Genomic DNA, 137,670 nt, shown 5'->3' on the forward strand with positions numbered 1-137,670 from the left:
CCTGACTTGAGGCAGTCAAACCAAAAGAACTCTGCTCAAGATGTCTGACATGACCCTGCAGACAAAAACTGAGAACCCCACAGGCTGATATCATCAAGGATGTCGTTACAAAAAACTGTATGGAAAAGGTTACGTTTAGGAATATCTTTTCAATTTGTGGTATGGATACCGTTGGGCAGGAAAAGTTCGAAGCCATAGGAATTGTACTGGTATCGTTCCCAGATTTTGCAGTCATACGAGTCACCATGAAAGCTTCTACCAGTGAAATAGTAAAACCGAGAAAAACGCCACACCAGATCAAAGCCGAAATGTTCTGTTTGGCCATAATAAGGAGTTTGCTTTTGAAGGTCACTACTGTCAAGCAATAGAAAATACAGAGACTAGCTATTAACCAAAATTCCCAGTTACTAGTAATAAACACAACAAATGTAACAATTTTAATTTCATTTGAAGTGAACGGGCAGAAATGGAGCCGAAAAACGCAAAAGTGCAGCAGGAAGGAGGAGACATCCATCGCAAGGCAGCACACAGTAATCCAGGTTACCAGGGCGTTTCCCAGTTGTGCTTTCTGGTTGTCTGTTCTTTTCCTAATATTGCAAATAATAATAAAAAGGTTTCCTCCAACACCCGTGCCGGTAAGGAGTCCACTTAAAGTCAGGGAAATTAAGCGGCCACTGGGACTCAGTAGGGTTGACATGACTCCGTATATGCAAGTGAGCAAACAAATAAGCGAATGAACAAATGAACAACGCTCACAAGATCAGGCAGGATTAAAGAAAAGAAGTTTGGAAACTTGGAATGTTCACAGGATAAAAAATAATCAACTGCTGGTCGTAGATATAGTTTTTTAATTTATCTTCATTCGATGAAGTGTCTACTTTTGTCGTAAACAATTTCTTTGTGTTTTAGTCGTAGAGGAATTGGAAATTTCCTTCAGTTGAGAAGGCGTATCATCCAGCTTGATCTGCAGCCTTCCTCCCTGGATTGAGAACTGGATGAAAGTTTTCAAGGAAAAGCAACTGTTGACCGATTTATGTTGGAACAACCGTGGTTTCTCATATTGTTAAGGCCATTACACTCCTCTCACAGTGACACACACACAGAAATGTCCGAAGTCAATGACACAAGAAGTGTAGGATCAGATGTTTAAATGGAATACTGTGCAAACATTTAAGTTTGAAATGATTAAGAAATAAAAAAAGGGTCACTTGCAAGTCATTTATCCCCTGGCTGTTTGCAGTTCCTATCCAGTCCCTTCCATAGACTCAATCTGATTTGAGGACATACCAGAGAAGGCTTGCTGTCCCACACACGCCACTACTTTGGCACACGAGGCCTGCTTTGAATGAGATTGGAAAACTATTCAAATTCCTATTTTCCCTTTTAAATCTTCTCATTTTGTCCAGGTTTAGTAACAGCAGCTGTGGATGCTTTACGTGAGGCGCCAATATGGTGATCCTTTTGTTTTTCCTATTTGTGCCGTGCTCGTTTATCTCAAGTCACGGCTAACAATTATGTTCCGTATTCCATTAGAAGCGTATTTACACATGCAAAGCATGCTGAGATTAGTAGGAAATGCAAACGTTTTTAATGCAAGGCTTTATCGCAAAGCCAGGGCTGCAGATCAAGAGAAGAAGACGCTGATTGAATCATAAACTAAAAATGGAAAAGTTCCTGGAGAATTGTTTTAAAGATTTAAAATATATTTTTGATGGAAATTGACCATTCGGCCTTATAGCCTGTCAGGTTTTTCTCACCATTGTGTGCAAATGCCACATGCCTAAGTCTTAAAGGAATACTCCACCCACAAAGTGATCATTTTTAATACAGTGCCCGCCATAACAGCAGCATAGGAGAGAGTTTCCCCCCACCCACAATTACAGCAACCCAGGTAAGCAGAGAGCTGAGGAGACTTCGTGCCAGCAAAGCACTGGGTCCAGATGGAGTATCGCCACGACTGCTGAAGGCCTGTGCGCTGGAGCTGGGGAGTCCTCTACAGAGCATCTTCAATCTGAGCCTGGGACAGGGGAGAGTCCCAAGGCTTTGGAAAACATCTTGCATCACCCCAGTCCCAAAGGTATCACATCCTAGTATACCTGGTGGCATGGATCGTGGACTATCTTACAGACAGACCTCAGTATGTGCATCTTGGGAACTGCAGGTCTGACATTGTGGTCAGCATCACAGGAGCGCCACAGGGGACTGTACTTTCTCCGGTCCTGTTCCGCCAACATACATTGGACTTCCAATACAACTCGGAGTCCTGCCACGTGCAAATGTTCGCTGACGACACTGCTATTGTGGGCTGCATCAGGAGTGGGCAGGAGGAGGAGGAGTATAGGAACCTAATCAAGGACTTTGTTAAATGTTGCGACTCAAACCACTTACACCTGAACACCAGCAAAACCAAGGAGCTGGTGGTGGATTTTAAGAGGCCCAGGCTCCTCATGGACCCAGTGTTCATCAGAGGTGACTGTGTGCAGAGGGGGCAGACCTATAAATACCTGGGAGTGCAGCTGGATGATAAACTGGACTGGACTGCCAATACTGATGCTCTGTGCAAGAGAGGACAGAGCCGACTATACTTCATTAGAAGGCTGGTGTCCTTCAATATCTGCAATAAGATGCTGCAGATGTTCTACCAGACGGTTGTGGCGAGCGCCCTCTTCTACGTGGTGGTGTGCTGGGGAGGCAGCATAAAGAAGAGGGACGCCTCACGCCTGGACAAACTGGTGAGGAAGGCAGGCTATATTGTAGGCATGGAGCTGGACAGTCTGACATCTGACGGGCGTTAAGCAGGCTCCTGTCAATCATGGAGAATCCACTGCATGCACTGAACAGGATCATCTCCAGACAGAGGAGCAGCTTCAGCGACAGACTGCTGTCACTGCCCTGCTCCACTGACAGACTGAGGAGACCCCATACTATGCGACTCTTCAATTCCACCCGGGGGGTAAACATTAACATTATAGAAAGTTATTGTCTGTTTTTACCTGCATTGTTATCACTCTTTAATTAATATTGTTTTTATCAGTTTGCTGCTGCTGGAGTATGTGAATTTTCCCTTGGGAAACTCTCTGCTAACTCTCTCCCCTTACCAGTCATACAGCCAACATTCAAAGTTCCTACACTCAGTTCCACTCTCTTTACCTTCCTCCTCTCCTCCTGTCTCCAGACACGTCTCCCCCCTCTTCTTCTTCTTCTTCTTCTTCGGCCAACAGTAGCCCAATTTCCGCCAGCACCCTGTTGGCTAACAGTACTGGTGATGGTCATTGTTAACCCGGGGCTCAACCGATCCGGTATGGAAGTTTGTATTGTTGTCCACATATTGATTTGGCAAAACTTTACACTGGATGCCCTTCCTGAGGTAACCCTCCCCATTTATCAGGGCTTGGGACCGGCATGAAGAAACACAATGGTTTGTGCATCCCATAAAAAAAACTAAATAATAAAAAGTAACCCCTTATCTCCATAGATTTTCTGATAACAGATAAACAATAAATTGAACAAAATAACATTAATACATAAGTACAGTAAGATAACAATAGCTAAAATAAATACTGCAGAATTATTGCAGTAGCTTTCCCCCATTTCCCACATGCACAGCACAAATCACACTACTCTTCTCTCTTTTCCTCCACTCCTCCTGGCAACCTTCGTCTTCTCCTACCAGACTCCGGTTCCTGGAGTAGTGGCTGCTGGCTCCTTTTATAAGGCACCCGGAACTCTAATGGGATTTGCATGACATCAGTGCCTGACCTCATGAATGCTCTACAGAATAAATGGGCACAAATTCCCACAGAAACACTCCAAAATCTTCTGGAAAGCCTTCCAAGAAGAGTAAAAGCTGTTATACCTGCAAAGGCAGAACCAACTCCATCTTAAAGTCCATGTATTTGAATGCAATTTCATTAAAGGCCCTGTTGGTGTAATGGTCAGGCATCCCAATACTTTTGTCCATATCACAGGCCTTTGCAATTTGCAAGACACTCAGCAGGTGCCACTGGTGTTTGTTTTCTTTCTACCATGCTGCATCATTTGCCGAGGACTTTGCCATAATAAACCCTCAAGCTCTGGTAAGCTTGTCCCTTGTCAAAGTCACTCTGATCCTTACGCTTGCCCAACACATCACCTTCAAGAACTGACTGTTCACCTGCTACCTAATATATTCCACCCCGTGACAGGTGCCCTTATAACGAGATCATCAGTGTTCTTCATATTACTTGGCAGTCCTTTGAATGTTACAGCATAACTGAACTGTGAATATGGTAAGTGTTTTAGTGATATTTGGAGATATCAGTTGGTGGTTTCCTGATGGGCTGAGAACTCATTATTATTCTTCAATTTTAAATAAAATTTGATATCCAAATTTTGGTTTTCCAACTCATTTTTAAGACTATAATCACATAATGAGGTAAAAGAGCAGAAGTCAATATGTGAAGATTTATTATGTGATATAAAAAAAGAAAGTACGAACAAATAAAATCATAATTAAGCAAACACACATACATAAGTGAGTACATCACCGTAGACACAAAACGATTAAATGTTTACGGATTAAATTTAATGTCGGTAAATGTAAAGCATCATACATAAGAAGTAAAAATGTAAGGTTTGAGTACACAGTGGGAGGTCTGAACATTGAAGGTCCACCTCATGAGAAGGACTTAGGAGTTGTAGCGCACTCATGTGGACCCTGAAGTCGAAAACAACGAGAGACAAAAACCAATTTAAAATAAAAAGCAATTTCTTTATTCTTGGTGAGTTAAAGAAACTGAGAGACTGCCCTCCCTAAGCCAGCTCAGTAGAACTGATTGGGAATCAGACAGACTGCTTAAAAGAAAAAAAATCCTCCCTTTTATTACCTAGCTTATTCCTTAGACATGGCAGTTCATTTTGAGGTCATACCTAGATTTCTGTAAGCCACGGTTACATCCTGATTTATTACATACAGGAGTATACCAAAATAAAGAGTTATCAGGCACTCGCATTGCTAAGGAATACGCCCGTCTCAGTATACACACACAAGACCAATTTAAGCAGTTTCTTATAGTTCATTACATTATTTAAAGAGAGGTTACATTTTTATAGCTTTAATATCTTCATTAGATTATATTTGTTTGGTTAGATTAATAATCCTTATTTATCAATTCATAAGTGACATGTTTTCTTATATTTTTAAGCAAGAATTCAAAAAACGATCACATTGATTTATAATATCACAGAGTGTTCTGTTAGTATCAAGAGGTCAGCATTTTCTCATAAAAGAATGCAAGTTACTCTCATAATTCTGTGCACAAGCTTAATTCTTTTTCTACATAAATGAAGAACAAATCATATAGAAGTAAAAAATCATATAGCTCTCTGCAGCATGATTAATACAAAATACAGTTGTTGGTATTTGTGAGTTAAATACTTATAATCATTACAGTTAATAATGTTTTTTTTCTTTCTCACTCATCACTGTTAAATTCCAGACAGTGTTCAGAAGCCATTAAAAAAGCTAACAGAATGTCAGGTTATATAGCGCCCTGATATGTGGAGTATTAGACTAAGAAGGTTATGTTCAAACTTTATAACACACTGGTGAGGCATCATCTGGAGTACTGGGTGTAGTTTTGGTCTCCAAAAAAAAAAGACATAGTAGCACTTGAGAAAGTTCAGAGAAGAGCGACGAGGCTGATTCAGGGGCTACAGGGGATGAGTTATGAGGAATGGTTAAAAGAGCTGAGCCTTTACAGGAGATGAAGAGGAGACCTGATTAAAGGGAATTATTCCACGGGATCGAGAAAGTGACTTTAAAATGAGTTTATTAAGGACACAGACACAAAGTCATAAACCTCAATATTTCACACAAATATTAGGGAGTTTGTGTGAAGAAAGAGAACTACAGACTCATGGAATAAGTGAATAAGTAGTGTGGTGGACAGTAGGACCTTAAGGACCTTCAAAACTGGACTTGATGTTATTTTCGAAGTATTAAGTGGATAAGACTGGCCAGCTTTGTTGGGCTAAATGGCCTGTTCCTTTCAAGACTGCTATAATGTTCTAATATGAATACAGAATGGGAGGTCCGAAAATTGAAAGTGCGCTTTATGAGAAGGACTAAGGAGTCGTAGTGGACTCAACAAGTGTGCGGAAACCATTAAGAAGGCTAACAGAATGTCAGGTTATGTAGAAGTCCAAAGAGGTTCTGCTCAAGCTTTATAACGCACTGGTGAGGCCTCATCTGCAGTACTGGGTGCAGTTTTGGTCTCCAGGCTACAAAAAGGTCATAGCAGCACTGAAGGAAGTCCAGAGAAGAGCGACCAGGCTGATTCAGGGGCTACAGGGGATGAATTATGAGGAAAGATTAAAAGAGCTGAGCCTTTACAGTTTAAGCAAAAGAAGATTAAGAGGAGACCTGACTGAATTAAAATCATGAAGGGAATTAGTCCAGTGGATTGAGATGGTGATTTTAAAATGAGTTCATCAAGATCACGGGGACACAGTTAGAAACATGTGAAGGGTAAATTTTGTACAAACTTTAGATGTTTTTCTTCACACAGAGGACCACAGACACATGGAATAAGTGACCAAGTAGTGTGGTAGACAGGAGGACTTTAGGGACCTCGACTCGAATATTAGGTGGATAGGACTAGTGAGCTTTTTGAGCTGAATGGCCTGTTCTCGTCTTGACTGTTCTAATGCTCTAATGTTCCAAAGCATGCCGAAAAAGAACAGTCGATATATGCTGATAAGCGAAAAGTATTTTTTAAATCATTAAGGAGAAGTGTTTCTTTAATTTGAAGGAGAACTCCATGTCTTTGGTACAGGAGTTCTAGAATACAGATGGGCACATTTGGTAAATAAGCCATGGCATTTGAGGAGTTCATCAAAGACAGACATGGTATGCTTTTCAAACCAAATTCTCAGTTTGGACTCCTTTTAACGCAGTTGTACCTCGTGTCTCCTTTTTGCCTAAAGCTGGATTCTAGGAGAAACATCTCTGATAAAGTTGATTCTTAAATGAAACATAAATGTATCTGTGAAGTCTCATGAGCCATCAAAGATCAACCTTTGAGTGGTAAAGTCTTCCTATGGGTTTAATCCATGCCAGCCTGTCCATCAGGCCGTTCAGTCCTTCCATTTAAGAGTTTGTAAATCCAGGCCATGGTTGCTGCCGCTTTTTGCCGCAGATGTATAATTCCTGTTATAAGAGCTGTGGGAACCATTAAGGATAGAAGGTTGAACACGAGTGTCAGAAACATCATGGATATATCTGTGTACTGCTCTATCATTATGGGGATAGTGGATGAAATGGTTGAGATGATGAACGCTGAAGCCAGCGCCGTAATCATTTTAGTGATTCTCATCAGGTTCTCCTGGCTGGTGCTGCTCACACCAAATGAACTCCTCTCCAGGTGTCTGACGTGACCATGCAGGTAGTAGATGAGGGCTCCACAAGAGGAAAGAGTTAGTGATGTAGTTATAAAAAACTGCAAAATTATTGTCAGGGACAAGACAAAATTTTTGACTTTTGCTAACGTAACCGACGAGCAGGAAAAATCTGAAGTGATGGGAATTAGTGTATCATTTCTAACCACAAAGTGCATATTTGTAACAAGGAAAACCTGAAAAATAGTTATCAACAAACCAAAAAGAATACAAAAGCAAACGACAGACGAGACGTTCTTTTTGGCCTCGACGAGGATTTTGACTTTAAAACTCACCACCGTCAAGCAGTAGAAAATACAGAGGGAGACGATTAACCAGAATTCGATATTATACGTCATCATCCAAATGGTCAGGAGCAAATTTGATTGATAGCTAACAAATGGGCACAAGTGGAGAACAAATAAGAAGACCTGCCACAGAAAGGCACATAACCCTATGACAAAGCTGCAGGCAGCAATGCCAGTCACGAGGACATTAGCCAGCTTCAGCCTTTTGTTTTCAATAGTTGAGCGCACATTGCTAAAGATGATGAAGAAGTTACCACACAAACCCAACAATAACACAAATCCACTTACTGCTACCAAAATATAGGGCATGGTGAAAGATTTTTGGTCAGACATGACTCCTTAGATATGCTGTAATGTTACAATGCTGACGACTGATGAGATAAGAAAGTTCTTGAGTGTGAACACTACAACAAAATAGACCATGAAGGTGTGAGTTTTCGGGAAGCCCCTTAATCACGCTAACCGTGTTGAAGACTGTTTCGCCTTTTCCGATGTTGTGGTTTTTGATGAAGTATATGTGCTCCCTGCGTTGAGCTGGCGCCCTGCCCGGGGTTTGTTCCCTGCCTTGCGCCCTGTGTTGGCTAGGATTGACTCCAGCAGACCCCTGTGACCCTGTAGTTAGGATATAGAGGGTTGGATAATGGATAGATGGATTGATAATGGTCGGTTGGTTATATGTGCTCCTCATTCATCAGGTACAGTAGGACAACATGGATACATCCCATGGATTTTCTTTATTTGACTTCTTCTCTTTAAGTTTTTTTAAGGAACAGTGCAAATACCTCAGCGAGTTGCTCAGGTCTCAGGATGGAAAGCTTCTACTTATTAGAGCAGCTGAAAAAAAAATAGGAACGTTAAGATGTTTTGACTCAATTTAAGTGTATGACCCAAATAGAAATAAATCTTTATTCTACATATGATACATTACCATCACGTTCTTTAAGCTACTCACGGTGAAGCCTTGAACCTCTCAGTCATTGTCTTCTCTCAGCTTCATCCTGCGTGTCAATGGTGCTTGCAATTTATACGATTCACGTCTGAATCGCAGGTGATTGTTTAATGTTTCAATGTCATTTGCTCATTTGAATATTTGGAGAGAATAACTTGATAAGATGTCGCCTGGCGTCTGTTTTGAATGTCTCGAACGTCTCCATCATGGCCCTCACTGGTTCTTCCCATTTTTCTAATTAATGTCAGAGTTGCAGGTGATCACTTCATATTTGCATGTAATTTGCTTGTATAAATTTTTGGAAAGAATGATTTTATAAGATGTCAGGTGGCTTTCATTTACTTTCACTGTTGTCAACCTCTCTGTCGTTGTCCTCGGTCAGTTTCTGTTCTTGAATTTATCTTTTAAAATTTGAGTTTTAGGTGATTTTTTAAATGTTTGCAGAATTCAGACGTTTTCACTTTTCTCACAGTTTGTTATGTTGTAGCATTTTATTAAAATTGTGTAAATTCATTTTTCCCCACATCAAGCAAAACTCAAGATCCCAAAGATGACAAAATCAAAACATGATTTTTGGAATTTTTGCAAACTGAAATATCACATTGACACAAGTATTCAGGACCTTTGCTTGAAGGTGACCCTTGAAACATGGCTCAGGTACGTCACATTCTGTCTGAGATATTTCTAAGCATTGTTTGGAGTCAAATACCCCACAGGAAGATTTTAAAGGTTGATCTTTGCTGGCTCAGGAGACTTCACAGAGATTCCCAATTATGTTTCATTTAAGAATCAACTTTGTCACAGATGTTGCTCTTAGAATTCCTTTGGAGATGAAAAGAAGACACGAGGTAATATGAGTCTTTGAAAAGCATGATATATTTTGTGAGACCTCCTTCTAATCTTGTTTTAATCATTTTTGACACTTCACAGTTTTTTACTTATTATGAGACCGATGTCTTTATTAGAGGAGTCTTACAACATTTGAGATACAATCGGTTACATTTCTTTTGCTTTTCCAATTGGATGCCGATGAAATGAATTGCTCATGGTCTCACAGTGGTGTCAGTAGTGGGATTTGAAGCCACAGTGGCTCTAATTTGCTGCTATTGCATTAATGTTTGTGATGTACCATCAACTGGAATGACAGAGACATATCAACTAAGTGGAGACACAGACACTTATCCTTTCATTACGGTGGATTTTTATTTGTATAGCATATAATAAAAACTGTGAAATATGGGCAGCCATCATCAAACCGATGTCATTCCATTGAGAGCAGAACACACTGTGGATGCTAGAAGTGCTGTTGCCCCATTGAACAGACCAGACAGACATCCAAGACACATTTGTAAAAGCACAAAGAAGATTTTAATAATAATATTCTTCAAAAAAATTGCATCAAGCACCACACACTCCACAATTCTTCCAATAATTAATCAATAGAATAATCATAAACAATAATCCACAATCCTCCACTCCCAGTAGCTCCGTCAGTCTGCTAGGGTTTCCCACAGTCCTTTTAAAGTCTATGACCTGGAAGTATTTCTTCTCTGGGTCAACACCACAACTTCCTTTATCAATTGTCCCGGAAGTACTGCGGGCTTCCATCCTCGTGACCCCGAAGTATCCCCCCGGTTCTTGATGAGCTTCCCCTGGCGGCACCCATGGCTCCCAACAGGGCTGAGGATATGGACTCCATGTCCCATGCTGCCCTGCGGGATTTCGAGGAACCATTTCCATACAAGGGAACTGCCATCTAGCGTTCCGGGGGATGTAGTGCCCTGCAAAAGCTGTTTTTCTTATTAGAGGGACGTCCCGGACAGACTGAAATGCCGGCTGTCCATCACAACACACTGAATGAATCATTTGATCAAATCCTGCAGCTTGTAGAATTCTAAAGAAGAGATGGTTTACTGTTTTCCATGAGACAAACGATTAGTTAAAACTTTATTTATTGCATCAGGTATCATGAGTATTGTGTGATCGAAGAATTAAGGTGATGGTCAAAGGTAAGTTTTTTAAGGCAATGCTAAGGCCAGCAATGATGTATGGACCTGAGACGTGGGCAGTAAAGGGAGTACAGGAGAAGTTAGATGTGGCACAGATAAGAATGTTGAGATGAATGTGTGGAGTTACAATGAAGGACGGAATAAGAAATGAATCAGAGGTAGAACAAAAGTGGGAGAGATATCTAAGTAAGTACAGGAAAGGAGGTTGAAGGGGCATGGACAGGTGATGTGGACAGGCAATGAATATGTGGGGAAAAAATAGTGATGGGAATGGAAGTCCAGGGGCAGAGAAAGAGAGGGAAGCCAAAGTGGAGGTGGATGGTGTCGCACATGTGAGAATGAGACACAGTTTATTGGCTCAAATAATTGTAATTGTTTGCCAGACCAATGGTTGGCGCTGTACTTTAACTCTCTCTCCTCTTTTCCTCACAGAACAAATGAAGAATCAACCCAATAATGATCACTTCTGGCTTATGATGTCACTTCCGTTTCCACCCCTCAAAGTTCTACCTCCAGATGATGTCACTTCCAGATCCCAGAATGCCACCTGCTTATTACATCACTATATAAATGTCCGCCATTCTTCTTTTGATCAGTTCAGTTTTGGACTCAAGTCTGTAAAGACCAAACTACAAACACTCAGGTTTAACTAAACAGTATGGCCCCTAACACTTTGACTTTGTTCTTGTGTATTTAGTTACAATGGATAAAGTCAAAGAAGATCTGAAAGAAAAGGTCTTGACTGGTGAGGAGGTGCAGGACTGACTGTTTGGAGAAGGTTGATCAAGCACATCAAGAAGTGGAAAAAGAAGAAAAGGAAGAAGAACAAGAAGGAGGAGGAGAAGAAAGAGGAGGAGACTCTAGGGTTTCACAGTGCTATTTAATTCACATTTACTCTGTGGGGGTCAAGACATAGTACATGGATAAATTAGGTGCTGTCATTACCTAAATTAATACACCCCCAACAAAAACATCAGAATGCTGTGTATTAGATCTTGCAAAATCAACAGGTACCGCTTAGTATTTGTATTTTCTTCACTGAAAAAGTAATGTGTATCTGTTGAATATACGATGAAGTTCTTGGGCCAGACCTGAAAGGGACAGGATTCTCAGTTGTCCAAGAACTGTCAAACAGGTCAGGGGTACCAGGAGAAGTCAGCTAAGAAAGCAGCTCCTAATGGACAGATCAAGCTCTCGAGAGAGCCATCAGACTGAGTCCATTGCTGCTGGCGAGTCTCAGCTTAAGTAACTGAGGAAAGTGCGGCACATGGTAAGCGGTGTGATCCAGGACAGATAGCATGTATGCATAGTCTTGGGATGAGGCCACACCTAAGTGGTGGTGCGGTGTGAGCAAAGATGGAAGCAGCAAGTTTGACTGGGAAGTCACCAAAGGTCCTTTTACTGTCCAACCACCATCTGTGTTGTCAGTGTGCTAAGTCCATTCCTCTGTCGCCCACACCTCTGGGTCATTACAATACTAAGGCAAATCAGATGAGTTTGATTTAGTATGTTGATTGATGAACTTAGTTATGTTGTGCCAAGCCAAAATAAAACACAGCCTAGTCTGAAGAATATGAGTTGAACATGCTGCAATTAAACGTTCAAATGGAGTTAAATTACAAACAAGTGTTGGACCAAGATGGAGGAAGAAGACTTGGTATTGCCTGCCCAGACTCACCTGAACCAACATTAATAATCAGGTGTGCATTGTGTGGACTTTTGTATTTTATAGGGTTTTTGAATGATCGCAGTTTAATTCTTACAATGATTTTATTTTATGAATTGAAATGAACAGTCATATTTTTTAATGTCATGCTTTTCATTATTTACATGACACCTTGGTACTATTCATGTAACCACATTTTTCCTCTCATGACATCACACAATTCCACCTATAAATATGGTGGTGATCAAGCATTCGCATTATGCCTAGCTGGAAGCCTTTTCGATACTAGTGGTATAGTTAGTTTTAAAACAACTAGGTATTATACTAGCAAAGTAATAAAAAGACTTGAAATAGTAACTGGGAGAAAACAGGTAGTCCAAAAAAAAAAAAAATTGAGAACCAAAACGTCAATCTCACCATTACCAAAGCCAAAAAAAAAAAATGAACAAGGATCAAAGAATCAGAGTGTTTATACAGCACTATTCAAAAAGGTTAGTTTTGGAATCCGTCATCTTGGATAAGGAAGTAACTTTTCTAAGAAATTAGGAAATGAGTCAGAATTGAGAATTTGGTTTGAAAAGCATGGTAGATTTGGTGCGATCTTTTTTTTTCCATCCATCCATTATCCAACCCGCTATATCCTAACTACAGGGTCACGGGGGTCTGCTGGAGCCAATCACAGCCAATACAGGGCACAAAGCAGGAACAAATCCCGGGCAGGGCGCCACACACCAAGGACAATTTAGGACCGCCAAAGCACCTAACCTGCATGCCCGGAGGAAACCCACTGCAGACACGGGGAGAACATGCAATCTCCACTCAGGGAAGATCCGGGAAGCGAACCCAGGTCTCCTTACTGCGAGGCAGCAGCGCTACCCACTGTGCCACTGTGCCGCCGTGCCACCCCGATCTCTTTCTTGTCTTGTTTTAATCTCTTTCAAGACTTCATATTCTTTTATTAATTACTGGACTGATGCCTTTCTCCAGATGACTTATGACATTTGAGATATGATAGATTACATTTCTTTTGTTTGCTAATTGGAGCACAGGCAGGTGAAGTGACTTATTTATGGTCACACAGTGGTGTCAGTAGTGGGATTTGAATCCACAACCACTGGATTTGAAACACAGAGTCTTAACCACTATGCCACACTGTATGCCATTTCTTTCCTGAGTGAGTCTGATCTAACTAAATAATATTAATTAGAGCAATTAATAGTATTATTCAGAAGGAAGGACTACAGCTTTGTACTTCTAATAAAGTGCTTTATTAGTACCGTTCATACATTTCATTATATATTACTGAGCACACAAAGCAAATGCTTTGAAAATGAAGAAAAAAAATATCAAGCCGCTACTTGGAAAATATGAGCCCACTCTACGACTTTGCTGAGATCTTTGTTGAAACTCAAGAGGAGACCCTTGTGAGAATATTGGGTTAATGTATTCAGGAGGCAAAATCTGAAAAGCAGGAGACAAAAGACAAACTCTCCATTTTATTTCTTTCTGATCTCATTATTGCCCAGGAGAAACCAAAAAGATTTTAAAGAGGTCTCTTTTTGATTTTCCATTCTGATGGGGTAAACAGGAAAATGAATTTCCTATACTGTGCTTTTAAATTGAAGACAGGACTCCCGACCAATGAATAAGGGAAGGAGACGAGTCCTCGGTTCAAAAGAACATCCATCCATTATCCAACCCGCTATATCCTAACTACAGGGTCACGGGGTTCTGCTGGAGCCAATCCCAGCCAACACAAGGCAGGAAACAAACCCCGGGCAGGATGCCAGCCCACCACAGGGCGTGCGCACACACACACCAAGCACACACTAGGGACAATTTAGAATCGCCAATGCACCTAATCAGCATGTCTTTGGACCCGAAGGAAAACCATGCAGACACGGGGAGAACATGCAAACTCTACGTAGGGAAGCGAACCCAGGTCTCCTAACTGCGAGGCAGCAGCGCTACCCACTAGGCCACCGTCAAAAGAACAGTATTATGGGAAATGTATTTTCCTGTTTGGTGTACACTGCTTTTCCAGGAAGTAACTTTTAACAATATTTTAGCAAAAAACGAACACATCTTGCACATTTTGAGCATACAACTTCATAACGGACATATGGGTTATGCAACATGAGTAGTGTGAGAATTTTATTCTTTTTTTTCATGGATGTTTTTCACGACATTTGCTGTTGTAAAGCATCGGTTGCCATTAGGTTCTGTTATATCATAAACTTTTTATCTTTTGTTCTGCAAAATATTTTTCTCACCCATCACAAGAAGCTACATGGGATAAGCAACATATGAAAAAAAAATATATAATTTTTGAGGGGAGAATTCTTTAAAATGGAGTTGATGATCGGTTATCCCAGTTCTAGAGACCTGTTGGACACGCTGTCTGTAGGACTGTGCCGCTTTAGAGTTAACCTGAAGCTGGACAAGACTGCTGCCACTTTTTGTCTGAGAATTAAAATTCCATATATGAGGGTTGTGGGAACCATTAAGCACAGAAGGTTGTACACAACTGAAAGACACACCATAGATGTTTCTGTGTAGTGGCCCATAAAAAAAGGGAAATTCGAAGAAACGGTTGAGACGAGGAACTCCAAAGCCAACGCCATAATCATTTTGGTAATTCTTGTCAGATTCTCCTGGCTGGAGCTGCTCAGACCAAACGAGCTCTTCTCTAGCTGCCTGACGTGACTACGCAGGTGGTGGATGAGGAGACCACAGGAGAAAAACATCAAGGATGTAGTCATTAAAAATTTCAAACTTATTATCACATACGAGGCATATTGTACAGGCTTTGATATCAGAATTGGCGGACATGAAAAATTAGAAGACATTGGAATAAACGTGTCATTCCCAGCTACTGATGTTATGCGAGTAAAGAGGGCAGTTTCGGAAATAGATAATAAGGACCCAAAAAGGAGGAAACAGCGAAGGACAGATAGGATGCTCTGCTTGGCCTTGATGAACACCATGGCTTTAAAGTTCACCACCATCAAGCAATAGAAAATGCAGAGGCAGGTGATTAACCAAAATTCAATATTGTACACTAGCATCCAAAATGTCAGCAGGATTTTTGTTTCATAGTTAAAAAGTGGACAGAAATGGAAAAAAAATAAAAAGATTTGCCACAGAAAGGCACAAACTCCTATTACAAAGCTGCAGGCCGCAATGCCCGCCACGAGGACATTGGCTACTTTCAGCTTCGGGTTGTCAAATTTTGTGCTCACGTTGTTGATGATGATGAACAAGTTTCCTGCAAAACTTAAACATAACACACATCCGCTAATTGCTACCAAAAATTGGTGCCCGGTGGGACTCGCTTTGTCCAACATGATACTGCACCGATAAGATTAATGAGAAGACAAGTCTATGGTGGGCAACAACTGGAAAAAACAAATATATACGAGCGATGGAAAGTGCCGAATCACACAACCCGTGGAGAGCTCTCAGGTTGACTTTTGTGAGGTGTCTGCTGAAGTCTTTTGGGTCTCAGGTGTCCTCTGTGGGGCAAAACTGCTTCCCTCAAATCATGAAAATGGATTTTGTGGTTCAGTGCTCAACAGACGTCCTTGTCCGAATCCCGCGTTTACATTTTTTTTATTAGGATATTCAAAGAATGAAAGAACTTGCAGGCTTAGTAGCTTCTAAGATTTGCACTCACAGCTGCAAAATGAATACAAGCAGAGAATTTAAATCTTTTTATTTCATTTCTACAATAGGAGTTTTAAATAAGTTTGATTATAAATATAAGGTGAATTTCAAACTACCCACCTATCAAAGCCTTTAAGCCTTCCGATTGTTCTCTTGGATCTGCAATGCTTCTCCACTATGATTATTATCTGAGTTTCGAGTTATTCCAGATGTGTTCATAAGATGTGCTTGTTTAAATAAAGTCAGCCAATCATTTAATAAGCCGCTACATAATTCCTACTTTGAATGGCATAGAAACGTATTCAAATTCACATAGTCACTCCACCCCATATTTCTTCTCACGCAGGAGAATGAAATTGCATTCTTCCCACCTCGCTTATGTCCAACAGCTTTAGTTTCGAAAACAGAATTTAGTTCTTCACCTTTTTTATTTCCTTACTTTCACATTTACAGATAGATGGTCATTTCCGGAGGGTTGAACTGGACCACATGTCTGCATGATATGCCAAGCAGGATCCCAGTCTGTATTGTTGTGTGGTGGGTGTGGCAATTGACCTGACTTGACCTGACATTTACTATACAACATACAGCGCATTGAAATAGCAATTAGCGTTCAAGTTTAAGATTATTCTCACATGTACGAAAATCTATATACAGTGCCCTTAATAATGTTTGGGACAAAAACACATTTTTTCTTAATATCCCCCACTGCTCCACAGTTTATAATTAAAGATTAAAGTCCACATTTGATACATACATTTTGGTCATATAACACTTTTTCTACATGTTCCCCCATTTCAGGGTACAATAATGTTTGGTACACACCAATGGCAGGTCTATTAAAGCCATTGACATATTTAGTTCTTGTCGCATATCCTTTGCATGAAATGACTGTTAGGAGTCTGCTATTTCCAGATATCACCAGGTGCTGAGGATCGTCTCTCTGTCAAGCCTCTAATGCAGCCATCTTCAGTACTATATAGCATGATAGATAGATAGATAGATAGATAGATAGATAGATAGATAGATAGATAGATAGATAGATAGATAGATAGATAGATAGATAGATAGATAGATAGATAGATAGATAGATAGATAGTGTGGAAAGCAAGCCCTGGACACAGACAGACAAACACCAGAATGTCCAAAACACACACGTTTATTAATACACAGCACCACAATGCCTTATCACCAACAGCCTTGTCTCTTTTCTTTCTCTTTCTCTTTCTCTTTCTCTGACCTCCACTCCCCTCCTCATAAGCTCTGTCTCCTTCCTCCCAACTCTGGCTAGTCTACTGGAGGGAGGCGGCCCCTTTTTATAATGACCCGGGTGGGCTCCAGGTGCTCCGTCTGACGACACTTCCTGGTGTGGCAGAAGTGTCAGGAGAGCACCCGGAAGCACTCCAGGTGCCCCTGGGATTTCTTCCGGCACCACTTCCTGGTGTGGCGGAAGTGCTGCCATCCAGGTATTCCATAACCGTCCGGGCACCCCCTGGCGGTGGCCACGTCCTCCCATATGGATGAGCTTCCAAGCTCCATTCCAGTGGCCACCAAGGAGACCCAGGCGGCAGCCCTCTCGTGGCCCAGGGGAGGTATCGTCCCTCTCGTGGACCGTCCAGGCGTCTCTGGTGAAAAAAGGCGCCCTTCCATAAAGAAAGAAAGAACTTGAAATGCAAAAATCTTTACTCACTCTTTACAGAAAGTGCTGAGGGTAGTCAATCGGCACGCCACTCTGGCAGGAAGGCGGGCTACTTTTTCGTGGGCCACCCTTTATATCTTATATATAAACGTCTATGCATAGAAGTGCGTCTGTCTGTCTAACCTGGAAGTGTGAGGCTATAGCATGAAGCTCAAAGAAAGTGACTCTGAAGCCAAAGTGAAACCGCTGAGAATAGAGAGAAACTCGCTTAGCTGCTAATAAACAAACAAGGCAAGCACATCGGCAAAACCTCCAAGGAAAGAGAATCTCGCTTAGCCACTAATGCATAGCCAATGCAATTGATTGATTGAAGTGGCAGAATCCATGGTTTCTAGGAGCCCAGTCTTTTTACAGCATGGGCTTACACAGCTAGTATATATATATTGTGGCAGGTGGCCGGGGGCCAAGCCCGACAGGAATGCGCCTGAAGCATGTTCCGGGGAGCAAGCATGGGAGACCCAATACTTCCCCCTGGATGCTAGATGGCAGCCTCCCTGGGTTGCAGCGGTGCCTCAGACTTCCACAGGGCTTCATGGGGTTTGGTGCCACCCTGTTGGGTTCCGCAGGCGCCACCAGGTTGTACTGCAGTGGGAGCTGCTGGGCCCTTCTGGGCAGTAGTTTCGACCACACCTGGAAGTGCAGCCAGGTGTCGGCAATCAAGCACCTGGAGCACTTCCGGGTGCCTAATAAAAGGAGCCAGCGACCACCACTCGGGAGCTGGAGTCGGGAGGGAGAAGACAAAGCTGCCTAGGAGGAGTGGAGGATATTCTGCATCATTATTGGTGTTTTTTTGCTGTGTGCTGTGCTTGGGACTGTGTACTGCCTGTGGGACACGGGGAAGACGTGCGGCCACAGGGGAAGAAAAATAAATTGTTGTTTTATTTTACAGTACGTGTGCCTCAGTGTCCAGTCTGTGTCAGGTCGGGCGCCTATATAGCGCCTTTCAGAATATATACATATTTATAATTTAGATAGATACTTTATTAATCCCCAGGGGGAAATTCACATGCTCCAGCAGCAGCATACTGATAAAATCAATATTAATTAAAGAGTGATAAAAATGCAGCGCAAGTTAAAAAATGCAAGGTGGAGAGTGTGAGGCAGGTATAACAGTCTACAATCTTGTGTAGTGTTGACGTTTAACCTAACGGGTGGAACTGAAGAGTCGCATAGCGTGGGGGAGCAACGATCTCCTCAGTCTGTCAGTAGAGCAGGATGGTGACAGCAGTCTGTCGCTGAAGCTGCTCCTCTGTCTGGAGATGATCCTGTTCAGTGGATTCTCTATGATTGACAGGAGCCTGCTCAGCGTCCATTGCTCTGCCACGGATGTCAACCTGTCCAGCTCCGTGCCTACAATATTGCCTGCCTTCCTCACCAGTTTGTCCATGTGTGAGGCGTCCTTCTTCTTTATGCTGCATCCCCTGCACACCACCGAGTAGGAGAGGGCGGTTTCCACCTCTATTAGTTTAAATGGCACCTTTGCCACTCGCAATAGGGCGGACGCGCAGACGTATCATGACCACTGGGAAACACAGTGAATGCGACGTCTATCTATATATGTCTATGATGTAAAGCTCATTTGACCTTCAATAGGCAACCACGAGGGCGAATCGATAGGGAAGAAGTGCATCACGTGGTTGTGCTTTACTCGCACGGGAACAGATGAACTAATTTCTAAATGTGGGGGACAGAGTGTAAATATTTATCTTTTTACCTTTAATTTGTTTATAAATTCTAACACCGAAACGTCATGTTTAGATTATAAAACCTTAATAGTATTGTATTAATTTTATGCGAATGTAGTTTTAATGTTTGCTAAAACACTACGCGCTACCATAGAAATATGGTATATAGTCTCACCTTCACTAAAGACGTTATTTGGATCGTTCCTAAAGAGGTTGTGACATTAAAAGAGTAAACATGGCTGCTCATGGAAGTGCTTTAGTCGGATACGGAGTCTCGTCGGAATCGGACAGTGAAGGAGAAGAGACCACAAAACAATTACCGAGGTGAAACTGATATTGAGTGAGGAGCCGTGAATATATCGAAAAGCCGTAATGCATTAAGTCATCGGCTGTCACTTCACGTATCCGTCGTTCTGGTGTTCTGATCAAGTGCCCGGACGTTGTCGTTCTCTCTGAGTGCAAGTGTGTTTTTCCTCAGACGGACGTGCAGTGCCTTTTCGTCGTCGTGGTGTAGGGTAGCCCCGAGGTTCAGGTCCCGTGTGTGTCCTGCGGGGAGTTTGCATGTTCTCCACATTTGCGGCCGAGTTGCATTTCATAGATTAGGTGGATTGGCGCGTGTCTCGGTGTGTGAGTATGTGCCTCTTGTAATGGACTGCTGCCCTGTTCAGATTATATTGTTCCAGACTTGTGTCCGTTGCGGGTAGGCTCCTGCTTCCTGGCAGCCCTGCTCAGGATAAATGAGTTTGGAAAATAGATGGATTTTGTATAACACAAGATTTGACGGATTAAATGTCTTGACCGGGGTCACAAAGTGAGTTAGGGACGGGAATTGGCCCACCAGCCTTGTAGTTTATCGTCCAGGACCAGAACTGAATAATATTTTTTAAATTAGCAGGTGTTTTTATCAAAGGCAACTTACAAATAAAGCTGTGATGTAATACAGTACAAGAATGATTAGAAGGTGCAAGCATCAAAAGCAACAAAGAACAAAATTAATTTTTTTTTTTTTTGGTTAATCAGTGTGCTGTTGCTGGAGTATGTGAATTTCCCCTTGGGATTATTATTAGTATCTTTCTATTATATAGTGCCTTTCACATTCTCTGTCTCTCACTCTCAAAGTTGAGCAAGAGGCCAGTCAGACTACTGCCGTCTAATTAACCTGCAGCTAGACAGAGAGACCCATCAGCATCCTAAACTCGTGTATATAACAGCAGTCATTGTATAGAAGAGAACATACACTGGCTTTCTGCTCATGTTCATGGGGAAATATTATAATTTACTGTTTTATTTAAAAAAAACCTAAAAGCAAACGGTGAAACATGTTGAAAAGTATAATATTTAAACCAACCGGCACTAAGTCTTGTTTGCATGGGGATGTCCGCGTCCTTTAAGAAAGATTCTCCGTGGGGGATTGGGGTGTGGAAGCAGTAATGTTGTAATTATGCAAATCTTTTGAATGCACAACATTAAAAAAAGTGTGAGTCTTAAAAATGAAGAATTTTTCAAAGATATGTTGGTTACGTAAATATGGAAACGTTTCATTGTATTTTGGATGAATTTTGTTCGGTAGATTGCTCAGTGTTTGGGGGGGGGTCTTTTGGGTTTGGATTGTGTTTTTTTTTTTCTCTCTGCTCCAGACCATCTTATCTTATTATCATACTCCTGTTTAGAGACATGTAAAGATCTCTAATAGTTGTATATTTTGTCTTCTGTAAATGTGGATTGTTTTTTAATAATAATAAAACCATATTACTTGTATAGCACATTTCCCATGCCCGGAGTGCTTATTTTTATTCGTAGCTAATTACATTTTTTTTTTTCTTTGCACCGTTTCTTTGACATCTTGTAAAATATTTTGGGCCGCATGCTGTGTTTGAAAATGTGCTGTAGAAATCAATGTTGTTGTTACTTACTTGATTCCTTGCAATGCATTAAGATTGTTGCTCTTCCATAATGAGTGACTTGTAGGCAATTAGCAGTGTAAGCAGACCATAAGATATTCTGAAGACCACCATTATTTAAGGAAGGGGCGGTTAGTGTTCTGTTAGGTATTGCCACTACCTGTAGTGTTTCACTTCTTGAGCTAATGCTTTGTGTCACCTTCTTTGCAGAATTGACATTTACCGTCTGTTCCCTTTAAAAGATCCAAACCAGTGGTTCTCGAGGTTAGTCCCGGTGGCCTTCCACGGTTGCAGGTTTTTGTTCTAACCAACTTCATAATCAGTGAATCATTTCATTATTAATTTAATTTTGTAATTGGCCATTTTCCTTCTCTAATAGAGACAGCTAATACACTTTTAGTCACTTGTGTATTTATTAGTAAATATAAGCTTAAACAACAAGTATATTAATAACCTTTTCAGTTATTAAATATTATGTTCTTATTTATTTTTTAACTGTCTTCTTCTTTCGTAGCAGTTCCTATTTTTACATGGGGTGTTGGTTATTTTGACTCTTCCGATGTAGTCAATTTCTTTTGTTTGTATTTTTTTTTTTTAAAATAGCATTTCCAGTTTGTAATTTGTGGATTGATACAAAAAAATATGTATATAAATTGGGAATTAACAGCTTACCTAATTAATTCTTGAATCCAATTAAAAGTAGATGTTATTTGGATAAAATCTAGTAGCCACAGGATAATCCCAGGAATGAACTTGAGAGCCACTGCCCTTAAGCAATTGTTTTTCTTCTTTTATTATATGCTAGCCTTCCCCCTGTGGCTGTGCCCGCGTAGTACTGAAACAGGACAGCGAGGAAGGCCCTGCCCGGCTCCCTACTCCTGACGTCACTCTTCACCCTCCGCTCGACCCACAGCCTCTGTCTCGGATTCATGCAAATAAATCAGTACCACAAATGAACTATGATACTTGGCACGGTGAGAGAAGTCACAAAATCAACCGGAATGTCCAAGCAAATTATAGAAAAAAACACAATCTAAATCCGTTAAGTTTTCTCATGACAGACATACAGACGATGGATTATGTGTGTTTTTTTTTATATATATAAAAATAAAATAAATAAATAAAAAAAAATATACATACACACACACTAACTGGGGGCTCTGCTCGCTTTGCTTGCCCACCCCCGGGTTTGGTTTATCGGATATACAATTTTAAAGAGATTGTTAGTTTCATGGGAATTGTTACATATACTGCCCAATCATTTCAAAGCCTGTACAGCAACTGTCCTTTTGTCACTTCACATCTTCACAATGGGAGGCGGCTAAATGCAGGCTAAGGAGGTGCCGTCGGATCATCTGCTGTCACGCTGCTATCAGTCTTCCATGCTGTACTCCGCCATCCCTCAATCAGACCTAACAGTCACTTAAAACAAAAAAGGCATCAACCTGGCTGGGACGCTACAATACATTTGAATTTTACTGGTTTCGTATTCTTTACCTTTCTCTGCATGTGTATCCAGCCATTGTTTGTCTGACCCTTTCGAATTTCACTGCTTTCTTAATCTATCTGCCTTTCTTTCTCTTCAATGCTTTTGGCTCTCTTTTCTTCGCGCTGCTCTTTTTTTTTCTTCGCTTACTCATTGACGTTTCATCTAGAATGTATTGTCCTTATACGCTTTATATGTGCTGAGAGCATAGGATCTGTGTGTGCTACGGGCCTTTACATGACGGAGTATTGATATTGTTTGTGTCTCGCGGGTCTTTTAAATGTCTTCGGAGAAGATCACGTATCGTCACCCTGCTTTTCCTTTCTAGGATTTGTTTTTATTATATGTATGTATGTATGAGTATATGTGTATATATATGAGAGAGATAATATACAAACCGGATTCCAAAAAAGTTGGGACACTATACAAATCATGAATAAAAACTGAATACAATGATGTGGAGGTGCCAACTTCTAATATTTTATTCAGAATAGAACATAAATCACGGAACAAAAGTTTAAACTGAGAAAACGTATCATTTTAAGGGAAAAATATGTTGATTCAGAATTTCATGCAATTTTTCGCTGGGTAACACCTTTCTGATATTGCTCCACTATCTTTCTGCGCAACATTGTGGGAATTGGTGATCCTCTACCCATCTTGGCTTCTGAGAGACACTGCCACTCTGAGAAGCTCTTTTTATACCCAATCATGTTGCCAATTGACCTAATTAGTGTTTATTGGTCTTCCAGCTCTTCGTTATGCTCACATTTACTTTTTCCAGCCTCTTATTGCTACTTGTCCCAACTTTTTTGGGATTTGTTGACACCGTGAAATTTTGAATCAACTTATTTTTCCTTTAAAATGATACATTTACTCAGATTAAACGTTTGATCTGTCATCTACGTTCTACTACAAATAAAATATTGACATTTGCCAAAATCTATTCTATATCTAGAGAGAGACTAGCTGTTCCCTGGGGCTCCGTCTGCGTAGTATCGAAACAGGACAAACTTTTAAAAATCAATAAACTAAAAAGTTATCGCTAGTTAAGCAGAAGCACCTTATGCTCCAAAACACAGAGGTAGACCGACTCCATTCTCCTGACGTCACGCTTCACCCTCCCCTCGGTCTACAGCCTCCGTCTCAGATTAGCGCGAATATATTGCTCCTGCAAGCGAACTGTGATTCTTAGCGCAATGAAATAAGTTGCAAAATCAACCAGAATGTTCAGGCAAATTCTAGAAAGAAAATCTGATCTAAATCCGGTAAGTAGTTCTCTTGTTCGCTAGCTAATAGGATGTAAGATGTGCCCTGAGGCTGAATGTGCGAGTGAGGAGGTCCCCAACCTCCTCCCCTCAGCCCGCTGCGTGTCTCTCGGATTTACACAAGTAAATCGGTACCACAAGTGATCTATGATACTTAGCGCAACAAGAGAAGTCGCAAAATTAACCGGAATGTTCAGGCAAATTCTAGAAGAAAAAAAAAAACCCGATCCAAGTCCGTTAAGTAGTTTTCTCATGAGAAGCAGACAGAAATACAGAAAGATGTTGGATTTTATATATAGAGAGATGTACATCCTGTTAGGCAATGAGATGCTTGAATTGTGTTTAAAATATCTGCATTAACATTGTATTAAGCATGTAATGCTTTGTCATTTGTGTTTCCTTTTGAAAGGCCTACAGCCAGTGCAACTATACAAAGCAGAAACTTTCTTGTGGAAGCTGGAGATCTGAGTAGTGACTTGAGCAGCGAAGATGAGGACCGTGCGCCTGAATGCAACGTCCAGTCCAGTCCACCCAGACGATTTGAAAGGAGTCCTGCTTCTACTAACCCTGTAAAATCTGAAGGCGAAGTAACTCCGAAGAAGCTACCCACTCCAAAACTGGACATTGGGATGATGAAAAAAGGAGGCAGCAGTGTCTTTAAGAACCCATTTCAGGAGGAGCGGAATGAACAACTGAGCCTGCTGCAGAAGCACGTGCAACTCACGCTGGAGGCAAAGCCAACAGAAATCGGTGGCAAGAAGATCTGCCTGCTTTATCGCAAAGAAGGGCGCTGCCGATATGGTAGTAAGTGCAAATTTGCCCATGACAGTGACCTTCAGACGGCCGTATCATCGTCGGTAAGCTCCAGTCGAGGTGAAACTGTGTTGGCCTCGAGCTCCTCTTTTAAAGTGGATGACAACAATGACTTGGAAGAGGAAACAAGGACTAAGAAAAGAAAACCTGGCTTGAGTGACTCACTAATACCATCCAAGAGGGTTCTAAAACATTACAAAGCTCAGGTCACCAAGGATAAACCCTGGGTCAAGTAAATGTGTGTAGTTTGTTTGTGGTCACTTCATTCCCTACTAAACTACAGTTGGTGAATCTGTTGAATTACTGGCACCGGTAAAATGTAGCCATTCTGGTTTTATGTGTCAGTTAAGAAGTCTTGGTTTTAAAGTGAAGTTTGGTCATTCAGATTTGACGGCCCAGTGTAAACCTACTTTGGGAGGATAAATAGTAACGTTTAGATTAAAAGCATTTGTGTTAACTGTAAGCATGAAGAAGCTAATTTAGGATTTTAAGAGTGTTTTATCTAAGACCATTTCTGGTGTTTGCTAGCTAGAATTATGTTTTATGCTCATTCCTTGTTTTAATATGCTGTGTATGATGCTGAACTGTCCCTAAATGTCACAACTTATAATGTCCACCTATAACACCCGGTATTAATTGATCTTTAAAGCTCAATTGCCATCTCTTATGATCTAGGATAAAATGGAATTGAATGTTCAGTATATTGGTAAATCTGACGTATGTGTACAATGATATTTCTAGAATTGTGGAACCTTTTGGAGGTTTGTATTTTCTGACTAAGGCTTCTGTCTTGGAGATAGGTGATGAGCAAGTTAGTTGTGTGTCTAACCAAGCCGTGTTCTTCATCAAATCAGTTGTCCAGTTAGAACACTTGTCACTGTGATGTGACCTCGGAACAATGAAACTTCTCTCCAGGTGCTGTAAGGACTAACCCTAACGGCAGATATGTCCTGATTCACCCCATCCCACACACATCATCTGCTTATAAAATGTTAAATAGTAAGGTTGAGAGGCGAACACTAAGGTGGGAATCCAAAAGGGCCCAACTGGCAGCGTAAATTAACCATAACTGGTCTCTGAACTGTTAATTGAATGCCATTTTTGTCCACTTATTTACTCTTTTCTGCAGTTTTGTGGTGATAGGTGTTCAAAGGACGATGGCCCTTGTCTGCTTTGAACTCTTTGCTTATTTAGGTTCTTTTTTTTTTTTTTTTTGTATACCAGTATGGATTCCGAGCCAAACAAATTTAGGAGTATCCACCCATCCTGTTCACAGTTGTGTGGATAGGAACAAGGTTTGGTAAAATTTGTATTCTCTTTATAATGTGGTGTTGTTATATGCTACATTACAGTTTGGTTATTTTTTATTTATTTATTTTTTTTCCAGTTCCTCAGATGTGCAGTGACCGTGCAGTACATGATATGGTAACCAACTGTGGTAGACACAGGTCACTATTGCCATATAATCGACCAGTGCTTTTATCAAAGAACTCTTAACAAGGTCAACATTCATTACATTTGGTTTTACTCGTGTATCGATTTGTTCCAGACTGAGTTCAGGCTGGTTTAGCGACTCTCTCTGGAGCAGACAGCAAGTCCAGTGCCTTATGGCCCAATTTCTTACTCGTAAGACAACACTGCCTGGTCTGAAAAACAAGTCGGACAATATATGCATGGTATAATTTGCAGGTGTGCTCGGCAACTAAGTTAACTCTCATTAAAATAGGTAAGTTGGAAAGGAACTGATTTATTATATAACTTCAATACAAATTTTATTTATGAATTTGCGAAATTTATAGGAACTCATTATGTAATTACTAATATGTAAAATGTATACTTGCTTATTATCTGACATTTTGTCACAGTGCTCTGCGCCTGCTCTCGGTGAAAAGCGCTACACAGAGCTAAGCAGAACTGAAAGGAGTTAAATTGTGAACAAACAAAGCACCTTAAATCCAGTGAAAAATCCTTTCAATTCAATGATAGGTCAAAGCTAACAAAAAAAAAAAGGTCATGGCCATGTTTTTAATGTGTAGCAGCTGTACAAAAGATAAAACAACCCTTCATAAAGAGTAGGGTGTATCCTGACTTCTTGACTAAATTGCCCACAATGGCCTAGTCATTCTGGCCCCCTAATCATCGCCTTCCACTGATTGGCTAACAATCACTCACACCATCAGCATGTCACAGTTAATGCGTGGTGAGTGTACTGGCACAAAATGGCGGCCTAGTCGTTCTGGCTCCCTTATCGCCTTCCTCTGATTGGCTAACAATCACTCACACCATCAACATGTCACAGTTAATGCGTGGTGAGTGTACTGGCACAAAATGGCTGCCGTCGAACCCTCAAGGTGGATGCTGCATATTAGTGGTGGATAAAGTGACTCCCCACTCGCTGAAGTGCTTTGAGTAGTGAGAAAAGAGGCATGTAAATTATTATTCAAATTGTAAAATTTAAACTGTTTTGCTTTTTTGTAAAGTTAGGTCACTTTAATGAAACCCTTCACATTTCTTAGCAGGAAAAAACAAATGGTAGTTAGGATGTGGGAATTAGTTGTGAACAAAGAAAATATCCTAAATGAAGAGGAAAATCCCAGCTGTACAAGAATATAACATTTGGAAACACTTTTGCATTTTGTAAAATCAGGTCACATTGTTACATGCTTTCACATTTCTGAAAAAATGACTTTTAGAATGTTGTTACAGGTAGCGAATAGCCAGATTATCCTAAATATCCTAAAAGCCAATGGTGGGTCAAAACTGACCCGAAAGAAATATAAAAGCAACACTTTTTTTTTTTTTTACTTTTAGTTTATTTGAGGAAAATGTAGGAAAAGTGGCAAGGTTATACCCCAAACAGCTGAAATGTATTATGCTGTTACTAAAAAATGGGTCAAATTTGACTGGAGGAGGTTGTGAGGGTTAAAAAAATGTGTAATTTATTTCCTATGTAAAGAGAGAATACATTTTGTAATTACTGTTCAATATATTAGTGTGGGCAGCATGGTGGCACAGTGGTAGCGCTGCTGCCTTAAAGTAAAGTGACGAGGATTCAGGTCCTCCCTGTGTGGAGTTTGCATGTTCTCCGAGTGTTTGCGTGGGTTTCATCCCAATGTCTAAAGCAATGCAGGTTAAGTGGATTGGCGATACTAAATTGGCCCTGGTGTGTGTGCGCTCATCCTGCGATGGACTGGCACCCTGGCCAGGGTTTGTTTCTGTTTTGTGCCCTATGCTAGCTGGGATAGGCTCCATCATCCCCCCACGAGTCCTTATTCAGGACTAAGTGGGTTAGACAATGATGGACTACATCAGTGTGCTTTGTACAGCTATCTGTGTGCATTACAGTAAGCATTTAGCAAAATTATAAAATATTGTTGCTTATTTTCCAACATGTGCCATACACTTTATGCTGAGTTAGTGTAGGACTGCGTCTGCATTCATCTGCAAAGGGAAAAAAAAAAATTATGGGTTATCTCCACGCTGAAAAGGAAAGCAGGTAAAGTACGTCACGTCCGTTTAACCTTCATCGGCTGGCTGAAACATTGCTGCTTTGACCTTCTTTCCTTTTCCATGTGGAGATAACCTTTAACCTTTTTTTCCCCCCACTGAAAAGTATCTCCTACCTGCCACTTGGCTCTGAATTACAATTAATAAAACATCAGGTGCTTTCTATGTGACATTTCCAAATTGGGGCAAAAGGTAGGGAAATAATAGGAATGCTGATTTTATTGATTGCTCACATATTTAACTTTCATTGGCCGCATGTTTAAATTAGTTATTTATTGGCAGTCACTTTTGTCTGCTGCTCATTATGAACAAATTCAAAGCAAAATTAAAGCTTTTTTTATTGGTTTTTCAGTCCCTTATTTGAACCCTTGTTCTATCTCATTTTTGACATTGCCAGCTAGTTTACTGTAATATGTAAAACAGTTACCTATTAATAATAAAAAAAAAGTTTGATCTGATTTCCTTATTGCGATTAATCTGAACAGGAAAATTACATTGGGGGTGGTATGGTGCGCTAGCCCATGACCTCATTACGTCATTTTTTGAATCCACTTCAGTTTGTTAGTCATTTCAAATTGGGTGGACACTGATGGACTGGCACCATGCCCAGGACTGCCTGGCTAACATCTGGTCTCTCATGGCCCTTAATTGGATTAAGTGGGTTGGAGAATACTATACCATAAACTGGGACCAACTGAGGTATCTGCAAATGCAAAGCACCAACCAGTCCTGGATGGGACACCAAAGCATCACCAGTCACACTTATATATTCACATAGAGCAAGTTTTTAAGAGTTACTGATCAACCTATCTTGTACATTTAGAAATGTAAGGGACAACATTCCATTTACACACCGCTCAAAGGTGACAAACTCTACTAAAATGGTGACTAGTCTTTCTTTTGAACTTAAAGCCAGAGAAAAGTCGTGCTAACTGCTTCTCCACAGTGCTACCTGAGTGGATTCATAAAACGTTAGTCAGTCTTCTAATTCTTTCAGCTGCTCCAGTTAGGGGTTGTAACAGCGGATCATCTTCCATATCATCCTGTCCTCGTCGTCATGCTCTGTCACACCAATCACCTGCATGTCCACTCTCACCACATCCTTCTCTTAGGCCTTCCTCTTCCCTGGCAGCTCTATCCTATTCCTGTAGACCTTCCCTTTCACTCTTGCTGATGCCCGTCTGTCACAAATCACTCCTGACACTCTTCTTCACTTCTCTTCCACAATCCCCTATTCCCTTCTCCCAATATACCCAGCATCTCTCTTCTGCACATGTCCAAACCAATGCAATCTCGCCTCTCTGACTTTGTCTCCCAACCGTCCAACTTGAGCTGACCCTCTAATGTCCTCATTTTTGATCTTGTCCATCCTCATCACACCCAATTCAAATCTTTAACATATTTAGCTCTTCCACCTCTGTCTCCTGCTTTCTGGTCAGTGCCACCGTCTCCATCCCATATAACACAGCTGGTCTCACTACTGTCCTGTAGACCTTCCCTTTCACTCTTGCTGATGCCCGTCTGTCACAAATCACTCCTGACACTCTTCTTCACTTCTCTTCCACAATCCCCTTTACTCTGTACTGTTGATCTCAAGTATTTAAACTCCTCCACCTTCACCAACTCTACTCTCCTCATCCTCACCGTTCCACTGACCTCCCTCTCATTCACACACATGTATTCTGTCCTGGTGGTCCTACTGACCTTCATTCCTCTCCTCTCTAGAGCAGATTTCCACCTCTCCAGGGTCTCCTCAGCCTGCTGCCTACTCTCTACTGATCACAATGTCCTTGACAAACATCACACTCCACAGGGACTCCTGTCTAATCTCATCTGTCAACCTGTCCATCACCATTGTAAATAAGAAAGGACTTCTCAAGTTAATGCAACAATAAAAATAAACGTGTAATGTATGGATAAAAAGTGAGATTCCACTTGCAGTGCACTGCAGAGTAGGTGATTATAGTTGCTATGCATTGCTATTTTTGAATAGTGAATTATTTTGCAAAGTTGTTTTTGTTAATATTGTAGGGCAATGTTGGGTATTCTACCAGGATCTGACAGAAAATAATGTAAAATTTTAGAGTTTCAATTTTTTTTTGAGAAAACATAGTGTCCTCCATATTGGGACAAAGACCTATTTTTCTTTGATCTTCCCCTCAGCTGCACAGTTTAAAATGACAAACAATTCAGACATAGTGATCAAAGTGCACATTGCAGTCCTCCCACCCCACTTCATGCACCATAATTATTGGGACAACTGGCGTCACAGGTGTTTGTGATTCCGCAGGTGGGTTTAATGGCTTCATAAGATACCTCGGCCTGCTTCTACCCTTTGGAGTCTGGAGTTGCCGTTGTTCAACATGAGGACAAGAGTTGTGCCAATGAAAGTCAAAAAAGCCATTATGAGGCTGAAAAACAAGAATAAAACCATTAAGAGACATCAGCAAAACCTTGGGAAGACCAAAATCAACTGTTTGGAACATCATGTCACAACAGAGCTCAGTAATCACAAAGGAACTGGTAGGCCAAGGAAGGTCTCCACTGCTGAGGACAGACGAATCTTCACTGTGGTAAAGAAAAAGCCTGAAACGCCTGTGCAACAGCTCAAAAACAGTCTTCAGGGGGCCAATGTGTGTGTGTCAGAGACGACTATCAGCTGAAGACTTCATGAACAGAAATGCAGAGACCACACTGCAAGGTGCAAACCGCATTAACAGGATGGCCAGATCACACTTTGTGAAAAAAGGGCTTCAAAGAGCCTGCAGAATTCTGGGTAAAGGTCTTGTGGACAGACGAGGCAAAGATGAACCTCAGAGAGATGGTGAGAGCAAAGGGTGGAGACAACAAGAAACTGCCCGAGATCCAAAGCAGACCACCTCATCTGTTAAACATTGGGGTGTTATGGCTTGGGCATGTATGGCTGCCACAGGTCCTGGCACACTTGTCTTCATTGATGATGGAACTGCTGATGGCAGCGGCACAGTGAATACTGAAGTGAGTAGAAACATCTGATCTGCTCAAGTTCAAGTAAGTGCCCCCAAACCCAGTGGATGGCACTTCATCCTACAACAAGATAATGAGCCAAACATACTGCTGAGGCAACACGGGTTTATCAGAACTAAAAAATGGATTGAAACTGGATGACTGGCTTGGCCTTTCAAGAATTTTCCAACTGAACAGGCCTTCCATATGCTCAATCAGGACTGTGTAGAAAAAAGTGTTGTATGTCCATAATGCCTGTAAGTCCCATTAAATGAAAGACTGCAATGTGCACTTTAATCACGTCTGAATTGTTTGATTTGTTATTTTAAACTGTGGAGCAGAGGAGTGAATTGAGGAAAAATGTGCCCCTGTCCTAAACATCATGGAGGGCACTACATATTTAAAACAGACGGTATTATCCAAAGTGACTCACAAAAGAGGTCAGTGGACTGTTGGGGATAGTTTAACAGGACAGGGTTGCAAAAGTGTTTGACACAAGCGAAGAGCTCAGAGCAGTATGCCAGTTTCACCTCCTTAGTTACAAGACCCCATCAAAGCTGTTATCAATTACAACAGAAGTTCACAGAACACAAGAGTCTTCAAGCACTTCTTAAACACATTGAGTGCGTCAGAATTTTGAATGGAGGTGGGCAGCTTGGTCCATTGGCTAGGAGCTACACAAGAAAAGAGTCTGGGCTGAGATTTGATGCCACACAAAGGTGGCATCACCAAACCTCATTCATCAGCAGACCTGAGTGGCTTAGAAAAAGCAGGGGACCTCACAGTTCCCTCAATATACCCTTTATAGGTGCTGACCCAATGACTACCCTTTAGGCAAGCATCAAGGATTTGAAATTAATGTTTGCCTCTACATGGAGCCAATGCAGTGATCTGACAAGAGGAGTGGTATGTGCTCACCTAGTTGAACACCAGATGTGCCATAGTGTTTTGAATCATCTACATCATCCTGGTGACACACCCCTGCCAGTAGAGAATTGCAGTAGTCCAGACGTGACAAGGCCAAAGCCAGGACAAGGAGTTGTGCTGCATATTCTGCCAGGTACAGTACATCCTAATCTTGCGGATTTTGTTTGTATACAGTGAATCTGCAAGACCAAGTGTGAGTGAAGGACAGCTGGTCATCGATCACCATGTCAGCGCTGTGCTCTGGCTGGGTGGGTTTAGTGATAATGAGCCAAACTGAACAGAAATTGGATAACAAGAAGGTATATCTCCTGCAAGTGACATGGCCTGGTGCTATAATTTTAGCCTGAGGTGTGCAGAGTGCAGAGAAAAGGAGACAGAACTGTTCCTTGTGGTGCTCCCGTGTTGATCATATTCATATCAGAGAGAGAGTCTCACAAACTGTGATCTGTCTGACAAGACGGTTCATTATCCAGGGCACCACAGGCTCATCCATCTGCATATCTCTGAGCGTTCCCTTTATCAGGGATGGCTGGATGGTACTGAAGGCACTGGAAAAATCAAACAACAGAGACCTCACAGTGCTGCCAGCTTTGTCTGGGTGGAAATAAGCCTCATGGAGTAGATATGAGAATTGCATCCTCCACTGAAATCTTTGTCCGATAGGCAAACTGCGGTGGGTGCAGATGGTCTACCCCAAGAGGACTCGAATAGCTTGGGGCCATCCTCTCAGATGTCTTCATGATGTGAGATGTAAATGACACTGATCTCTTGTCATTGGCTGAAGAGGCTTTGTTTTTCTCAACTAATCCTGTTGCCACTTTCAAAAAATCTAAAAGATTGGTTTGGCAGGATATTCCACTAATAAACCCATGTGGCTGTAAATTATTTTCATATAGGTGTTTTCCTAATATATTTCTTATTATGGTTTCCTTAATTTTACATGGTACAGAAGTACAATTTACTGGTCTGTAATACATTTCCTAAATAAAAATGTGGCACTTTTCCTTAAGCTGTTTTGACGAAACAACTTGATGTCTCATCTTAAGTACACGATTGCACACACCCGTTAAACATGCACATGCTACCGAGGACGGTCACGTAGAATTTCTCTAATATTGTTTCAGATACAGACATTATAAAATGGTTTACAAATGTGCACAACTAAAAAAGACTACGGGTTTAAAAAAAATGAATCCTTCAGACTTAACTGTGTAGGTCATAGAAAGGGCGACAACGGGCGCCCTCTTTGCTTTGACGCGAGTATCTGCAAGATGACACTTACGGATTGCTAACATAAAAGCCGGTAAAACATCTGTGGTAAAGAATCGACGAAAAAGATCGCAATTTATTATAAAACAAGGGACCCAGCTGATTTACAACAGCCGCGGAAAAGCCCGGCGTTTCAAGCGCAAACAGGAGGCGGCGATTATCAGTTACAGGGCTGAACTATCTAACTCAGATTCCCGAAATCCTTTGCGTTACGTGCGAGTCTGTTCATTTGCGTGCTGTTTAACGCTGCATTTCGGGAGATGTAGTTTTTAAATTTGACACTTATGAAAGTTCCTAAGCAGACAAAATGAACCATAGGACTACAAATCCCTTGAAAACGGATGTCTAATACGGTCCCAAATTTCAGCAGCACGGCGGACGTCCTTCCATTTTGTTTTTATTAAAAAGCGCTGCTTTTTTTCTTAAAGGAGAAGCGACATTAAGACATACGGCCCGGTTCCGATGCCTTCCGATTCTGGATTATCCGATCCTGTCCCTTTAAGTTTGAAGTTTTGTGATTAATGGAATGCATAAATAGAATTTACTATCAATAAACGTTTTTTTTCTGACAGAAGAAGAATCGGGACGAGTGAGCTTGAGAGGTCCGTCCTGAGCTTCAGCTCCCCCCACCTCCCCGCCACCAGCACCATCTACCAGCCCGCTCGGGTGCAGCTGGCAGCGCAAGGCGGGCGGCGATGGAATCGGAGCCGACCCGGCCCAACGGTGACAGCGGGGAGCCGGAGCCTCAGTCTAGCGAAGCAGATGCCGAACAGACGCGGGCTGCACCCGTGGCGACAGCAGGTGACCTCAGTCCAACGGGCTCGGGAAGAGTGCTCCGGGGCCGAACAGTCACCGGAGCTACGGCAGCGGCCTTGGCGACTCTAGTGGTCCGGAACTCGGACGAGCACCCACCGTCAGCGCCACCATCAAAACCTGGGCCTCGTTCTGGAAGAGTGCTGAGAGTAAGGACGAGTCGCGGAGGGACCGCAGCAGCTGCCAGGGAGAAGAGCCGGGGAACCGCCGGGTGCGGGCAAGCTGCAGATGGAGCAGACGAGGGCTCTGCAGCTGCCCGTCGAAGGAAGGCGGAGTGCCCGCGTCGGAGAAGGAACCCCGCTGTTCGTGGAGAGAGCGTGGCTCAGGCGCCGGGTGACAGCGGCCTAACGACAACGTGAGTACCACCGACTAAGACTACACGAGATGCTTGTACCTTTCTAAACTTTTCACCCTGCCATAAGTTATGCTCTTTTGGAAAGCAGCAAGGAAATATAGACGCGGCGTGTATTCGAGTAGCGCGATGAGCGCCTCGACTCCTTAAAAAAAAAAAAAATGTGTTCCTCACAACTCCGGGTGCAGTGACGGGAAGATTAATCATTTTTCTTGAAGGCAGGCGCCCGAGCATTCCATGTGTATGCGACATGAGGAGAGGGCAGAGCCGCTGCTGCGGGAAGGTAGCGCCTCGCGCACCTCCAGAAATCCGCTTCCTTCTCCGATGCCTCGCCACGAGCGGGCGAAAATTGGCCAAAATGCCCACTGCGATAGTACTGCTGATTCCACCGTATCTATAAGGCATCATAATGTAGTCAGGAGGAGTGTACAGTATGTACTTCCCAAAGTACACATACTTCTTCTTGTATTCCTTGTGCAAAAGGTGAAACGGTTTTCCACGTGAGCAGCTGTCATGTTTCTTTTCCATTTGACAGGCCAGCTCCTTTAAAAGTCCTGCAAAACATTTCAAGTGCAGGGAGCCAACTTTGTTGATTAAGATATATAGATAGACCAGCTGTCTAAGCCAATGGGCCTTGGAAATAGTGGTGTTGTTTAATTGAATGTATAGGAAGTGCTATGTAACTTATGTATACAATATTTGTATTTTTTTTTTTTTTTTTACTATCAAGTGTCAGTGTTACTGGCTGGCGGTGTGGTGTAGTGGTTTAATTCTTTGGACCTAGAACTTCAGACGCTGAGGTTGAGGGTTAACATCCCACTACTGACACTGTGTGACCATGAGCACGTCACTTCACCTGTCTGTGCCTCAGCTCGCAAAAAAAACAAAGAAATGTAACCGCTTGTATACCACAAAGTGGTGCAAGTCACCCTGAATGAAGGCATCAGTCAAATAATAAGCAGTAATAATGCTATTAGGTCACTGGAGCTTCTTACTCTTGAAAATACTGTATACAGTTGCCAAGAAGTCAAACATTACAGCATCAGAACAATTCCTGCTTTTCCTAGTGACTTGGCTTTTGTTAATCCATTGCAAAACACAATTTTACAGGAAGACTGCAGTATGATGGGCTAGTAGCGTCACTTCAAGAGCGTCCCACCAAATTACCAGGCTAAGGCCAATGGTTGAGCCCCATTTTATTTGTCAGAACTGCTGCACCCTTATGTACCGTCTTGCTCTCTCAGGTCAGCAGACCAGATGCTTTTATGTGTTCCTAAGGCACGATGCAAACTCCGAGGTTATTGGGCTTTTTCAGTTGCACCTCCAAAACTCTGGAACTGTTTGCCTTTGCACGTTAGGCAGGCTCCTTCACTTGCTGTCTTTAAATCTTATTTAAAAACACACTTTTACTCCTGGGCCTTTAACCCAGTATGATATGTTGACTATCTGTGTACTTTTCATTATGAATCTCTTCAGCTCTTATGTATTTGTGTTTCTGTTTCTTTTACCCTTTGGTTATTGTTTGTCTTATATGTTGGGTTTCTATTGTACTGCATTTTGGTCAGTTATGGGGCACACTCTAAACCCCTATGTAGGTAGTAGCAAAGCAGAGAATAAAAACAGAACTGAGTGCCATTATGAACAAGGCTGCACATCCTCTCTGTGACACACTGATACTGAGGACTTTCAGCCAACAAGTTATTGAGCAGAAGTGTGTCAAGAAACACAACTGGGGCTCCTTCATACCTGTGACAATACACCTGTATAGCGCCTCACTGGGACTGCAAAGCCTCTATCTATCTATCTACAGTGGTGTAAAAAACTATTTGCCCCCTTCCTGATTTCTTATTCTTTTGCATGTTTGTCACACAAAATGTTTCTGATCATCAAACACTTTTAACCATTAGTCAAATATAACACAAGTAAACACAAAATGCAGTTTTTAAATGATGCTTTTTATTATTTAGGGAGAAAAAAAAAATCCAAACCTACATGGCCCTGTGTGAAAAAGTAATTGCCCCCTGAACCTAATAACTGGTTGGGCCACCCTTAGCAGCAATAACTGCAATCAAGCGTTTGCGATAACTTGCAGTGAGTACAGCGCTCTGGAGGAATTGTGGCCCACTCATCTTTGCAGAATTGTTGTAATTCAGCTTTATTTGAGGGTTTTCTAGCATGAACCGCCTTTTTAAGGTCATGCCATAGCATCTCAATTGGATTCAGGTCAGGACTTTGACTAGGCCACTCCAAAGTCTTCATTTTGTTTTTCTTCAGCCATTCAGAGGTGGATTTGCTGGTGTGTTTTGGGTCATTGTCCTGTTGCAGCACCCAAGATCGCTTCAGCTTGAGTTGACGAACAGATGGCCGGACATTCTCCTTCAGGATTTTTTGGTAGACAGTAGAATTCATGGTTCCATCTATCACAGCAAGCCTTCCAGGTCCTGAAGCAGCAAAACAACCCCAGACCATCACACTACCACCACCATATTTTACTGTTGGTATGATGTTCTTTTTCTGAAATGCTGTGTTCCTTTTACGCCAGATGTAACGGGACATTTGCCTTCCAAAAGTTCAACTTTTGTCTCATCAGTCCACAAGGTATTTTCCCAAAAGTCTTGGCAATCATTGAGATGTTTCTTAGCAAAATTGAGACGAGCCCTAATGTTCTTTTTGCTTAACAGTGGTTTGCGTCTTGGAAAACTGCCATGCAGGCCGTTTTTGCCCAGTCTCTTTCTTATGGTGGAGTCGTGAACACTGACCTTAATTGAGGCAAGTGAGGCCTGCAGTTCTTTAGACGTTGTCCTGGGGTCTTTTGTGACCTCTCGGATGAGTCGTTTTTGAGCTCTTGGGGTAATTTTGGTCGGCCGGCCACTCCTGGGAAGGTTCACCACTGTTCCATGTTTTTGCCATTTGTGGATAATGGCTCTCACTGTGGTTCGCTGGAGTCCCAAAGCTTTAGAAATGGCTTTATAACCTTTACCAGACTGATAGATCTCAATTACTTCTGTTCTCATTTGTTCCTGAATTTCTTTGGATCTTGGCATGATGTCTAGCTTTTGAGGTGCTTTTGCTCTACTTCTCTGTGTCAGGCAGCTCCTATTGAAGTGATTTCTTGATTGAAACAGGTGTGGCAGTAATCAGGCCTGGGGGTGGCTACGGAAATTGAACTCAGGTGTGATACACCACAGTTAGGTTATTTTTTTAACAAGGGGGCAATTACTTTTTCACACAGGGCCATGTAGGTTTGGATTTTTTCTCCTAAATAATAAAAACCATCATTTAAAAACTGCATTTTGTGTTTACTTGTGTTATATTTGACTAATGGTTAAATGTGTTTGATGAGCAGAAACTGTTTGTGTGACAAACATGCAAAAGAATAAGAAATCAGGAAGGGGGCAAATAGATACAGTGGTGTGAAAAACTATCTATCTTATATGTGTGTTGGATAGACAGTGTGGTGTAGCGGTTTTTTGACTACAGATTATGGGTTCAAATCCCACTGCTGACACTGTGTGACCGTGAGCAAGTCTCTTGGCCTGCCGGTGCTCCTACTGGAAAATGTAAAGTATGGTGTCATTAATGTTGTAAGTCTCTTGGATAAAGGCGTCAGCCAAATAAGTAAATGTGTATGTCGATCTACCGAGCATGCTTCTGTATTGAACATTAGAACAATCTGGATGAGAGCAAAGCTTGCCAGTCCCATCCACTTAATTCTTCCAAAATAACATCAAGTCAAGTTTTCAAAGTCCTACTGCCCACCACACTACTTGGTCACTTATCTCATGTCTCTGTGGTTCTAATCGTGAAGAAAAAATTCCTAATGTTTGTGTGAAATTTCCCTTTACAAGTTTCCAACTGTGTTCCCTGTGTTCTTATTGAACTCATTTTAAATCACCGTCTCGATCCACTGGTCTTCCCTTTATAATTGTAAACACTTCAGTCAGGTCTCCTCTTCATCTTCATCTTTTGCTTAAAGGCTCCGCTCTTTTAATCTTTCCTCATAACTCAACCCCTGTAGCCCTGGCCTTGTCGCTCTTCTCTAGACTTTTTCCAGTGCTGCTATGTCCTTTTTGTAGCCTGGAGACATAAAACTGTACAAAGTTCTCCAAATGTGGCTTCATCAATGTGTTATAAAACTTGAGCATAAGCTCATTGAAACAGTTGATCCTGCTTGTCATCGGGGAGGTACGCATAAAGCACAGCTTGCTTCATTACACTTGAACTTGTGCCCAAGGGGCAAACACCAGGCCTTGCCTTCATAGATCTCCTACAACACCGTTTCAAATAAATTATTGCTTTATCCTTCGATAAGGAACAGAGTGGTAGCAGGAGTATATCTCAAATATTTCTCTATTTATTCTATCTTTTTTTTGTAACTTGATGCATTCATCTTTGCATTCTCATGTCTGCCACATCCAACTTTTTTGTCCTCCTCTCCCTTTGCTGCCCACGTCTCAGTTCCATGTATTATTGCTGGTCTTACCACTGCCTTAAAAACCTTACCTGTAACCTTTGCCTTAATTCTTCGATCCCACAATAGTCCTGATACTGTCTTCCAGTTGTTCCATCCACACTGCACTCTGTGGGTTATCTCCACATCTAATTCTCCATCTTGGTCTAGGCATTTAATTGTATTCAGCTTTTCAATAGATTTCCCTGCAAGCCAATGCCTGAATTCATCATTAAACCTCAAATATTGTGTCTTCTTCCTGTTTATCTTCAGTTCTCTATCCTCAAAAGCCCTTTCATTCCTCCCACTTCCTCTCCACTTCATCCTTTCTAGTGTTACATAACATCATGTCATTGGCACAAAGCTGGCACCAGGCAGACTGGTCTTTTATTTCACAAGTCAATACATTCTTAACCAGATCAAAGAGGTAAGGACTTCAAGAAGATCCCTGGTGCAGACCTACTCTAACTGGGATCTTGTCTGTTACCCCAACACTGGTTTTTAACTGGAGTTCTCACTCCCTCACACATATTCTGGAGAAACCTCACAAAGTTCTCTGGTCCTCCTTTCTTTCCAAACACCTCCAGACCTCTTGGCATGGCACTCTTATCATATGCCTTCTCAAACTCAATAAACACCATATGCAGACCCTTCCATTTTTCTCGATACTTCTATGTGAGCTGTCTAAATGCAATGACTGGATCATTTGTTCCTCTCCCTGGCATTAAACCAAACTGCTCTTCCCTTCTGGTTGTCTTTTCCCCTCTTGGTTGTTCTCCATGATTTTTGTTTTTTTGGGTGACTGGTAGTTACACCTTTTATGTCAATTTTTATATTTCTCTTAGCTATTTGTTTAACTGTTTTTCTGTGCTTGCCCTTTCCATCTTTGGGTCACAGGAACCCAAAGCCTTTCCCGACAGTAATGTGCACAAGACAAATATTCCCGGTGCCACAATCTTGTAGGTACAGTGGAACCACGGGTCATGACTGTAATTCATTCCAAAACTCTGGTCACAACCCGATTTGGTCGTGACCTGAAGTAATTTCCCCCATAGGATTGTATGTAAATATAATCAATCCATTCCAGACCGAACAAGCTGTATGTAAATATGTTTTTTTAAAGATTTTTAAGTACAAAAATAGTTAATTATACCATAGAATGCACAGTGTAATAGTAAACTAAACGTAAAAACATTGAATAACACTGAGAAAACCTTGAACAGAGAATGCTCAAATCAGTTTCTGTAAAAACAAGCCCGGTGCATTCTTTAATTGCCTTCTCGGTCTTACGCGTCTCTCTCTCTGTCTCTGTCTCTCTGCACAGGGAGAAACTGAACACGTGCATAAATCATCGGTACATACCGGAAGGGAAACTGGCTTGTTCGTTGCCCGAGTGTATGGTCGTGAACAGATGCAAAAGTTTGACAAACATTTTGGTCGTTACCCGATTTGTATGTGGTCCGAGACGTTCGTAACCCGAGGTTTCACGAACTAGTATCTGGTTTTAATTCACTGCATGGTCACTGTCTGTGAAGGGTAGGAGTTTTAAAGTAAGACTCTGCCAGGCTGCAGAATTTTATTCCATGCACTTTCTAAATTAGTCACCAATCACTCATCATACTTTTTATTTAGCGTTCATTTTAGCTGATTTGCCTTTTAAGCTTCAGAATTTTCAATTTTTTTTTTCCTTAGCAACTCTGCTTTAAGACAGGCAGAGAGAAGGGTTTTAAGTAATCAACAGAATTTGGAACACCTGTGGAAATTGTTTGAATCAACTTGCAAGCCGTAGTTTTACTTTAATTGCTCCAGAATATCTGTAGGTTGAAACCTATTAGTCGTTCCTGGAAGAAGGCCCATTTTGGAATACAGGGGGTCCTCGGGTTACGAAAAAAGTTCCGTTCCTACAACAGTGATGTAACCCGAATTTTGGTGTAAGTCGAAACACACTCTAGCCTAAGTAACTTACCTATCTTAACACATTTGCAAAATCATAATCTAGAACATAAAAACTCAAAATCTAAGCCTCAGAAAGAGGAAACGGACATAAATATACTGTACTGTACACTGTACTGCAGTAATAGAAAAAATGAGTGTAAAAAAAATCCTTACCTTAATTCCTTCTCATATGTCTCAATTTTTTTAAGTTTTTATGGGAGTGAGCGTTGTAAACTCGAAATGTTGTATGTCGAAACGTTGTAACCCGAGGACCCCCTGTATTCTGAAATTTCCTTTTTATTTTTGTTTTTTGCTAAATTGAACTTTAAATTTAACCTCTTGTAGTTTGCTGCTTTCCTTTTCACCATTTTAAGTCATTCATTTCATTTCAACTGATTGCATTTGAAGAAAAATTGAGATGTTCTAAAACTAGGCTGACTCTTCTGATTCCAGGGCTACAGGGTTTGAATTATGAGGAAAGTTTACAAGAGTTGAGCCTTTGAAGGGGATTAAGTGGTGACACGATTGAAGTATTTAAAATTATGAAGGGGATTAGTCCAGTGGACCGAGACTGTTATTTGAAAATGAATTCATCAAGAACATGTGGACACAGTTGGAAACTTGGTAAATTTCACAAAAACATTAAGGAGTTTTTCTTTACACAGACAATGATACGTGACCAAGTAGTGTGGTAGACAGTAAGATTTTAGGGACTTTCAAAACTTGACTTGATGCTTTTTTGGATGAAATAAGTGGATAGGATTGGCAGGCTTTGTTGGGCTGAATGGCCTACTCTCGTCTCAGTTTTTCAAATGTTCTAAAACTTTTGATGGTAGTGTACAGTTGTCTTAATTATGGTCTTCTCTTCATTGCCAGATGGTGAGAGATGTAAAGGCAAGGTGACCAACTTCATATCATTCTTACCAAAAAAACACAAACCAGTGGGACATCATAGTATAGAATGGTCTCCAATTCAAAACCAATCACAAACAGCCATACTTTAGACTAAAAGAATTATTATATCTGTCCCTTCCTGACCAGTTACTAATGAAAGCGCTTAGGTACAGCTCATTCCCCTAGTTGCTTTGTTTTGTCAGTTCATGTCCTAAATGAGGTGAATGGCTTATAGGCTCTAAGTCATGCTTACCAAGGTGATCTGATGCTCCATCCCCTTACCGTGAATTTCACATCCCGAGTGAGTCCTAAAGACGGTCTGGGAGAGGAAGACCTGGGTGGTGGTTTGTTGATTAGGTAATCTTCAAAGAAACTCTGTTCTCACCAATGAAGTAACACATGCCTCCTAAAACACCATTACATTTGCTTTTTCTAGTTTACACATAAAGATATGCAAAATATTTATCAACTTAGATGCTAGAAATCACTCCACCACAATGTGCAATGTGCTCTTTGTACACATGACACGCACTTCTATGTTTAATAGGTGTCATTTAGGAGACTATTTGACTCAGATGATCCGTAGACAGTTCGTCATATTCAGATGATTGCTGTCTGTCGGACCAGAATAACACCAGCACCCTTACTCTTTGTAGCTCAGAATCACTGCATCTACTTTGAGAGCCACCTTCATGAGGTTTTGAATCTATACATATAAAGGTAAAGCCCTCACTGACTCGTCACTAAGTCTCCCACTTTCCATATAGGTGGGAAGCTGAAATTTCGTGTGCTTATTCCTTGCAGTGTACTTACAACAGTTAGGTATGTTTCATGTCCTATTGCAACACCCAAGGAAGGGAAACGGGTGTACCCACTAAACTATATATATAGATAGATAGGAGAAACCCCTCGTCACTATTTCTGTGACTTTCAATATACAGTGCATCCGGAAAGTATTCACAACGCATCACTTTTTCCACATTTTGTTATGTTTCAGCCTTATTCCAAAATGGATTAAATTTTTTCCTCAGAATTCTACACACAACACCCCATAATGACAACGTGAAAAAAGTTAACTTAAGGTTTTTGCAAATTTATAAAAAATAAAAAAACTGAGAAATCACATGTACATAAGTATTCACAGCCTTTGCTCAATACTTTGTCGATGCACCTTTGGCAGCAATTACAGCCTCAAGTCTTTTTGAATATGATGCCACAAGCTTGGCACACCTATCCTTGGCCAGTTTCGCCCATTCCTCTTTGCAGCACCTCTCATCTCCATCAGGTTGGATGGGAAGCGTTAGTGGACAGCCATTTTAAGATCTCTCCAGAGATGTTCAATCGGATTCAAGTCTGGGCTCTGGCTGGGCCACTCGAGGACATTCACAGAGTTGATATCTTGGCTCTGTGCTTAGGGTCGTTGTCCTGCTGAAAGATGAACTGCCACCCCAGTCTGAGGTCAAGAGCGCTCTGGAGCAGGTTTTCATCCAGGATGTCTCTGTACATTGCTGCAGTCATCTTTCCCTTTATCCTGACTAGTCTCCCAGTTCCTGGTGCTGCCACCACCATGCTTCACTGTAGGGATGGTATTGGCCTGGTGATGAGCAGTGCCTGGTTTACTCCAAACGTGACGCCTGGCATTCACACCAAAGACTTCAATCTTTGTCTCATCAGACCAAAGAATTTTGTTTCTCATGGTCTGAGAGTCCTTTGAGTGCCTATTGGCAAACTCCAGGCGGGCTGCCATGTGCCTTTTACTAAGGAGTGGCTTCCGTCTGGCCACTCTACCATACAGGCCTGATTGGTGGATTGCTGCAGAGATGGATGTCCTTCTGGAAGGTTCTCCTCCCTCCCTCCACAGAGGACCTCTGGAGCTCTGACAGAGTGACCATCGGGTTCTTGGTCACCTCCCTGACTAAGGCCCTTCTCCCCTGATTACTCAGTTTAGATGGCCGGCCAGCTCTAGGAAGAGTCCTGGTGGTTTCGAACTTCTTCCACTTATGGATGATTGAGGCCACTATGCTCATTGGGACCTTCAAAGCAGCAGAAATATTTCTGTAACCTTCCCCAGATTTGTGCCTCAAGACAATCCTGTCTCAGAGGTCTACAGACAATTCCTTTGACTTCATGCTTGGTTTGTGCTCTGACATAAACTGTCAACTGTGGGACCTTCTAAAGACAGGTGTGTGCCTTTCCAAATCGTTTCCAATCAACTGAATTTACCACAGGTGGACTCCAATTAAGCTGCAGAAACATCTCAAGGATGATCAGGGGAAACAGGATGCACCTGAGCTCAATTTGGAACTTCATGGCAAAGGCTGTGAATACTTATGTACATGTGTTTTCTCAATTTTTTTATTTTTAATAAATTTGCAAAAACCTCAAGTAAACTTTTTTTATGTTGTCATTATGGGGTGTTGTGTGTAGAATTCTGAGGAAAAAAATGAATTTAATCCATTTTGGAATAAGGCTGTAACATAACAAAATGTAGAAAAAGTGATGCGCTTGTAATACTTTCCGGATGCACTGTACGTAGGAATCCCAAATTTCCCATGCTCATCTTTTACACTGTACTTACAAACGTTAAGTATGTTTCAGTTTCTGCCGTGCCCCGTAACGAACTTTCGAAAATAACATCATCTTTTTTACGGTTCTCATCTTTATGCTATAAGGAGCTTTTGGAACTGACATCTCCCTTTGGCGGTTTCATTCCTTATTTCCATTAACAGGCGACTTATTTCACCGCCGAGACACACAAGGGCTGTCCTCGGTCCCCCTTTCTTTTTCCGTATGGCCGCTGTCTGCGCATCTACAATGTGGTTGGCTCCCTGCCTAAAAATGTGCATTTCTCATACAGAACATTTACAATCATAAATTAAACTCTTTACAATCCTCAAATTCACTCTCAATACTAAAATAAGCCCACAACAATTACATTGACAATCATGTTACATTATTTTTAAAATGTTTCCTTTTCTTTTTCATAACTTCTTTAACACGCTACTTCTCTGCTGCGAAGCGCTGGTATTTCGCTAGTTGGTTTATAAGTGTGATACTACAGAAGTAGTCTAATTGTCTCCACTTTTAAACAAAATTCACTCATGGTTGTCTCCAGATGTATATATGTATTGTACATCTGGCTCAGTAAGACTAATGAGTGCAACTGTTTGTGTCTCTTGTCACATTTCTCTGTGTACTGTCATGTCTTCCTATTTTCTTACAGTACAACAGTTATTAACTGGTGCTAATAGCAAATATTGACATCTGCTCTTAGTGCAGCAGTTCAAGTATCTTGGAATCTTATTCACCAGTGACAATTGGGTTGGAGTGGTGGCGGCTGCTCTGCGGGTGCCAAACTAGTCTGTGTAGGAGAAGCGTGTGCCAGGTGTGTAGACAAAACTCTTGCGTTACTGGTAGATCTACATCCCTGTCCTAACCTATTGTCATGAGCTGTGGGTAATTTTTTAATTTCGTTTGATATATCTCTCTATTATAAAAAAAAAAAAAAAACTTGGGACGAGACGTGATCTTTTGAAGAGAGATAATTTCATGTCCCGCGACACTGGCCAGTCACGTCATACTTGTAACCTTTGGAAGCAAGTCCCGTGATACACATGCAGGAAGTAGGAAAATTCGAATGTCTCAAGAAAATGAGTGTAAAGATCACATTCTTGCAAAATAACGGAAAATACTGTATGTTCCTGGAACAGCGAAAAGTAATCGAATAGTGTTTTGAGGATGTCTGGGGGAGAAGAGAGACAAGGCGCAGTGACTTTAAAACGTTCGAAGTGCCACACACAATGCAGATCACGCAGGATGGGAGCAGCAACAAGCCAGCAACTGATCGAGCAAAGAGGAGGTTAAAAAAAAAAAAAAGGAATTTGTTTCCCATTGTATCACCGTTTAAGAGGGGTTTTGGAGGAGCGGCCGCGTCTCCTTGGGGTGCATTCAGCCCTCCTCTTCACAATAACGCTTTTGAGGTTATTAATCATAGAGAGGAAATTGTACCAAAAAGATGGGTGGATGGGTTGAATCTTTCATGTCGTGTCCTGGAGCTGCCCCTCTGGATCGAGAGGAACCAGTTGAGCTGGTTTTAGAATGTCCGTTAGGATGTCCCCAGGTGATTTTTTTTTTTTTTCCCCCCTTGAGCTGCTCTGGGCACATCCAACTGGGTGCAGACCCAGGACATGCTGGAGGGATTATATGTCTCGGTTGCTTTAGGAAGGCCTGAGAATTTCTATGGAAGAGCTGGAATCTGTAGCTGGGAATAGAAAAGTCTGGGCTAACCTGTTTGGCCTGCTGCCACCAGAATCCCCACTAGGAAAAGCGGTTTCAGAAAATGAGATGAGACAACTACTGCTGTGTGTTCTATAAAAGTAACTCTCAGATTCTGGGAATTCCTAGCAGACAGGTGTTGAGCATGAAGAAGGTGTCTTATTAAGCGCACACAGTCAAATGTTAGACTTCATTCTCATGTAATGTTTGAACATTAAAACCAACAGCCCCAGAGATCCTCCATTACTGGCTTGAGAGTCACTGCTTTGCTGGATTTCCTTCTTCTTGCCTCATTATCACAAGAATCATTCACTTCACTTGACTTCCAGGGAACTTGCCTTTTCCTTGCTGATAATCATGTCTTAGGGGTTTAGAGATGTAAAAGCCAGCTGATGATCTGCCAGGAAGATTTTGGCAGCTTCACACCGGGTGTGGCAGGAGATGTTCGAAACGTTCCGACAAGACACTATCGGGTTCAGAACATTTCCTACGCACCTCTCTGTTTAGTCTAGGGAAGCCCTCATGGTTTTCAAAAATGTGTAACTCTGGCAGTGGGGCAAAATGACCAATTTTAAAAACCTAATGTCAGTAAAGATGTTGCAGGGTTTGGCTAGGGCAAACTATTAGTGGAAGTTAAATGCTGACACACCTAGAAATAACTTTATTTGATTTGAGTCAGTAATAATTGGCACTAGCATTTGTCTGTTCCTGCCATGGAGTTGCGCCCAGTGTTTGCAGGTTGGGCTCCAACCCTTAAGGCCTAGATTCGGATTAAGTGAGTTTTAGAAATGTTATACAAGTTTTCGAAAGTCACAGCTTTCTGAAGCAGTTTTAATCAAAAAAAAAAAAAAAAATCAAATACTGTGTCAGTTTTCCATGAAAGATTTGACACCCCAAAGATGGTTTGGATTGTTTTCTGCTATTGTGTTTTCATTTATCATTCTTCGTTGGTTTTTATTTTGATTAAGGAGCTTAATGGGTTGATAATTCTTCGCGCTGCATTTTAAACCAAATGTTTTGCATTACTTATCGTTATCACCAGAAACCAGAATAGAAAAGTAAACTTGAATTGGCGTGCAGCGTTGTGGCCTGCGAGTCAGTAGGCATGCCGCCAAGCAGTAAAAGCAGTGTATCCATCTCACTTGGAACATTTGCTTGGGATTACTCTGAGAAAGCCACCTAACTGTGAAACTAAGTCTGTTTTTAAAAGGTAAGCAATGGCTACACTTAATAGCTTTGGCAAATTGCACCGGTACACTTCTTGATCTGTGACGGTGAAGAAATCGGTGTTCCCACTCCATATTTTTACTAGAGCTATGGTTGGCAGCAATGTTGTGGGTAATGCGTTAAAAGTATCATGAGTTACATAGCTGACTTTTTAAAGTTTTATGTAACATAATGCAATACAATGAAGTAAAATAAATACCTGAATTACTTGAGAATAAAAATAACAGATACAGTATGTGTTACTTTGTTACTACGGAAGCTTATTCTGCTTTGACATATTCTCAAGAGGTTTAGAGCTCAGAGTTGTGACATTTCACCTTCACACTTCAGTGTGTTGTCGTTGGTTTCCGGTCAGACTATTCAGGAAAAAATGCAAGGTAGATGTTGATTTGTTACTTGGTCTGCAAAAAAAAAATAAAAGATAATGGCATTTTTTATGGAAGATAAAAGCAAAATAAACACAGGGAATATGGATCACTTCGACCAAAAGATGTCATTTCAGGCTGACCAGGTTATACATTTTATTTTAAACAATGACTAAGGTGGAAGGTAAGCGTTGCATCACAACTCGGACAATTCAGGTAGCTGTGCTTTTCCCTTATTGTCTGAGTTGTAATGCTGCATTCCATTTACCTCGGAGGTCGAATGTCAGAACTGGGAATGTCACATCTGACTTGACCGTGGTCCAGTAAAACATTTGAAAAATCCATATGGTCATATCCTCTAAAATCTTTGTTGTGCTTGCTCCAGGGCTGTGGAGTCGGTAGATAAATCCTTCGACTCCGGCTCCTTAGTTTCCGGTACTTCCAACTCCACCTCCTCTGTATTTACTATGCTAATGTATTTTCCATGTTGATTAAAGGAAGGCAACATCCACATCATTTAACCACAGAACTACTGGCTAGGAAGCTGACTCTCTCTACTGTATTGGCCAGTTTAAACAAAAGACAAGAACTCCTGAACACACCTCAGGCCATAGCACACACCTCCACCTACATCATTACACTTATTTACACTCACATGAACTTGTTAAACACATTATATGTGAAATGAAATGAAAACACTTTTTGTATTGTACCATAATCCAGATTACGATATGTGAATGTCAGGTTGTATAATCGCTCATCTGAACTTCACACTAGTAGTAACACAGCTATGCACTCGGCTTTATTCTTACATCAGAGAAGTACTTAATTAGGACTATTGTTTGTGAAATGGGACATTTGAACTTGCTGTATTTTTTTTTCTCATTACAATTTAAATTTATTAGAAGTTGAAGTCTAACTTCGACTCTAGGTACCCAAAGTTGACTCAGACTCTGACTCCACGGCCCTGGCTTGCTCCATCAGAATAAGCAGCAGTCAATAACAAGACCGCATGCAGTATTTTGCATATTCAAACACGGTTAGCAACATATCCACAGATAGAAATTGGACAGTACTGTGTGTACAACTGATTTAATGAGATACAAATTGACAGAAGTGCTAATGAACTGTGTAATACTGCAGCTTTCAATAAAGTTTGTGGTCTACGTCGCTATTTTGGATTGATGTCATGATCGTAAAATGGACAAACTCGGGCTTGACAGACTAGCCACAAGTTAGAAATTTGACTTAAGAACGTGGGTTGTATTCCAGTTGAAAATATTGACTAGGAACTCGGAAATTCCAACTTCCCACTTCAAATGGAACGCAGCATAATTCCAAGTTTTCACATGGTGTCTCTGACTCGACAACTCAGATTTACTGTCTGTCCGAGAGCAAGTGAATGAAGCATTTTTCCCCGGCACTCCTCAAAAAAAGGAAAGCAGGTCAGTAGTGTGTAATCAAATGAAAAGAAGTATACATTTAATCCTACATATTCTGAGAGGTAGATTTAATCTGCCCAGTTTAGGGCCACAGGCAGGACCAGCACTGTATATAAGGCAAGAGGTGGTGGATGGTACAGACCTAAATAGGGCAGAAAATAATGGGCTACATGCAAACCAGCAACAGAAGCCTACAAATAAAATGTCCGTTTTCATCTGAATATTTGCTGCAGATATTTTAAAAGAATAGTCTTCAAGAGCTTGAGCCAGGGAGATGGAAAATTAGATAAATGCTCTTTACTTCACAGAACGTGAAGGTTCATATCTGTGTTTAGGATTTAATCAGTGCCTGAAGTGGAAACAAATAAATAAGTGAGGGGAAGTTCAGGTTCCCCAAACACCCCAAGACTTCTTCGTCCTTGGTCCTCCTCATGATGCATTTCAGATTTTACATGATTTCTCAATCATGTCGGGGGCTTTGCCAACTTGCAGTTTTGTGTTGAATTATGTACATTAGATTGTAGAGCAGCAGCAGTGGTGGTGGTGAAGGGGGGTTCCCCTCTTAGAGTGTTGAGTGGGATGTTATTCATAAGTTTGAAATGAAGGGGGCTGTTATGGAGGTAGGGTGTTAGAAGTTGAACAGGACATACATACCATTTAATGCTGCTACAACAAGGCAAAAAAATGAAAGAAATCCAATGAGCTGTACACATACTTCACGTACTGGATTTAATAACCAGTACTAGCCAGCAAAACGTGCCGTTTTCCATAGAAAAGAAAGACAAGTAACACACTTTGTGTAAAACATTACATTTTATATGTAGCTATATGCCACATTTATTTTTATTTTGTATGTAAAAAGTAGCATAACTAAGTGGCTTTTAAAGGTAATGTTCCCCAACACTAGTTAGTATACCCCACGTGCCAGAAAAAGTCATGAATTCACTGACTCCCCTTAGCCTTACGCACCAAGTATGGCAGAAAGATGAAGACATCCATCTTGACGCTAATGTGAACAACTTAATGCCACCACTGTATCCATTCTTGCCTCCTCCATCACAGTCTGGTGTGCTACTGCCATAGTCAAAGATAATAATTGTTTCTTTACATTTATATGGCGCTTTTCTTACTCCTCAAAGCGCTTTGCGCTCCATGCAGGGAGGACCCGGGACATGAACACCATGATCCCCTTACTATTAGGCAGCATAATGTCAGATTGCAGCGTTACGGGATTTTTAACGATAAATAATCAGTAAGACGCCCATCCAGAGGGACACCATAATAATGTGGGATTTGAAAAAGAAAATTTTAACTTGGTTAATTTAATTAACAGTTTTGCCTTCGGCAATACTGGTAACTAATTCAATAATTCAGCAGGACTCCTACTTTATTTACGTTACCTTTCTGTTTTGTTGAAGGCGAGTCTCTGGCCTTTAGACTTGTATCAAGTTATCTGAATCAATAATTCAATTTATTAATGAACACAAAGATTAGAAGTATGATGAACGCATATAGTTAGGTCCATAAATATTTGGAGAGAGACAACTTTTTTTCTAATTTTGGTTCTGTACATTATCACAATGAATTCTCAAAATGAAACCACTCAGATGCAGTTGAAGTGCAGACTTTCATTTTTAATTCAGTGGGGTAAACAAAACGATTGCATAAAAATGTGAGGCAACTAAAGCGTTTTTTTAACACAATCCCTTCATTTCAGGGGCTCAAAAGTAATTGGACAATCGACTCAAAGGCTATTTCATGGGCAGGTGTGTTCAAGTCTGTCGTTATGTCTTATCAATTAAGCAGACAAAAGGCCTGGAGTTGATTTGAGGTGTGGTGCTTACATGTGGAAGATTTTGCTGTGAACAGACAACATGCGGTCAAAGGAGGTCTCCATGCAGGTGAAAGAAGCCATCCTTAAGCTGCGAAAATAGAAAAAACCCATCCGAGAAATTGCTACAATATTACGAGTGGCAAAATCTACAGTTTGGTACATCCTGAGAAAGAAAACAAGCACTGGTGACCTGAGCAACGCAAAAAGACCTGGACGTCCACGGAAGACAACAGTGGTGGATGATCGCAGAATCATCTCCATGGTGAAGAGAAACCCCTTCACAACAGCCAACCAAGTGAACAACACTCTCCAGGGGGTCGGCGTATCGATATCCAAGTCTACCATAAAGAGAAGACTGCATGACAGTAAATACAGAGGGTGCACTGCAAGGTGCAAGCCACTCATAAGCCTCAAGAATAGTAAGGCTAGATTGGACTTTGCTAAAGAACATCTAAAAAAGCCAGCGCAGTTCTCGAAAAACATTCTTTGGGCAGATGAAACCAAGATCAACCTCTACCAGAATGATGGCATGAAAAAAGTATGGAGAAAGCTTGGAACAGCTCATTATCCAAATGACGTGCATGCTCAAATCCAGCTAAATTACGTCAAATTGATTGGGCGGCGTTTCATGATACAGATGGACAATAACCCAAAACATACAGCCAAAGCAACCCAGGAGTTTATTAAAGCAAAGAAGTGGAAAATTCTTGAATGGCCAAGTCAGTCACCTGATCTTAACCCAATTGAGCACACATTTCACTTGTTGAAGACTAAACTTCGGACAGAAAGGCCCACAAACAAACAGCAACTGAAAGCCGCTGCAGTAAAGGCCTGGCAGAGCATTAAAAAGGAGGAAACCCAACATCTGGTGATGTCCATGAGTTCAAGACTTCAGGCTGGCATTGCCAGCAAAGGGGTTTCAACCAAGTATTTAGAAATGAACATTTTATTTCCAGTTATTTAATTTGTCCAATTACTTTTGAGCCCCTGAAATGAAGGGATTGTGTTAAAAAAATGCTTTAGTTCCCTCACATTTTTATGCAATCTTTCTGTTCAACCCACTGAATTAAAGCTTTATATATATATATATATATATATATATATATATATATATATATATTTAGACATAAGACTGGACGCAGGCAGACTAGACAGGCAAACATATATAGTTTTTAGAGTTATAGTTTATTTTGGCACATATAAATAGTTTTATGACACCAAATCTTTATGGATGATGTCCAATGTCATGATAAGTTGTCGCTTTGTGGTTTGTCCCGGTTCAAACAGAGTATTCTTCATGTGTTGAAGTATACTTTTTCTATTTGCTACATGATCCTTGTCAGTGCTGTGCTGCTGCTTCCTTAACTTTCCCGTTGCTGTTTTTTGCCACTACATAGAAATCACTCATTCTGGCTCAAGAGTTTAGATGCTGAAGTTCCATACTTGAAGTCATGGCTTTTTAGCCTCGTCAGTCTATTGGCACACAGCTTTGCTTTGACATTTAGGTTCACAAAGAGTTTGTCAGATTCGACTCCACAAGGAAGAGCAGCTCATAACTTCTTAAGTTTCGGAGACCAGGTTTCAGGAGGTCATTTTGCATGTTTTCCCCCTGCCTGATAGATTCCCTGAACTTCTCTTAACTTGCCATTCTCTTGTCTCATTTCTTCTCACATAGAGAGATGGTGTGTGCATGTGGTTTTAAAGGAAGGTTGAACCTTCTCCTGATTGGATTAAAGAAACTTCAAGTTACAAAATCCGTGGCCTCCAATAGGCGAGTTCTTCTGTCCATCTTTGTCGTCAACCTTTGAATTTAAGGTTTTTGTCTTGCTTGATTCCATTTCATGCCTTCTGGTTTAAGAAGTCTGGAGAGGGGCCTCCAGAGAAATGTCAGTGAAATCTCTGATTTACACCTTTCTTATCAGATGAAGTCCAGGCAGATCCTGGTACAACCTGGAGTTGATTCATTTAGTTTGGAATGCAAGTGGGGGAAGGCACAGTTGGATGCCTGCATCCCTATGAAATCTGCTTTCTTAACAGGCCTGATATGCCACTAAAGCACAGCAGAAAGGGTAGTGCCCACTTTGTCCTCCAGCATATCATCCATAATGCAGAAAAAAGTTGATTAGCTGCCAGTTGCCATTGCTCCAGGACTTGTGTGCTGCCAGAATTGTCAGGTGTGGGAGTACGGTGAGAGTTGACAACCCCCATCCTGAACATGGACAGTTAAGGATTAGGACACTTCCTTTGGGAAGAGAATAAGGCCTGTTATACTAAAAACCTCACACCACAAGAACAGCTTTTTCTCCACTGCAGTACTTCATATGAATATGCATGGGTCCTGTTGATTTGTTTAGTGACTCATGGTGTCTTAAGGATGTTTGTTCTTACTTTTTTCTTTTTATATATGTACAAGGTGTGATCAAAAAGTATGGTTGATGTTGATGCAGAGCACCATCCAAGAGCAATGCAGAACAATTCAATGACATATCCATCCTAGAGCCGAGTTTGTGACGAGGTTCAACTCGTTCGGTACGGTCAGTCATTTGTGAGCCACTGTTGAGTTTGTCGTTAATAATGGATATCGAGCAACGCATTAACATGAAATTTTGTTTCAAATTGCAAAAACCTCAGGAAGCCCATCAGATGTTAAAATCGGTTTATGGTGACACTGCACCAACAATTGACACTGTTTACAAGTGGTTCGATAGATTTCTTAATGGACCTGACTCAGTTGAAGACGAGAAAAGATCAGGATGTCCTTCAACATTAATAACCGTGGAAAATGTTGAAACGGTTTAAGTCTTCATCATGACAACGCTCTTCGTCACACATTCCTTCTAGTACGACAGTTTCTGTCGAATAAAAACATTACGCTGTGTCTGCATCCACCTTGTTGCCCGGATCTGGCGCCATGCGACTTCTGGTTGTTCCCTAAATTGAAAATGACCATGAAAGGCAAACAATTTCAATCCACTGAGGACATTCAGGCAGCCACAACAGCCCAACTAAAAACACTCTCAAAAGGAAACTTCCAGAACGGCTTCGCAAAGTGGCAGGAGTGTTGGGAGAAGTGCATTCGAAGTGGAGGAGAGTATTTTGAGGGTGACTAGCGGTTGTAAATCTTTTACTGAAATAAACGTTTCTTTTTTTTATTTTAAAACATTCACCGTATATTTTGATCATACCTCGTATATAGCACCAAGTCATATTCTTAGTCCGTGTAAATGTATATGGCCAATGAAGTTCGATTCCAATTTGATTGATTAGGTAATTGGTTTTCTTTAAGGGATGTATAAATTAGTTGCATTTGACATGCTATATCCAGGCAGCTCCCATTAGGTGGTGTGAACATACCTACATAAAAATGGAATTTGTTATAAAAAGGCAGAAAGTTTTTCCAAAATGACTATAAATAGTTTATTTTATGGCCGGCACTGGAGACTTGCGATCAATACTAGCCCCAGTCTTAGGCTGTGTGAATGTTGCATATCTCCATGTCCACTTGGGTTTTCTTTGACTATTCAGATTTCCTTCCACATGGAAAAGATGAGCAAGTGAGCTTTGATTATTAACTTTAAACTGGCCTGGGGTGACTTAATGGGAGTGTGTCCTGTTAAGGGTTGGTCCATGCCATGTAACCCTTACACATACCAAAAAAAAAATATATATATAGATTGAAGGATCATGGGACAAGACATTAGATTTTTTTTGTGGCATTTTGGATACAATATGGAAATAGAAATGACTTTCCAGATATGCTGCATCATGAGCGAGGCAGATTCATCATCTTGTGTCACCAGCTACTCGGGTACCCTGCCATGTTATATTTCCATGGCAACAAACAAACTAAAAAAGTGGCATTTTTTTAGAAAACATTAATGTATAGTTACACTTTAAACGGAAAAAATGTTAAAAAGAAATCATAAATGTGGCCTTTGCAAAGATTCAGGCACCCTTTTAGTTGTATCTCTTTAAGTCGTTTACCCAGTCTGGCTTAGCTTATTAGGTGTTGTCTGGCCAAGCAAGAATTGTCTTTAGGATTTTTCACGTGATGACAATTCCAGAGCCTAATAAATCCTTTGACTCTTCAACCATTGTGCAACACTCAACAACCATGGGCTCTTCTAAACAACTGACCAGGGATGGATTAACGTGTGGAAGGCAACAAAGCATTCCAGCTAGCAGTTTCCACAGTTTGAAATGGAAGTTAAGGTGCACTGTGGAAGTCAAAACGAATCTGGAAGACGAACAAGACTGACAGACAGAACAAGTTGTATACTGTGCAGGATGGCAGAGCAAAATCCCCAAATGCCTGCAGGTCCCATGCAATCAAGTTTAGCTGTGAAAGGTGTGGTGGTGTACTGCTCTACTCTCAGACGTTACTTACTTGGACACAGCCTTTGTTGATGAGCAATCAGAAGGAAACCTTACCTGTGATTTCATCAACAAAAAAAACAACATTGAAATCGGATGGATATTTTGGAACCAAGATCTATGGAAAGATGAAGTCAAAATTGTTCTTTTTGGCCTCATCCAACAAAAGGCTTCTTTGAAGAAGAAACAAAAGGGAGCAGCATTTGAAGAAAGGAACACCATGTCAACTGTGTTAAGTACAGGGTGGATCTATTATGCTTTGGCGTTGTGTAGCAGATAGCATCGCAGGAAACACTGTGCAAGTACAAGGAAGAGTGAATTCCGCTAACTGTTGGCCAATTCCTGCGGAGAATATCAGACTGACAGTCAGTCAAGAAAGTAAAGTTTGAAAAGGGTGTCTTGTACAAGACAATGATCCAAGATCTGTGAAGTACCTCAGTAGAAGTGTGTTAAGAAATAGTACCAGGGCAACATTTATGCTAACAGCAATATGCCTTTATAATGTCTGACTGTGACTGCTGTCTTTATCTTTGGCCAAGACAGTAGTTTTCTTTCTTTTAAGTAATTTTTGCATGTTTATGTTTATAATATTGATGCATTTATTTAGGGTGGCACAGTGGTAGTGCTGCTGCCTCGTAGTTAGGAGACCTGGGTTTGCTTCCCATGTCCTCCCCTGCGTGAAGTTTGCATGTTCTCCCCGTGTCTGTGTGGGTTTCCTCTCACAGTCCAAAGACATGCAGATTAGGTGCATTGGCAATCGTAAATTGTCCCTTGTGTGTGCTTGGTGTGTGTGTGCGTGCGCGTGTGCCTTGCGGTGGGCTGTTCAATATATTAGTGTCGGCGGCATGGTGGCACAGTGGTAGCACTGCTGCCTTAAAGTAAAGTGACCAGGATTCACATCCTCCCTGTGTGGAGTTTGCATGTTCTCCAAGTGTTTGCGTGGGTTTCAGCCCAATATCTAAAGAGATGCAGGTTAAGTGGATTGGCGATACTAAATTGGCCCTGGTGTGTGTGCTCATCCTGCGATGGTCTGGCATTTGTTCCTGCCTTGCACCATGTGCTGGCTGGGATTGTCTCCAGCAGATCCCCATGACCCTGTAGTTAATATATAGCGGGTTGGAAAATGACTGACTGTATTTATTTATTGAATTTCTGTGAAATGCAAAATACAAGCGCTTCACAGCGGAGTAGTGTGTTAAAGAAGTTATGAAAAAGTAAAGGAAACCTTTTAAAAATAACGTAACATGATTGTCAATGGAATTGTTGTAGGCTTATTTTAGTATTGAGAGTGAATTTGATGATTGTAAAGAGTTTAATTTATGATTGTATATGTTGTGTATGAAAAATGCACATTTTGAGGCAGGGAGCCAACCACGTGGTAGGTGCGCAGACAGTGAAATAAATCATCTGTTAACGGAAATAAGGAATGAAACTGCCAAAAGGAAAGGTCAGTTCTGAAAGTCCCTTACGGCATAATTGTGAGAATAGCCAAAAAGAAGATGCTATTTTCGAAAGTTCATTACGGGGCACGACACGAAATGAAACATACTTAACGTGTGTAAGTACAATGTGAAGATTGAGCATGGGAAATTTGGGCTTCCTACGTATATTGGAAGTCGCAGAAATAGTGAGGAGGGGTTTCCCCTATCTATATATAAAGCTTAGGGGTACACCTGTTTCCCCTCCTTGGATGTTGCAGTAGGACATGAAACATACCTAATGTTTGTCAGTACACTACAAGGAATGAGCACACGAGATTTCAGCTTCCCACCTATATGCAAAGTGGGAGAATTACTGATGGGGGCTTTTCTATCTATTTGTCTATCTATGAATTAGTGCCTTTCACATCTGTTATATAGTCTATTAAGTGTATATGCCGCTTCCCATGCAAACATTACAATGTATAAAAGATGAGTTGATGGGAGAGCATGTTTGTTTACAGCAGCTCTGACCCGTGCATACGCAACTTTTCAGAGAAACTGGGAAATGACGAAACCCGTGTAATAATTCATACAATCGAGCCATTATTATAATGTGCGTTGACATGACAAATATATTACACCGCAAAAACGATGAATATGATGTACAAACTTGAGAGCCAATGCTGAGTATTTTGCACTGAAGAACGTTTTTGGTTTTTCATCAGTTTGTATCGACTACCTGTTGTCGCTTACCAGGGAACTGGCATACTAACACTGAGGACTTTCAGCCAACAAATCATTCAGCAGATATCTGTCAAGAAGCACAACGGGTGCTCCTTTATGCCAAAAGCAATACGCGTGTGTAATGTCTCGCCTAGACTGTGACAGCGGAACTTTTTTCTTTCTTTTTTCTTCTTTTTTTTTTTTTTAGTCTTTCTGATGTGTAATCAAACCACACTATGTCTGTTATGTATGTTTATTTATCTTCATATTTATGTATTTATTTGAAGCTAAATTTGTCCTTGGAGATGAATAAATTTCTATCTTTCTATCTCTCTGTCAATCTTTCCATCCATTCATCCTTTATACATTTGTATTCTTGAAGATGGTTAAAGTAGGCAGAAAGTTGTAAAATTGTCATTCACTTTTTTTTCTGTTTCTTTTGTAGCTCTAAAGACAGAAATGACATCACCAAAAAAGGTACGCAATTTAAATTATGATTTATTGTATTTGTATAATTCAGTATTAGCAGTTCCTGCTTTTCATTGTATCCTTCAGGGATTCAATATTTTTAAGAACAAACTGAATTTTATTTTCCTGACTACTAAAGGTGCATTTATATGGCATTTCTCAAACTTTTATTTTGTCTTCAGTTTTCACCTGTTATGGTAGGAGTCGACGACTTTCAGTACATGTTTTTGTTATTTAATAATAATTAAGATTGCGATAAATGTGCTGAATAAGCCCTTCACAATTTTCAAATACCCAGTTGAATTAAAAAGCAGTTAATAGCTTGTGTTTGAACCCTCAAGTCTAAATACCCTAAGGTGATGTACAGTAGGTGAATAAATAAATCTTAAAAATAGGAGAGCCTGAATTTCAAAATATGTCGGGTCCTGGAGGGGATAAAAGGGCTGAACCCTGGTATGTTGCTTTGTTCGCAATCCAACCACAATGCAGCTTCATTTGGGAAACAAGACACTATATGCTTAGTTTGCTTGTGTTTGTCTTTTTTTATATTTAAGTTTTTTCCCTCACTGTGTCTCTTTTTTAGCTCAAACGTCCCCTAGTTCAGAGAAACAAGGTTCTGGCTAGCTACCTAATAAAAACATATGAGATAATGCCTCAGTTCCTCTTTCTGGCCAGCCTGACTGTGTTTGCTCGAAGTCGGCCCAAAACTTTGATTATCAGGCTCTTCCATTTGCAAGTTCGTCTGACTAAATGGCCATGACGGAAGCAGACTGTTAGTGGCAGGAAGAGATTGCTATCACAGATAGAATGGCGTTAGTGAGAAATAGTTATGAAAGCACTTGATTTTTAGCTCACTTAATGTCGTCTTGGTTTCTCTTTAAGACTTGCATATGTCTGATATCATTATTCTGCTTCGTGTAAATTTTAAATATCTATAATAAGTTATTTTTTCTCTTTATTGTTTTCTTCAATTTAAGTTTGGTTAGCTGATAGCTACGCTCTCATTTTATAATGTGGAGTTACTTCTTAAATAACAGAAAGGGATCTGTTCATCAGCATGATTGTTGTTCCCAACTCCCACTAACCCTCTGCATGAACAAGTGCCTTCTGGTTTTGCGGAATGTGAACTTTGGATATTTGAATATTCAGTTCGGCTAACTGAATATTTAAACAGACATTTCATAAAGAAAAAAATCTTTTAACATCTTGGAGAGAGAATGACTGTGGGTCTGACAGATGCCTATTGACAGTCCTCCTGCTGGTTAAAAAACTGGAGCCTTGAAGCAGTTCATTTTGTCACAAATAGGAATGTCCTCATATTCACAAATATCATTTGGTTTTCTTTCACGTTTAGTTACTTGTGACACATTTTTTCCAGCTTTTTGTACAAGATTATTGTATTGTTTTTGTTTTGTACAATTGTTCAACGTAATAAGGAAAGGAGCACCTGTGACGCCCTCCTCTATGTTTTGTAACATAATCTTCTTTACGTAATAATAATTATGAGACAATAATGTTTAAGGTGTTGGGGGGGGGATTATTTGTGTCGATATCCTGTACATTCTCCTTCGTATTAGTCTGGCCCTCTCTTTGAAGACAATTCAGAGTCAGTGTGTTCTACTACTGTGCCTAATGTATGAAGTTCAGTAGTCTGGTTCCAAAACCTGCTGACCCTCCTCTTAAATACAGTACAGTATTGTCCCCAGAATCTGAACGCCCCAGAACTCAAACAACTTGGAAACCGAATGGAAAATTCGAGCAAATTTTGTCCCGTAATCGGAACGCCCAGCACGTTATTCGTGTGTGTGTTTGTGCGTACGTTTCCCAAGTGCCACCTATACGCTTTGCCGTTCAGTTCGTTGTCGGAAGCTGTAATGAAAGCATCTCTTGTAATTTTTCGGTGCTATTTTCGCTGCTAATTTTATGCTTTTGTGTGTTTTGTGTTATTTTTTTTATATAATAAAAAGTTTGCGTATTCTCCATGGGTCCTAAAAAGTGTACTGTGGACAATAAGAGAAAGAGGAAAGCTGTTAGAGCTACAATTGAAGTTAAAAAAGATCTTTTCGCTAAGCATGAAAGTAGTACATGTGGCTGATCTCACTACTATAGGATGGTCCAGATCTAATTATGCAATTTTCATTATGCCATAACTTAAGTTTATTACATAGAAAATCATCTAAAAAATCCAGGACCATCAAGAAGTGTACGATCTGACAACATGACGAATCATCTTCGTGCCGAACTGGAATTGTCCCCGTATAAATCAAAGTCATCCAGACGATCTGGATCTCTATAATTAGATCTGGACCACCCTGCATGTTCGGAATGCCTAAATCGACTGTTTGTACAATTTTGAAAAAATAAAGAAGCTATCAAAGCAGCTGATGTGGCGAAAGGGGTTACGACACTGACCTCTAGAGGATCGAAAAGTATGGACGAGATAGAAAAACTCTTCTTAGTTTGGATTAACGAAAAACAGCTGGCTAGTAATTTGATTTCTGAGACGATTCATTTGTGGGAAAGCCAAGGTCCTCCACGATGATTTAGTGAAAGGCATGCCTGATACTAGTGCTCAAAACCAGGAGTTTAAAGCCAGTGGGGGTGTTTTTGAGAACTTTAAGAAAAGGACTGGAATCCATAGTGTTGTTATGCACAGAGAGGCAAGGTAAATACAGGTTTTTATGTTTATAATTTTATTAATTCACATATTCAAATATTATTATTCGTTAATATTTTACTTTAAAATCCAGTTTATTTACTGTTAAAATCATTTTGAAAATTTGAGTTTGTGGGACCCAGGAATGGATTAATTCAGTTTCTATATTTTAAAGGGGAAAAATTGTCTTGGAACTCGAACGATTTGGAACTTGAACAGGGTTCTTGGAACGGATTAAGTTTGGATTCCAAGGTATCACTGTATATGGAAAAAATAGATATATTGTTTACCAGTCTTAATATGAAAATGTGCTAGAACAATGTTTGATGAAAAATCAAACAGTACATGGTGTATAGTAAAAAAAAAACTGCTCCCCCAAAAAATTTGTTTTTAAAATTAACCCTTTGATTTTAGCAGCATACTGTTTTATATTCTATGATCCAGTTTTATTAATATTAATGTCTGTTTTTTATTATATATATTTTTTAATGTTCTGTTTTTCTTCTATTAAAAGAAAGCTCACCTGGAACAGCATCTTGCACTCCAAGATCACGTCCAGTGAGGTCTCGCCGTGGTGGTAGAATGAATGCTGCACAACAGAAGGACTCAACTGGAAACTCGAAAACAGCAGAGTCTCAGATTGATTCGGACCAGTTTATTTGCAAAACTGAGCCTGACACGGAACAAAAAAGTTACTGGGGTAAGTAAAAGAGAGAGTAAGGAGTGTGCCAACCAATTTCTTAAGCCAAATGTGTGTTTTTTTTGTTTTTTTTTCCCACAAAGTAGCACAGATTCAAATAAAAAATGTAAAATCATGTCAGGAATTATGCCGTAACATGCCCTGCAGATTTTTGTTTTACACAGGCTATATCCACACTACTACATTTTCATTGAAAAATGCAGACATTAGTCTCCATTTTTTGTCTTTTGTCCACACTACTCCATCGTTATTAACCTCCTAAAACACGGACCTTTGAAAAGGCTCTCCACCGCCTTTACATTAGAGTGTGGTTGGGTGGAAACAGAAAATTTAGAAAACGCTGACTCTGATTGGTGCATGTTTATTATGTGGCCCTTCTCTGATTTGATTCTGTTCATTACAACATCTCATTCCCTGATTGGTCACCTTTTATTGAAGAAAACCATTTTCTAACATTGTGCACATGGAGAAATTGCTTTTCATGACGCTTGTTGTGTTGCTTGCCTGTATTCATCAAAATTGTGATATGTACAGTTTTAATGCTGCATAAATGCACAATAGGCAAATTATTTACTGTTTTGCATTAGATCCCGTGTCTGGAGATGGAAATTTCCCTTCAGAGAGAACACATACTCTTTCTGTTTCTGCTGATGTGTGTGTGCGCCCAGTGTCGTGTGCATTTTTGGTTGTTTTAGTGTTGTCGGAAATACTTTTATAAATAATAAGAAAATGCTAGTGTGGTAGTAGTGGATGTAGTCTCACCACGAGTTAGTGGAGCCGCTATTTGAGGTGTGCCTTAGATCTGAAATAATGTATTTATACTACCGGGCGAAAGGTTTTGAACACCTCAGTTTTTCTTGACATTTATTCAGCTGAAATGCAATGAAAACCTAAAATGTTCAAAAAGTAAGCAGTAAATGGCCAGTTCAAAGTTTAGGTTAGCATAAACAGAAAAATGAAGAAAATATTGGAATATTACAAAATATTCCTTCTTCGGGGAGCAGCTAATAGATGTTCTGCAACAACCTACAGATGTTCTGAAGCAATTAAAGTACATGAAGCCTTGCAAGTTGAAGCAAAAATTTGTACAGGTGTCCCAACTTCTGTTGATTACTTCAGAACTCTCTGTCTGTCTTAAAGCAGACTCTGTTACTACACCCTATGAAGTACTACTTGGATGATATTCCAGTGATAATGGCAAGAAAACGGCAATTGACAAATGAAATAAGACAGAGCATTATTAACCTTTGAAGTGTAGGCCTTTCATTTAGATAAATTGTGTGTTTGGTACAGTAGTGTCCTTTACAATCTAAAGGCAATTGGAAACTAGAAGAAATTCGTATAGAAAGTTACAACCCACTCAGAAAACAAGTGTCGTCTGGTTATTGGCTTGCGTTATAGGTGCCTAACAGCACCAGAGATTCAAGCGCAGTTTAGTAAAGATCAAAAAAAGCAAGTCTCCGCTTCTACCGTGACACTTCAAATTGTAGCCAAATAGTTCAATCTTGGTTTCATGAGACCATAGAATCTTTCTCAAAGTCTGAGAGACCTTTGCTTGCCTTTTTGGAATCTCCAAGAGGGCTTTTATGCATTTTTTTTACTGAGAAGAGGCTTTCAGCTGGGAACTGTGCCATAAAGCCCAGATCGGTGGAGCATTGCAGCAATGGTTGTTCTTCTGTAAGCTTCTCTCATCTCCACAAAGATTCTCTGGAGCTCAGTCAGAGTAACCATTGGGATCTTGGCCTCCTCTCTTACCAGGGCTCTTCTCCCCTAATTGCTCAGTTTGGACTGAGCCAGCACCAGAAATAGTCATGGTTGTTCTAAACTTCCTCCATTTAATAATTCTGAAGGCCACTGTGCCCTTTGGAACCTTCAAGGCTGCAGACATTTTTTGTAGCCTTTCCTAGATCTGTGCCTCAGTACAGTCCAGACTCTAAGCTCTGCCAGCAGCGTCGTTTGACTTCATGGATTGTTTTTTTGCCAACTGGACCTTCTATAGACAGATGTGTGCCATTTCTAACCATGTCCAGTCAATTGAATTGACTATAGGTGAACACTAAGGAAGCTGGAGAAACATCTCAATGATGATCAGCAGAATGGGATCAAAATTTCAAGTGTCATAGCAATGGGTCTGAGTATCTGTGCCAATGAGATGCCTGCCTTTTATCTTATATATAAACGTCTACGCATGGAAGTGTGTGTGTGTCTGTCTGTCCGGAAGTGTGAGGCTACAGCGTGTAGCTCAAAGAAAGCGACTCTGTTGCCAAAAGTGAAACTGCCAAGAAAAGAGAGAAACTCGCTTAGCCGCCAATACACAAGCGAGACGAGCACATCGGTAAAATGGTATCCCCTTTACTTTTCCTCCTGACGCTAATACGCAAGCAAAGCGAGCACGTCAGCAAAACGAAACCTCCTATGAGAGAAATGCCTTGGGTAGTTTCTTTCAATTACCTGACATCTCTACATTTCAATTTTTTTTTCTGATGATTTCAATAGTTTGTAGGACCCCAGGCTTTTTACAGCATGGACATACACAGCTAGTTTGTAATAATTTTTACAAAAAACATCTAATAACATCATTTTGGGATGTTAAGTGTTTGATAGGAGATGTGGTAGGAATCAATATCTTAATTAAAGTGTCCTCTACCATGACAAGTCTGATAAAATTTTATTTAAGTCAGTAATCAGCAAGGAAGAAAGGCCTATCATTTCGTCATTTAAATACTCCTCAGTAAATGCATTGGAGAGAGCATCCATCACTGCAGTCTTATGGCACGGTCAGAATAATCGAAATACAAAGGGTAGAAATCCATTTTATAAACAATTGAATTTACAAACTTCGTCAATCAATGCATACTTTTTACTGTGGTTGGTTCATTGATTTACACATCGGATAACTTAAAAGTATATTTTTATTATACTCTTGTGCTTCTTATATTTTTAGGTTAGCTGCTATCCTTGAAATTTCTGTGTATGTGACAACTGTCCAGTCTTGTTGTTTACAGGACACGTTAGTCATCTTCTAGTACATTTTGTGCATTTCATTTTTGTCTTTGTTGTTCACTTGACCTTTATCTGGTGTCCTGATATTTCTAAACAGGTTTCTGACATTTATTAACCCTTTCATACTTCTAAGATGGATGCTATATTTTAATATAGAAAGCATATCAAAGAACTTTATCCAAAATGACTATATGATCCCTAAGTTGTTTTTTTCTTCCACAGGGGAAAATTAATTTTAATGATTTTCGTATGAGGCTGCAGCATAGCAAAATGCTGAAAAAGCAAAGTTAACTGAATAATCCTGAATGCACTGTACGCTCATATTTCAATGTCTTTCTTTGATTATTACATAAACACATCTGCAGTGGTTAGCAATGCTGTATCATGAGTCCAGCATCCTGGGATTTGAATCCCATACCTAGTAGTCCATTGTTCAGGGGCAACTGGGCAAAAAAGGCAACTCGGCGACATCCTTTACCAGTTAGGTAATAGTTAGGTTCAAAGAGATTTTATAATGATATTTAAATGACTACGTAGGGCGCCAGAAAATCCACAGAATCACCTGTTTTATGAGAGTCCCAATACGTTGAGAGTAAAGATATTCCTTAAGCCGAGTACACAGGTCATCTTCTGTATTCTAAATAACTTTATCATATGATTACATTCAATACAATTTATATAAAGAATTAGCAATTTTGGTTGCAGAAGATAATGTAAGAGAGTTTGTTCCATCTGCAGTTCGTTTGTCAATTATATAAATCTATTTTCAACATTTTAAATCACATTGTGATTTAAATATAATTAAAAAATCTCTCTTAACCCATTACCTAACTGGTAAAGGATGTCACCGAGTTCTATTTCGCCAAGCTGTTTCTTCACTGACTTGCCTTTTCGCCGAGTTGACTGCCGCCCATTTGCCATCGAACCGTTGTCCATGTCAGTTTGCTCAGTTGCGGGTTTTCATCTGTGTTCTTTGCTCTCCCTCATCCCCCTTCGTCTCCAAAGATAGGAAGGTCAGATTAACTTGTGACTCCATATTAGAGGGAGCGCGCCGATAGCGTGTTACCGCACCTGCCACACAACATATTAGAGATGTGTGTGTAGGAGTGACCTACAGTAGACTGGCATCCCGTCTGGGGCTCATTATTACCTTGTATCATATATTGCCGGTTTACACTCAATCCCACATGACACTGGTTAATGTTATGCTGTGTTACATCTACAAAGGCAAATATACATGAGAGGAACATTATGGTTAATAGAGAATTGAATAACAGAGAGTGTTTTTGGTGGTAATTTAACTTATTTGTATTGTCATGTTGTATTTAATTGTGAAAGAACATCAAATCAAGTTATTGTTGTCGTTGTGTAATAACGTCATTAGTGTATTATTCAAACACACTGAAGTGACTTACACTGCATGTGGTGCGTATTTATCACGTTCTTTTGGAATGCGAATGCAATTTTCTCTGAAAATTCAGAAATTCTGTTTTATATGCCATAATCAAACTGCTCATTTTTGATTTACTCTTGGAAAGCAGATGTGACAGAGCCTTGCAATGGCCGCCCATTGATTTGCAGAGAGAAAGAGAGAAGATAATTGCAGCAAATTGAAAGAGATGGGAAAATGGGACAAATGCCAGAGTGAATTTCTGGGGAAAAAGAGCTTATGCAATTGTAAATAAATATTACTTGTTTTTAATTACTCAGTTTAGTTAACTGGGTGTTGTTAAATGAACTTGATGGTGACCTTGATTTTAATTGTTTCTGTTTTCCCATCATTACAGCTAAACCCAAGATCCTGCTTAACCCAACAACTTTACATTATCTCACAGTTGCTCATAGAATTATATCATTTTTAATTTATATTTATATTGCCTCACAATTACAGGTTGCAGTTTTCTTCTGATTTAAATGATGATTACTTTTATTTCAGTAGCATGTCACTAGTGTTTGTTTTATCTTTTTATCTGGTATTTGTTTGTTTTGTGTTGAGCATATTGAGCTACATGAAATGTTACATAAATTAATTTTATTAATAACACCCTGCTTAATCCTGTTCAGGTTCACAATTGAGTGGAACCAATCCCAAAAGCAATGGCTGTAAGTTAGGAAGGGCACACTCGCTCACACACTCACGTAAGACTAATCAGCAGTTTAATAAACACCCAGACATCTTTATAAAATATGGCAGAAAAACGTGTTGGGGAAACCTGCAAACTGCACAACAACGGTGTTGGATTTGGGTTGCTTAGACATCTGTGATAATCATTGCACCACTTTGTCTCCTTTTTGTTGGAAAGATGGAAATAGTTGTGTTTAACTGTATGTGTAAGTGTAACAACAATATCAAGTGCCATGTACAAAAAGAAATTAATATACAATATATAAAGTCGCTATCCTTTTACTAACTGTGTCTGTTTGCTAGCGCAATTAATTAGTGGTTGTGTTTTTTTTTTTTGGTTTTTTTTTGTTTTGTTTTTTCTTTCAAAAATAGTTTGCCACAAGTAGAAAATCATTTTTTTAGAAGCATTCCAGTATTTTATTTTATTTATTTATTTTAAAGTATAACATAAATATCACAGGGTTATTACAGTTACATTAAAATGGATGGGTCTATGATAAATTATGAAATTAAAGTTTAATTAAAATATTTAAAAGATTTAAAACTCCACTCTGCTGCTTTCCATGGCTATCTTTTAGGCTTTCGTTAGCTTGGTGTCCCTTAAATATGTAAGGTACTACATAATTAATAGATTATACTTATGCCTTAATAATCCCTATGTTTTTAGAATCTTCAATCAAATGTTCCTTTGCCTATATAGCGCTCTGTGCTTTTGTAAATCTAACTGGTACTTTTTCATGTTGTTTAGCTGCCCCAGGGGATCCTCCTTCCAAAGTCGGATTAAGGTAAGACCTTGCACTTTTTTGACTCTTTTATTTGAGGTGGTTGATTTTTGCCCTTGTAGTTATATATATATATATATATATATCTATCACGGGAATTGAGCATGGAAGCTCAACCCTATAGGGTGCCCTGAAGACTGTGAAGCCCTGGACGTCCGCACTTGCGCCACACCAGGAGGTGCTGGCGGAAGGATTACCAGGGACACCCAGAGTGCTTCCGGGTGCTCATGTGGCATTTCTGCCACTCCAGGAAATGCCAAAGGAAGCTTATCAGGAGGCACCTGGAGCACGTCCGGGTGGGGATAAAAGGGGCCGCCTCCCTCCAGTCATCAGCTGGAGTTGGGTGGAAGAGGACGAAGCTCGAAGGAGAGGAGTGGAGGCGGTGAAGGAAGACAGGACTTGTGAGAAGCCCGGACTGAGGGCGTGTAGTGCAGGAGTACTTGGTTGTGTGTAGGACTGGGTAAACTGTAAATGGTGTAAATAAACGTGTTGTGGGTTTGAAGGGTTTGAACCATTGGTGTCTGCCTGTCTGTGTTGATGCTGATCTTCTACTATATAAAATAGTGGGGGTTTGGCGGTTCCCTACTCACTCGCATATCTGCCTCAGGGCATAAGCGTAACCTTAACTTCGCTTAGTTAGCGAACAAGAGAAATACTTTACAGATTTAGATTTTTTTTTCCTATAATTTGCTTGAACATTCCGGTTGATTTTGCGACTTCTCTCATTGCACTAAGAATCATAGTTTGCTTGCAGGAGTGATATATTTGCACTAATCCAAGACAGAGTCTGCATGCCAAAGGGAGGGGGAAGATTGACGTCAGGACTAGAGAGCTGGGCGGGGCCCTCCTAACTCTCCTGTTTCACTAATATGCGGGCGAAACTGCAGGGATGGCTAATTATAAATAAAACAGAAAATGGTTTCCATAGGTACCCACTTTTAAAGCCTGGGTTAAAGCTCACTAAAGGTAGTGTGCCCCATGCCTAAGGTGCTGGATTTTACTCCTTTGGACATTTTATTTCACTCCTCTGGTTTGACTCGTACTACTTCCCTGTGCTCTAGCTGAACAACACAAAAGATGTTAAGTGAACCTTTATGTAGCCCATTGAAGGTGTCTGCCAAATAAACAGTGATTATAATGAGCCCAGATAACTGAGGCCTGTGTCATAGATGCCCCATAGCTGATTAGTGTATCTTCGTACAAAAATGATGTCATCAAATCTGAGAGAATGTTATTGAAAAGAGCTAATTGGGGAAAGACTATGATAAGATTTCCTAGGCATGGAAAATCCTTTAAGAACTACAAAATCCTCTATAATAGATTTGTGGACATATGGCAGAACAGTGCACCAGCACTGCACTGGGCATTATGAAACCACATGTCTGGTTGAGAATGACACTACTCGGGGAAGCCAGTTGCTAGTTTCACAGCTGCGTTTGGAGAGTTCTGTATATAATCATAATTGCTTTATGGGGAAAATCATGAAATAAACAAGAGAACACTTGCATAAAATCTTGACTGCAGTTCGCCTAAGAACACAGTCAGAAAAAAACGTATTATTTAATGGAAACAAAAGTACCTTTTTTTTAATCTTAACATGAAGTGCTGTGCTTGCCAAATTAATACCACACTCCGTTTTGATGCACTCCCTATTTTGAAATGTATTGGTGATTTGTATACATATGAATATAAATGGTATAATAGATACAGCAAAACAAAGTCATTTTGGAGAAGAACCTGGTGCAGTGTGCCAGAAACCTAAACTTTTGGGGAACATTAATTTTTGAGCACACAATGGCCTTGAGCCAACTGTTAACAACACGCTAGAGTGGTGGAAAATGAAAAAGAGAAATCATATTAAGTGCAGACCCCCGTGACCCTGTAGTTAGGATATAGCGGGTTGGATAATGGATGGATGGATGTCTCATTCATAGCCCCAGAATGTGTTATTGATTCTGATTCTCTTCATTTTCTACATCCAATGTGTAAAAGCTTGAGTGATTCACAAAGAAAATGTTCAGTGGCATTCTTTTCAAATGTTACTTACCCCATGTAGTTTTGTAGTGGTGGCCAAGAAAATATTTCAGGCTAATGTTTACACGAAGAAAGTTTCTGATAGACCCCATGGGATCCAATGGCATCCAGTGATGGACTACAGCAAACAGTATCAAAATGTTCATGGGGAATAAACATCTTATGTTACTAGTGTCGTATATCCACACATCCAGTTGTATGTTCAGAAAGTGGAAAACGCATGTATTTTTGGCTAAAATATTGTTAAGTAAATAACTCTGGAAAATGAAAGTAGTCCACACACAGGACACTCCTTCTCACAGGGTCACACTTTTACTTTTTATTTGTTTCATGGACGTTTATATTGTTTGCTGCTGTCCATTAGTAGCCACCATTAGGTTCTTCCTTCTCAAAAATTGAGGTTAAAAATGTTTCTTGACCGCCACTACAAACTACATGGGGTGTAGTAGTCACATGCTGACTTTTGGCTCCATTTGGCGATACAACAGTCACAACATTTACTGATCATTGCAATTGATACTCTGTAGGTCCGGTATGGCTCACCAAATGCATACTATAACTGTCAGTATGGAGTAGCACAAAACTGATTTTTCGCATCCTGGTGGCTGCATGCCAGGTAGTTGTAAGTTGAGGTTTCTCAACCACTGAATCGCAGGTGGTTGTTGTTTGTTCCTGAGTGAGTCTCCAAAGTGATCCGCAGCACTGCTGCTCAGTGTTTCCCCATTTTAAAGTGAGCTTGTTTCACCAAAGGGTGCTGTTTGCAGTGGCTGCTAGAGAGTCGTCAATGAAATTTAAAAGGCAAAACTGGAGTGCAGGACTATAAAGTTTGAGAAACACTGGTTAAGGAAAGCGATCCGGGCCAAATATATAAGAATTAGTCATGTGGAGCCGCACCAATCAAAACAAACCTGTAAAGGGCCTTTCAAGAGTCGGCAGACATGTGAGACCCTGAGAAGAAATTATTATAATAATGAAAGATTTATTACTGCGGCTGGTTTTGGCCGTTTTTTAGAACAATGTTACCCAATTTTTTCCTGTGACCCTCGGCTGTAAGTTCAAATTACCTCATCAAGGTCGGGCTTAAATCGATGCGTGACTGTATTCAATTAACTCCACTGGAAATCAGATTCTGTGTTTTATCGTTTTTTTTTTTAAAACTGATTAATTGGATATTTAGAATCGGGCCTCAAAAACTAAATTTGATACTTCTTTCAAATTTTTCCAGTAGTCATACCCTTTAAAGGAAATTACAAACCACAGTGGAACTTCGGTTCACGAACGTCTCGGTACACGTACAACTCGGTTTACAACCAAAATGTTCGCCAAACTTTTGCCTCGGTTCACGACCACACACTCGGTATACGAACAAGCCAGTTTCCCTTTCGGTTTGTACATGTTCAGTCTCTTCCTGTGCAGCGAGCAAGAGAGCACACACACACACACAGAGGCAGCGCGCAGACACACAGGCAGCAAGAGAGAGATCTGGACGCATTAAGGTAGGAAGGCAGTTAAAGAATGCACTGGGCTTGATTTTGTTTTCACTTCTGTTTCCAGCGATTGCTTCGTAGCGTTCATTGTTACATCATAATTTTTCTTGGTGGTTTATTAAATTACGGATTTTTTCAAATGTTCATTTTTTCCCTGTGCTTAAAACTCATTAAAAAAAGTGCTTTTAGCCAGCGGTTGGTAGTGCTATAGCGCAAATTATTGTAGTGTTAGTTTTCTCTGTTATTCAAGGTTTTCTCAGTGTTATTCATTTAGTTTACTATTACACTGTGCATTCTATGGTTTAATTAACTATATTTGTGCTTAAAAGCTTGAAAAAATACATATATATATTTACATACAGTTTGTATGGTCTGGAACGGATTAATTGTATTTACATACAATCCTTTGGGGGAAATTGCTTCGGTTCACGACCGAACCGAGGTTCTACTGTATATATGTAAAATAAATATCTGGTATCGAATTATTTTGTTTTCAACTTTCATCTTTATTTTCTAGTGACTTAATCCTTTGTAAGTCACTTTGGGTAAAAGCATCTGCTAAGTGTGAATTGAATGTATATTAAACAACAATGTGATGTTTGTTTTTGTAAAGTTACAAAAATGTTTAACCTTTGTGCTGTTTCAGTGAGGAAGATGAAGATATGGTCATTAGTGAGGAAGAACCCCCTTTTCGAGATGACCCCAAAGACCAGAACTATAAGCCACAGGATGAAAGGTTAATGACATTTTTTTGATTTAACTCTACGTCTTTCTCTTTCCAAGTTTAACTACACATGGTTTTTCTCAAGTGTTTTCACTTCAGGATGTGTTATTAGATAGTGTAGGAATAACATGTTTTATGGGACAGTTGTTTACAGGACTGTGGCATTTTTTCAAGTCAAATAGTTTTGAGGCAATTTAAATATAATTTTACATACACCTTCAAAAAGTAGCTAACCATTATGACTCATGTTAAAAATTTAAGGTTGCTCTTTCAGTGCTGTAACATATTCATTCTTACATGTATTTTCAGCTCTTTCTTTATATTTTGCTGAATTATTAGCACATCAAATATGAGACCTTTGCTCTAGCTGTATTGTAATAGAAGACAGCTTTTTTTGCATGTGGTCCTTAACTATTGAGTCTTTTAAATTGTCTTTGTGGACCTTTTTGCAATGCAATAAAATACACCTTTATTAATCCACATGGTGCTGCTTATCCACTCAGTGGCCATTTTATTATGGACATCTGCTCATTTACAGTAACAGTCTGCTCCTCCGAAATACCAATCAGGTGTGCCTAACATGTTATACATACAGGGGGTATAGAAAAGAATCCCCCCCTTTGAAATATTCCTTTTTTTTTTTTTTGCTTTACAGTCTTAAATGAAAACACACAAACCGATATTTTTTCCAGCTTTATTTATCGATGTAATCTATAACATTCTATAATAAGTGAAAGATATCACAGCTACAGTTCAGAAGAATTTTAAAATATCAAAAACAAGAAATACTGAGATTCATAAAGGATCAGGCCCCTCCTAAACTCAATCAGGTGTCAGTGCCCACCATTTCCATTGCGGTTACTGGCTTACTTCCACCTGTGCTCAATTGTAATGAGTGTGATTAGTGAAGCTGTTCCTGGAGCACTCATTCCATTCCTTGGTAGTGCAACTGACCGCAAACAACTGACTATGGGTGGCCAGTCACTTTCAAAAGATCAAAGGGATACAGTTGTGGACAGACATAAGGCAGGAGATGTCAAAAGCTTTATTAATCCTAAGGAGCTCAGTAAAGTCCATAATAAAGAAGTGGCAAGTGTTTGGTACTACTAGGACCCTCCCTAGAAATGGTCGTCTCCCCCCCAAAACTGGATGGAAGAGCAAGGAGGAAACTGGTAAGAAAGGCTACCAAGAGGCCAATGGCCACTTTGAAGGAGCTACAGGATTTTATGGCAAAGAGCAGTCACGGTGTGCATGTGACAACAATTTCGCAAGCGCTCCACAATTGTGGCTACTTCAGGAGGGTCAGAAGGAAAAAGCCACTTCTCAAGAAAGGCCACATTAAGGCTTGTTTGAGCTTTGCCAGAACACACCTTGGATTCTGATGCCAAGTGGAAAAAGGTCTTCTGGTCAGATGAGACCAAAATCGAACTATCTGGTCTCAATACCAAATGGTACACCAATGCAGCTCACCATCCACAACACACCAAACCTACAGTAAAGCATGGAAGGGGCAGCATCCTGTTGTGGGACTGTTTCTCTGCCGCAGGGCGTGGGGCTCTCATTAGTTTAGAAGGAAAAATGGATGGGGCAAAATACCGACAAATTCTTGAGGAAAACTGCTATCCTCTGCCAGAAAGTTGAAGATGGGCAGAATATTCACTTTTCAACATGACAACGACCCGAAACACACAGCAAAATTGATCACACAGTGGAAGGAAAAAAAAGGGAACGTCCTCGTGTGGCCCAGACCTATATCCCGTTGGCATTCGAAAGAAGTTAATTAGCAGCAAAAACAGATCACTAATTAGAAAAGGGGTTAGAATGAAAACCTGCAGCCACTGCGGCCCTCCAGGACTGGAGTTGGGCACCCCTGGTGTAATGCTTCAAATATGACATAACAGACAAAAAAGCGGAGTAGTGCTCAAGTATATTTATTGGTAAGTGACCTTGCATATGAACATGGTGGTTGACATGTTGTAAGGAAATTCTGGAACTAACTGTTACTTTTGCTGTCTACATAAATATGTGTGAGCCTACAAACAGTTTGTAAATTACATTAATGACAACTACCCCTTAAATATATTTAATTTCCTGATTTAAGTAAGGTTTTCATTGGAGCTCAGTTCTTCATAAAATATTTTGATGGTGCAATTTCTTTTTTTAAAGATATACAGTATATAATTTCAGTTTGGGATCATGCTTATCACAGGAAAGTTTAGTGTGGAGTGGTCTTCACTTTTTTGGTAGAGTGCCCATTTTTGCTTTGAAGCAGGACAAAATAAAAATAGGCCACCCATCTTGTGGTGAGCTTATTATATCAAACAAGCATATTTGTGATATATTTCAGATAATTTCATATTATTATAATGAGTAGAATATTATAAAAGCAAAATGCTAATCCAGAGAAACTGATGCAAAATTAAATTTGCAGTGCATCCTGGGGCAAATAATCCCAGGATTATTATTACATGCATCCTCATGGGGAAAAAAAAAACAAACAAAAATTGGATTGACATTAACCGCGTATATCCTACTCCTCACCAAGTTAAATTAACCTTTGTATTTATTGGCATTAAAGCTCGATTTTGCAGTTTTCATCCTTGGCGCATATCAGCCATAATTTAACTTAGAATTTTCATTTTCTTTGTTTTTATTTGTGTCCACAGTAATTGGGATTTCACTGATGTAAACCCGTTTTTATTTTTCTGTCTACTAGGGACCCACCCAAACCTCGTAGGAGGGCTCAAAAGGGAAAAAATGATAAAGACAAGAAGCTTGATATCAAGACTGAGGTGGATGTTAAGCAGGAGAATGAATTTGGAGAGGAGATTGAGCCACCCAGAAAGTAAGTCAGTATTTGGTTTATTTATTTAGTTTCAATTTTTAGAAATGCATATTTAACAAACAGGCTCAGTGAAATATCACAAAATCTCTTAGAATTAGATAAAAACCGTGTTCATGAAGATTTAAAATCTATTTGTTATGACCTCATGGTGCATGAAAACTGAACACTTGTTGAGTTTTATGCATCTAAAGATGAAAGACAAATGTAACAGTTCTGCATTTTAGTCGAAGTTAATCGTATCAAATGTAAAGCAAGATCATTAAAGTGTTTGACAGAATTTAGAGTTACATTTTATAAAGTGTTTTGATTTGAGTGCGCTGTCACAAAGAAAAAAGAGGATTAAGAAGCTTGATTCTTCTATCCATAGTAGCAAACCAATTCCAGCATTTCACAGAATTAGAACTACATTTGGTAAAAAGTGTAAGAAGTGCTGCTTTTGTAAATACATGATATTCTAAATAAGTTTCTATTTGTGCCAGAAGAGGAAGAAGAAGGAAGGATGATAAAAGTCCCCGGCTACCAAAGAGGAGGTAAATACTTTTAAGTAACTCAAATTCATTCATTCATTTTTCAAACCCTCTTATTAAAGTACAGCATGTAGGGTGGTAGGGGGAACTAAAGTCAGGCCCTGTAGCATATAACACAACTCAGAAATCAACACTGGAGAGGATGCCATCCTGTTTTTGGGAAAGCAAACTTGCATAACCGCAGTTACTCACATAATGGCAGTTTAAAGTTGACTTTCAACCTAAACTGCAAGTATTTAATGGACATAAACAAGAGTACTTGAGTTAAAACCCACATGTACTCAAAGAAACTGTGCTAACTACACACAAACAATGCATGAACCAAGATGTGAACTCAAGACTCTGGCTATAAGGTCATGAGAAGTTTAACAACACTTTATTTTTGGTATATCCCAAAATCGCAGAAGGTGTGCCTCAATGGGCTTTAAAGTGGTGCAGAGCTACAAGTTACCTTGAGGTTCACAGAAACAACAAACTCGACTGGTCTGACAACACAGTGGCCCTATACAAAGAGTGCAGAGCAGACTGAACGTCCTAAGGAGACTCGCGTCTTTTGATGTATGCAGTAAGGTGCTAGAAATGTTCTGCCAGTCCATAGTAGCCAGTGTGGTGTTGTACAATGCAGTCTTCTGGGGAAACAAGCTTGTTCCACCACAGTGTTCTGAGAAGCACATCTGAGGGTCTTTTCTGCCCAGAGCTATCAGGCAAATCAATACTTCCTCCCGACTTTCCATTTTGAAATATCTGCACAATTTATATTTATTGATTGATTGACTTGTGTTATGAGTCTGTATCCTTGTTTATGTTTTTGCTGCTGCATGCATTTAAATTTCCCCATGAGATCAGTAAAGTTTATCTAATCTAATCTATACTAATAAAAGGCAAAGCCCTCACTGACTGACTCACTGACTCATCACTAATTCTCCAACTTCCCGTGTAGGTAGAAGGCTGAAATTTGGCAGGCTCATTCTTTACAGCTTACTTACAAAAGTTAAGCAGGTTTCATTTAGAAATTCTACACGTAACGGTCGACAACGTCCACCATGTTGAACTTTCTTATTTATGACCCCATCTTCACGAAATTTGGTAGGCGGCTTTCCTGTGCTAACCGAAACCGATGTACTTACTTATTTCGTCCGCCATATTGAACTTTCCAACTTCCCATGTAGGTAGAAGGCTGACCCCATCTTCACGAAATTTGGTAGGCGGCTTCACTGCGCTAACCAAAACCGATGTACGTACTTATTTCGGTGGTATGATGCCACTGTCGGCCGCCATATTGAACTTTCCAACGTCACTAATTCTCCAACTTCCCGTGTAGGTAGAAGGCTGAAATTTGGCAGGCTCATTCCTTACAGCTTACTTACAAAAGTTTAGCAGGTTTCATTTCGAAATTCTACGCGTAACAGTCAACTACGTCCGCCATGTTGAACTTTCTTATTTACGGCCCCATCTTCACGAAATTTGGTAGGTGGCTTCCCTGAGCTAACCGAAACCAATGTACGTACTTATTTCGGTGATATGACACCACTGTCAGCCGCCATATTGAACTTTCCAACGTCACTAATTCTCCAACTTCCTGTGTAGGTAGAAGGCTGAAATTTGGCAGGCTCATTCCTTACAGCTTACTTACAAAAGTTAAGCAGGTTTCATTTCGAAATTCTACGCGTAATGGTCATAACGGTCAACAACGTCCGCCATGTTGAACTTTCTTATTTATGGCCCCATCTTCTCGAAAATTTGGTAGGCGGCTTCCCTGCACTAACCAAAACCAATGTACGTACTTATTTCGGTGGTATGATGCCACTGTTGGCCACCATATTGAACTTTTCAACAGTCTTTGTTACTTATGGGCCCATCTTCAAGAAATTTGGTACACGGGTTCCCAACGCTAACTGAATCCTACTTCCGTACGTATATATGTACATAGCCTGCAGCTCGGCCACCGTGTGAGGTGGCGTTGGGTCCCCCATCCCAATGCCTTCCACGTTGTTGGCTGCCTGCCTATATAAGACCGTCCGTCGCTCCGGTCTCTACATTCTCTTCCTTGCTTCGCCACGGGATTCACGTCTCCCTACTGATAACTACAGCATTTTTGTTTAATCCACGGCTTCTACGCTGTTTTATTGTTTGTTTATTACAATTATAGTTATTGCATAGGTATTTTGTGCTTACAACGCTTGACAGATGCCGAATGTCACTTCAACACAACAAATCCTGCAAATACTGTCGTAATTGAAACAAACCATGAAACTGAAATCGATTAAAGAGTAAGCTCAATGCACAGCTTGGTCATGTTACAACCGGAGGGCCGAACTGACAACGTGGTATACAAAGAGATCCTTAACAAATAATTATTGACATATTTTCCCTCAGTTTAAAAAGGTTTAATTTTCTTCTTAATAAAAATTTTAATGCAGTACTTCGCCGCAGCGAAGCGCCGGTATTTTGCTATATGTATGTATGTATGTGTGTGTGTGTGTGTGTGTGTGTGTGTGTATATATATATATATATACAGTATGTGTGTGTGTGTGTGTATATATATATATATATATATATATATGCATGCCAGCAACACTCATAACAATGACAAAACAATTACATTGTCAATCATATTACGTTATTATTAAAATGTTTCCTTTTCTTTCTCATTACTTCTTTAACACAGTACTTCTCCGCTGCGAAGCGCAGGTATTTTGCTAGTAATCTAATATAATGACATGCATATTTACAAGTAGCAAGTGTAACGTGGATAACAAGTCATTATAACTGTACATATAGCTAAAGAAATGCATTGAATATTAATGGTTTACTTATAAACCACAGCAATACTTTTAAACTCCCAACTAAATTACTGTGCAGAAGCAAGTCAGACTTCCTTAATACAGTATTCAAAAAACAGAGGATAGAAACTGTGACAGTTCTGATTTCTTAAGGTCACTGTTGTTGTCCGCTGCCAGGCCATTTAAAGTTAATAGAATACAGACGTACAGTATATAGGAAAACCATTATGGCAGAATCCAAATTTCTGCTTTGAGTTTTCAACAGCTTTGCACATTTTAAGCACTCCTTTAACATGACTTTTGTTATTTTGGTACTGCTATCCTCCTCTGGGCATTTGTATTTGTAATAATAAATTTTATTTATACAAAGCGCCTTTCTAAGCACTCAAGGACACCGTGCAAACAATAAGTAAAAAACACATTAGAAACAAAACATCAGAAAATATACAAATTTAAAACCAAACAAAGTCACTTTAATCAAAGAGAAAAGGCCATTTTAAACAGATGGGTTTTAAGTTTACATTTTGAAGGATGAGAATGATTTGATGTTTCTGAGCTCAGTAGGTAGTGAGTTCCAGAGCTTGGAAACAGAATGGCTGAATGCTCCGCTCCCCATGATGGATTGAGGAAGAGAATCTAAGGTTACGGGAGGGGATGGCAACATGAAGGTTAGACAGATAAGGAGGGGCGAGGTTATAAGTGGCCTTAAATGTTAAAATCAATTCGAAACTTAACTTAATCAAGAGCCAATGAAGCTGCTGCAAGACCGGAGTAATATGATGAATAGACGGGGTTCGAGTAATGATGCGAGCAGCAGAATTCTGGACTAGCTGAAGTTTATGGAGAGATTTTTTACTGTGGAAAGAACAAAGAGGAGTGAATTGCAATAGTCCAGATGAGAAGTAACAAGCCTGTGAACAAGAATGGCAGTGGTATGGGAAGTGAGGGAGGGTCAGATGCGATTAATATTACATAGGTGGAAGTAAGCAGACCGGGTGACGTTATTAATGTGAGATTGGAAAGATAGAGTACTATCAAGGATGACACCCAGACTCTTGACCTGAGGGGAAGCAAAAGAAAACATTTGTGTGGTAGAATGTGAATCTATGGACTCTTAACGCAACTTTTTGAGGCTGAATAGAAGTTAGTTATTATAAGGAGAACGTCTCTGGTGAACACAAATTTAATGGTAAGCTGCATTGTAGCCCTTTGTGAAGTAAAGTAACATGCTGACAAATCTTGCACGTTTAAATCCCACGTTTTGTGTTAATTAGGAAGAAGCCTCCTATCCAATATGTGCGCTGTGAGATGGAAGGGTGTGGAACTGTGCTCGCTCATCCTCGCTACTTGCAGGTTAGTGCCAAGAGATCTGTCATGCTAGAAGACATACAGGAGCCGAGCTGTCATTGTCATTCAGAGGTCTCATTTAAACATTGATAACATACTGTGCAGAATCACTTGGGAAAGAAAGCAAAAATTGTCTTGACAGTTCTTGAAAAGAAAACCTTTTAATATTCATCATTTCCTTAGTTTCTTTTTCATAATGGAGTTAACCAACCAGATTTGCCCATTGACAAAGTCACTGTTTATGAATTATTAAGTATCTACTAATTTAAAAATTAGCCATTTTCTTCCAGCAAACCTTAACATGGAATTCGATTGCTGAGCATTTGTATGTTTAAGAAGTTAGGACAGCCTAATGGGTTCAGTATATTCTTCAGTGTATTCATTCACTGTTGCCCCATCCAGACCTCATTCCTCCCTTGTCACCATCTACTGGACTAAATTTATTCAAAGGTGTCTGCATTCAGTTAATGAGCCTGTTTGTGCAGATACAAAGTCACGTAGAGTCTTTCCCTTTAGCCTCTGGTAGAGGGCAGATACCAACTCTGGACTAGGCGCCAGTCTGTGACATGACATACTTACAAGCATAGGTTTGGCAGTTAAACTCGCATAGGCATTTGCACACATAAATTACACAGCTTTTTAAAACTTGTGCCCATTCAGCAGCATGAATCTGTGGAACATCTTGTCGCAGTGTTGCTGATGGCACTGGACAATTACAGCACGGGTTGCAGTGTTGTTCATTTGTGATGCAAAATAAAGAGAGAAAACTTTGAAAAAATATTGAAGTCTCATCTTGTGCTAATGCTTAAACCCAGTAATAATACAAGCAAATAAAAAAAATGAGAGATAATGGCACACTGTACTAAAAAAAATGACAGATTGTGGCACCCTGTACCTGTATCGGATTAAACAATAAAGTAAATTCTTCCCTGCATTCCTTTTATATCCTCTGTCTCTCAAAATTATTGCTTGCTGGCAGTTCGTTTTAGTGTTACTTCTGAGTGATCTTAAATATATTGGCAGGCTGAGTTGACGGGGTGTTTCATCAAGTTATACTACAGGAGCTGCTCCTTTTTGTGAGATCTGACTAAATTATTTAAAAAGCTTTTAGATTATTGAATTTCCTCACTTTATATTCCTGTCTGTAGTGTGTTAGTGGCTTTTAGTAGCTGTTTATTTGTGTAATATCTGTAGCATAATAAGGCTGCAAGCAGAAGACCCCTCTACGGTAGGAAGTTTATAAAATTAGTACATTTTGCCCCACTTATCAAGCACATAAAAGATAATATTTATCAGGACCAGATAAAAGATGCTGTTGTTCAAATTTGTAGCACATTAGTGTTGAATGTATAATACAGATATTTTTTGCCTGCTTCTCATCTTCTCTATTTTTTTTTTCAGCATCATATTAAATATCAGCACTTGTTGAAGAAGAAATACGTTTGTCCGCATCCTTCATGTGGCCGCCTCTTCCGACTTCAAAAGCAGCTTCTCCGGCATGCCAAACACCATACAGGTACTTAAAGTATTAAACCAAGGTTTATTCTTTCATAAATAGCGATGCGTTTTCTTCTTAATATTATAATTCCTGTATGTTTGATTAGTTTTTTTTATACTGTCTCACAATTCCAGTTTCACATGGGGTACCAGTTCTGATTCCATTGTGCTCCATTGTGATTGGCCTCCAAAATGTATCTCCCTTACCATATTTTAGCAGCACAATAGGACATTTGAAACTGTTAAAGTCCTGTAATCTGTCACTTCCTGTGACTCATTCTTGTGTAATGTGACATCCTGAGTGTGACTTGGTCTCTGACTTGAAGGTATGTAGTGACACTAATGTAACATGTACCAAGTCAAGTTGGGGAGCATGCACTGGTACAGTGCATTGCAGCCCCCACTACATGATGAAACAACTCGGATCCCGGTTGGCAACCCCACAGGCAGACACACGGTCCAGTCCCACCCTCCGGAAATGACCCTCTATCTGCCGCAGCCAGGTGTTACGTGGGCGACCCCTTGGCCTGGTCCAGCCACTCGGGTCCCCAATAATGAGGATCTTAGGAGCCAGATCACCCTCGGGGAAACGCGCCACATGGCCGTAGTGCCGTAACTGACACTTCCTCACAATGCAGTACCACTTGTAATTTATTCATTATAATAATCTTTAACTTTAAACAAAGAATAAGATGCATACTTCCTGTATTATCACTCTTTCACACCTACTATTACACAAGTTGTGCTCTTATTATACTTCCACTTGGTCTTCTCTGCAGTTGTCCATGAAAGAGCAAGGTGCACACCACTGGTACTATCACTTTGTTTCACTTACGACGTCTTGTGCTGGCACGAGAAAGAGGGGAGCACAAGCCTTCTATATCCTTGGCCTGTCTCGCATGGTGTCGCAATAAGAAGATTTGTGTGCCTCCATTCCCCATACTCCCTCATGCTCAATGCATCATGCAAAGACGTGAGAAAAAGTGCTACATTCGCTCACTCAGTCTCACCCAGCGGTGCACAAGAAGAACCAAGAGACAGTCCTCCCATACTCCTCACATGTAACATGTCATCTGTGTATTTTGTCTGACTAATTTTTCTGAAAAAGCACTGCACTATATTTGCCGAAGGTTTTACATCTGCCTTTGCCATAGTATCCTGTACAAACCAGGACCCACCGATTTAAAAAGCATTACTGTGCATAGATACGTTAAATCTAAAACTATTAATGTTTATTTATTGTGGTAAATCAGCCCCGACACAGACAGGCACTGTGACACAGGTCCAAAAGAACATGCTTTTTATTTCTTTTCCTTTCACAGCACACAATGCCTACAATTCTCCCACAAGTAATGCTCAGTCCCTTTTCTCTCCTTTTTTCTTTCTGTCTTCCTTTTTTCTTTTGCTGCCTCCACTCCTCTCCTCGCTAGCTCTGTCCTCCACCTCCCGACTCCGGCTCCCCAAATGGAGTGAGGCAGCCTCTTTTTATAGTACACCCAGAAGTGCTCCAGGTGCGTTCCCGTTATCTTCCGGCAGCACTCCCAGGTGTAGCGGAAGTGCGGCACTCAAAGTACTCCAGGTGTCACCGGATCTCCTTCCAGCAGCACTTCCGAGTGTGGCAGAAATGCTGCCGTCCAAGGCTCCGTAATTGTCCAAGCACCCCCTGACAGTGGCCACGGGCCCCAAAAGGGTTGAGCTTCCAAGCTTCCCTCTTGTGTCCCAGGGAAGGTATGGTCTCTCTCCCAGTACCTTCCATCCTCAAGGCGTTCCGGCTGGGTAAAAGCCGCAGCCGTCCACCACATTATGTATGAGGCTTTGATGTATATACAGTGGATTCAGAAAAAATTTAGACCCTTTAACTTTTTTTACATTTTGTTATATTGCACCCTTAGGCTAAAAATTGTTTAAACTAATTTTCCCTACGTAAAGCAACTCTCAAAACCACAGAATGACAAATACAAACTAAATTACAAATTTTCGCAAATGAATCAAAATTAAGAAAACTCAACTATCACATTGACACAAATATAAAAAGCTCTTTGTTATGACACTTGAAATTTGTCTCCGGTGTATCCCATCCTATTGAACGTCGTTGAGATGTTTCTCCAGCTTGTTTGGAGTCCATATGTGCTCAGTTCAGTTGATTGGACTGACTAGGAAAGGCACGTACCCACCCGTCTATAGAAGGTCCGACAGTTGAGCAAAAATCAAGGATTGTTTTTAAGGCACAGATCTGGAGAAGGCTGCAAAAAACTCCTGCAGGTTCCCAAGAGTACAGCGGCCCTCATAATTCTTAAGTGGAAGAGGTTTTGAACAATCGCGACTCTTCCTAAAGTAGGTCACCCAACCAATCACAGAAGGGCCTTGTTAAGAGAAATGATGACGAACCTGATGGTTACTCTAGCTGAGCCCCAGAGAAACCTGAATGGAGATAAAAGAAACTTGCAGAAGGACAGTCATCACTGCAACACTCCACTGATCTGGACTTTATGGCAGAGTGGCCAGACAGACACCCCTCCCGCAGTAAAAGAGACTTGAAAGTCCACTTGAAATTTAAGGGGGAATCAAGGCACTTAAAGGACTGTCATGTTTGGAGCAGCAGAACAGGTGCCACTCATCTCCTGTGCTATGCCATTCCAATGGCAAATCACGGTGGTGGCAGCATCATGCTGTGGGGTTGTTTTTCAAAGGCAAGGACATTATTTATTAACTAATTATGAAACAGAAAAAAACATGACTACTTTTATCATTTTAATTGCTGTGTATTACCATCTATAACATTGCATTTCTTGCTTAATTGACTGTAAGGAAGTGGTATCGTTTTAGTTTGTCAGCCTGGCCTCTTCACTTTCCAGTCCAGTTTTCACCTACAACATTAGTATTTTTTATCATTGACACATCTTGTAATGTATATACTAAATATCTAATCTTACTTTGTTTTCAGACCAACGGGATTATATTTGTGAGTACTGTGCCCGAGCCTTCAAGAGTTCTCATAATCTGGCTGTACACCGAATGATTCACACTGGAGAAAAGCCCCTACAGTAAGTTCACGTGAATGAGAGACAGCTGATCATTGGATCTAATGATAAAAGATTTGTAAGATTACCTTGGGGTGAAGTGATTAAAGAATTATGATTAAAACTTTGGGCATCATCTTCGTAAGTATTCTAGATATGAGAAAGAAGGCAACATCTCTTGTAGCAGGTGTGAAATGGTTTATTTCACAAGACGGCAACGTAATTTGACTATGAAGTAAGTCTGTGATTAAATAAAATAACTAGAGTGGGTGCAGTTGATTTCTAGCGCCATTTGCCCAGATTTAACACTTATACTAACTTAACAAGCACCGCTTCAGCAACAGTGCAGTCTTTTAAATGAATATAGCCAACTTTGCATGTGAGGTGGCAAATTAAAAAACAATAAAATTGAGTCTATTTTAATGTCATAACTGGTTATGTTTCCCAAGTGTGTTATAATCCATTCTCCCATTCATTTTATACGGTTTGTCCAGTCTGGTATGTCAGAAACACTTCTACCAGAAGGCATCCAGGAGGCATCCTTCTCAGATGCCTGAACAACTTCAGCTGGCTCCTTTCAGTTATTTTAGGATTGTGGGGGACGGTGTTGTGCACTGTGGACTTGACCTTATTTTGCTCAAACATGACCTCATTTACTCAATAAAAGCCCTGGACAGGATGCTAGTCTAAGTACATACTCACACAGGGCCAATTTAAAAATTGCCAATTGAAATAATAGTAAGCAAGTAACTTAAATACCTTTGCAGATACTCAGGAAATATTAGAATAACCAACAATAACAACAGTGCCTCTCAAATAAACGTCAAAATTACTAAGAAGAAGAAAATTCTGCCTTGGTTTAAGATAAGAGCAATGACTGTGATGCTTTATAAAGATATAATGCGTAGGCAACCAGTACCCTTCCGTGATGCACCTCTGTTGAATAATCCATTGGCTAAAAATACACTACTAGTGAGTCACAGAGAGGATGTGCACCATCTTTATCTATAATACGCTACCGTGGCTGTCCGTTTGTCTGTCCAGGATTTTAAATCGCCTGTAGCTCGCAAATCGTTTAAAATATTGACCTGAAATTTGGTACACGTACACTACTTGACGTCTACTGTCCCTTTTCGGGGTGATGATTGACCTCCAAGGTTATTCCTCTTTTTATTTTTTATTTTGTTTTATTATAGAATCAACTCTCGGCAGTGGCCAACAGGGCAGCCATGCAGCATAGGTGTTCTCATTCCCTACCACCTTCGCTGTCACTTCACCTACCTCTTCATATCTTAAATCATAGTTGAGGCAAATTGAAGACTTAAGTGCCAGCTTAAGTGAAAAATTAAGAAAAATGTTCTAAGTAATTGCAACACAAACACTGACTTAATCAGTTTTAACGTGAAAAGATGCTGATGAAAGAATAGAAGAAGCGGGCTGCTAGGGTGGAGAAAAGAAGAGCTGCTCTGAAAGCAGCAAGCGCATCAACCTCTGAGCCAACAAATGCTAAACGTACAGAGAAAGAGGATGAAAACTAGAAATGCTCAAGTCCAAGTGTATGCAGTGCGCCATTACTGGTTGTTTATAATGGCCATTAGTTCTGTCTTTATTCACTCCTCCACTTCTACGTCCAGCAGGTCCAGGAGGCATCCCATAACTGAACCTGCCTTCTTAATTAGCCTTTTAATTTGGTGGGCCTGTCTTGAAGTGATATTACTGGTGCAGCACACCACACTGGTTATCACAGAGTTATAGAGCATGTAAAGCAAGGGTGTCCAACTGTGGGCCTGTAATGGACAGCAGTGGCTGCAGGTTTTCATTCTCACCCTTTTCCTAATCGGCAAGCAGTTTTCATTGCTAATTAACTCCTTTTCCGTTCATTTTAATAGCCCTGTTTTTAAGGATTCAGTCCTCTGAATTGACTCGTTTCCTCATTAAATGCCAGCCAAACAGAAGTGAGATGTGATATGAGCCGACAGATGACCAGCTAAATTGGAACGTCAATCTCCAGCCAATTTCACTCAGTTTCTTAATGAGAAGCAAGTTCTTGCTGTTAATTAAAGCTATTAAAGCGTTATTGAATATCATGACTTGTTTTCTGCTCTCATTCTACCACAACAGACTGTTGATCTTCTGTTTTTCAAGATATTTTGGTGATCTGAGCAGACCAAGATGACCAAGACCTTCACCTTTCTTTATTTTCAGGTTAGCTGGTCTTATGGCGGCTTGTTTTGTTGTCTCATTATTGTTTGCTGCTCATTAAGGAAATGGAAACAATAAAGGGGTCTGAGTCACGTCAATTAAAACTGAGGCAGAACAAGTTATTCAGCAGCAAAAATGGCTTACTAATTAAGACAATGGTTAGAATGAAAACCTATAGCCACTGCGGCCCACCAGGACCAGAGTTGGACACCTCTGATGTAAAGGATGTAAGAAGTCTCCTAAGAAAAAAGAATGAGCTCCACCCTTTTTTCTGCAGTTACTGTCTTTGTGTTACCAGTCCAGCCAGTCATTGATGTGGACCCCCCAAGTACTTGTAGGTAGAGATTGTGGGAGGTCAGACCCACACACACACCAGGAGAAACATGCAAACTCTACATGTAAAATAACCAGGAGTCAGATCTGAACCCTGGACACTGGCTGTGTTGGGCAACAATGTAACCCATTTTGTTGCCAAGTCACCACATCGCTTTGCTCTGTAAGGTCAATTCCTGATTAAGAGATGAAGAGGCTGTTCGCAAATTCTTTAGCCTGACATCACAATCAGATCATAGTTTTGCCCAGTTGTCATCACCTTAATGAGATATGTGTAAACTTGGCCTCCATTATGTCACTCTGTGCTGCTGGGATTTGGTGTTTTGTACCTTTTAAGATGTAGCTGCTGTATGCTCTGTGCACAGTTTAAACTGTGGGCTGAGAAACTCATTTATGCTTCATTGTACTAATGAACATAAATTGATGCAGCTTTCATAATTTTTCATTTGCCACTTCAGGCTCATACAGGAAGTGCACACTATGATGTAATTACTACTTGGCATCTACTTATTTAATAAACCAGGGAAAGAAACTGAAGCAGGCAGTTGGCTGGCAGTGATGCATTGCTCTTGTGTGTGAACAAAGCATGCGGTGAGCAGTGGTACCTTTTTTTTTTTTTTGTTTGAGAGAGAGAGTGGGGCATTTGGGGTAGTAGGTGCCATTGACTTCATATTTCTCAGCCTACTCAAAAGTGTGCTTTTCAGCTTTATTCCACCAACCATTTGCTTTAGCTGTTCTTCTGTTATTAAATAGAATTTGAACTCTTCTATTTCCTTTTATGAATATGGAAGCACAAATGAGATGCAAAGTGTGTATTATAATATCCATCCAATCACAAGAAGCGTCTGGACAGGGTGCAAGTCCATTGCAGGGTGAACACACAGATACACATGTGGGACCAGTTTAGCAGTGCCAGTTGGCCATGCCGGAGGAAATTGGAGCACCCAGAGGAAACGCAAGACATCAGTGAGATGAGCTTCTCCCCTGTTTCTGAGGTCCAAAACACCTGCATTCCTTATTCCTCATCCCTACATTATATGTAGTGTGCTTCTGGAAGAGCATTCGTTGCTTGTCAGCTGTCATGCATACAGAACCTGAGCTACGGATGTTTAATTTTGTTGGGGTGGGATGTGGACTAGTTGGAGTAAGTTTCTGGGCATATCAGACTACACAAGGGGCCTTCCACAGGTTCACACTGGCAACTTTCTCCAAATAGCCAAGATTATGTAAATGAAAATCGCTGGAAAAGTTCTGTTAACATGCCGTATCTATAATTTGACATACTCTGTGATAAAATATCCTCCTGTGGCAAGAGCATCAACTGAATTTGTCATGTGTGACATCCCATCTAACTAGAAGTTGTGTAATGTAACATGGGTGTAAGCAAAGGGGCATCGTTATTTTTGAGGGGTTCAAGTAGGATCATCCCATCCAGGATTGGTACCAACCTTGTACTTGATGTGGCCAGGAACAGGCCTTGGGATTTGGAGCCACGGAGTTGGAAGCAATTATTATTTTACTGGAGTCTGATTCAGTAAAAATGTACTGACTCTGACTACATGTAAATTGTAATATAATGTAATAAAAATTCCAATTTCACATATACTAGTTCAATTTAACTGTTTTTTTCTTTTCAGAAGACATTTTAATCTACATTGAAGACTAGATTTTTTTAGTTAATTTCAAAATCTTCTTCTACAATACATTACTGTGACTGTTCGCTTGTCTGTCCAGTGTTTTAAATCACTTGTAGCTCGCAAACCGTTTCACCTATTGACTTGAAATTTGGTACACATAAACTACGTGACGTCTACTATCAGCTTTCAGGGTGATCATTTTTATTACTCTTTTTTTTTTTTATTTTATTTTATTATAGAATCACCTCTCTGCAGCGCATGTGTATGGGCGCCGTTCTCATTCCCTACCACCCTCGCTAATCATTCTTGAGGCAGATTGAAGACTTAAGTGCTACCTTAAGTGAAAAATTTAAAGAAATTAAAGAATACTAAGTAATTGCAACACAAAAACTAACTTAATCAGTTTTAATGTGAAAAGATGCAGACGAAAGAAGAGAAGCAGTGGGCCACTAGGGTGGAGAAAAGAAGAGCTGCTCAGGAAGTAGCAAGCGCATCAACCTCTGAGCAAACGAATGATAAACGTACAGAGGAGGAGAAAAACTAGGAATGCTCAAGTCAAGTGTATTCACAGCATGTTATCGTGCAGTACGCCGTACTGGTATTACATATTTATGGTAGTTTAAATCCCATGCACAAATTCACAATGGCAAAAAAAAGCTTGCACAAAGTCAGCAATTTTTGAACACTTTGTAATCGCGACAGATGGGAAACATTGATCTGTGTCAGTGCATTGTAGAAGACCATGATGAAAAAGTATGTGATGCCAAAATCGATAATTTTACTGGTTCTGAAAAGAATAATCCACATAGGAAAAGTTTGGGCAGCTGGTAGAAGTGTTGGCGAGGCGCAGGGTGGACAGTGGGTGGATCCCAATGCTCCAGTGCAGTGACGGGGACACCATGCTGTAAATATGGTGCCATCCTTCGGATGAGACGTAAAACCGTGGTCCTGACTCTCTGTGGTCCTTAAAGATCGCTAGGTGTATCCTGATGTCCTGGCTAAACTGCATACCATGACCCCGTCGATTCTGGACCCATAATTATCCCCTGTCTCTAAATGGCTATCGCGCTCACCCCCTTTCCCAACAAACAGCTTTTGTGTGGTGAGTATACTGGCGCAATAATGGCTATTGTTGCATCATCCAGGTGGGCGCTACATGTTGATGGTGGCTGAAGTAGTTCCCCACTGTCTAAGTGCTTTGCATAGTGATGCAATTAATTATCCAATTGATGGATGTGAAAGACACTATATGATAGATGGATAGAAGTGGTGTACTAAATGATAAATCGTGAGAGATTATTTAGGAGCATCAAATTTAAAAAGACACAGCGTTTTCATCCAAGAATGTTAGAAACTGTATTTGGCAGTGAAATAGGTCCTTTGTATGTTGTAAGCTTTCAATCAACATAGTAAATACAGTATACTGTATTAGTCTAATTGCAAATAGAGGAGTTAAGTCAGTGGTACCAGAAAATGAGGATTTGAAGTTGAAGGTTTTGTGTACCGACTTCTGTAAGCCTGAAGGTGGAGAAGTACATCTTAAAGATATATAATATTTGATTCTGTTTGTTTCATTTAATTTACTGATGCACTGACAGTTCACTCTGTTTCCTGTCACAGGTGTGAAATCTGTGGTTTTACCTGCCGCCAGAAAGCATCTTTGAACTGGCACATGAAGAAACACGATGCCGACACCTTTTACCAGTTCTCTTGCAATATCTGTGGAAAGAAATTTGAGAAGAAAGACAGCGTAGTGGCGCACAAGGCCAAGAGCCACCCAGAAGTTCTGATAGCAGAGGCTCTAGCTGCCAATGCTGGGGCGCTGATCACCAGCACAGACATCCTGGGATCAAACCAGGAATCGCTGGCACACCCCCAAGAGGTAGTTAATGCAGAGCACCCGGGTACAGAGAGCCTTCTGCTAACATCGCCTTGCATGAATCAGATGACCTGTGACCCCGACACCCTCGTCATTGGTGCTGAAGAGCTGAGTATCCCTCACCAAGCCAGGGCTGTTTGCGCCACGGCGGATCGGCTAGTGATCAGTCCACAGGTTTTGGCTTCGGATACCCGGATCCTGACCACCAGTACCGGATTAATCATCAACGCTGAAGCACTCGGGGCAACAACAGAGGTCCTCATTGAGAACTCGGATCATCATATCCTGCACTGAAAGGACGCAATATGGACACTGCATTGAGAGAGAAGAGAGGGAAAGAGACATTTGGGCAGACGGGATGGCATGGAGGCTTTATTTAAAACTATATAGAAAATGTCCATTCAGTGCAGTGCCTGACCATGAATATTGCACCACCTTGCAATTTATTTTGTTTTGTTCTTTAATTCTTAACATTTAACATAATAGGATTTTTTTTAATTTATAATAGCTATTGCTACTCGCTTGTACAGTCAATGTAAAATAAAAAAAACTGCCTTTGCTGTAGGTCCACAAACAATAAGATTTCGTCTGGGTTTTGAAAAACTAATGAATTGCAAATCCGACTCTCGTCTATTAAAGAAAACACAAAAAACACGCAAAACAAAAAAAAAAACAAAGCTTCAGGGACTGCGTCTGAACGAATCAAATGGGCTGACAAACAAAACGTCTCTTCTCAGTTTTCCATCATTTTTGTTTGTTCACTTTTATAATTTTTTTTTGGAGGGTTGATCTTAAAGGTTAAAAGAGTGAAGACACTGAGCCGGCAAATCAAAAACAATATTTAAGGACTGCAACGGTGTATTTGGTTGTCGCTGCTTTCCTGATGTGAAGAGAATGTGAATTAGGAAACGTTGATTACGAAGAATGTGTAAAGATTAAGCAATTCCCCAGATTGGGAGGTTTTGCTTGGTTATTAACAAGATCATAATTTTGGCACTACTTTTTTTTCTATTACTGCTGTTTTTTTTTTTTTTTTTTGATTAAGTAGGACCCGAGTCGCTGGCTGCAGGACCTGCCATAAGTATCTTATTTGTTTTTTGAGCTGCATATTTCCATATCCCTTTTTCTTAATATCTGCAGTCCAATACACAGATGAAGAGGATCATTAATTAACTTTAATTTTGCAGACTCGCCTGTCTAAATCTTTAAACATGAGAATAAAATATCTGTTTCTTGCTTTTAATCAAATCTTTTGATTGTTCTCATTTCAGAGATTGGTGTTTTGAACCTCTGCAATTTTGCGTTCACAGTCGAGGGGATTCATCCAAACCATAACTGTGTAATATACCTTTTTACACTTTGTTAAGGTATTAATATGTCCCTTTTTTATTTAATCTTATGTTTAAAAGAAATAATTAAATGAAAAGAAGTGTAGTTCTCAACTAATAATGGAACAAGTGTAAATAAAATAATCTTGTTCAAATGCAATAGAAAAGTTGTTTTCACGATGGTTGGGATTTCTGTACAGTTAGATTTTGGTTGCTTTCTTTTTTTAATGTATATACATTTTATCTCAATTAGCCATGCCGTATAGCGCAAAAAAAACAAAATGTTGTCTTTTGTTCAGTCTTTAGCCTCTCAGGTGAATTTTATCAGTGAGCAAGTCGAGCGAGCGAGCGGCTCTTTGAAATGATAGCTGTTATGTCCTTAAGGGATCTCCAGGGGGCACTGCAGTCCAGAAAGTCTTCCTCACAAGTGCTTTGCCCAAAGGACAATTTAAGCACAAGAAGGTACTCGACTATGGAGAGAAAAAAAAAAAAAAATCAGTTATGGAAAAAACAGGTCAGTTATGAATACTTTCTTATAAATCAGGTCAGTCATGCAAATCTTAAACCTTACTGGTGGTCCTCTGGCATTGATAAATTGAAAACTACTGGATAATTTAAAAGGGTGCAGTATTCATAGTCAGATAATGTTAACAAGAAGAAAGGCAGACAAGTTCACTTATTCCTAAATACTGTGTGTGGTGTGGAGGTGGTGGGAGGGGGGGCATCCTTTTGTACTGTGTGCTCTGATATGATGAAAAACAAGAGGGAGAAGTTTGGAGTGACTGCCTTTATTGTTATTTTTGCACTTGGGCCCCCATTTCTTAATGACTTTGTCAGAAACTACTTTTTTTTTTTTTTGGAACAAATGTACACACAAAGAAAACCACACTGTACTGACATGAAAAAAATGGACAAATGAATAAAATGAAAAACAATTAGCCCTTTTACTTTGCATTTTGTATTTTCCCGCTGCTGCTATCCAGAGTGTTAATAAGACTTGTTAACGTTAAAAACATGTGATGTCCACGCTGGATTTTTGATCATTTCTGTGTCTACATATTAAATACAGAAAATACCAATTTCACCTGGGAGTAATTCTGTGGGACATTTTGCAGTGAAAAGAGACAAACACACGAGTACACAAATGACAATCGTACGGTATGTCCAATCTGCCGAACTCAGTTGTTGATCTCATTGCTGGACCACGTCAGTTTAAACAACGAATAATAGTTGGCCATTATAATATAAAATGTAAAACCTAGCAGGCCATGTCATATTTAGCTAATCGCATGCCAACCTTCTAACGGTGGTGGTCACCATTTGTTGTGCCAGAGCCAGTGCTGTATGCGCAGGTTCACCCCTTCCCTTTTCTGTTCTGTTCTACGTAAATCACAAGACATCAAATGTACTTCACTTGTGTTTGGGAGGTCCGGCCCAAAGCCCCCATGTTCCACATTCCTTATCACTGCATTATATGCAAGTAATTTTTTTCTTTCAATTATATCACCTTAATCTAAAGAATCTCCTTCAATGAAGATCAAATATTAATGTGTCCACATGCATTAGGAAGAGCATTGAATGGGGTACACTTACTGTTTCCCATGGCTTTGTGAGTCATTTGTCATGTTGCCCTACACTTGTGCTGTTATTGCCACCTGTTTGTTGTCTGGTACAAATCTTGTAATTGATATTTAACCAACTTCCTATTGTCCAAATGACTTGAAATTGTGCATACTTACTCAATTCCAATGACAACATATGAATCAAAAGTCAGTTTCGCTTATTGATCAATTAATCCATGTTAATTAAGTATATATATATATATATATATATATATATATATATATATATATATATATATATATATACTTTTCAAAAACCACGCTTATATTAAATTAAAAAGTGTACCAAAATGTAAAACACAGGTCTCTCATACATCACTCGTAAAATAAAAGCGTGGGCGCTTCATCAATCAACATTCAAAAAACACTTCTTAAAATCTTAGAAAAGCGCCCACGCTTTTATTTTACGAGTGATGTATAAGAGACCTATGTTTTACTGTTATGAGTGTTGCTGTCATCAAGGATTTGATTATCATTATTTCTTTCAATCAGGTTCGTATTTGGACAATATAAATACACACACACACACACATATAAACATATATATACATATAGATATATACATACATATGCATGTGTATATGTATATATGTAGATATCTACATATATATACTAGCAGAATACCCGCGCTTCGCAGCGGAGAAGTAGTGTGTTAAAGAAGGTACGAAAAAGAAAAGGAAAAATTTTAAAAATAACGTAACATGGTTGTTAATGTAATTGTTTTGTCATTGATATATGAGTGTTGTTCTCATATCTATCTATCTATCTATCTATATATATACTTATACACTACTTCTCCGCTGCCAAGCGCGGGTATATATATATATATATATATATATATATATATATATATATATATATATATATATATATATATATATATATATATATATATATATATACCCGCAGCAGCGGAGAAGTAGTGTGTTAAAGAAGGAAAGAGAAAGAAAAGGAAACATTTTGAAAATAACGTAACATGATTGTCAATGTAATTGTTTTATCACTGCATTGAGTGTCGCTGTGATATATATACAGTATATAGCAAAATACCCGAGTAATGAATGAGTGAGTGAGTGAGGGCTTTGCCTTTTATTAGTATAGATATATATATATATATATATATATATATATATATATATATATATATATATATATATATATATATATATATATATATATACACACACATCCACATATATACATATATATATCTGTACTAATAAAAGGCAAAGCCCTCACTGACTGACTGACTGACTCACTCACTCACTCACTCACTCATTCTCCTACTTTCCATGAAGGTGGAAGGCTGAAATTTGGCAGGCTCATTCCTTACAGCTTACTTACAAAAGTTCTACGCGTAATGGTCATAATTGGAAGGTATTTTTTTTCCATTTACTGTAATGGAGTTGAGCTTGAAAGCCGTGGGGGGGGTGGGGTTTCATGTGACATCATCACGCCTTCCACGTAATCACGTGAACTGACTGTCGACGCAGTGCGTAGAAAACCAGGAAGACCTCCAAAGAGCGCTGAAGAAAACATGCATTATATAATTGAGAAGGCAGCGAAACAATAAGAAGCGAGCGAGTGACATATATACTACCATATTCATGAGTGCTGCTACTTCGGAAAGAAAGCAAGGTGTAAACCTAAACTTTAAATTAAGTTAATAGACAGGCTTGCCGCTGGCGTTTCACGGGTAATGCGGGATACAAGTTTAATGAGAGGACGCAGGATATAAACGAGAGTTTTGATCACTTTGTAACTAAGTTAAAATTACTTGTGAAGGGGTGTGCTTATGCAAATTCCGAGAGACTGTGTTTGTGGGGGATTAACAGTTAAGGCGGGTGGGGGAGTCACGCCATCATCTCCCTCCCATTTACCTCATTTCGCTCTGAGCTGAGCTCCGCGGCTAACGCCGTCTTTCGAAGCAACTTCATCACACTGCCACCAAATACTCAGAAAAATCCACAAGTTAATACACACGCTGTCTCTAGAGTTTCTCCACACTGAATCCTTCAGGCACTACTTACAAAGGGTTACATTGACAATTGTGTTACGTTATTTTTAAAATCTTTCCTTTTCCATATGAGAACAACAATGTTGGAAATGTTTCCATAAGACGTTTCACTTACCTACATTTATTTTTCCATTATTATCAAACCATCTACACACACATTTCAAAACAAAGCAAATCTACAGTGGGTAAGAAAAGATTCACCCCCTTTGAAAATATTTGTTTAGTTGCTTTACAGCCTGAAATGAAAACGCATGCAATATTTTATCAGCTTTATTTACTCGATGCAACCTATTAACATCCTAGTCAAAAATATTCAAGCACTAATAATAAACTGGTAAAGTTTGAATTGATAAAGCAAATGCTTTAATTCCAGCCTTGAGTGTGTTGGGATGCTTCTGTGCCAACTTTGCCCATCTCGACTGTTGTCATATTTGCCCACTCGTCTTTACAGAACTGGTCGAGCTCCGTTGAGTTGCATGGAGACCGCAAACCAAATCAATCCACGGATTTTCATTTGGGTTTAAGTCTGGGGTCTGATCAGGCCACACAGGGACATTCACTTTATTCTTCTCCTTCAGCCAGGCATTGGTCAGTTCTGCAGTGGATCATTGTCACGTTGAAAGGTAAACTTTCTTCCTATCTTCAACTTTCTGGCAGAGTACAGCAGATTTCTTCCAAGAATTTGACCGTATTTTACCCCATTCATTTTTTCCTTCTACGCTGTTATGTGCCCCTGTCCCTGCTGCAGACCAACACCCCCACAACAGGATGCTACGACCCCCCATGGTGTGTTTTGGATGGTGAGCTGTATTGGCTTTCCACCAAGTGGTGTACTGTATGGTGTTGAGGCCAAACAGTTCGCTTCTGGTCTCATCTAACCAGAACGTCTTTTTCCACTCGGAATCTTCAAGGTGTGTTTTGGCAAAGCTCAAAGGAGACTTAATGTGATCTTTCTTCTTGTAACCCTTGCATACAAACCACATTTGTGGAGCACTTGTGACTTTTCTGTCACATGTACACAATGACCACTCTTTGCCATAAAATCGTGTGACTCTTTCAAAGTTGCCATTGGCCTCATGGTAGCCTCTCTGACAAGTTTCCTCATCTCTCTCCCTTCCCCAAGTTTGGAAGAACAGTCTGATCCAGGGCGGGTCCCAACAGTACCCAATACTTTACACTTTTTAATTATGGACTTCACTGTGAGCTTTTGAAATCTTTTTCAATCCACCTCCTGACTTGTGCCCATCCACAACTTTATCCCTGAGATCTTTTTTTGACAGTGCCTTGCCACCCAATCCTCCAATTAGCTGTGAACTACCCAATCTCAATAAGATTGCACAGGTGGTGAACCAACTTAGGCGGGGAAAAGGCTGCAGGTATCTGGGGTGAACATCTCCAGGCTGGTGGTAAGGCTGTCCTCCTGGCATTGCAAGCAATCTTTGGCTGGAAAACGGGACTTATCATCCCTATCTGGAAAGGGAGGGGTGATTGCCTGGATCGCGGTAACTACAAGGGGATGGGATAACACTGCTCTCTGTGCCGGGGAAGGTCCTTGTTAGGGTCATCCTCAATAGGATCTGACGGATTTTGACTCTGCTGACGATACTGTGATCTTCGTGGAGTCAATGGAGGCTCTGATCGGGACGCTCGAGAGACTGAGCGAGGAGTCCGAGTGTCTGGGCTTGCGAGTGTTCTGATAAAAACCAAGAGCCAGGCCTTTAATGACCTCTTGAGCACAGCCATCAGCAGTGTGTCTGTCTGCGGAGAGAGTGTCAACCTCGTCGAGAGGTTTACTTACCTCGGTAGTGACATTCTTGTCTCTGGTGACTCTTCCGGTGAAGTCCGTAGACTGATTGGGAGAGCATGGGGGGGTCATGAGGGCGCTGGAAAAAGGGGTGTGTGGCGCTCCTGATATCTATGCAAAAGGAAGAAGGTCAAAGTCTTTATAGAGTCCTGGTGCTTCCTGTCTTGCTATATGGTTGTAAGACATGAACGCTATCCCGTGACCTGAGACAAAGACTGGACTCCTTTGGTACTGTGTCTCTCCAGAAAATTCTTGGGTACCATTGATTTGACTTTGTGTTGAATGAGCGGTTGCTCATGGAGTCCCGAATGAGGCACATTACCTGCATTGTGAGGGAGTGTCAGTTACGGCACTACGGCCATGTGGCGCGTTTCCCCCGAGGGTGATCTGGGTAGTAAAATCCTCATTGTTGGGGACCCAAGTGGCTGGACCAGGGCAAGGAGTTGCCCACGTAACACCTGGCTGCGGCAGATAAAGGGTCATTTCCGGAGGGTGGGACTGGACTGCGTGTCTGCCTGGGGAGTTGCAAACCGGGATCCTGAGTATTTCGTCATGTAGTCAACTTGACTTGCCACCCAGAGTCAACTGTTTACTTTCAGTTGCACTACCAAGCATTGGAATGTTCCAGGAGCTTCTAAACTAATCACAAAGATTCTAAGTGATCATGGGTGGAAGCCAATGACCTTGGTGTGCAATGGTGATATATTTTTTCTGTACCCACTGCACAAAGTACACAGGACTGCTTGTTTGACACGTGTTTAGCAAGCATCACAAGTTCCAAGTTTTTCAGTATTAAAAGGAAACCCCATTTAAATAATACATTTTATTATTTCTTCCTTCCACTTGCTAATTCTTCATTTAAAAACAACTGCAAACTGGAGATTTGTAGATACATTTAACAGCTTTATTGAACTTCCTTTATAAAAAATTAAATGATTCAAACATTAGACATACGTGAAAATAGTAACATAAATGGCACCATCTGCCCCTACTTCTGAGTGTACATACAGCATTGCAAGGAGCGATCGCCTGTTATGGCGGCATAAGGTGCAAAGCAGGAATCAACCCTGAACATGGACTTTGCTGTAGTACATATAAGAGAAGTTGAAATTCATCAAATCAACCGAAAAAGAAATGGCCAAAGTAAAAAAAGAAAAAGACACATACAGACACCAAACAATAACATAGCAGAGCCAAAGTGGCACCATGCCGCCCAGCGTATTCAAACACAACTTATTTTGAAAATGAACACGCAGTCTAAATTTACAGACAATGGCTTCAATGTGGTCATCAGTTATACAGTATAAATAGTTTTGTCTTTGGCACTTATATACATATATTCCTTACTAATCTACCTCCTCAATAGTTGGCCCCTGAGATGAACCAGAAGCTCCTTGACTCTGGGCTCCTGGCATCCCTCCTGGCGCTGCCCCTTGATAAAGCTTGGTGATGATGGGATTACACACGTTCTCCAGTTCTTTCTGCTGATGCTCATATTCCTCCTTCTCAGCCAACTGATTATTCTCAAGCCAAGAGATGGTCTGGTTACATTTGTCCACAATCTTCTTTTTGTCATCCTCACTAATTTTTCCCTTCAAATTCTCATCTTCCACAGTACTTCTAATGTTATAGGCGTACGACTCGAGGGAGTTCTTAGCGGTCATTCTTTCCCTCTGCGCTTCATCCTCAGCTTTGTACTTTTCAGCATCCTGAACCATCTTCTCAATCTCCTCTTTGCTCAGGCGCCCTTTGTCATTAGTAATCGTGATCTTGTTCTCCTTGCCAGTGCTCTTGTCCACGGCAGACACATTCAGAATACCATTGGCATCGATATCAAAGGTCACTTCGATCTGTGGCACACCTCGTGGGGCTGGGGGTATCCCAGTCAGTTCAAACTTGCCCAGCAGATTATTATCCTTGGTCATGGCCCGCTCCCCTTCATAAACCTGAATCAGGACTCCTGGCTGGTTGTCTGCATAGGTTGTGAAGGTCTGGGTTTGCTTGGTGGGGATGGTTGTGTTGCGCTTGATGAGAGCTGTCATGACTCCACCTGCTGTCTCAATGCCCAAGGACAGAGGAGCCACGTCAAGCAGCAGCAGATCCTGCACGTTTTCAGAGGTGTCACCCATCAGGATGGCTGCCTGGACAGCGGCACCATAAGCCACAGCTTCATCAGGATTGATGCTCTTGTTAAGCTCTCTGCCATTAAAGAAGTCCTGAAGGAGTTTCTGGATTTTAGGAATGCGTGTGGAACCTCCAACAAGAACAATTTCATGAATCTGAGACTTGTCCATCTTGGCATCTCGGAGTGCCTTCTCCACAGGCTCCAGTGTGCCTCTGAACAGGTCCGAGTTCATCTCCTCAAAGCGTGCCCTGGTGATGGACGTGTAGAAGTCGATACCTTCATACAGCGAGTCGATCTCAATGCTGGCCTGGGTGCTGGAGGACAGGGTTCTCTTGGCTCTCTCGCACGCTGTCCTCAGCCTCCTGACGGCCCTTTTGTTCTGGCTGATGTCCTTTTTGTATTTCCTTTTGAACTCTTCGATGAAGTGGTTGACCATGCGGTTGTCAAAATCTTCTCCACCCAAGTGGGTGTCTCCTGCTGTGGCCTTCACTTCAAAGATGCCATCTTCAATGGTGAGGATGGACACATCAAAGGTGCCACCTCCCAAGTCAAAGATGAGGACGTTGCGCTCTCCTTTTTTACCTTTGTCCAGTCCGTATGCGATGGCAGCTGCCGTAGGTTCATTGATGATCCTCAGCACATTCAGTCCAGCAATGACGCCTGCATCTTTAGTTGCCTGGCGCTGAGAGTCGTTAAAGTAGGCAGGTACGGTGATGACTGCGTTTGCGACTTTCTGCCCAAGGTAGGCCTCGGCAATCTCTTTCATCTTAGTCAAGACCATGGAGGAGATCTCTTCTGGGTAGAAACTCTTGTTCTCACCTTTGTATTCCACTTGGACTTTAGGTTTCCCTCCATCACTGACCACCTTGAAAGGCCAAAGCTTCATGTCAGACTGGACAATGTGGTCATCGTACTTTCTGCCAATCAGTCGCTTAGCATCAAAAATGGTGTTGCTGGGGTTCATGGCCACTTGGTTCTTGGCGGCGTCTCCAATGAGCCTCTCGGTGTCAGTGAAGGCCACGTAGCTGGGGGTGGTCCTGTTTCCCTGGTCATTAGCAATGATCTCCACTTTGCCATGCTGGAATACTCCCACACAGGAGTAGGTGGTGCCCAGGTCGATGCCAATTGACACTCCTTTAGCTGTAGACATTTTTTTTTTTTTTCAAAAAACTGTAAAGAAAAAAAATCTCAGTATTGGATGTCAAGGTCAAGTTGCAACAGCACAACCATACTTTGGAGGTCTTGTTTTTATTTTCTTTTGTGACTACTGAAGTTACATGTAATATAATTACATTATAAGCAATACTTTAAGATTTTTGACATTTATTTTTTGCATTCCATCTGTAAAGGCAATACAACTAAAATTACACTCTAGATAAAAATATTAGGCAAGAGAATTCTGCTAATTGCTATGTTAGGAATCGCACTGTCAAGAATGAGGTGTGCAATGGAAGGTGCTTTGAAAACAGTTGAAGGTAATTCAGGATAATAAACCAACAGGAGTTATTACACAGCATATGAGGAAGTTCAAGTAAAAACAATTGCATTTATTTATTCCATTACTTTTATTTGTCTGTCTATATGGGAAAATTGGTGTCACAGGTGTTTGTGATTCCTCAGGTGGGTTTCATAAGATACCTCGGCCTGCTTCTGCCCTGTGGTATCTGTAGTTTCAATTGTTTAACATGAGGAGAAGAGCTGGCGTCAGTGAAAGTGAAAAATGGACTTGTGAGGCTTTAGAACAAGAATAAAAACATTAAGAGACATCAGGAAAACTTTAGGATGATCAAATCAAATGTCTGGAATACCATGAAGAAGAAAGAACACACTGGTGAGCTCAGTAATCACAAAGGGACTGGTAGGCCAAGGAAGACCACCATAGCTAATAAGAGAAAAAGCTCCAAATGCCACAAACTGTCTGGGGCTGATGTGTGTGTGGGTGTGTGTGTGTGAGAGAGAGATGACTATCCGCCGAAGACAACATGAACAGAACCACAGGACACATTGCAAGATGCAGGCCATAAAAACAAGATGACCAGATGACAATTTGTGGGAATAAAAGACTTAAAGAGCCTTCAGAATAAAGGTCTTGTGGACAGATGAGACAAACATGAACCTGATGACGAGAGCAAAGTTTGGAACTGCTCAAGGGCCAAAGCAGACCATCTCATCTGTTAAACATGGAGGTGCTGGGGTGTTATGGTTTGGGCATTTCTCTTCATTGATCATGGAACTGCTGACAGCAGTGGAACAATTAATTCTGAGGTGTGCAGAAATATCGCATCTGCTCAAGTTCCACTCAATGCCTCCGAACAATGGACGGCACTTCATCCAACAGCAAGATAATGAGCCGAACACACTTATCAAAGCTAAAAAAATTTAAGATTCTGCAATGGCCAAGTCAGTCAGATTTTTTTTTTGTTTATTTCGTCTTATACAATTTCTTGTATTAGGAGTTTGTTAGTTTTCGCATACCCCTTGGGGACTCAAGTATAAAGTTTAGGGCTGGCCACTTAGTCAAAGAAAAAGCCTCCTATTGGAAACTTTTATGGTCAGACGACTTATTTGGCCACAATAACAAGAGATATGTTTAGAGGGAAAAACAGGTGAGGTGTTCAACCCCTCAAGCACTGTGTGCACCGTTAGGCATGATGAAAGTCCACTTTGTGTCAGGAAACCAACAAATGTGGTTGAAATGTACCAAATCTATCAAGAAGAGTTGTCAAATATCCAACCAGATCTCTGCCCAGAAGCGTCTGATTCAGGGGAAACATGCCAAGGGACATTTCACCAAATATTATGGGTATTGCATGTACATCTTCGACCCTGTTTTGTATAACATTGACCTTTGAATTTTTGTGGTGGCTTTAGAAAACCCACAATAAATTAAAAATCATTTTGCCACATTAAAACAGTTGGAGAAATAACTGAAATCCCAATACTGCCCAAAAATACATGTCCGTTATATAAGTGTAAGTAAACTCATCACCACGTCTGTATGGACGTATGTGTTTGTATATATATATATATATATATATATATATATATATATATATATATATATATATATATATATATATATATATCACACATACTTCTTAGATAAACTGTAAAATTCATATTATTGCAACTGATCTGATCAATATAGCTTAACTGCAATGAAGTTACTATGGCATCAAGTAACGATCGTGTAAAACATCTATCCACGTCTGATTCTGTTACTACATTTAATTATATGCTTGTGAAACTGCCTACAAATGCCCTTGCCCTAATAATCCATGTAACATTTTATAGTTTTTAAAAAGACACTTGTAAATATGATAGAGCACATACAATCCAAAGTAAAACGTCTGTCACAAGTCGATGAAAAGCCACCACTCACCGGTTTTATCCCTGAGTGCTGCTGGGTTGTCTTTCCTCCTAACTCCGCTGTCCCGCTCTGTTGTTTCTCGCGACTGATGACGGAGCTGCGCGCGGCTACTTTTATTTACAATCAACCTCCTCCCAGACCTCCAGAAACTTCCCACCAATCACAAAGTAGCTTCTCATTTCTCCATGGCAACCAGCGGCCATCTTTAAAGTCGCAGGTTCTCGAAAATGCCTGCGGAATCGGGAGGGTTCGGAAGCGCGGAGCCGCACACTTTCGGTGAGAGACGATTGCTGCGGAAGTCAAACAAGTTGACTTTTTAAAATTGCCGTAATTTTAACCCTTAATTACATTATGGCACATGAAATGCAAAGTTCTGAAGATCATAGTTTACAATACAGGTATATATGTAATTCCATTTATTTGGCAATTCAGTGACGCTATAATTTTCTCTGTATTTTTATAGGACAGATGACTCATACACGTGAAGAAAGAGCAATAATTCAGTAGTTTATTAATTAATTTTATTAATCGTGCAGCCGCGTTACGCATGTGCAAACTGTGCACCTGCACGGGACGCCAAATCCCAGGGGCCGCCACTCCAATATATATTGAATATAAAATAGAAAGAGAAAATAACGACACAGCTGACGGCAATAGTGTTTCTTGGTTAATTAGTACGCAATATTTACTAATGTCGCTCGAGTTGGAGCAGTAAGCCATATGTAGTATTATAACGTTCTGCCGTAATGATATATCATGGGGCGCCACTTGGTTTTCAAGTTACGGACACGCGCATTCAGAAGCAACGCAACGGACGTGGCCCCATCCGCCATGCATAAGATACCATATTGGCATTGGCGGGCGAAGGGGCCACCGAATCTTTCTCTGCCCAGGGCCGCCCCTGCAGGCCACACTGCTGGCTGAGCTGCTGAGACTGGCCACTGGGCAGAACTGACCATCACGTGTAGTAATAGCCCGGATATTTTCACATTTTGTTGCTCTAGCTTTATGTAATTTTGTGCTAGTATTGTAACGAACAGTGCAGACTACAGCTAAAGATCTGAAGTAAAAGCGAGAAGTTGACGAGTTGTTTATTAAGATATTTTTGTGATTTTGAGTTTGTAAAATTAGTGTAGGTCAGGTGGCTTTTTGCATATCAGCTTATTTTACAATATAAACTTTGAAATAAACTTAGTAAAGTAAAATTAGATTTTTGGAGGATTTATTTTCCAACTTGAATTCAGTGAGCGTTTTTGTGATTTCAGTTCACACGAACAGGACTTTGCGCTGTTCTCTTACAACGTTGAGAATGCGCCTGAGAATATCCAAATGGAGTTGACTGAACTGCATTCAGATTCTATTCTGAAGGCAAAATACAACGAATTTGGTGTGCCAGACTTGTATGCTTACCTGCCCCCCTCGAATGTGCAGATCTGTAAGTTGGCATCGAGAGTACTGTCAATGTTTGGAAGCACTTACCTTTGTGAGAAATTGTTTTCATTAATGAAAGCTACCAAAACCCCACATCGCTCAAGACTTCCTGTCAAACACCTTTCACCCCTCATAAAAGTTGCAGCTGCAGAAGATTTCAAGCCTAATATTGACGAACTGGTCACTAACAAGAGATGCCAAGTGTCGGGACAAAATAAATAGATCTCACACTGTAAGACTCCTATATAATATAATGAATATAACATAATAATATAAGGACCTACCTAAGAGACCAAGACTCTTAATTGTACGCTGTTGTACAACAATACCAACAACAACATTAATTTCTATAGCACATTTTCATACAAAAAGTAGCTCAAAGTGCTTTACATAATGAAGAAAAGAAAAATAAATGACAAAATAAGAAATTGAAATAAGACATTAGTTAACATAAAAAAGGAGTAAGGTCCGATGGCCAGGTTGGACAGAAAAAAAAAAACTCCAGACGGCTGGAGAAAAAAAAAATCTGCAGGGGTTCCAGGCCACGAGACCACCCAGTCCCCTCTGGGCATTCTACCTAACATAAATGAAACAGTCCTCTATGTAGTTAGGGATCTCACAGAGTCACTTGATGTTGATGGTACGGAGCTTGTATGGAAATAAATAGCTTTTCTTTAAACTTTAAGTGTAACATTTTTTAAAGTTTTCAGTATTGGAAAGAAAGCTACAGTAACTTTGTATAACATTATAATAGTATTTGTTACAGTGCGGCCCGCTGACACACATATGGCAGTCGAAGCGGCCCACCAATAGTAGTGAGTTTGACATGCCTGTCTTATTTGACTGGCGCGTTTATTTAAGGCCACTTACAGAATCTGATATGCGGTTGGTTTACATTTCTTTTTGTTTTTTCAGTTGGTACATATGCAGATGAAGTGACTTCCTCATGGTCACACAGCGTCAGTAGCAGGATTTGTACCTTTAACCTCAAGGTTTAATGTCCAAACCCTTAAACACTACGCCAGGCAGTCCACCCACTTCAGCTGGTCATCTTTTTGTGGCTCATTTGTTGAGGTCATTTGAATGGCCTTTTCGTGACAGGCTCATCCATCCATCCATCTTCATAACCTGTTTGTGTAGGACTGGGCCATGGACCAGCATATAAAGGCATTTTAGACCATTGTGCCCTTGCATCTTTGTGGCAGCAGTTTGGGGTAAGCCCTTTTCTGTTTCACCAGGACTGTGCCCCTGGGCACACAGCCAGGTCCATAGAAACAGGGAGGTACTCAAGGGAGCCCTGACCCCCACCCTGTTGAACACCGCTGAGATGAATGGTAACGGCAATTGGGAGCCTGATCTTCTCATGCAACATCCCTTCATGACCTCATAAATGGGTACGAACTGCCACAGACACGCTCCAGAATCCCGTGTGGAGGCTCTTATGGGTGGACAACTCCATATTTGGTCATGAAACGGGATGTCCAACAAGCTGGTAGAGATGTGACAGCAAGGTGTCCACATACCTTTACTAGTAATGGAAAGTTTGGATCATTTTACCAACTCGGACCTTTGAGTCTCATTCAGCAAAATGAACAAATCATTTTTCGAGTAATTTCGTTCAATTCTCTTTCCGGCTCAGACTGCATAGGTTAAGCTTATGGGGCTGTCACGTGATGAACGAACAACTTGAAAAACCCGAAGACTCGAAACAGGTGAATCAATTCCAATACAGAAACTATAGGAAGTTGCGCAAATGAGCATGCGCGACAGAACGAATCACTCCCACGAGACGACTCGTTCTTCTCGAGTGACATGAAAGATTCGTTCAAAATGAACGCATCGTTCAAGAACGACCCATCACTAACCTTTACCCATCTTGTTTAAATTAAAAATTGGGCTTCTGTCCACCAGAGCACACTGACAATCAAGGAACTTACAATGTGTCATGCCTCTCGGTGTCCAGGCCAGTGGAGGCCGTGTTGCTTACTCACGACTGGAACAAGTTTAACTGCCCAGTTATCTTAGCACAAATGTGTTTGGGATGCACAGGAGAAAAACCGGACTATCCAGTAAAAACTGGACAAGGACAAACCCACAAGTCTGGTGAAAATCCTTCCCAGACAAGATGAGACTGTTAATAGCCACAGAGCAGGTCTGGAGATGAATATTAGGGGGTGAGGTCTATTTAATATTCTGAACAAGGGTGGTCCAGAAAACACATCTTAGCCAACTGTAAATTTTACTGGTTCCTTACTTCTCTGCTGTTATAATTCCATAACACGCTGTTGTTTAAAATGCACATCACGCACTGACCCCATCGTGGGGGTCCAACGGCACATCATTTATACCAAGAGCACTATGCCTGTATAGCACCTCACAGAGACTGCGACTGCCAAGTCAGACGTTTTTCTTTCTTTTTACTTGTCTTCTTTTTTTTTGTCATTCTGGTTTGTGTTATATAATATATACAGTGCATCCGGAAAGTATTCACAGCGCATCACTTTTTCCACATTTTGTTATGTTACAGCCTTATTCCAAAATGGATTAAATTCATTTTTTTCCTCAGAATTCTACACACGACACCCCATAATGACAATGTGAGAAAAGTTTTACTTGAGGTTTTTGAAAATGTATTAAAAAAAAAACACTGAGAAATCCCATGTACAGAAGTATTCACAGCCTTTGCTCAATACTTTGTCGATGCACCCTTGGCAGCAATTCCAGCCTCAAGTCTTTTTGAATATGATGCCACAAGCTTGGCACACCTATCCTTGGCCAGTTTCGCCCATTCCTCTTTGCAGTACCTCTCAAGCTCCATCAGGTTGGATGAGAAGCGTCGGTGCACAGCCATTTTAAGATCTCTCCAGAGATGTTCAGTCGGATTCAAGTCTGAGCCACTCGAGGACATTCACAGAGTTGTTCTGAAGCCACTCCTTTGATATCTTGGCTGCTTAGGGTCGTTGTCCTGCTGAAAGATGAACCGTCGCCCCAGTCTGAGGTCAAGAGCGCTCTGGAGCAGGTTGTCATCCAGGATGTCTCTGTACATTGCTGCAGTTATCTTTCCCTTTATCCTGACTAGTCTCCCAGTTTCTGATGCTGCCACCACCATGCTTCACTGTAGGGATGGTATTGGCCTGGTGATGAGCGGTGCCTGGTTTCCTCCAAACGTGACGCCTGGCATTCACACCAAAGAGTTCAATCTTTGTCTCATCAGACCAGAGAATTTTGTTTCTCATGGTCTGAGAGTCCTTCAGGTGCCTTTTGACAAACTCCAGGAGGGCTGCCATGTACCTTTTACTAAGGAGTGGCTTTCGTCTGGCCACTCTACCATACAGGCTTGATTGGTGGATTGCTGCAGAGATGGTTGTCCTTCTGGACGGCCTTCCCCAGATTTGTGCCTTGAGACAATCCTGTCTCGGAGGTCTACAGACAATTCCTTTGACTTCATGCTTGGTTTGTGCTCTGACATGAACTGTCAACTGTGGGACCTTCTATAGACAGGTGTGTGCCTTTCCAAATCATGTCCAATCAACTGAATTGACCACAGGTGGACTCCAATGAAGCTGCAGAAACATCTCAAGGATGATCAGAGGAATGAGGATGCACCAGAGCTCAATTTGGAGCTTCATGGCAAAGGCTGTGAATACTTATGTACATGTGCTTTCTCAGTTGTTCTTTTTTTAATACATTTTCAAAAACCTCAAGTAAAACTTTTCTCACATTGTCATTATGGGGTGTTGTGTGTAGAATTCTGAGGAAAAAAATGAAATGAAGGCTGTAACATAACAAAATGTGGAAAAAGTGATGCGCTGTGAATACTTTCCGGATGTACTGTGTATATATATATATATATATATACACACATACACACAAACACACATATATACTATATATATATATATATACACACACACATATATACTATATATATATACACACTGTATATATTTTTATATATATTTTTTCTAATACTTCATACTGTCAGCACTCAAATGTCAAGTGCGCAGTAGTTGGAATAGACATATATGTGTAAAAGGCACTATATGATAGACAGATAAATAGATAGGTATGAAAGGCACCATATAATAGATACTGTAGATGGATGGATGAAAGACACTATATAATATATGTGTAAAGGATTATATAATAGTTAGAAATTTGATTCTCCACAGGTTATTTAAAGAGCTTCTGTAAAAAGCCAAATTTCCACCTGGGGACAAATACATTTCTATCTATTGTATAGTCCTTTACACATGTATTATATAGTGCCTTTCATCCATCTAACTATATCTATTATATAGTGCCTTTCATCCATCTATATCTCAAATTTCCCTGGGGACAAATAAATTCCTATTAAAATTCTATTATAATTAATTTCTATTGAAAACAGTTAAGAGAGCTGACACGTTTTTTTTTTGTTTTTTTTTTTACTGAAGTATGAAGTGTTGGAAAATTTCTAGACAAGCCACATACAAAACCTTTTTTTGTTTTCTCCTGACACAGCTCCACAACTATTTTAGTCTCATTTAATATTTGGCACCTCCATATTGCTGTCTTGTGAAATAATGTGTTTCATTATTATTCTTATTTGCTTATTTTTGAAAAAAAAAAATCCTCTCCACATGCCACGGGCCTCAGGCTTGACTGGCTTATACACCAAAGATTAATCGTACAGGACATGAAAGGACGTGGTGGCGTCACTTGCTACACAGAATGTAAATTTGTAGGAGACTTCAGATGATCACTAGGGAGCCATGACTTTGGATGTATTTAAAAAATGTCATAAATGATAGCTAAAACTTTGCCAGAAATACATTGCCTTAGACAGCAATGCTCGTTTAACATGAACCTGACATCCATCCATCCATCCATATTGTAAACCCACTACTTCTTGAGAAGGGTCGCAGGGCTACTGGAGCCCATCCCAGCATGCTTAGTGTGCAAAGCCATCCATTTTATAAACAGAATCGCAGTGGGAGCTGGAGCCCATCCCACCATCCAGCCATATTCATCACCTGCGTATCTAGATCCGCGTCATGGGGCATCTGAGACCCACCCCAGCAAGTATCGGGCATAAGCAAGGAACAAGACCTGGACAGGACGCCAGTCCATCGCAGTGTCAAACAAACACACACACGAGGTAATTCAGCATCACTAATCCACCTAACCTGCATGTCTTTAGACTGTGTGGGCTACTGGTGCACCCCGAGGTAAAACGGGGAGAACATGCAAACCCCTCTCTGTCTGTTGCTCAGATTCGGACCTACTTGGTAGTAAATTCTCCATCACAGCGTGAAAACACACAAACACACACACACACACACACACCATTGTAATTTAACAACGCCAGTCCATCATACCTGCATGTCTTTAATTATTAATAACTCAGTAAGGTAACGAATAAACATGTCCAACAAAGTTTCTCAAATAGTTCTAAACAATACTAGTATTGATATAACGATAACAATGGATGCGTCATTTCATTTAAATCCAGTAAGAAATTTACATTAAACTAAGCATTTAAAACATCTGAAGAGAATGTTTAAATTGCTATATATAATTTCGCGAGCTTTCCGCCACACACACCCATCCGCTCCGCGCTCTCTCCAGTCTCTGCTCGCATTTGCGCCGTCTTGCTAGTAAATTCTCGAAGTCCCCTCTGATTTGTCAGAGCCGGCAGAGGCTGTGGCGCGTCAGAGCCTTGGAATGGGAATCGCGAGCTGTGATTGGTCGGAAGTTTCTGTAGGTTTCTGGAAAGCCGGCAGCACCAAATAAAAGAAGGCGAGCGGCACTGAAGCGTCAAGTTGAACGACACAGAGCCGAGAGAGAAAGAGTAAAGTGGAGACCCGCGACGAGAGGTCGCCGGACTAAAGCTGCACCGAGAAAACGTCGCCTCACTGTAAGGTAAGTAGATTGAATAACTGCATGAAGGAACCGTTATTTGTGCAGTCGGAGCGATGCATCTGAACGTCTCTCTTTTGCTTCTCTTAATGTCACAATCTCTGGCCTCAAAACAAGATAACGCATAAATACACCGAGGACAGCTGCTTCTTTAATTATTTTACGGCGTTTATCACAAGAACCAATCGCTTGTTTACAGCCTTTGTGTACTGACAGTGTTGATGTGGCAAATTTTAATTATTATTTCCGCAAGTAGTTTTATATATACAATTTAAAATATATAGCAGCCCGTTGCATGATGGTATTAATCTAAAAATAAGTAAAATGCTGTTATGTCTCATGCTTGATTTCTACCTTTAAATGAGTTGTTTTTCTTTCTACATACATGATACATAGTAATAAATAAGGCTGAATCTTCACAATCACATACCCAGTGATCAAGATGTTAAATACCAGCTATAAGTAATAACTTGTATGCATAAATGTATGCAGGTATTTATTATTATTTCAAACTAATATGGTAAATCATGACGTTAGTAAATACCTTCATTATTTATTCTTACCTTTGATAATTTGATTTCATTATAGATAAGAATCACAACAGCGTTGAATCAGAACAATGCCTTTATCTAAAGGAGTGGCAATTGGCATTGACCTGGGCACCACCTACTCCTGTGTGGGAGTGTTCCAGCATGGCAAAGTGGAGATCATCGCTAATGACCAGGGAAACAGGACCACCCCCAGCTACGTGGCCTTCACTGACACCGAGAGGCTCATTGGAGACGCCGCCAAGAACCAAGTGGCCATGAACCCCAGCAACAACATTTTTGATGCTAAGCGGCTGATTGGCAGAAAGTACGATGACCACATTGTCCAGTCTGACATGAAGCTTTGGCCTTTCAAGGTGGTCAGTGATGGAGGGAAACCTAAAGTCCAAGTGGAATACAAAGGTGAGAACAAGAGTTTCTACCCAGAAGAGATCTCCTCCATGGTCTTGACTAAGATGAAAGAGATTGCCGAGGCCTATCTTGGGCAGAAAGTCACAAACGCAGTCATCACTGTACCTGCCTACTTTAACGACTCTCAGCGCCAGGCAACTAAAGACGCAGGCGTCATTGCTGGACTGAATGTGCTGAGGATCATCAATGAGCCCACGGCCGCTGCCATCGCATACGGACTGGACAAAGGTAAAAAAGGAGAGCACAATGTCCTCATCTTTGACTTGGGAGGTGGCACCTTTGATGTGTCTATCCTCACCATTGAAGATGGCATCTTTGAAGTGAAGGCCACAGCAGGAGACACCCACTTGGGTGGAGAAGATTTTGACAACCGCATGGTCAACCACTTCATCGAAGAGTTCAAAAGGAAATACAAAAAGGACATCAGCCAGAACAAAAGGGCCGTCAGGAGGCTGAGGACAGCGTGCGAGAGAGCCAAGAGAACCCTGTCCTCCAGCACCCAGGCCAGCATTGAGATCGACTCGCTGTATGAAGGTATCGACTTCTACACGTCCATGACCAGAGCACGCTTTGAGGAGATGAACTCGGACTTGTTCAGAGGCACACTGGAGCCTGTGGAGAAGGCACTCCGAGATGCCAAGATGGACAAGTCTCAGATTCATGAAATTGTTCTTGTTGGAGGTTCCACACGCATTCCTAAAATCCAGAAATTCCTTCAGGACTTCTTTAATGGCAAAGAGCTTAACAAGAGCATCAATCCTGATGAAGCTGTGGCTTATGGTGCTGCTGTCCAGGCAGCCATTCTGATGGGCGACACCTCTGAAAACGTGCAGGATCTGCTGCTGCTTGACGTGGCTCCACTGTCCTTGGGCATCGAGACAGCAGGTGGAGTCATGACAGCTCTCATCAAGCGCAACACAACCATCCCCACCAAGCAAACCCAGACCTTCACAACCTATGCAGACAACCAGCCTGGAGTCCTGATTCAGGTTTATGAAGGGGAGCGGGCCATGACCAAGGATAACAATCTGCTGGGCAAGTTTGAACTGACTGGGATACCTCCAACACCACGAGGTGTGCCACAGATCGAAGTGACCTTTGATATCGATGCCAATGGTATTCTGAATGTGTCTGCCGTGGACAAGAGCACTGGCAAGGAGAACAAGATCACGATTACTAATGACAAAGGGCGCCTGAGCAAAGAGGAGATTGAGAAGATGGTACAGGATGCTGAAAAATACAAAGGCGAGGATGAGGCACAGAGGGCAAAGATAGCCGCGAAAAACACTCTTGAGTCATACGCCTTCAACATAAAGAGCAGCGTGGAGGACGAGAACATGAAAGGCAAAATCAGTGAGGAGGACAAGAAGAAGATTGTGGACCAATGCAACCAGACCATCTCATGGCTGGAGAATAACCAACTGGCTGAGAAGGAGGAATACGAGCATCAGCAGAAAGAACTGGAGAAAGTGTGCAATCCTATCATCACCAAGCTGTACCAGAGGGCAACACCAGGAGGGATGCCAGGAGGCTGTGGTGCACAAGCAAGAGGGGCATCAGGAGCTTCATCTCAGGTCCCCACCATTGAGGAGGTGGATTGAAAGGACAGCGAGTGGAGGGCAAGAAAGGAGGGAAATTGAAAAACGGGAAAAGTCTTCATTCTTTATATGTTTATTCATCTAAGGTCCAAAACAGATTTTTGATGTCACTTGTCACTCATTGGAAGCAACGTCCTTTTGTAATGTATAAATACTACATATGCAAATTAGACACATGGCTGCACCTCCATAAAGAAAGCTGAACTGCCAATTGAGTTAAACAAGATAAGAGGGGACTGAAGTGACAAAACGAGATGGTGTTAATTAAAGAGTACTGTGATGCACCAACTCAAGTTAAAGCCTTTTGACTGTTGCTGCTGGTGTGGACTCGGGTTCAAATGTCAGTGGATCTTGATTACTGGGAATGGAGGGAGTTGATCTACTTTTGTATGTGTTCATATTAAAATGGTGGATTTAGAAAGGTGTGCATCTCGCATGCTAAATTCTCTTCACACTGTTGTCTCTTTAGTAAATTTGTATATTTTGAATAAAACGTGAAAATATTTTTTTAAATTTCTAGTGGTGGTCTTTGAATGCTGTGTGGTGTGAACTTGTCACAAGTCCTCAAGTGTTTCAGTTACGTCATAAGGCGGGATGAGGGGCTATGAAGTGCTGCCATTTCTGTTCTGTAATCTGCTGCAGGCTTTCTGTCATCCTTGGACTAAGAGACCCTGAGCTGCGTGCACTTTGATTACTGAACAGTTCGTCCTCCTGTTAGTGTTTTCAAGGTTTGCCTAAGCTAGGTTTCCTTTGATCTCTTTCCATTAGATTAGAGATATATATACAGGGGGTAAAGAAAAGAATCCCCCCTTTGAAATACTCCCATTTGTTTTGCTTTACAGACTTGAATGAAAACACACAAGCCAATATTTTTTCCTGCTTTACTCACTCAATGCAATCCATACCATCCATGTGAAAGATATCACAGCTACAGTTCAAAAAAAAATTATAAAAAATAAAAAACAAGAAATCCTGAGATTAATAAAGGATCAGCCCCCTCCTAAACTCAATCAGGTGTCAGTGCCCACCATTTCCATTGCGGTTAATGGCTTCCTTCCACCTGTGCTCAATTGTAATGAGTGTGATCAGTGAAGCTGTTCCTGGTCCATTCATTCCCACGCTTGGTAGTGCAACTGACAGCAAACAAGTGACAATGGGTGGCCAGCCACTTGCAAAAGATCTCAGGGATAGAGTTGTGGACGGACATAAGGCAGGAGATGGAGACAAAAACATCCCAACAGCTTTATCAATCCAAAGGAGCTAAGTAAAGGCCATCATAAAGAAGTGGCAAGTGTTTGGTATTACTAGCACCCTCCCTGGATCCGGCTGTCCCTCCAAACTGGAATTGAAGAGCAAGGAGGAAACTGGTAAGAGAGGATACCAAGAGGCCAATGGCCACTTTGAAGGAGTTACAGGAGTTTATGGCAAAGAGTGGTCATGGTGTGCATGTGACAACAATTTCACAAGCACTCCAAAATTGTGGCTTCTTCAGGAGGGTCACAAGGAAAAAGCCACTTCTCAAGAAAGGCCACATGAAGGCTCGTTTGAGCTTTGCCAGAATGCACCATGAAGATTCTGATGCCAAGTGGAAAAAGGTCTTATGGTCAGAGGAGACCAAAATCAAACTATTTGGCCTCAACACCAAACGGTACACCAATGCTGCTCACCATCCACAACACACCATACCTACGATAAAGCATGGAGGGGGCAGCATCCTGTTGTGGGGGGCTTGGGGCTCTCATTAGGGTTGAAGGAAAAATGGATGGGGCAAAATACCATCAAATTTCTGAGGAAAACCTGCTACCATCTGCCAGAAAGTTGAAAATGGGCAGAATGTTCATCTTGCAACATGACGACGACCCGAAGCACACAGCAAAATTGAGTGGCTGAAGGAGAAAAAAGTGGAACGTTCTGGTGTGGCCAGTCAAAGCCCAGACCTAAATCACACTGATAATCTGTGGAAAGATCTGAAGATTGCAGACCACCAACACTCACCCTCCAATATGACCGAACTTTAATAGTCAAACTGTAAGGAAGAGCGGGGGGCAAATATTACTCAATCTAGGTGTGCAACCCTGATAGAGAAGAATCAACAGACTAAAGGTTGTCATTAAAGCAAAAGGGGATCGACAATAAGACATTGACATTTGTGGGTTATGGGGGGTGTGATCCTTTATTAATCTCAGTTGGTTTTGTTTTTTATTTTTTTTAATTCTTGTGAACTGTAGCTGTGATATCTTTCACTTGAATGTTAAAGGTTGCACTGAGTAAGTAAAGCTGGGAAGAAATGTTGGTTTGTGTGTTTTCATTTAAGGCTGTAAAGCAAAAAAAATGGGAATATTTCGAAGGGGGGATTCTTTTCTTTACCCACTGTGTGTGTGTGTGTGTGTGTGTGTGTGTGTGTGTGTGTGTATGTATTGTGGCAAGCGGCTGGCGGCGGTATCCAGCCGGGATGCGTGCAAAGACCAGAGGAGGGATTGCGCCTCCTCCAGACCACGAGGGGGCAACCTCCCTGGTGGCTTTGGGGACCACAGGAAAGGAGCATGAAAGTTCAACCCTATAGGGGCCCATGGTCACCGCCAGGGGTCGCCCAGATGCCTGAGGAGCCCTGGCCCTCAGCACTTCCGCCACACCCGGAAGTGCTTGGGGGGAGAAGACCAGGGACACCCGGAGTGCTTCCAGGTGCACAGCCAGCACTTCTGCCACACTATGGAGTGCCTACAGGAGTTTGTTGGGAGACACCTGGAGCATGTCCGGCTGAATATAAAAAGGGGCCGCCTCCGTCCATTTGATGGATGGACGAGGACAGAACTTGGAGGAGCGGCGTGGAGGCAGTCAGAGAAGAGAGGCATTGGAAAAGGCCTGGACTTGAGGGTGTTTGATGCAGGGGCACTGGGTTGTGTGTGCACTGTAAATAATAGAAAATATGAATAAACGTGTGTTGGTTGGTGAACCACCGGTGTCCACCTGTTTGTGTCCGAGCCGGCATCTACTATATATAAATGTATATATATACTGTATCAAATCTGTTTGTATGTCTGTCTGTCTGTCCGCTTTTCACGAGAGAACTACGTAACGGATTTAGATCAGATTTTTTTCTATAATTTGGTTGAACATTCCGGTTGATTTTGCGACTTCTCTCATAATGCTGTGGCAAATGCTGGGAAAGACTGGGAGATGGACAATACCTTACAAGGAAGCCGCCCTGGTTTGCAGTACTGGGGGTGCCCAGAGGATTATGGAGCCCTGGACTGCAGTACTTCTGCCACGACCGAAAGGAGATCATCATGAAGCACCTGGAGCACATCTGGGGTGTTATAAAAGGGGCCGCCTCACTCCATTAAAGGGGCTGTAGTTAAGAGGCAGAAGATGGAGCTTGTGAAGCAAGGAGTAGAGGCGGCAGAAGTACGGAGAGAGAGTAAAAAAAAGAAGGGACGGAGGTTGGCTGGAAGGACATTGTGAGGTGCCGTTAACAAGGAAGAAAACAAATGTGTGTGTTTTGGACATCTGGTGTTGTGTCTGTCAGTGTACGGGGGCTGTCTTATCACGGCGATAAGTATCATAGTTCAGTTGCGGTACCGATATATTTGCATGAATCCGAGAGACTTTGTGTTTGAGTCGCTCTAACTCTCGCCATGTGTTAGAGCACACCTCGCATCTGCTTAGCTAGTGATACCTGTTTGTTCAGCAGACTTTATAATCTACAGATTGTTAAGGAGTAACGTTTGACGTTTTTTAGTGAGAGAGATCAGAGCCACGTGTGTTTTAGAGGGTACCTGCTCATTGGCAGAGAGATCATGGCCACTTGCTTTCCTCCCCACACGTGGAACTCTCTCCCGTCAGACCTGAACACGATCAGATACAGTACCAACGTCTATTGAATTTTAAAGTCTGTCTTGTTTCACTGTTACTTGGGCACAGCTGTGGGGGACAACTAGTTCATTTCTAAACGCATATTTAAAACCACAGAGGTTGCGTCAAAGTGTTGTACAAAGAAGCATTAAAATAAACTCAATGCAAACAATCATACAGAAACAGATTAATAAAACAACCAATTATAACATCCCCCCACAATCCCATCATACACAGTGAAAGGTGGAAGAAAACAAGGAGGTCTTAAGTCGATGTTAACAAACCTCAATAGAAGATAAAGACCAGATGTGGAAAGGCAGGTCATTCCAAAGCCAAGGAGCAACAACCATAAAAGTTTGGCCTCACGTCAACTGCAGCCAAGACCTCTGAACTACAAGGAGATGTCGTCCAGATGACCTCAGTGCCCTCGGTGCCACATAGGGGTAAAGGAGATCACAGATGTTTTTCGGAGCGAGACCATGCAAGGCTTTAAAAACAAACAGCAAGATTTTAAAATCAATGTGACACGTCACCAGTAGCCAGTGGAGAGAGAGAAAGGCTACAATGGGGGAGATGTGATCCGTTTTTGTAGACCCAATTAAAAATCTAGCTGCAGCGCTTTGAACCACCTGAAGGTGCAACAGAGGTGTTGTGGGCAGCCCGGCATATGAGGAATTACAATAATTTAGCCGAGATGTAACAAAGGCAAGTCCTTCTGTGAAAGAAAGGATTTTAGTTTAGAAATTTGCCTCAGCTGGTAAAAACTGAACTTTAGTACCGTGGAGATCAAAGATGATACCTCGGTTTCTGACATCATTATGAATCATTGCTGCCAAAGAGCCTAACTGAGTTCCAATTTCAACTGCAGATGTCGTAGAACCAAAAATAATGATCTCCGTTTAATTTTTGTTTAATTGTAAGAAATTTTGTGCCATGCAATATTTAATATCCTCAAAGCATTTCAACAGCTTTTTTACACACTAAGTGATATCAGGACTAGCGTTGAGGTACAGCTGCGCATCACCAGCATGACAATGATACGCGACATCATAATTGAGAAAGATAGCCCTCAGGAGGAGCAGATAAAGGGAGAATAGAAGGAGAGCCAGGATAGAACCTGGTGGGATGCCTCGTGTGTGAGGAGCTGGCCGAGAGAAGTTCCCATCTATGTTAACAGACATACTGTAAGTCGACCTTTAAGGTAGGAGTCAAACCATTTCAATGCACCACCTTGAATGCCTACTTCATCCTCGAGCCCTTTTAACAGAACCCCATGGTCCACCGTGTCAAATACTGCACTGATATCCAGTAAGACTAAGATTGCAGAAGAGCCAGAGTCCAAAGCTAATCGAATTCCATTCCATTCCATAATGATAGCATGTTGAAATGTTGTGTCGCCGGTTCCTCTTTATTCTTTCACATATTTAAGAACTCACACACCGATCTGTCCAGCCATTAATTTATGTGCCTAATTCAGACCATAAATTGTGCGTACGCACAAAAAAGTTGTGTACACTCATTTCCACACTCACATCACGATGTATAAAAACTAAACTTGGCGTAAAGCCACGCACATTTTCACGCCAGCTAAATGTTTGGCGTACACAAGTTCTCCACTCGGTTTTGCAAGTTGGCGACACCCAGCGTCAAAGCAGTGCTACTGTTCCTGTGTGGTTTTTCTTATGTTTTTAGATTCACATCCCTGACTCCGCTTTATCAAACACACTGAAATTAACCGCATATCATTTATTAGTTACTAGGCATCTCATTGTAAGCATCTCATTGTAATCAACCCGTAACCATATAATTGTGCACCAAATGGCCAAACTATTCCAAATACCATAGCTGCTTTAGCGTTGTCCCTGTCAGTGCACCACACAGAGTATTTAACCCACTGTATCCGAATGTGTAATCACAGCTGTACAGGAGCTGATCAGATTATCGGTATACAGCATCAAGCACATGCTGACTCGGTCATGCGCACAGCTTATTTGAACTGCTATCATACGGCAAACAATTCAGAGCTTTTCCTGTAGGGACCTTGCAGTTCAGAAACAGCTTCATCCCAAGTGCTCTAAACGCACTCAATCAGTCCAGGAAGTGCTCCTGGTAGAACTGTTTCTACTTATAAGTACAATCACCTCGCTGTAAACTTGCACTATAGTTATACTATTGCACAACCTCAGTCACTTTGTAAAGAGCGTATTTATAGATGATAACGACTGGCTTCTAAGTCGATTTAGATTTCCAAGCGCTATCTTCTTGGAGCTCTTGATATCATTTTTAAGATGAAATCCAGTAAAGCATGTTTATTACATTATACAGATAAGTTTTAAACTTCATTAAAATAATATATATTGTTAATAATTAAACATGTGAGGACACGGTGAACAGCAGTAGTGGCGAGCTGGCGCCCCATTCAAGGATTGTTCCTGCCTCGCACTGTATTCTTGCTGGGATTGGCGTGACCCTGGATGGACAGATGGGTAGAATATGTTTCATAAAGGTTTTGAAGAATCGGCGATCTAAGCTTACAGTTGGCTTGGCATCTATTATAGAGCTAATCGTGTGGCGATTGGGTATTTGAAGAAAGAAAAGGAAGGACAGGAATTGGGGGTTAGTATGTTTCAGAGAGTCAGTACTGCTGTAATAAATTATTTCATCGAAGGCAGCAAGCATCTTGCGTGAGGCAGAAACAATCACTGGACATGGCGCCAGCTCATCACTATTACTGCGCCACCGTGTCACCATGTTTAATAACATGCTTTAATCAAGTATACATTTTAGTATTTTAATAATTCAGAGAGCTGTAATATCACAAATGTAATGGATTCTGTGTCCTGTCGGGGGAAGAGAAAGCCCAGAAGCACGTAGTGATTCACACACATAGAGCACATACAAATACAAAACAAAGCATTTAACGTACTACTTTAGTTACGATGGGATTTGAGAAACTAGTAAATTAAGTGATTTTAAGATGAAGTTTATGATGTTCTACTTTAATGACAAAATAAACTATGTGATTAAAGTGGAAATTTCAAGATTAAAGTTGACATTTTGAGCTTTTTTCCCCACTGTGTGTCTATTTTTTTTCTCTGTACCCTTATAAGCTTCCAAATGACACTCAGACGGTGGGCTATGACTCCCCTTTTCATGTTGACTTTGATATCTGACAACTTCTTTTTTATTTCGGCCACTGTGTGACTTTATGAACTTGAGCTTCCAAGGTTCTCCGACACTCTGTCACTCGATCAGCTTCTTTTTGTTGTTTATATCACTGTTTAAACCAACAAATAGTACATTTTTCCTTTGCCTCCACTTGGTATTTGCTGAAATTCTTCTATTTTTCCCCCATGCTTTTGCCATTGCCTTTTCAAAAAATGCTGAGCTTAAGGGTTATTTATATTGATCTGCATATTCAAAGAGGTGTAATTCTGGGAGGAGTTGGGGAGTGTCAGCAGGAGTGTACATGTGCATTACTTTTCATGCTGACCGGGATTTATGGAGCGGAAGAACGTGGAAGTTGGCTTACGCACAGATTCATGTATCTGGATTTTTTTGTGCGTACGCACATTTCGGCTTTTGTCCGTATGCCATGTTTTAGTGTGAATTCTACGCACGATGCTATGCATGAGGCCCCAGGTCTGTGGGTATCACCTCACACTTTATTTCAGTTAGTACAGGTAGTCATCGACTTACAAACTATATGTTTTACGACCATTTGACTTACAACTGCTGCTGCGTCTTACGAACTCTGTATGCCGTGGCTCATTCATCTCGATGTTAGTTCACTACCTGTAGCAGTTTTGACAGTTACATTCGTCTTACAATTACAGGAAAAAAAGGCAATTGATCTTGACACAAAAATGAAGGTGAGTAAGCAGTTTGAGAGAAGAAGGAAAGAAAGCGAATGTGATCACATGTGACTTTAAGTTATGCTATTGTAACCGATGTTCACCGCACACACTGTACTGCTGCACTCTGGCTTTGAATCCGGTTACCTTCCAAAGCCTCTGTGTTGCGACGAACAATGTGCCACTTCGTGCGAATCGCAAGGGGATAATGAAACTGCACTGAACTCCTTTATCTGTTAATGTTTATTATTAACAGGCTGAAATGTTAAAACAGAAATCATACGAGTGCTCAATTCCTGCTCTCATAGTTAACACAATGAACACCGGGAAAGCTGAAAACACTGATAATGTAACATAACACAGACAAAGGGAATCACGAAGCTGTTAAAAGTTCAGCACCCATGTGCGCAACAGTAATAACGAAACAAAATAATAAAATGAAAAAATAATTGACACAAAAAAAAATAGAAATTTTACACAGTGTGATAAAAATGATGATTAAAAAATGATAGAAAACATACAGTATGACTTTAGGACTCTTCTTACGTATGGTCAGTTTTGAATAAATATACCGGTCTGTCTAATGTCCAGATCGACTTTACGACCGGTCCATTGGAACCCAACATGATCGTAAGTCGGTGACTACCTGTGCTTCTGTAGCTTTGACTGGCAGGTCACAATTGGCTCCTTATCCTTCAAATTCTTGTACCATTCCAAACTTTTATGATTACAATATTCAGTGGAACCTCGGGTCATGAACAACTCGGACCACGTACAAATCAGGTTACGACCAAAAAGGTCGCCAAACTTTTGCATTTGTTCACGACCACACACTTGGGTGACGAACAAGCCAATTTCCCTTCCGGTTTGTATGCGCCGATTATTTCCGCGTGTGTTCAGTCTCTCCCTGTGCAGCGAGCGAGAGAGAGAGTGAGAGGGTGAGAACAAGAAGGCAGTTAAAGGATGCACTGGGCTTGTTTTTGAAGAGACTGCAAGGTTAGTTTTCTCTCTTCAAGGTTTTCTCAGTGTTATTCAATATTTTTACATTTAGTTTACTATTACGCTGTGCATTCTATGGTATAATTAACTATTTTTGTGCTTAAAAAGCTTTACAAAAATATATTTACATAAACCTCGTACGGTCTGGAATGGATTAATTGTATTTACAAGCAATCCTATGGGGGAAATTACTTTGGGTCACATCCAAATCGGGTTGCGACCAGAGCTTTGGAACGAATTAAGGTCATGACCTAAGGTTCCACTGTACTTGAATTAAAACATCGATAACTTGTGTCACACGTGCGCATGGGAGGCAGCTAAAGGGCATGAGTGATGACAATTCCGAGTCAGACCGGGATGTGGCAGAGTGCACTGATTCTTTTTCTCCTTGGCCTGCAGACCATCCCGCGTGAGATTCCACCTGGCCCTGTTGATGTCACTTCCGGGTCCGAGCCTGTGGAGGAAGACCTTCTCTGCTCCGGCCCCTGTGATGTCACGTCTGGGCTCGAGCCTATGGTTGAAGACCCTCATGAGCCTGACCCCTCTGACTTCACTTCCTGTCTTCCCCTTTAAAAGCCTCCACCTTTTCCTTATTCCTCAGTTCTGTTTTGTGCACATCAGTGTTGTATTCATTTTTGCGACTTACCAAATATACGGGTGGCTGCCCCAAATCTTGCTAAGGCTCTGTGTGGAGTTTGTAACCCATGAAAATGTCTGTTTACAGTATTCAGACTCCATCACTGTTCAGACATTTTGTTGAGTTGTCTTCTCTGGTGATGCTCTGCCAAGTCTGTAATGCAGCCATGTTCAGCTCCTGCTTGTTTCCTGAAGTTTTCTCTTCAGCATATGGAAGTCCTGCTTGCTGAGTTGGATTGAAATCAGGTGACTGGCTTGGCCATTCTAGAATGTTCAATTTTTTAGCTTTGATAAACTCCTGTGTTGCCTCAGCAGCATGTTTGGCTCGTTATCTTGTTGAAAAATGAAGCGCCGTTCAAAGAGTTTGGAGGCATTGAGTGGACTTTGAGCAGATCAGATGTTTCTACACACCTTAGAATTCATCATCAATGAAGAGAAGTGTGCCAGGACCTGTGGCAGCCATACATGCCCAAGACATCACACCCCCAGATGCTTTTCTCATCTGTCCACAAGACCTTTTCCCAGAATTCTGCGGGCTCTTTGATGTCCTTTTTCTCAAAGTCCAATCTGGCCGTCCTGTTTTTGTGGTTTCCATTTTGCAGTGTGTCCTCCGTGTTTCTGCTCCTGAAGTCTTCTGCTGATAGTCATCGCTGGCACACACATATCGGCCCCCTTAAGACTGTCAGACAGGCGTTTACCGCTTTTTCTTTACCACGATGAGAATTCTTCTGTCATCAGCACCTGGGGTCTTCCTTGGCCTAAAAGTCACCTTGTGATTACTGAGCTCACGACTACAACATAACAAAATGTAAAGAGAGTGACGTTGTTTGAGTTTTTTCTGGATGCTGTGCATCGGCCCATCTACCTAGTTATCCATACAAAATGATTTTTTCCAGAACACACTAGTAAGTTTTTAAAGCTTCATAACTTCCAGTCATAATTTCCAAAATCACAAAGTCATTTGGCTGACTGGAGTCACTCTGGGCCTTTTACGTCAGTGCATCACAGTGCAGACACTGACAGGCACAGCAGAATAGCTCACAAATTGAAAGATGAGTCCATCAATGGAGACGACACATCACAAGTAGACCACAAGCTACTGCAGAACATTAAAAAGACAAAAGGAAAGAGAAGGAATTTACTCAAATGGATTCCCTTTCCATTTATGACAGGAGTCCTATCAATATTTCACAGTGAAGTGGTACCAATGTTTTCTGGATGGTATAACAGTTAAGGTGGACATTTTCTCTGTAGGAACTACTGGAGAACTCCCGTAAGGTTTAATATGAAATATACTGGAGACCCCTACTCCTTACTTTTTGCGGTCTCAGGTTAATGAATGGTGTAACATTTCGGCTTTTTCACGATGAGTCTAACTGCAGGCTGCAATACTTAGGACAGGGGTGCCCACACTTTCTCGGCTTGCAAACTACTTTTAAAATGACCAGGTCAAAATGATCTACCTACATTACAAATGATTTTATATATAGTTACACTCTGTTGGCCTTTTCTAGTATACAACATCAAACTTCAGCCGCCCCCCCCCCACCCCAAATCAAATGAAATGAAATGTCACCTTGTAGGTTGGTTTATATCAGTGCTTCCCAAACTCGGTCCTGGTGAACCCCTGTGGCTGCAGATTTTTTTTCCAATCAGATTCTGTTTTTAATTGAACTCCTGGGATAATTAAATGAACTGATATTTCCCAAGTTCTGTGTTTAGGGAACAATATAAAAATTAGAAAACTAAGTTTGCTAAAAAGAAAAAAAATATTAAAATGTACCAAGCAGTTATATAGGAATAATGTATTTATTTTCTTTTGAACAGTATTTTCATCATCATTTTCATTCTGATTTTCTAGGTCTTCTAATTGTTTAATTAATCAAATTTTTACTAATTATGGGTCTGACTCTAAAGTAGTTGCAGCCTTAGATTATTGTGTGTTGTTTGCCTGGGTGTCTGATCTGCTAATTTTAAATTGTCATTAATAAGATACAACAAAGGGGGAAAAACTGCAAAGAGAAAGGGAAAAGTATAATAAAATCAACAAAAGAGAGTTAAGCATTAAAGCAAAAGCAGAAATATTTCTTAATATCTTATAAATGTAAAAATCATGCTGCTAAGCTTTTCTGAATGTCGAATAAAAGAAAAAAAATAGCAGCTAATTAAATGAGCTCAGTGCTATCAGGTGTTGTCACTGATTAGGAATCTGGTTGGAACAAAAACCTGCAGCCAGAGGGGTCCACCAGGGCCGAGTTTGGGAAACGCTGGTTTATATGGAGGACAATGTGTGAGGAGAATGTCTCCATTTAGTGGGCACTTTGAGAAATCAAAACACTATCTCCAGAATCAAACTTGAGACCCCCATTACTTTCTCAAACTCACTCCAGGATCATTTGGGTGGGGTGTTGGTGGTGGGAGTGAGTTCTGCGGCCTATTCTGGTAACATCAGGCAAAAGGCATAAATAAACCTAGAATGTGGGCTCAGGTCATTCTAGAGACACAAATTCAAAAGGAGCAAAATAAGATTTGCCAATTAATCAATAAATTACACATCTATAGAAATCCACACAGACACGGGGAGAAGATTCAAGCACGTGAAATAAGGAGGGGGAAAAAATGAAAGCCTGCTTGAAGTGCACCACCAGAGCTCCTACAGCAGTCTTCCAGAAAAGTTTGAAATTTATGAGCTTTTAACACCTACCCTGGGCACATCCCAGAGAGTAGAGACCCCGGTGGGAGACCATGACATGCTAAATGGATTTTAACTCTTGGCTGGTTTGGGAACATCTGGGAATTGCCCACGAAGAACTGGAATCTGTAGCTCTATAGGTATTACGTACAGAACTGATCGTCCAAGTTATGCCGAGAAGCAGAGTCTTCTCTTAAACAGTCAAGGTGCACAAAGCTCAGAAAGTGAGCAGTCACTGTCCTGACACAAAAAAAAAAAAAAATATATGACAGGGAGGACTGAACTGACCGTCTGCAATGACCACCAGGATAAGCAATCTAAGGATATCCATCATCATCCAACCCCCTATATCCTAACTACAGGGTCACGGTGGTCTGCTGGAGCCAATCTTAGACAACACAGGGTGCAAAGCAAGAAACAAACCCCAGGCAGGGTGCCACCCACCGCAGGGCACACACACAAACTAGGGACAATTCAGGATCGCAAACAGGATCAGACCAACAAGTGTTAGATGTATTGCGCAGGGCCGTCTTAACACATGGGCAGGCTGGGCAGTTGCCCGGGAGCCCCCCAATCATAGGGTCCCCATGCTAATCTATAAATGTTGTGACTTTCTGAGTGGTTGTGTAGGTAGAAGCCCAAGTGTACTGCTTTGCCTGCGGGCCTATATGGCTGTTAAGACGGCCCTGGTATTGCGCATAGAATTGATTGTCCAAGTTGTGCCAAAAAGCAGAGTCTTCACTTAAACAGTCAAGATACACAAAGCACAGAAAGTGAGCAGCCACTGTCCTGACAGCGCACCATTATCAAAATACACAAGGTTAAGATAAAAAACAAGAATCTCACCAGTTCTAAGCTATATATCCCAGAATTAAAAAAAAACAAAAAAAAAACAAATATTTCAATATAATTTTTTATTAAAAAAATATATTTTTCACAATAACAAAGAATACAGATTGTGCATATAATTCACATAAACTTAAAGGCTGTAACAGACATGTGCATCAGAAAAATGTCAGTAAAACGAGAGCCCATGAACATCTGATCTGCCATTTACTTTGAAAACAGGAATTGAAAATCTTAGCTGAAGTTTAAATGAAGATTACAAGGTGACTGAAGACCCACATCAGCAGTCTAATAGATTAACTTGGCCTAAAGGGTCGCTGGTCCATTTCAACATAAATATTATTGTTCAATTCTGTCACATGGTCGTTTCAGTTCTCCCATCCTCATGAGTTGTCCCTTTAAAAGAACATTTGTTTCATTTTCAAATGTCACACTCAACTCTTTCCACCATCAGAAAAACAATAATTTTACTTGTGCTGCTTATTCAGTAGAAATGTTGACAGGAGTCCTTTCAATCCACCTCCTCAATGGTGGGGCCCTGAGATGAAGCTCCCGACGCCCCTCTTGCTTGTGCACCACAGCTTCCGGGCATCCCTCCTGGCGCTGCCCCCTGGTACAGCTTGGAGATGACAGGATTGCACACTTTCTCCAGTTCTTTCTGCTGATGTTCGTATTCCTCCTTCTCAGCCAGTTGGTTATTTTCTAGCCATGAGATGGTCTGGTTGCATTTGTCCATAATCTTCTTTTTGTCCTCCTCACTGATTTTGCCTTTCATGTTTTCGTCCTCCACACTGCTCTTTATGTTGAAGGCGTATGACTCAAGAGTGTTTTTCGCGGCTATCTTTGCCCTCTGCGCCTCATCCTCAGCTTGGTATTTTTCAGAATCTTGCACCATCTTCTCAATCTCCTCTTTGCTCAGGCGCCCTTTGTCATTGGTGATTGTGATCTTGTTTGCCTTCCCGGTACTCTTGTCCATCGCAGACACATTCAAAATGCCATTTGCATCAATGTCGAAGGTGACTTCAATCTGTGGCACACCTCGTGGGGCTGGGGGTATCCCAGATAGTTCAAACTTGCCCAGCAGATTATTATCCTTGGTCATGGCCCGCTCCCCTTCATAAACCTGAATCAGGACCCCTGACTGGTTGTCTGCATAGGTTGAGAAGATCTGAGTTTGCTTGGTGGGGATGGTTGTGTTGCGCTTGATGAGAGCTGTCATGACTCCACCCGCTGTCTCGATGCCCAAGGACAATGGAGCCACGTCAAGCAGCAACAGATCCTGCACATTTTCAGAGGTGTCGCCCATCAGGATGGCTGCCTGGACAGCGGCACCATAAGCCACAGCTTCATCAGGATTGATGCTTTTGTTCAGCTCCCTGCCATTAAAGAAGTCCTGAAGGAGTTTCTGGATTTTAGGAATGCGTGTGGAACCTCCAACAAGAACAATTTCATGAATCTGAGACTTGTCCATCTTGGCATCTCGGAGTGCCTTCTCCACAGGCTCCAGAGTGCCTCTGAACAGGTCCGAGTTCATCTCCTCAAAGCGTGCTCTGGTGATGGATGTGTAGAAGTCAATACCTTCATACAGCGAGTCGATCTCAATGCTGGCCTGGGTGCTGGAGGACAGAGTTCTCTTGGCTCTCTCGCACGCTGTCCTCAGCCTCCTGACGGCCCTTTTGTTCTGGCTGATGTCCTTTTTGTATTTCCTTTTGAACTCTTCAATGAAGTGGTTGACCATGCGGTTGTCAAAATCTTCTCCACCCAAGTGGGTGTCTCCTGCTGTGGCCTTCACTTCAAAGATGCCATCTTCAATGGCGAGGATAGACACATCAAAGGTGCCACCTCCCAAGTCAAAGATGAGGACGTTGCGCTCTCCTTTTTTACCTTTGTCCAGTCCGTATGCGATGGCAGCTGCCGTGGGCTCATTGATGATCCTCAGCACATTCAGTCCAGCAATGACGCCTGCGTCTTTAGTTGCCTGGCGCTGAGAGTCATTAAAGTAGGCAGGTACGGTGATGACTGCGTTTGTGACTTTCTGCCCAAGGTAGGCCTCGGCAATCTCTTTCATCTTAGTCAGGACCATGGAGGAGATCTCTTCTGGGTAAAAACTCTTGTTCTCACCTTTGTATTCAACTTGGACTTTAGGCTTCCCTCCATCACTGACCAGCTTGAAAGGCCAAAGCTTCATGTCTGATTGGACAATGTGGTCATCGTACTTTCTGCCAATTAGTCGCTTAGCATCAAAAATGGTGTTGCTGGGGTTCATGGCCACTTGGTTCTTGGCGGCGTCTCCAATGAGCCTCTCGGTGTCAGTGAAGGCCACATAACTGGGGGTGGTCCTGTTTCCCTGGTCATTAGCGATGATCTCCACTTTGCCATGCTGAAACACTCCCACACAGGAGTAGGTGGTGCCCAGGTCAATGCCAATTGCAACTCCTTTGGGTGCAGACATTTTTCTCACTTGCAACTGTAATATGCAACTCTGAAATAAAGAAAGAAAATGTTAATAATAAAAAGTGACATGGAAGTTGTTTAAGTTGGAATGCATAGTAATATTTTTACTACAGTATAATTGTATGTTTCTAAGTGCAATTCAAGTTTAGGCTTATGAGTTACAAAATATTTATTCTGAATTGTATTTATTGCCTGGCAATACCATAGTGACCACAGTAGGAAAGAAATAGTTTTAAAAGTAGTTTTTGTTTGCTTTAGTAACTAATGATATGCAAAAAAAAAAAAAAAGAGAAAAACAATTCTGTTCTTATTAATACCATTTAATACCTAATATTGTAAAAAACATATATTACAAAAGTAATTTGATAATTGAGAGATACACTAGAACATACAAATATATAATAAATGAGTAGTTTTTCTGATTTATTAAGTATGGAGTTTTATTACAACAATATCAAACTTTAAAATCTTGCAGTATGGGCAACATGCATTTTCTAATTCTATGTTTAAAGAAAGCCCAGCTTAATAAAAAAATGTTCACTTAAAAAAAAAAAAGTCAGATGAAGACACTTAAATGTCTTTTATTCAAAGCACTTTACTAGTCTTTTAAATGGATTTAGACAACAGAAATGGTCCATAACGAGAGAAAAAAATACAACAAAAACGTATTTTTAAACCACAGTTGTCAGTGCAGCGGTTAAGCTACTGAAATTAAGGCAAGACACAATTATGACAGACATTACTCTAATAAACAGTGCGAAGTTAAACTAGATTTTGCTCACACATTAACGGAAATAATGATTTAAGAATTACGCCGAGTGAGGCCGCAGGCGGAAGCAGTTCAACATTCACTGTAATGATTGCGCTGAGAATCAATATTTTTAAATGAATTATTCAAGGACACTTACCTTGTCGGAAATACTTCAGTCTATTAGACTCCGAGCCTGTGAAGCTTTCTTACTGCAACACACCAAACTGCAGCAGAGCTTTTCCGCGTTTGATTGGAGGCTTCTATCGCGCCCGAGCTGTTTTATTGGCAGGGGCAGGTATTCCAGAACACTCTCGACAACTCCGACCAATCACAGCGCGGCGTTTGCCTTACCATGACAACACACCATGCCATCTGACTCTAGCAGGAATCCGCGGAAAACTTCTGGAGTTTTCGAGAAAGGCGCTTCAGATATCTTAGTTATTTTAAAGTGTGACAGAAAATAAACACATAATGATAAATATTCAATATACACGATAGAATAAGAACACGGGTAAATGTAACATTTCTTAATCGATCGAAGGACATGCAATGGATATATATTTATGTTTATTAAGGGGTCGCGTATAGCAGAAACCCATTTCCTTATCGTTGATCGACCCCCGGACGTACCACTGGCACTTACTGACGGTGCGGGTGCGATAATGGACGGTTGGATCAACTATAAAATTACGGAATACTGAAATGTTCACGTCTCACTATTGCTTAATGTATAACTGTAATTATAGCGCATGTCTTTAAAGATTTTTATACACAGAAACTGGTTACTCGTAGTCAATATATTACAATATTGGTGAGCTAATATGAAGTCGCATTGCCTCATATATTTTCTTATTTAATATATACTGTTCGTGAAACTGAGGATGACTCCACAAAAAATTAAAATACACGTCGTTACATAAAACCGCTTACTAATCGCTGACTCCCCAAGCCAGCTCATAGTGCGCATGCTCGCGGGAGTCTCGGCCTTCTTCGAAACATTTGGTCGGTCTTTTCCGGAAAGTTCTCGAAACCTCGTCTTACTCATAGGACTGCAGCAGTTGCTGTGATTGGTTAGAACATTCGGGAGCATTCGCGAAGGCCGGCCGTTTTAAATAAAAGCAAGCCGGCTCGCTCGCAGCGCAGATCAGAGTTGTGAGTGGAGACGGAAGCCGCGGAGTGGCAGATCGAGCGCCGGTTTACAAGAAGTTGCTCCGACAACCTGCTTAATCTGAGAGAACGCACCGTCGTTACTAAAGTAAGTGAATATCAGCTATTAATTTTGAACGCATTAAAAATGCTCAAAGCGTTTGGTAGCGTAGGTTTTGAATTTTAACAAAAAAAAAAATCGCTTTGTACTACTTAATATGCATGTTACGAGTAAATTAATGTCCACAATGGTATTCATGTTAATTAGCTTAAACAAATTAATATGTTCATAGCTTTAGCAGTTTGTGTTTTTGCATTTATTCTAATCTTTAAAAAAAAATTGTTTCATGTAATAAAGCATTATTTTGTATTTAATTTGTAATAGCATTACTTAGTAGATCTTTTACTGTGCATCTATTTTTTGTACATGTAGGAGTAATTTACATCAAATCAAATTTTGTCACATACAATTACACAGTGCTAACTGTAACGAAATGCTTAATTACAAAAGCTTAAGAAAAATATTATGTAAAGGCAGAACTACTGACTTAGATAATAAAGTGAGCAGCTACTGTCAATAACGGGCTTGTAGGTGGCAGTAAGATGTGCTTTGAGCAAGGCTAAGATGCTCTATAAACAGAATGTCTTATTCATATGTTCGTTTACTAGCAAATATAAATAATGGCTATGATCCAAATAGGTTCTTTAACATAAAACACAATTATTTTTTAAGTCCTACTACCATCCCTATTCATTAGTATTGCAGCAATCTTTATACTGGTTTTGTGATTAGAAGAAAAGCGACCCCAAGCACTTAGCACTATTGCTCAATCCAATTTAAAAATGCCTAAAATGTAAAACTAGGAGAGTGAAACTGTCATTCAAATTGGCATGTCGATCAGTTTCCCGTTCCCTTCTCACCAAATTCCTAGCACACTTTATATAAAATATTGTAGTCAGTTTTTGTAAATTTCAAAGTAGTGTAGTCATATCCCGGGCTGTGGAGGTTGCAAGTTCTTCCCATGTCTGCATGGGTTTCCTAGGAGTGCTTAAATTTCCTCCTACAGTCCAAAAAGATGTAGCTTAGTTGGACTGGCGATGCTAAACTGGCCATAGGGTGCACATCTATGCATTCAACCTGTGATGGACTGGTGCCCTACCCAAGTTTTGTTCCTGCCTTGTGTCTGATGCTCAGCCCCCCTGCTCAGGATAAAATCGGTTTAGAAAATGGATCAATGGATGTAAAGTGAAAGGAGTGTCCAGAAAAAAAAACGAGATGCAAATAGTAGGGGCATGCATCCTATTTATATATCTAATATCTATAAGCATTTGTCTATGTACATTTATCTTAATATTATTTCTAATTTTTTTCTAACAAATGCAATTTTAAACATTTAAGATTTGTCAGATTAAGAAAATTCTGAAATAAATCACTGAATTAATAATGCCTTATTCATTATTGGTATACAAATGGTGCTTTACATGATGTTTAAATTTAATTTGTCACTTTACATTTAGATCTACTCATTGTAGTCAGAACAATGCCTGCACCCAAAGGAGTGGCAATTGGCATCGACCTGGGCACCACCTACTCCTGTGTGGGAGTGTTCCAGCATGGCAAAGTGGAGATCATTGCCAATGACCAGGGAAACAGGACCACTCCCAGCTATGTGGCCTTCACGGACACCGAGAGGCTTATTGGAGATGCTGCCAAAAACCAAGTGGCCATGAATCCTACCAACACCATTTTTGATGCTAAGCGACTGATTGGCAGAAAGTATGATGACCACGTTGTCCAGTCTGACATGAAGCACTGGCCTTTTACGGTGGTAAGTGATGGTGGCAGGCCCAAGGTGAAGGTTGAACATAAATGTGAGAACAAGACCTTTTACCCAGAAGAGATCTCCTCCATGGTCTTGACTAAGATGAAAGAGATTGCCGAGGCCTACCTTGGGCAGAAAGTCACAAACGCAGTCATCACTGTACCTGCCTACTTTAATGACTCTCAGCGCCAGGCAACTAAAGACGCAGGCGTCATTGCTGGACTGAATGTGCTGAGGATCATCAATGAACCCACGGCAGCTGCCATCGCATACGGACTGGACAAAGGTAAAAAAGAAGAGCGCAACGTCCTCATCTTTGACTTGGGAGGTGGCACCTTTGATGTGTCTATCCTCACCATTGAAGATGGTATCTTTGAAGTGAAGGCCACAGCAGGAGACACCCACTTGGGTGGAGAAGATTTTGACAACCGAATGGTCAACCACTTCATCGAAGAATTCAAAAGGAAATACAAAAAGGACATCAGCCAGAACAAAAGGGCCGTCAGGAGGCTGAGGACAGCGTGCGAGAGAGCCAAGAGAACCCTGTCCTCCAGCACCCAGGCCAGCATTGAGATCGACTCGCTGTATGAAGGTATCGACTTCTACACATCCATCACCAGAGCACGCTTTGAGGAGATGAACTCGGACCTGTTCAGAGGCACACTGGAGCCTGTGGAAAAGGCACTCCGAGATGCCAAGATGGACAAGTCTCAGATTCATGAAATTGTTCTTGTTGGAGGTTCCACACGCATTCCTAAAATCCAGAAACTCCTTCAGGACTTCTTTAATGGCAGAGAGCTGAACAAGAGCATTAATCCTGATGAAGCTGTGGCTTATGGTGCTGCTGTCCAGGCAGCCATCCTGATGGGCGACACCTCTGAAAATGTGCAGGATCTGCTGCTGCTCGACGTGGCTCCTCTGTCCTTGGGCATTGAAACAGCAGGTGGAGTCATGACGGCTCTCATCAAGCGCAACACAACCATCCCCACCAAGCAAACTCAGACCTTCACAACCTATGCAGACAACCAGCCAGGGGTCCTGATTCAAGTTTATGAAGGAGAGCGGGCCATGACCAAGGATAATAATCTGCTGGGCAAGTTTGAACTATCTGGGATACCTCCAGCCCCTCGAGGTGTGCCACAGATCGAAGTGACCTTTGATATCGATGCCAATGGCATTCTGAATGTGTCTGCCGTGGACAAGAGCACAGGGAAGGCAAACAAAATCACAATTACCAATGACAAAGGGCGTCTGAGCAAAGAGGAGATTGAGAAGATGGTGCAGGATGCTGAAAAATACAAAGCCGAGGATGAGACACAAAGGGAAAAGATATCTGCCAAGAACTCTCTTGAGTCATACGCCTTCAACATTAAGAGCAGCATGGAAGATGAAAACATGAAAGGCAAAATCAGTGAAGAAGACAAGAAGAAGATTGTGGACAAATGTAATCAGACCATCTCATGGCTGGAGAATAACCAGCTGGCTGAGAAAGAGGAATACGAGCATCATCAGAAAGAACTGGAGAAAGTATGCAATCCCATTATTGCCAAGCTGTACCAGGGGGCAGCGCCAGGAGGGATGCCCGGAGGCTGTGGTGCACAAGCAAGAGGAGCATCAGGAGCTTCATCTCAGGGTCCCACCATTGAGGAGGTGGACTGAGAGTGCAGTATTTTAGGTGTATTATAAACATTAACTGGACATGACCAAAGTATGTTTCAGTGTTGGACACTGCGGAGGTAAAAGTCATTCCATTTTAGGGAACAGCTTTTTGTAATTTTTTTTAATTTTTATTGAATGCTGCTATATATGTACCTGTTTAATATTGTTTTTGTGTACAACTGTTCTAATATTTAATTTGAATAAATTTATCATTATACAATTTTGCATTTTTTTGGTCTCTTACACAATGTTGCAAAAGAAATGTCTGTAAATAAAAATTTAAATAACTGTGAAATACCGTCTTAACATTTAACTACAAAAACAATTTTAAAAGGTAGCAGAAAAACTTTTATTGGTACATACGTTTTCAATGGATAAAATCTGTCATGCATCATTTTACTACTAGCAAAACTGGCCGGGTCAGTCTCCATAATAGATTTATGTTCTACTTTATTAAAAAACTGGTTAGGAAGGTCCATAATAAATTAATCCTTATGGATTGAGCAGTATTTATACCCCCAGCTTTGAGTGTGGGCTTAAAATCTATAGAAATGAGACACAAATCTCTCAATTTTATGGTATTTGCAGGAAAAGATTCTTCTCTGCACTCATATTGAATTCAAAACTATGATGTACAAAAATGTTCATACAGCAGCCTTTTTTTTTTTTAACATATTGGGTAAAGAAAGGAAGACAATGAAAGAAATCCGGTGCAGGGAAAAAGACGTATTGAAAATGGATGCCAGTTCCTTGCTTACACAAACACCCTTTCAAGCCACATTACAATTATGTGAACAAACTAAACTGCAGACATTTGACCATATCATCACCTTTGTGACATTAAGTTTCACTGCTCTTTATCCCATAAATGTGTAAAAATGACTGGAGAAAGCACACTTATTTTTGATCAACAGACCCAAGTGCAACTGGGGACAAATTGTGTGAAAACTCAGCACACTGACCAGAAACTGGAAGGCTGTCTGAGATGTAATGTCATGAAGATGATTTCAAGTTTATTAACTGGGAAACACCGCCTTCATCTCATGCCTCCTCCATCCATTTGTTTTCTTTAAAATAACTGTTCAGTTCTATTCTTACTGTAGAAATATGATCATGTAATGGAAGATTGCCAGTAGTTAAACAAACAGCTAAGAACAATGGGGAGTACTGTTGCTTTAAGGGTCTAGAACCCTTGCATCTTCAGAACACACTTTTTATTTTGGGTATGTCAACTTCCTCTCACAATGCAAAGAAGTGTAGTGCAGTGCAATTTGTGACTCTTAAGTAAATGTACTTGAGGGGGCCCAGAAATAGAGCAGAGCTCAGGCTGGATCCTACTTTGTTCTTGCCAGGATAGGCTCCTGAAACCCTGCATTGTTAGGAAAATGCAAGTAGTGAGGGACTCCAAATTGCTAAATGCTCTGACTACATTAAGCAGGTGCAAAAAAAATATGCATCAATGTAGTGACAGAGACTGTAGTCAACACGATTCTGTTCCATTCTAAGAATTCCCTCTACAGTTATTGTCATTGTTTGGTTTTTACACCACGTCTACTGGAGTCTTCTGTATCCTCCAAACTGTCAGATTACTAATATAAGAACATTCTCAAGCCTGCTTATTCTAATTGGGCATAGGGCAACAGGACCCACTAAGGAATTCCCCAATTACCTTAGTTTTTCTGAGCTTAAATTAAAATGTGAAAAGCAAATTCTGAAAACAACAACCATAATGCAACATATGGCACTACGCACCAAACCTCCCAACGACTGCCCAGGAACTGCTGGTCTAGACCTAACATGATGTGCGGTGCCACAGCACAACAAATGGATGATGCGGAAAGAAAATAACTAAAAATTTGATAACAAAATTGATAGTACAAAATCTACTAAAAAGATTACCAGATGAGAATATTACATGTTGATGTGCAACCTTTATTACAAAATTTACACTGTAACAAGTGAGCAATTATACAAAGTATATATATAAAAAAAAAAGTACAAAAGTTAGCCACAGGTAAAACAAATCTGACCCATCAGGGTGGCATTCTTGGGTACGTACCTTTCAGTTTTAATTTCCATGGATGGTCACTACTCGGCGGCTGTAATCATCTTGTTACCCGGATTTCAAATAAGCTTGTCTCAGCTTTGGGCTTTCAGCTAATTTGTCATTCTTGCCAGTTCTTTATACTGAAAGCAGAACTTTGTACGTGTAACTACAACAACATTTTCCACAATACACTTCTAGAAGTTGTGGGTGACGCTCAGACACCCGTTCCACATTAACACACTGATCGGACAGTAAAGTAAAATGTAAACAGAGGCAGTGACCCTGGACTCAGGGCTGCACCACATTTTGGCAGTTTAAAGGATGACAACAACACGACACACCACATACATCATGTCAACCAACCATCCAGACCACTGCTGCCCACCTGAGCAGCAATATGAAGGTCCCATCAGTTTCCATCATATACATACAGTGACAGAATCTACTCATACACTCGCGCACATGCACACACACACACGCACACACACACACACACAGGTTAAGACAGAAATTGTGCAACTGTATGCATCAGACAACAATACATTAAACTCACAAAAAACTAAATTTGTGTTAAATGTTTTAAATCTGTACCTGTGTTCATGCACACACTTTCAGTACTAGAAAACAGAAAAAAAAGATACAAAATAACAACTAGTTGACTTTTTGTTTTTTTAAAGCCATCATTTACAGAAATCACTCCTTTTACATGAAAATAAAGAATTAAAAAAAAAAAAAAATTGAATACTTTACCTATACTGTATTTGCAATACTGGCACTTTCAAAAAGGAAAATATTCTATATGCCATGTCCTGTAGAAATATCCAAAAGGACAGTTAATTTAGAAATGACTTTACAAAAACCTTGACAAAAGCGTCATGCTCGTACTTATCGTAAAAGAAAATGGTCTCATTTCTTAAAATTTTTAAATCTTAACATTAAAAACAAGTTCTTCTTCACGGTTACAAACATCCACTTGAGTAGTTTCATTTACATATATGTACAGTTTTGCACAACTTCATGGAACGTTCGTTCACCTCGATTCATCGAGCTCATTGGCTACATATCTGCGGACATATTGCTTTTCGATTGATGTTACGTGTGCCATAAAGCCAACTGGACAGTTAAAGGGAGGAGAGAGTGGAACACAACAGAGACAGAGAGAGAGAGAAAAAGAGAGGGCGAGAGATTGAAAGAGAGGGCGAGAGATTGAAAGAGAGGGCCTGTAATGTGATATCCACCCAGTTGCATTTAAGGCCATTGTCACATTACACGTCTTTTCTAGTAATTTTCGGCCATAGACTTAATTTACTTCATCTTAAGAGAAGTGGCAAGTCTTAACCTTGGAGAGCTGGCAACACTCAGCATGTGTTTATGACTACCAGTAGTGTAGTCTGACATACCTAGTGACTCAGTCCAACTAGTCTACGACTCACCCAGACAAAATCAAATAGGTCTGATTACGTAGGGGATAGGGTTCAGTATGTGTAGGAGCAGACAACCAAAGAGTGCTCACAAAGAAGTACAATGCTACGAGGAAATAAAGAATGCAGTAGTTTTGGACCTCGCAAGAGACACACACCCATTTGTCTGATGTGGGATGCTTTACATTATGCGACAGAATGGAAAAATGAAAAAAAGAGAAGAAATTGCAGCTGGACTTGCAATACCTCCAATGATATATCACGTGTGCAGGCTGCATGTTATTGGCTATCAGAAAAAGAGGGGAACTTATGATACCTTGGATATGTGAAACTGTGTAGGAAATTTCTGTGCAGTCTAATGTGTAGTATCCTGCAATCTTTTATCGTGTACTGATGAGCAATTGCAGTCATCATGGCTTACACCCCCTCCGATTAAAAGTCGTGTAATGTGACATCAGCATTAGACAGTCAGAAGCTGATTTGCTCTTCAGCTTGACTATACAAGTATCCACCTCTGGATCAGAGGCCTCAGGTTCACAGATGTGAAACAGAAAGTGGCGGATACCCTTAACAATTCCTTTACCTAAGCACAGTGCGACAGTATTTTAGTGCTATGCTCGTGGGAGACAAAACATTTGTGCGTAAAAACAGGCACTCGCTACATGCATTTTAAGAACAGAAATAGCTGTGTGGAAAAACTGCATTAAAAAAAGAAAATCTTGAATTTTGCTATTCAGAGCGAATACAAAATAAAGTTGGCCCGACTGGGTATTACAGTGCATTCATTCAAGCAGATTCAAAATACAACACATGGATTCAAGGTGGACAGATGAACATTTCGTTTGGTTCAGCATAATCTCTCGCCATACTGGAGTGAAACTAACACATACAATTCAGATATTTGTACTTCAGCTCTCAAAATCCGAAGACGTCAATGCACTCTCATGATCTGTTTTACAAGGATATAAAGATGGACCTTCTGCAGAATCTTTTTCTTCTTGTCTACACTTGTGTAATGAAACTCACTCACTTGTGAATTTCCCCTTGGGATTAATAAAGTGTCTATTTATCTATCTATACTCTTACATGGGATCACAGTGGCTGCAGGTTTTTGCTTCAACCAATTTCTTAATTAGTACCTTTTATTTACTTATTTATTTATTACCCTTTATTTATTGCAAAAGCAATATACATTTTAGGCTTTAATTCAATTAATCTCACTCATTACAAATCAGAACTATTAATTGCTTATTTTAGTTTTAACCTCCTTAGCATTACATTTATGCAAAAAGCATTGCACTTTATGGATTGAAAAATTACATTTTTATTAAATCTCATCCTTTTACTATAAAATGTGCAAAGCACTAAAAAGTACAGAGTCAGAAGTGTAGAAAGTAGAATCACAATATAAAAAATAATAAGTGTCCGAGTGTCACTTTCAGATTCCCAGAAACAGTTTTGGTTTCACTGCCGTTATTACGATGGGAGAAGATAAGTCTACAATGTTGCCTGGGTAACACTTATGCAAGACGTGCCTATACTGTTGCCCGGGTAACACTGTCGGCACTTTTACAGCCCAGGTAAAACTGGGGTCTTACACGAGGTGCGTCTACAGCGTTGCCCGAG

The 137,670-nt window shown here is 40.7% G+C and overlaps 6 protein-coding genes across 8 annotated transcripts; 4 read left to right on the plus strand and 2 right to left on the minus strand.

Moving 5' to 3' along the window:
* Nucleotides 1-19,153: 19,153 nt before the first annotated feature.
* On the plus strand, nt 19,154-27,864 carry si:ch211-113e8.11. Its single transcript, XM_039767426.1, has 2 exons — nt 19,154-19,722; nt 24,463-27,864. Exons 1-2 carry the CDS (start codon nt 19,634-19,636, stop codon nt 25,100-25,102), a joined length of 729 nt encoding a protein of 242 aa, XP_039623360.1. The 5' UTR covers nt 19,154-19,633; the 3' UTR covers nt 25,103-27,864.
* A 6,088-nt stretch (nt 27,865-33,952) lies between these two features.
* On the plus strand, nt 33,953-91,975 carry si:ch211-113e8.10 (E3 ubiquitin-protein ligase ZFP91). 2 transcript variants are annotated; one of them, XM_039767427.1, is made up of 12 exons: nt 33,953-34,722; nt 58,105-58,136; nt 61,298-61,483; nt 67,360-67,396; nt 71,561-71,650; nt 74,355-74,483; nt 74,963-75,013; nt 79,069-79,147; nt 80,543-80,657; nt 83,583-83,682; nt 89,451-91,076; nt 91,337-91,975. In XM_039767427.1, exons 1-11 carry the CDS (start codon nt 34,250-34,252, stop codon nt 90,001-90,003), a joined length of 1,845 nt encoding a protein of 614 aa, XP_039623361.1. In that variant the 5' UTR covers nt 33,953-34,249; the 3' UTR covers nt 90,004-91,076; nt 91,337-91,975. The 2 variants fall into 2 exon arrangements, with proteins under 2 accessions (XP_039623361.1, XP_039623362.1); XM_039767428.1 differs by having other exon boundaries at nt 74,966-75,013.
* Nucleotides 91,976-97,370: 5,395 nt separating this feature from the next.
* LOC120538038 (heat shock 70 kDa protein) lies at nt 97,371-102,148 on the minus strand. Its single transcript, XM_039767429.1, has 2 exons — nt 101,988-102,148; nt 97,371-99,775 (listed from the first exon to the last, which is right to left on the minus strand). The coding sequence occupies exon 2, from the start codon at nt 99,753-99,755 to the stop codon at nt 97,827-97,829; it is 1,929 nt and encodes a 642-aa protein (XP_039623363.1). The 5' UTR covers nt 99,756-99,775; nt 101,988-102,148; the 3' UTR covers nt 97,371-97,826.
* A 5,605-nt stretch (nt 102,149-107,753) lies between these two features.
* Nucleotides 107,754-112,377, plus strand: LOC120538039 (heat shock 70 kDa protein-like). 2 transcript variants are annotated; one of them, XM_039767431.1, is made up of 2 exons: nt 107,754-109,428; nt 109,929-112,377. In XM_039767431.1, the coding sequence occupies exons 1-2, from the start codon at nt 109,364-109,366 to the stop codon at nt 111,865-111,867; spliced, it is 2,004 nt and encodes a 667-aa protein (XP_039623365.1). In that variant the 5' UTR covers nt 107,754-109,363; the 3' UTR covers nt 111,868-112,377. The 2 variants fall into 2 exon arrangements, with proteins under 2 accessions (XP_039623365.1, XP_039623364.1); XM_039767430.1 differs by having other exon boundaries at nt 107,756-109,310; nt 109,896-112,377.
* Nucleotides 112,378-124,796: 12,419 nt separating this feature from the next.
* On the minus strand, nt 124,797-128,586 carry LOC120538043 (heat shock 70 kDa protein-like). Its single transcript, XM_039767439.1, has 2 exons — nt 128,106-128,586; nt 124,797-127,225 (listed from the first exon to the last, which is right to left on the minus strand). Exon 2 carries the CDS (start codon nt 127,193-127,195, stop codon nt 125,255-125,257), a length of 1,941 nt encoding a protein of 646 aa, XP_039623373.1. The 5' UTR covers nt 127,196-127,225; nt 128,106-128,586; the 3' UTR covers nt 124,797-125,254.
* Nucleotides 128,587-129,076: 490 nt separating this feature from the next.
* On the plus strand, nt 129,077-132,749 carry LOC120538042 (heat shock 70 kDa protein-like). The gene is made up of 2 exons (XM_039767438.1): nt 129,077-129,203; nt 130,613-132,749. The coding sequence occupies exon 2, from the start codon at nt 130,636-130,638 to the stop codon at nt 132,574-132,576; it is 1,941 nt and encodes a 646-aa protein (XP_039623372.1). The 5' UTR covers nt 129,077-129,203; nt 130,613-130,635; the 3' UTR covers nt 132,577-132,749.
* The last annotated feature ends 4,921 nt before the right edge of the window (nt 132,750-137,670 follow it).

Source organism: Polypterus senegalus, chromosome 10, assembly GCF_016835505.1.
Source record: "Polypterus senegalus isolate Bchr_013 chromosome 10, ASM1683550v1, whole genome shotgun sequence".
Lineage (NCBI taxonomy): Eukaryota > Metazoa > Chordata > Cladistia > Polypteriformes > Polypteridae > Polypterus > Polypterus senegalus.

Coding starts and splice junctions, on each gene's coding strand:
- si:ch211-113e8.11 (XM_039767426.1), top strand. CDS start 19,634: ATGGCTGCTCATGGAAGTGCTTTAGTCGGATACGGAGTCTCGTCGGAA. Junction 19,723..24,462: donor ACCACAAAACAATTACCGAG/GTGAAACTGATA, acceptor TCCTTTTGAAAG/GCCTACAGCCAGTGCAACTA.
- si:ch211-113e8.10 (XM_039767427.1), top strand. CDS start 34,250: ATGGAATCGGAGCCGACCCGGCCCAACGGTGACAGCGGGGAGCCGGAG. Junction 61,484..67,359: donor GGAACAAAAAAGTTACTGGG/GTAAGTAAAAGA, acceptor CATGTTGTTTAG/CTGCCCCAGGGGATCCTCCT. Junction 83,683..89,450: donor ACTGGAGAAAAGCCCCTACA/GTAAGTTCACGT, acceptor TTCCTGTCACAG/GTGTGAAATCTGTGGTTTTA.
- LOC120538038 (XM_039767429.1), bottom strand. CDS start 99,755: ATGTCTACAGCTAAAGGAGTGTCAATTGGCATCGACCTGGGCACCACC.
- LOC120538039 (XM_039767431.1), top strand. CDS start 109,364: ATGCATCTGAACGTCTCTCTTTTGCTTCTCTTAATGTCACAATCTCTG. Junction 109,429..109,928: donor CTGGCCTCAAAACAAGATAA/CGCATAAATACA, acceptor AATCAGAACAAT/GCCTTTATCTAAAGGAGTGG.
- LOC120538043 (XM_039767439.1), bottom strand. CDS start 127,195: ATGTCTGCACCCAAAGGAGTTGCAATTGGCATTGACCTGGGCACCACC.
- LOC120538042 (XM_039767438.1), top strand. CDS start 130,636: ATGCCTGCACCCAAAGGAGTGGCAATTGGCATCGACCTGGGCACCACC.